This window comes from Gobio gobio (genome assembly GCF_949357685.1).
Source record: "Gobio gobio genome assembly, chromosome: 15".
Classification (NCBI taxonomy): Eukaryota; Metazoa; Chordata; class Actinopteri; order Cypriniformes; family Gobionidae; genus Gobio; species Gobio gobio.
This window is the reverse complement of record NC_137108.1, coordinates 10,979,561-11,122,307: the sequence shown is the minus strand read 5'-3', so window position 1 is coordinate 11,122,307 and position 142,747 is coordinate 10,979,561. Positions and strand designations below refer to the sequence as shown.

General features: G+C 39.2%; 1 protein-coding gene across 2 annotated transcripts; it reads right to left on the bottom strand.

Moving 5' to 3' along the window:
• Positions 1–27,604: 27,604 nt before the first annotated feature.
• LOC307138416 (lysophosphatidylcholine acyltransferase 1) lies at positions 27,605–117,593 on the bottom strand. 2 transcript variants are annotated; one of them, XM_079836706.1, is made up of 14 exons: positions 117,524–117,593; positions 64,236–64,375; positions 57,894–58,108; positions 48,047–48,159; positions 47,278–47,338; positions 46,826–46,884; positions 43,840–43,874; positions 43,542–43,596; positions 40,101–40,183; positions 39,081–39,206; positions 38,196–38,349; positions 33,933–34,031; positions 33,690–33,831; positions 27,605–31,222 (listed from the first exon to the last, which is right to left on the bottom strand). In XM_079836706.1, the coding sequence occupies exons 1-14, from the start codon at positions 117,560–117,562 to the stop codon at positions 31,062–31,064; spliced, it is 1,482 nt and encodes a 493-aa protein (XP_079692832.1). In that variant the 5' UTR covers positions 117,563–117,593; the 3' UTR covers positions 27,605–31,061. The 2 variants fall into 2 exon arrangements, with proteins under 2 accessions (XP_079692832.1, XP_079692831.1); XM_079836705.1 differs by lacking the exon at positions 117,524–117,593 and adding an exon at positions 91,555–91,940.
• Positions 117,594–142,747: the final 25,154 nt, after the last annotated feature.

Genomic DNA, 142,747 nt, shown 5'->3' with positions numbered 1-142,747 from the left:
GCATTAATCTTGGCCTGAGGCTGAGAATTAATCATCTGAAGCCAGCATCTGTGGAAGTAAGACAGCAGTTTGGCTCAAGCGCAGCAAATAACAGATCAAACAGAGAGTTATCATCTTACCCTTTCACAGATACCACAAATCCACCACCCATTATGCTCCGCACTTACAGCCATGTTCAAACAAAGGGAAACTCCTGATAAGAGATGCTTGTAAATCTAGCGCTTATGATGATAAGAAGACAAACCTCGTGGAATCTCATCAGTATGAATCACACACTCACCTGTCCTAAATCGACTCACTGTTTTCATGCTGTAACAGGACGATAAACCAAACGAGTTCAATATACAGTAAAGAATCACAGAGGTTTCTGTTCATTTTAAGTTGAGTTTCGGTTCATTTGGAGCTACACTCTTTAAAAAAAAAAGGTTCCGAAATGAAGTTTTTGAAATGATACCATAGAAAGAACACTGTGAGTTCCCCAAATAACCTTTCAGTGAACAGTTTTTAACAGAAAAACTTTTAGTGTGAAAAATTTGACAAAATGAGTTTGGTCTAATTGGAAAAATGTACCTGTGGCAACGTTTTTGCAAACCCCAAAATATGTACCAATACGTACATATGGCGACAGTTTCAAAGTGAAATGTCCACTGGGTGGCGCTAAAAGCGTTTTTTCCGGAAAAGATGAGCGTGAATCTGGCAACATTTTTTTAAGTTGTTTTTTTTAACGTAGCCTACACCTACACTAAACCCTAAACCTACCCAATAGTGTTAACAAAATCAATGTGACAAAAATACAATTGTAACCATGTCATTTTAGTTTGTGTTTTGAACTCGTTTTTGAGCTCTTTTATCACGACTCATCTTTCACGAGATTCGTACCTAAGCTTTCAGCATTGCAAGTACAAATCTGTACCAGCTGAGCAACTGAGAAAGCTTTGTATGTCAGAAAAGCCAAACATATGGAGCTGGTTAAGTGATACAAATTCCAAAATGTATTCGTTTACAAATCATGGACTATGGTAAAAAAAAATTTTTTTAAAAACAATAAAAAGTGCTTGCTGTTTTACTGCCTCTAGTGTTCATTTCTGTTGGAAACTGCAGTGATATGTACGTATTGGTATGTATTTTGGGGTTTGAAAAAATTTTGCCACAGGTACGTTTTGCCAATGATACCAGGTTGGAGAAAATTCAGGAAAAGCCTCGGGTTATGACTGTAACCCTGGTTCCCTGAGTAGGAGACACAATGTGTCAGGTTGATGTGGCTATGGGAACACTTCCGCATGTCTGGTCTCTAAAGCACATGTGATCATGCTTATTCTATTCGCTGGCGATAGTCATATGACGTAAAATGGTGTGTCGCATGACTATAAAATTACACCTACATTGAACATCATCAGCTTCTGATTGGCTGAAGGAAGATGCTTATGCAGGACATATGGAAACAAGACGCAGCGTCTAGGGTGAAGGTACTCCACACATCAGGTAGGCCTCAGAAATTGCCTGCAAATTCCAGTGTGCTACAGACTTAGAAGCTGCAGAGCCCCTGCTGCGTGTTCCAACTATTTTGATTCACGCCCTGGTGATTTATGATCAAAGATTACCTATGTGTTGTCTGAACGGACAAGAAAATGGTAACCCCTGATGCTCTGTGAGGAAGTATTTCAGAGCCAGAATTACAGCCCTCATCTCTAGCCAATTTATGAAAGATGGTGACCTCTCCACCAGTGGCGTAACTTTGTTTTAAAAAGTGGCTAGAATAAGAGTGTTTGTGTATGTATGTTTGGGAGTGTGGAGATTGCTGGTTATCAGAAATGTATGTAAGAAATGCACAAAAAATAACATTATGATGTCCAGAAATCAATTTCAGCAGTACATTGAATATAGAACTCATCTTTAATGTTATAGTTTTATCCAACTAGCTACTATAATTCAATATATTGTTAGTCTCGTGAAGATTTACATTAGTCAATAAATATGTAGATCAGCAAAAGATATTTCTGTGTATTAATGGACTGGTGGTAGAATTTTTGTCGAGCGTACCAGAAGTTCTGGGTTCTAATCCGCCCTCGTATAGTTTTTTTTCTCTCTCTCTTTCTCATTAAAACCAAAGATGTTCATCAGTGATTGTATATCAAGAGCAGGGACACGTTTGTGTGCATTTTGTTTTGTAGTTTCAAATAAATCCACAAAAGGTGTCTGCATAACAACCTTAAGCGATAGATTGAAGCTTTTATTTAACACAAACAAACACATTGCTAATCAACTAGAGACATTTCTTTTGTATTAGGTTTACATTCATGCAGATGTTTCAAAGAGGGGGACAATATCGACCCTGGCAAAAATGTCCCATCTGCAAATTACACCTATGCTCTCCACGGACCTCGAGCTAGGGTGCGTTTCCCATACAAAGATGTAACTCACTTCTTAAAGGGTTAGTTCACCCAAAAATGAAAATTCTGTCATTAATTACTTACCCTCATGTCGTTCGACACCCGTCAGACCTCCGTTCATCTTCGGAACAGAAATTAAGATATTTTAGTTGAAATCTGATGGCTCTGAAAGTCCACCATTGGCTCAATGGTACTCTACACTCTCAAGACCCTTAAAAGGTACTAAAGACGTCGTTACAAAGTCCATCTCACTACAGTGGTTCTACAATAACTTTTTGAATCGGCGACAATAGTTTTTGTGCGCAAAAAAACCCTAAATAACGACTTACATAGTGATGACGATTTCAAAACAAAGAGTCGATTCAGCGGTTTGAATCGCCAAATTTCAGCAGTTTGGCGGTTTGACACGCGATCCGAATCATCATTCGGCTCAGTGATTCATAACGCTTCGAAGCTTCATGATGCTTCATGATGCTTTGTTTTGAAATCATCATCACTATGTAAGTCGTTATTTAGGTTTTTTTTGCGCACAAAAACTATTGTCGCCGATTCATAAAGTTATTTTAGAACCATTGTGGGACTGAGATGGACTTTGTAACGACGTCTTTAGTACCTTTTAAGGGTCTTGAGAGTGTAGAGTACCATTGAGCCAATGGAGGACTTTCAGAGGCATCAGATTTCAACTAAAATATCTTAATTTCTGTTCCGAAGATGAACGGAGGTCTGACGGGTGTCGAACGACATGAGGGTAAGTAATTAATGACAGAATTTTCATTTTTGGGTGAACTAACCCTTTAACTACCATAGTACGTTGCATCGTTGAAGAAATCAACTAGCTAGTCACTACTGTTTCCCGGAACCGTATTGTCGCAAATCTCAACCACATTGGTTAATGATGTCACACAAGTGGTGGAGTAATAACTGCTTTTAATTAATTATTTTGTGATCGAATTCATGCTAGATTTTTTGCTATAAATTATGGACATTGCATCTGAGGACTAATTCTTATTTTTCTAAGTTATTTTGCTTTATTTCCAGATTCAAATAAGCTTGTTCTTATGTACTAGAGCACGTCCGCACATGCACACTCTTCAAAAAAGGTGCTTTAAATCTCTTGACAAAATTAAAAGACATAAATGACGTTTGTATGTATTCAAAATAAAATATATAGATTGTACTAAATGTCAGCTTGCTTATTTTGCTCAAGATAAGAACTTTTTATATGTCCACGTCATGCAAACAACAAACTATGCTTCTAACCACAGGTCGAGAGCTGTCTTTGCAACCACACAAGTTTGCGATGCTGTCTTGCGAATGTTCGTTGGAACTATGGTCTCGAGAAACACAGACTACTATGTTGATAATGACGGAACTTGCGACCATATTTGGCTAACGATGGTTTTGGAAAATGCACCCCTGAACGGCTGTCTAAAATCACCCCCAACTCATGACCCGCGGCGTTATACTGCATCTCTGTTAGCGTGTGATTTTTTTTTCACCATTTAGTAAAACCCTCAAGTAAATTTTAAATGTTTTTTTTTTTCTTTTACTTCAAATTTAATGCAAATATTTTATTACAAATTATATTATCAGCATAACAATTCAAGAGATTGTAGCTGTGTAAAAGGTGGGGGTGATGCAACCTTTTAGAAAAGTGTGCATTTATGTCTAAGTTGGAACATATTCAGTGGAATGGAAGTGTTAACTCACTATCTATTTCAGTACATTGCGTGAGTTAACTGTATGATAATATTAGTGATTCTTATTTACACAAAACACTAAAACTAGTGATATTTTGGAGAGAAATCTCCAAAACAGTAGCTCGTTCCATGTTCAATAAGGCCTTACAACTGATTTTAAATTATTATTATTTTTTTCATAACTTATGATTTAAAATTGTGATGAGTGTAGACTGAAAATAACATAATATTTTAAAAAGTTAGCAGTCAAAACTGTTGGAGGATATAGATATTATTACATTTTTCTGACAAAAAAAAAACTTAAAGAGTTTTTTTACTTAAAGAGTTAGTTCACCCAAAAATGAAAATTCTGTCATTAATTACTTACCCTCATGTCGTTCGACACCCGTCAGACCTCCGTTCATCTTCGGAACACAAATTAAGATATTTTAGTTGAAATCTGATGGCTCTGAAAGGCCTCCATATAGGCACAATGCACGGTACCCTCTCAAGACCCTTAAAAGGTACTAAAGATGTCGTTACAAAGTCCATCTCACTACAGTGGTTCTACAATAACTTTATGGAGTGACGAGAATAGTTTTTGTGTGCAAAAAAACCCTAAATAACGAATTATATAGTGATGACGATTTCAAAACACGGCATCATGAAGCTTCGAAACGTTATGAATCAGTGAGTCGAATCATGATTCGGATCGCGTGTCAAACCGCCAAACTGCTGAAATTTGGCCATCCAAACTGCTGAATCGACTCACTGATTCATAACGCTTCGAAGCTTCATGATGGCATGTTTTGAAATCGTCATCACTAACAGAATTTTCATTTTTGGGTGAACTAACCCTTTAAGTATCAAAAGTAAATTTCATTTTTTATGTCAATGCATTATTTGATTATTGTTGCATTGTTGTATAAATGCACATTATGCCACCATGGTGGTTTAAAGGGTTAGTTCACCCAAAAACATGCACGGCGCCAGAATATTTTCTCTACCGGTGCTAAGGGGGGGCTAGACCAATATGTGGGGGTGCTAAGAAAATAATCAGTATTCATGACGTCATAGTTACTTCATAAAGAAATTGTCGTTTTCTTTTTTTAAATAAAAGCAGCTATGGTACACACCACATTCATCAGAAGTGTAGTTTAAAATTATATATGGTCAAAGAATAGGCATATTCAACAAAATAGATTTTTTATTTAGGTGACCACAAGACAACGACAAAAACCTTTTACATGCAAAGGTGACAAAATTTTGAAAAGAAGAAAAAATATATTGTCATTTTACTTATCTAGTAAATGCATCTTGATTTAAGAATGTTTAGATATTTAGATTAGGAAAAAAGACAAAAATACTAAGAAGAACATTTTTTGCAGTACGATTGCGTTTAGATGAATAGCCTATATAAGAAATGTAGGCTATTAAAAACAGAAAGACATATTGTTTCAGTCTTAAAGGCCGCGGAAACAGGCAGGTTTCGTTAAGCATGTCAATCCATTCCGAACATTCTTGGTTGGTTTGCTTCTTTATTGATTCAAGTAAAGATACAATTTAAACAAAACGAAATTCACTTTAAAAAAATGGCTTTCTGCATAACAAAACGTAATGAAGTCAAAATCATGTCTGATCCGCATGTCCCCCGACATATTGGGCATCTTAGTCTTATGATGTAGTGATCTTGCTCAAGCTGTTCACTTTTTTAACATAGATGAAATAATATTTTTTTTTTAATATAGTAGAGCCCTGCACGGGCCTCAAAACTAAGCCCTAGCCCGGCCCGTGTCCGACAGCTCATCAAAATGATCAGCCCGACTGGATCCCGTGTTTTTTTTTATCCTCCCTATTACACATTAGTTGCAGCCATTAAAATATTTCAGTTTTGTTATTAATGTCAAAGTAGTTATATTTCGTTTTGTTTCTTTATTAAGTTTATTTAGAAAAATATTTGAAGCATTTTGTTGCTTGTTAAATTAAAGTTTTTGTTATTTAAAGTGACGACCAAGCGGCCCTGGGGCCCGTTTCAGAAAGGAGGTTAAGTGAAAACTCTGAGTATGTTAACCCTGAAATAAGGGAAACTCTGGGTTTTCTGTTTCAGAATAGGAGGTATGTCAAACCCGAGAAAGCAGGGTAAGTCAAGCCCGTTTCTGAAAGAGAGGTAACTTATACTCAGAGTCAGTTACCACAGTAACTTACTCTGTGAACCTAACCTGGTCAGGAGCAGGTTTTCTTTGATAAACCCAAAGTTTCTTTCAGTCTGCTCCCCTTTTTTAAAGCACCAGCAGTGTTTAAATACTTTATTAATTCATTCAAACTGCACAAATGCTTTTTTACTGAGTATTTTGGTCAAATTTCAAGTACAAATATCAAAAAATTATAAATTTAATCTAAATCTAAAGTAAACGAAGTTTACTTAAAACAAATTAAATTATCTGCCACTTGACAAAAATACATAGTGAGAAAAACTTTCTTTGCAGTGGAGGTACATTCATTCATTGCTTATATTTTCATCATGAGGACACTGTCAAACTGACAAAAATGGCATGTCCTTTTATACAGGATCCTGACCTTCACTTGATAAACCTCTAGAAGTAACCTGATAATTAGAATTTCCTTTAGGATTTCCAGTGGTTGGACGCATTGATGACACTCATATTCCCATCATCACACTTTCTGAAAACGGATTACTGTATGGAATGGAAGGATGCTGCCAGATGGTAGTACGAGATATATACCATAACCACCACCACAGCTGTTAAATACATTTATTTACAATTTTTATGGTCATCTTTATTTCCTACAAATACTTTATTCTTTTTCCTATTGGATGTTAATATTCTTCCTCCATCTCCTCTTCATCTGTCAGTGGTGGTGGTGTTTGGCTGGCCTGAGTAGAAGTAAAATGTTTAATGTCATTACCCTAATTAATAAATGTAGCGGGTGGGATCAGAGAACATTTTATTATGTGAAAAGAGCATAGACCCTTTTCACATTTCTGGGTTTCTCAGAGCAGAAGTCGTCATAGGGTTAACTTTTATAGCGGTGAATGAAAGAATACATTAAATATATATATTTTTGTGTCCCCATTTGCTCAAATAGCAAAAGAAAAACTCCACAATAGTGATTTCACAACTTTCAAAAAGAGGGAAAAAATAGAGTGAGTCTGATAACAGAAGTGAAAAGAGAGAAAGATGTTAATTTTCACCATCACTCCCATAGACACTGTATTAGAAACACTCTCACAGCAACGGTAACTTTTTTTTTGTAATTTGATGCAAAAGTAATATAATACAAAGTATTAGTGTTATAAATGTACATACATTTAAAAATACAAAAAACGTTGCAGGATTTACGATATTGGTGACCATTAAAACACGTCATCACTGTGAAAAGGTTCTATGTGGGAAAAGCTGCTGCACATTGGACACTGAATGATATTTAATTAATATGTCAAATGTTTGTAAAGTCATTAAACCAACACCCCTGAACATTTTATGCTTAAAGCTTTATCTGATTGAATTATGTTTTTATTTTTCATTTATAGCTGCTGCCACATTCTTTTTTTGCCTTTTGGATACCATGAAAATTAAACTTAATTAAAATAATTAAGAATTAAACTTACATATTAACCCGGAAGTAGACAAACGTATTTTTGTTGGGTGCTGTTGCCATGGTGAATCGTAATTTCGGAGCTCCATTGATCGTGGCTTTTCATAGTTGGAGTGCATGTGCTTAACTCAGAGTCAGTCTACTCAGAGTTGATTGAACTACCTCAATTCAGCTGTTCTGAAACCCAAAACTCAAAGTTTCCCATCTCAGAGTAAGTCAACTCAGAGTTCAGGTTTAAACTCAGAGTTGGTTGAACCTCCTTTCTGAAACAGCCCCCTGGCCGACAGTGAGTTAACCCAACACTTTAGCCTCTCAAATCAACACTTGACTTCTCTTGCTTATAAAATCCATATAAACACTTAAAGCATCGTTTAAACGTTTAGCCTACTATCACCACCATCACAATAAAAATATTTTTTGACAAGATGAGGCAGGCAGATCGCAACGGCGCGCGCAAATGAAACGGGCTACACAATCTAAACAAATAATAAATAAAAAAAACATGGTTGTCTTGCCTACCTCTCCGTGAAATGAATATAAATCCGATCTTCAATTCCAGCGCTATATGCACATTTAACGGAGTTCATGTCAACGAAAGCAACAGATATGAGCATTTTATTCATCAGCTCATTTCAACATCAAAGACCACATTATGGGAAAGAGCGACCTGAACACTGGTAAGAGCCTTTAGTCTCATTAGTTTTAATGAAGATGGTTGTGTTTTTGAACATCTCAGACTTGGCTTATTTTCAGTATCACTTGCGGCAGTTTGCGTGTTGGCTTGCTTTACTCATTTGGGGGCTCGTGTAGGCATAGCACCGTCCTCTAATGCGCAAGCCGGTCTTGACAGTTGCGGACTCGCGATATCACGGTCTCATGTTGTTTCCACCAGCGCAGCATATCTCATTGTTTCTTTTAATTCTTGAATGTCTAAAATATAAAATGAAGGAGAAGCCTAAAAAGGCCCGAAGCCCGGCCCGCGTTTGAGGTATGACGGGACAATTGGCCCGAAGCCCGGCCCTATTGAGAATGAGGAGATGTCGTCACGACACAGCGCCCCGCCCCCCTTCCGCCATTTTGGGGGTCTGCCCGCCAGGTAATGGATTCGGACACTGGAATATCTCGGAGACTGGAGAAGAGATATTCTGATGATTACTATGTACATAGTTTTCCAAACTCAACTGAACATGAAGTTTTAATCCACCCAAGCCGATCTGAGAAAGCAGCGGCTGGTAAAGGTACGCCATTATTTCACCACAGGGTGTCAGTCATGATCTAAACTAGTGAGCGCGATGCTGAAGTGTGAGACACCTGATCAATACGAACCTTTATTTATTTGTATTAAACATGTTGATCACTATTCTGTCATTTTTCATTGTCAGTCATGTTACTGTATGTTATAAAATGTTGTATGTTTATGCCCAAAACGCTTAATGAATTTTCAAGGTAGGCCTAGTTGACTGTAATTTTCCTCTACTGTGTGCATCACTGTTTAAGATTAATTCAATATTTAACATTGTTAACGTTACATTCATTTAAGGCACGTACCGAGCATTAATTCTACTTAAGAAGGCTGGAATAAAAGCACCAGCGCACACAAACGATCATTTCAATTTTTAGTCAAATTAATTAAAAAATATAAACTCAACAGGTATAAAATATGATCAGTAAGAGAAAAACACTGCTATGATGACGAGCACTGGACTGCTGCAGGATAGTGGGGAGATATAACTTATTTATTATTCAGAATGCACAGGAAATATATTTATAGAAACATTTCAGTGTAAGGTGGTAACGTTAAAGAGTTCGGAGTTCTGCCGTGGCAGCTTGTATGGGTCAACGTTTTTGATATCAGCTTCTCTAAATACCTCAGCTTGGCGCTGGTAGTAAGTTTCTCCCTGTAAGAGACCTCTTCTTCTCCATTTCTTCTAAGTTTTCTCGTAATTTCTCCGCTTAAACGCCGCGATGATAATTCCTCGAGCCGTCTTTCCTGCTCTGATCTCTGTATCGCTCTTACAATGTTACCCCTGGCAACCGATAGCGTGGGATCCCAGAATGGTGTAGGGCTCAGACTCCGCCCACGACCATGACGTATCTCCTCATTCTCAATAGGGGTGTAAAAAAGTCGGGACCGTCGGGCTTGGGCAGAAATGCAGGGCTCTATAATATAGGCTACTATTTAAACATAAATATGAAACTAAATAGGCTATACGTTTTCTTTAACCCTCTGGTCGACGAAAGCGGCGGCACGTTCTGATGGATTTTTTTCCTCATGACAGCGGGAAAAACTCACTTTAGCCTACTGCATAATTTTTGGCCATACTGTGCTTGAGACATAATTATAAATTATAGGCTAGATTGTCTACTTTTATTTGTATACATGCTCACAATAACGACAGTGGTCGTCAGTAAGTGCCATTAATGCGCATTGTATGTCACAAATCCTGCGGAGTCACTTCGTCGTCGTATTAACGGATTAGATTAGATTTACCGGTAGTTAGATTAAAGTGTGTACACAGTCCCGCCGCTGGCCGTTTTGATGCCCTAAGCGTGATCACTTAGAGTCATTTAGGTAGAGAGAGCATTTTCTTGTGGTGCCCTACGCATCGCGTGTGATGCATGGTGGGAGCGGCAGCACTGTGTGTATTTTCTGTAGCCTAATGGCCTTCGATAAGGGCATTTCTCTCTCTGACTCCTCTTTCTTTTCTCCTTTTGGACCCCATCAGAGACAGGGTTTCGGCCTGCACTCTGTATTCTTTATCAAAAAACGGTCCATTTGATTCTCAACTGCTTGGGGGGGGCTAAACCGGGGCTATTCAAAATTCTGACGGGGCTTTAGCCCCCCCTAGCCCCGGTGTAGCGCTGTCACTGCCCAAAAATGAAAATTCTGTCATTAATTACTTACCCTCATGTCGTTCGACACCCGTAAGACCTCCGTTCATCTTCGGAACACAAATTTAGATATTTTAGTTGAAATCTGATGGCTCTGAAAGGCCTCCATTGGCACAATGACACTTTACACTCTCAAGACCCTTAAAAGGTACTAAAGACGTCATTACAAAGTCCATCTCACTACAGTGGTTCTAAAATAACTTTATGAATCGGCGAGAATAGTTTTTGTGCGTAAAAAAACCCTAAATAACGACTTACAAAGTGATGACGATTTCAAAACAAGGCATCATGAGGCTTCGAAGCGTTATGAATCAGCGAGTCGAATCAGCGGTTTGAATCGCCAAATTTCAGCAGTTTGGCGGTTTGACACGCGATCCGAATCATGATTCGGCTCACTGATTCATAATGCAAACAGTGGACACTGACTGCCTGAGGTAACGTTAAGTGATGCTACGTGACATTGTTTACAAGCTGTTTTATTGTCTTTCCACCATTGAAACACTGATTGAGCAATTACAAGACATATGGTACATTTCAGTAAGGTGTCATGTATCCTCAACATACCTTAAGAGATGTTATTTAATGTTTATTCTTTAGGAAGAGATGATCGCGTTCACTCGCGCGCCGCCGCTTGAAGTTGAACTGATAAGTTTACAGCGCTTATACAGTCACGTCCCATTAAAGAGCGTCAAGAGCATATGATAAAATGGACTGGATACTCAATATGTTCGTGTGGGAACTCGAATTGAAGTGTGTTCCGGGTTTACAAACAAGTCGACTGTTAACTGTTAAAGACTGCACTCGGAAACCGTTCGTTACACGAGTGCGCCGAACCGAAAGCCCTGTACCGAAACGGTTCTATAATACGTGTAGGCTACCGTTACACCCCTAGTGCACACACTGCGCCGAGGAACCGCCTTCTTCCATTTTGCTATAAACTGATCAGTGTTCAATGTTGGGAAACTTCACATGAACCTGCAAGAGTGATTACTGATAGGCTGTCTGCAAGAAAACAAAACAAAACAAAAACCTTTTAAAGAAGAAAAAAATCATCCACTGACTTTCAAAGCTGCTACTTTTGTCTTTGAGGACCTTGATAGAAATGTAGTGGAGTAAAAAGTACGAGATTTGTCCTTCAAATGTAGTGAAGTTAAAGTCAAAGTTTCCCGAAAAAATAATACTCAAGTAAAGTACAGATACAAGTAGTGTACTTAAGTACAGTACTCAAGTAAATGTACTTAGTTACTGTCCACCCCTGCTTGACAGTAACGGCTTTGCCTAACCTGATTTTGACTATAGCCATGAGAATCGACTGTATTTCTATCAGGACCACTATCGTCAAAGATGATTGACAATTAGCCAGAGGTGGAAAGAGTAACAAAATATTCTACTCAAGTAAAAGTACTATTACTTCAATGAAATTTTACTTAAGTAGGCTACAAGCAAAAGTACCAGTCTAAAAATGTACTCAAGTAAAAGTAAAAAGTAGTTAATTTAAAATGTTTAACAGCAGGGGTGGGGAATCTCCTGTGTAGGGTTATGGTAGAATGAGATTTTCACGATATGAAAACATCAGAATTTCACAGCATCATGGTATTAAACAATTATTTAATAAATAAACTGTATTATTAAATTATGGTCATTATTATCACCAGTTAAATTGGCGTTAAATTAATGAAAACTGTTTTTGTTTTTTTTGTTGGTTGAACAAATGCTTTATTATAACAAACTTGAAACCATTTGTTTTGTTTATGAAAATTTCAATAAAACATGTCTAATCAACCAAATTCAATAAATGGTTATGAATTAGATTAACAACTTATTTTTATCATTAACTTATTAAAATGTTTAAGAATCCTATTATTTTTTTCTTTTTATGATTTTTATACAAATATATGACCAAAACGGTGGTAATTAAATAAAATGTAACAAACTTTTATCATTTTATTTAGTGCTGCAAAACAGAGATTTTCAAGAGATTTGCAAAAACTTTTATTTTGATGGGTTTTAGTGTAGAGCTGTAAGTTAAAAACATACCTTTATCTGCACAGAGGCATGTTCCCGAACATGTTCTATGCGTTTCCTCATTTGCATCAACATTTTTTGTAACTTTGATAGCCTATCCTCCAGGACAACCACGTTATTTTTTTTTCTATATCCAAAGTATTCCCATACTAACTAGTGGTTCACGACAACGTTTCGCTTTCAGCTGGGTCTTGTCCGTCTCCATCTTTTTGTGATTTTTGCGCGTTATCCCGCCCTTCAATTAAATGCAGTCGTTTCCGGATAGCTTTTCCCCCACTTTCGTATTATTTATTTATTTTTACTCAGTAACGGATGTGGTTTAAAATGTACCAAAGAACAATATACTTAAAACAAAACATACTTAAGTAAAAGTAAAATTACAGATTTTTAAAACTACTTAAAAAAAGTAGAAGTAGGCTACACAGAAAAACTACTCATTTACAGTAACGCGGGTAAATGTAATTTGTTACTTTCCACCTCTGCAATTAGCATATAGTTTGGATTGATAGTATGGTTCTGTTCTGGGCAAGAACTCCCTGTGCATCCATGAGAGTATGGAATAGCATCCATGAGAGAGGATGGCATGAGAGTAGGAAGAGCAGTGATAAGGGTAAACAGAACAGAACCAACCATGTATTGCAGATATCATTAATGTCAATATTTAAATGTAGCTACAACATAATTCTGGAATTGAGTCTGATTCAAGGGAATCAGAATGAGGAGGGTAATTAGCTCTGGAGAAATGCGATAGCTGCTGATAGTACTGAAGGAGCTTATATATGTATGCTGTGATAGACATCATATTCCTATAGGTAGATGTGATCAGCTGACAGTCAGCTGATGCAAGCTTGACTAACGTGACCTGCCAAAACTAACGCTTTATACGTGCAGGAGACAAACATGCCTGCATCATAGTCGAAACCCATATAATTTGGCAGAAGTTATCGCACTACAATATGGTCTGAAAGGTGTATCAGTGCCCTGAAACGGGGTTCAAGTGGCAACGCCCTCTTTACGCAGCGAGAAATAATGTGGGAGAACGCCGCTGTATAAAAGTTAAAGTTCAATAGATTTAAAAGACTGTTGGATGGGATAGATAAAATGTACATGGCATATTCTTTTAACATTTATTGATAACAAATTTAATTTGAATGCTGCTATAGGCACAATAGAATAGGCAATATGCTAATATAATAATTTCTTAATTCTGCGCCTTTTCTTAAAAATAAATATTATTATAGGCCTATCCATTTCTGATAATTCCAGATTGCTATAGTCGCTCAGGTTGTTTACACATTTAAAGGAACACACCAACTTTTTGGGACTTTGGCTTATTAACTGTATTCCCCAGAGTTAGATAAATCCATACATACCATTCTCATCTCCGTACGTGCCATAACTCTGTCTGACGTTATTTGTACACGCTGTGACTATACACATCACAACATGTAAATAGGAAAATGTTGCCGTTATTTTGTTACTTATTGAGCAGTAGGCTAGCTGGAGCCATGTACCTCCAGTCTTTGTGCTAAGCTAGGCTAGCGGTGGGTGCGTCAGACAGAGTTATGGCACGCACGGAGATGAGAATGGTATGTATGGACTTATCTATCTCTGGGGAATACAGTTAATAAGCCAAAAGTTGGTGTGCTCCTTTAACTCGTGGCCATGAGAAAAATATGTCGTACCTTCAACATGGGATCTCGTGGCCACGACATATTATCACGTTCCCATGAGTTAATATGTCGTGGCTACGACAAAACTAAGTGAACCGAACATGTCCCCTCCCGATCACCATACTTCCTCAAGACGTCAAGCTTATGACGTTCAATGCAGGCACCACTTTATAGTTATGCAATGCACCATTTTTTGTCATATTACTACCGGCAGGCAATAGAATTAGAGTGATTTGTGTGCTTCAGAGACTGGTCACACAGAAATGTTCCCATACCGTCAACAACCTGATGCAGCGTTGAGATCCCTCAAAAGGGAACTGACAGTATCATATGGACAGTATCAGTATCATATATTCTTACTAGAACCAGGAAGTATGACCATATTAGCCTGGTTCTGTCAACACTGCACTGGCTCCCTATTAAACATTGTATACATTTTAAAATCTTGCTAATTATTTGCAAAGCACTAAATGGTTAAGCTCCACAGTACCTGGGCGAGCTCGTAACGCATTATACTCCATCATGTCTATTGAGGTCTCAAAATTCTGGCCAGTTGATGATACCTAGAATATCAAAATCAACTGCAGGCGGTCGATCCTTTTCCTATTTAGCACCTAAACTGTGGAACAGACTTCCTAGCATTGTTCGGGAAGCAGACACACTCTGTCAGTTTAAATCTAGACTAAAAATGCATCTCTTTACTATGGCATACACATACAACATTATTAATTTATATAATTCCAATCAGTTAAATGATTGTTAGGCTGCATTAACTAGGTCAGCCGGAACCGGGAACACTTCCCATAACACCTGATGTACTCGTTCACAATCATCATAAAAAGAAAGGCATCTATGCTAATGTTAGTCTCTGTTTATCCCAAGGTTTACTGTAGTCAGCCGGATCTGGGCCGTATCCAGATCAGACAAGATGGTGGACCTGCGTTAGACACGACCAATGCATCCCTGAAGTGTCAGCAGAGACCGTGTCAGACTCTCCCCTGTGATGGCCCATCAACACAATATCCTCAACAAACCCATCTCCGGCGTGATGACTCTGTTTTTCAATCAGATGGAACTGGACAAAAAATTCTGAATATTACAATCTAATTTGACTTCTGACCTGTAATGTTGCCTGAATCATAATCATGCACTGTTTGTTCGTTGGCCAGAGGAGAAATGGCACCCCAACTGAGCCTGGTTTCTCCCAAGGTTTTTTTATCCATTCTAATTTTGCATCATTTTCCTGTTATCACTGTAAAGCTGCTTTGAAACAATCGGCATTGTATAAAGCGCTACATAAATAAAGGTGACTTGACTTGACGTTCCATCACACATACACTATATTGCCAAAAGTTTTGGCACACCCCTTCATATTGGGGAAGTCGTGGCCTGATGGTTAGAGAGTCGGGCTTGTAACCGGAAGGTTGCGGGTTTGAGTCTCAGGTCTTGAACTATTTGGCCTGAATGGCAAGTGTCATGTCTGGAGGAAACCAGGCACCGCTCATCACCTGGCCAGTGGAACTGGGAGACTAGTGTGGGATTACAAATGTATACATTGTTATATCTAGGTTCCAATGTAACAGAATATAACTGAAAACATTATCTATATTGTGTTTTACATTTTGAAGTAAACTTGAGGAAATTCTAATGCTGCATTCACACCAAACGCGAATAGAGCGTCAAAATCGCGTCTACCGCGTCTAGTTTCACACGCGAACATTTTGAATGCATTCGCGCGTCCGCACCGAGTTGGACGCGCGTAGAAATCGAGCGTTTGAAGTGAAATTGACACGCGTTCAAGGCACTCCAGGAGAAATATGTCATAAAACACCACTCTGCCTCTTTTCATTTTCATTAAACATATATATTAAGCATTAATAGCCACACAAATGTGGTCCAGGCAACTCCTACATTATCTTCACTGCATGTATATTTAAATATCCTTAAAATATAAAGTTATGAAACTTCTCTTTGCCCTCAGTCAAAACGATTTGGCAGACAACAAATTATAGATTCATGAGAGCAAAGATCGGCCGTTAGATCTACACAAGACGAACCACTACAGAGACATCAGAGCCAGCGGCAAACGTCAGAAGGACTGGCCGAGGAAAGGCTGTTCTCGGCGGGGTTATGAGCGGTGATTGCCTGGATCTCACAACTCCAAAAACACAAGATAATTTTTTTAAATAGACGCTCTATTTATAAATAAACCACAGATTTGAGCTTTAAACAACTACATTCTCACCTGAAAAAGTCTTAAAACTACATTTTGTGACACAATAGTTCTATTTTTTAATTATGGGTTTCTCATCACGTCACTTTACCACGTGACCGCAGCGAGCAGGCTCCTGATTGGTTAACGTGGTGCGAATTGACGCCAAAGTTAAAATTTTTCAACTCGGGCGTCAGATGCGAATTCGCTTCAAACGCGTGAATGCACAAAAGCACCATTCGCGTGTAACGCGCGTATCGCGCAATACGCTCAATTCGCGTCCAATTCGCGCCATTCGCGCGAACTGGACGCGTGAATGAGGCGGATTTGCGTCCTTCGCGTCACGCAAAACGCGCCTTTGTTTGAATGTCTCCTCCCCAGTTATATAATCCCTCCCCCTGAAATGTAGATAAATTGCATTGTTTTGTATTGTTAAATTAGACTTGATAACCTCAGCCGAAAGACAGCACATTTTCTCATTAAAGAATCCTGCTGAAGAACCTATCTAAGTCTCCTAGTCTTGTCTTCAAACGAGGAAAAGGAAATTCACAACACTAGTCAGGATCGAGGGAAAGATGAATGCAGCAATGTACAGAGACATCCTTGATGAAAACCTGCTCCAGAGCGCTCTGGACCTCAGACTGGGGTGAAGATTTATCTTCCAACAGGACAACAACACTAAGCACACAGCCAAGATTACAAATGAGTGGCTACGGAGCAACTCTGTGAATGTCCTTGAGTGGCCCAGCCAGAGCCCAGACTTTAACCCGATTGAACATCTCAGGAGAGATCTCATGATCAATTGGCTGTACACCGACACTTCCCATCCAACCTGATGGAGCTTGAGAGGTGCTGCAAAGAAGAATGGGAGAAACTGCCCAAAAATAGGTGTGCCAAGCCTGAAGCATCATACTCAAAAAGACTTGAGAATATTGTTATATTGTTTGTTGAATTTTGTGGAAAATAATGAATTTAATCTATTTTGGAATAAGGCTGTAAGATAACACAATGTGGAAAAAGTGAAGCGCTGTGAATACTTTCCGGATGCACTGTATTTTTTAATCAATGGCAGGTTGAGAACATGTTTCGGTAAACTATGTTATTGTGTTTTAAATGTTTATATATATATATATATATATATATATATATATATATATATATATATATATATATATATATATATATATATATATATATATTGTGACATACGTCCCGAGCCTCTATCAGCGTCGCCCTGGAAACAGACCAGACACACCTGCACCCGCTCATCACGGGCTGAGCGGTCACAGCTGCGGGTCATCAACCACCCTCTATATGAGACTCAGAGACAAGCAGAGAGGGGAGAGATGTCTCCAGAAGACTCGGCTAACCTTACTTCTGCTATTCCCCACAGACAGCAGCGTGTGACCGCCAGCCCACTCACGGGAGAAGAGCACGGATCCACACTGCACCGCACCACACTGGGAGAACGAAGGACGAGACGCCGAGCACCGAGCACCCACCGACTGCACGCCAAGTGGCCCACCTTCACTCTGACACTTAATAAAATCCACCCTTCGGGGAACTCACCTGCAACCTTGTGTCGTGTGCTTCTTCACCCCGTCACACTGGTGGAGAATGTGGCACTACACTGAAGAAGCACCGACACATTTCCCCGCAAGTTGAGTTCGCCGCACTTCCGGGTTCATCCCGGAAGCCCTTCGCATTGTTTTGGTTGAGGGATTTCCAGTTGGTTTCTTTTCACTCACATTCCCTCTCTGTTTCCCCAGGTGGCGCTCCTCCCCCAGCATGGACAAGCTTCTGAAACACCTCACCGAGGTGAGCATCCGCCAGCAGCAAATCATGGAGCATATGGCCTCCCGCCAAGGCGAGTCCGAGAGAGAGAGAGCCGCGCTCCGCGTCGCTGCTGCCCAGCGCACTCCGCTGCCGGATCCCCGAGCCCAAGCAACGCAGTTGGTGTCACGAATGACGGCGCATGATGACGTCGCGCTGTATCTACAAATGTTTGAGGCCACTGCCGTCCGGGAGGTGTGGCCCAGAGATAAGTGGGGCCGGATCCTGGCCCCGCTGTTAACCGGAGAAGCTCAGCGTGCCTATTTCACGCTATCCCCCGAACAGAGCACAACCTATGAGGGGCGGAAGAGGGAGATCCTGGGCTGTGCAGGGCTTTCACCGCTGAACGCTGCACAGCTGTTCCACGACTGGACCTATAACAGCCGCGGATCTGTCTCATCTCACCCACCATTGGCTTCTGGCCGGGGATCCCACCGCACACCAGGTAGCGGAGCGCGTCGTCATTGACCGCCTTCTCCGAGCCCTGCCGCAGCCGCTTCGTCAGGCAGCAGGGATGCGGAAGCCTACCAGCCTGGACGAGCTTGCGGAGGCCATTGAGCTGACGGAAGCCACCCGACAGGCTGGGGAGCGAGGTTGGGGAGCGAGCGCCACCATTTCCCCGAAGGGTGGTCCAGGAGCGACGCCCGCCGGAGGGCACCCAACGGCCAGTAAGCAGACTGGCGGTTCCCGGTCCGCAGGACGAACCCATGCCCACCAAGGAACCCCGCTCACCAGGACAAGCTTGGCTGGCGGGCTGCGTCGTCCGGGCCGAGAACGCTCCGCGGGCGGAGGTGACCATCAACGGCCGCCCATATCTTGCTCTCCTGGACTCCGGCAGCACGGTCAGCCTGGTCAAAGCCACCGTCCTACCCCCACGAGTCGAACCCAAGACCACCTTGTCAGTCACCTGTGTGCACGGCAATACAAGAGAGGTACCGGCCCGGCTCGTCACCATCACGGCTCCTCGCGGAGCATGGCCGGTGGAAGTGGGGATCGTCAAGGATCTCCCGGTCCCGGTTCTACTTGGAAGGGATTGGCCAGGTTTTGACTGCCTGCTCGCCACCATCACCCAGCCAACCAGCTCAGCCGGGAACCGCCCCAAGCGGAGGACCAGAAGGGCCCGACGGCGTCCCGTGCTGCTGGCCTCGGACAGCCCCAGGGATGGTGAGTTGCCCCCTCGTGACACTAACCTCTTGTTTGACCTTTACCAGCAGGTCTCAGGGGCTGGGGGTTTTTCCAAGGAGCAGCACGAGGACGACCGCCTGAAACACTGTTGGGCCCAGGTAAGAGTGGTGGATGGGAAGGAGCTCCAGGCTCCACCCCACCCCACTCTGCACTTCGTGATCAACGATGGTCTGCTTTACTGTGTCGCTCAGCGGAGGGGGGAGGAAAAACTTTTGCTGGTCGCCCCCCGCTCCAATACCGCGGCCCTGCTGGAGATAGCCCACGCCCATCCGATGGCAGGCCATCTGGGTCCCCAGAATACAGTACAGCGCCTTCAGGACCGGTTCCACTGGCCCGGCCTGGAGGCCGAGGTCAAGAGGTTCTGCCAGGCCTGCCCCACCTGCCAGCGGACATCGCCCCATCGTCCTCCCCCCAATCCGCTGATTCTGCTGCCCATCATTGAAGTGCCCTTTGAGCGAATTGGTATGGATCTGGTAGGGCCGATCCCGAAGTCCGCCCGGGGCCATGAGCACATACTCGTCATCGTCGACTATGCCACCCGCTACCCGGAAGCTGTCCCACTCTGCAAAGCCACCGCCAAAGCCATCGCCCAGGAGCTGTTCCTTCTAAGTAGCCGGGTTGGCATACCGACCCAGATCCTGACTGACATGGGCACCCCGTTCATGTCCAGAGTAATGGCCGATCTCTGTAAGCTCCTCCAGGTTCAACAGCTCCCCACGACCATCTACCACCCGCAGACCGACGGCCTGGTCGAGCGTTTCAACCAGACGCTAAAACAGATGCTGCGCTGGGTGGTGGCCGAGGATACCCGCGACTGGGACCAAATGCTGCCTTGCCTGGGCCGCCCACCGCACCACCATCTAGCACGTAAGGCAGATGCGAGAGCGAATCGACCGGGTCATGCCCATCGCCCGGGAACATCTCACCCAGGCCCAGCGGGCTCAACAGCGGCACTATAACCGGGCGAACCCAACCACGGGAGTTCCGCCGGGGTGACCACGTCCTGGTCTTGGGTCCTACCGCCGCCTGTAAGTTCCTCGCCACCTGCCAGGGGCCATTCACCGTCACCGAGAAGGTCGGTCCTGTCACCTACCAAGTGCGCCAGCCAGGGAAAAGGAAGGAAGACCAGTTGTACCATGTGAACCTCGTGAAACGTTGGCCCGGGACAGGACCCCAGCTCTCCGCCCTGGCCGCTGGGGCTCCCGTGGTGGTCGACATAAATCCCCAGCTCTCCGCCACCCAGAAGTCCGAGCTGCAGCACCTGGTCAGTCAGTTTTCTGCGGTGTTCTCTCCCCAACCCAGGTGGACTCACGTACTGGAGCTCGACGTCCGCACCCCCACGGGGGTCGTCGTATGGCAGCGGCCCTACCGGGTTCCGGAGGCTCGGCGACACGCCATCGAGGAGGAGGTGAAGGAAATGCTGAAGTTGGGGGTCATCGAGCCGTCTCGAAGCCCATGGTCCAGCCCCATCGTCATGGTCCCCAAGCCCGACGGCACCTTCCGCTTCTGCAACGACTTTCGCCGGCTGAACGAGGTCTCAGAGTTTGACGGTTAACCCATGCCCCGAGTCGATGAGCTCCTGGATCGCCTGGGAAGGGCCTGGTACATCTCGACCCTCGACCTAACAAAAGGTTACTGGCAGGTACAGTTGACGGAGAACGCCAGGCCAAAGACCGCCTTCTCCACCCCAAGTGGCCACTGGCATTACCGCGTCCTTCCCTTCCGCCTGCATGGGGCCCCAGCCCCATTCCAGCACCTGATGGACGTCCTTCTGCGGCCGCATCAGACCTACGCCGCCGTGTACCTCGACGACGTCATCATCCACTCGGAGACCTGGGAGGACCATCTGGACCGGCTGCGGAAGGTGCTGTCGGAGCTCCGCCGGGCTGGCCTGACCACCAACCCCCGGAAATGTCACCTGGCCCTAGCCGAAGCAAAGTACCTGGGCTACCAGGTGGGACGCGGCCTAATCTGACCACAGGAGAAGGTGACTGCGATCCGCTCCGCATCCCACCTCCAAGACTCAGGTACAGGCCATTTTGGGGTTGGCGGAGTACTACCGATGTTTTATCCCTGACTTCTCCTCCTTAGCCTCTCCCCTGACAGACCTGACCAGGAAGGGGCAACCAGAGAAAGTTCCGTGGTCCACTGAGACGGAGACGGCGTTCCAGCGGATCAAGACGGCCCTCACAGCAGAGCCCGTGCTCCAGTCTCCCGACTTCAACCGCCCCTTCCTGCTGCAGACGGACGCATCCGACACCGGGTTGGGAGCCGTTCTGTCCCAGGTCCTGAACGTGAGGAACACCCGGTGATCTACATCAGCCTAAAGCTGACCCCCGCCGAACAACGGTACGCGACCGTCGAGAAGGAGGCGTTGGCCGTCAAGTGGGCAGTCCTGGAGCTGCGCTACTACCTCCTCGGACGTCACTTCACCCTGGTAACCGACCACGCGCCCTTACAGTGGATGGCCCGAACGAAGGATACGAATGCCAGGGTGACTCGATGGTTTAATAATAAAATAAATCTTCACTAGAGTAAAAAGTGTGACAACTAGTCCCGGTCTCCTTACAATATCTTTTTCAGTACCATTATAAAACAGCGTATTTTTTGTAAAGTGTAACAGCAATAACATGAAAATAATTTGGTGTTTAGCAAACGTTACAGGCATCTTGTAATTCATATCCCAGCATGGGCTTTGAACAAATATTCTAATCATTAGTGGCTGACAGGGCTAATTCAATAATCAACACCTTTCAGATATTCATTTTGGCACACACCACCTGCTAACATGATTAAACAGATTGAAGGTTTCATGTGGATTTGAGATTTCACATTTAATGCAGATGGAGTCGCACACCATTCTGCTTCTTAATGATGAAAAAAGAAAAAAAAAATTTGGCAGAACAAAGCAATGAGCCTATGGTTTATGAATTCTATATGAGGGGGGTTATGGGACAGGGCAGTCATGGTCCAGACGTCTTTCTCACAGACGTTACGCAATCATAGAGATGGACAATGTAGAGATTCCACAGACTGACAGTCATCAAGACTCACTGGTTTTAAACAATCCTCCATGGAGCTTGTTTCCGCTGCACACCTGGCTGGCTCCAATTAAAAGAGAATTTCATCCATCATTTGATGAAAACCACTTCTGTGAGAACAAGGATGCAGAGGTAAAACTCTGTTGTCAATCAGTGTTCTTTTACTATTCATCAGAGCCACTCTTGCATATATGAGAGAAGCAGAAAATATGAAGAGCTTCTGCAGTCGATGCTGTGTGATCATCTGCAGTGAGCAGCTCCATTATTACCCATCATTCATCTCAAATTATTAAAAATATATAATAATACAATTACTTTATATTTAAAGTCTGTATGAAAAGGAAGTCTTCCCTATTGTGAGATATACAATAAAATAGCTTCTGAAACAAGAAAATATGTAGGGTGTAACTTGATTTTGTCCATGGGGAATTGATTTGATGGTTGTGTTTGTTACTGTATTGGTCATTCTCACGTGAATGACAGGTTGTTTTTAAATCAGTATTTTTTTTTTTTTTAAAGATAGTAAATATGGCAATATTTCATAAGAATGGTAAATTTAGATTTTTTGGTGACTTGAACAAGGTACAAGGTACACTTTTCTTGTGATAAAAGGAGCAAACACTGAAATAAAGGAGTAGAAAAAAACTAACAAAAACATAAATCAGCAGTAGACGACATAATAGGACAGTTAGTTCTGGTTCTGGAATCAGATTGGTCAAGCAGCATTCCAGAAGTGTGTTGTCACAGTACAACAGCACTGGGATGTTTCACTGTTCACCAAAACCTAAATGGTTGGCAACATTTCAGCAACATTTTGTTCAAATGTTGATTGAATAAAACTGATTATCTCTTCATCACGGCACCTGTTAGTGGGTGGGATATATTAGGCAGCAAGATAACCTTTTGTCCTCAAAGTTGATGTGTTAGAAGCAGGAAAAATGGGCAAGCATAAGGATTTGAGCGAGTTTGACAAGGGCCAAATTGTGATGGCTAGACAACTGGGTCAGATAATCTCCAAAACTGCAGCTCTTGTGGGGTGTTCCCAGTCTGCAGTGGTCAGTATCTATCAAAAGTGGTCCAAGGAAGGAACAGTGGTAAACCGGCGACAGGGTCATGGGCGGCCAAACCTCAATGATGCACATGGGGAGCGAAGGCTGGCTTGTGTGGTCCGATCAAACAGACAAACTACTGTAGCTCAAATTGCTCAATAAGTTAATGCTGGTTCTGATAGAAAGGTGTCAGAATACACAGTGCATCACAGTTTGTTGCGTATGGGGCTGCATAGTCACAGACCAGTCAGGGTCCCCAATGCTGACCCATGTCCACTGCCGAAAGCGCCAACAGTGGGCACGTGAGCATCAAAACTGGACCACGGAGCAGTGGATGAAGGTGGCCTGGTCTGATGAATCACATTTATTTTACATCACGTGGATGGCCGGGTGCATGTAAGTCACTTAAATGGGGAACACATAGCACCAGGAGGCACTAAGGCAAGCAGAGGCAGTGTGATGCTTTAGGCAATGTTCTGCTGGGACACCTTGGGTCCTGCCATCCATGTGGATGTTACTTTGACATGTACCACCTACCTAAGCATTGTTGCAGACCATTTACACACTTTCACGAGTTCACACTTACATATAATTTATAGAGAGTAAATTTGAATGCATATTTGGCATGCTGTCCGGGGGGGAAGGCTTCAAGCTCGGACTTGGCCCGAACCCAGAGTACCCCCCAAAATGCTAAAGAGCATAGGACAGCCGCCTGGCTAAATACCCCCCAAGAAGTGCTTGACTGGGAGGCCCCTGAGAGTGGTTGTGGCGTATCGTGCCGGGAGATTGCCTGCAAGAGAAAACGGGAAAAAGAGAAACATGGGAGAGACAACAATATTAAAAACATTTCCTTGCTGCGTGGAAACCTTCCACTCTTTCATGCTGCGTGGAAACCTTCCATTCTTTCACCCTGAGTGGAAACATTCCACTCTTTCATGCTGCGTGGAAACATTCCACTCTTTCGTACTGCGTGGAAACCTTCCACTCTTTCATACTGCGTGGAAACTTTCCACTCTTTCGTGCTGCGTGGAAACTTTCCACTCTTTCGTGCTACGTGGAAACTTTCCACTCTTTAGTACTACATGGAAACCTTCCACTCTTTCACGCTGCGAGGGAACTTGAGAGAAAAACAGGAGAGAAAAACATTAGTTTTCGGGAGAACAGGAGATTTCTCATTGCGTCAGCTGGGAGACCAATGCTCGCTGGAAGGTGGGCAGCCTGGAGGGTTTTAATCGATGAGGGTTTGGTGGGCTTTTTTTGATGTGGAAACGGTTGGTCCTTTGGAAAGCGTCTGAGGACCATCTCCCGAGAGCTTGGATCTGCTGTTGGGAGAGGCCTTTTTAAGCTGCTGTGGTTGCAGCCCTGATGCGGAATGAGTGACTTGAGAGAAGTTCTTTGCTGGGACACCTCACTGCTGGAGATTTGAGGTGTTTTTGGAACCAAAAGCATGTCACGGGTTTGTGTAATTCGTCTGTGAACAAGGGTTCCAGGGGAGATTTGGCTTGAGAACTTCTCCATTGAAGATATGCCAGAACTGACTGGTATGGATGGATTGGCGACGAGAGGTTAAAAATGTAGATAAAATTACCTTTTTTGGTTTGGTCAGTTTTACTTTGCTTAATCAAAAAAGAGATTCTTTCTCCATCTAGTACTGATAAGTCTGAGATGGTGGGGTGGCTTTTTGGGTCGAATTTTGAAGTGATAGCGAGTTCGGAGGTGATTGAAAGGAGAGAAAAATCAGGGAACGGCATGTTATAGGAGACGTGGAATGCTCTAAAGTTTCTCCAAGCGGTCACATAGGATTGGAGGGTCCTAGGAGAAACTGCTCGTAGGATGGTGTCGAGCTATGCAGGGTTTTAATGGGTGGGTCACGGGAATATCAGTTGCAGTAGTGAGGTACAGGAGTTGGGAATTTGTCCGCCTCTGGAGCCAGTGTCCTGAATTTCTGAAACAGAAAACGAGACAGGGAGTCAGCGATTTGGCTTTCTGATCCGGGGACGTGTTTAGCAATTATGATAAATTGATTGCAAGCAGAAATCCAAGTGAGGCGCCTTAGGAGTGGCATCATAGCAGGTGCATGGGAACGGCCTTTATTTATGCAATGCACCGTTGCGTCGTTGTCACAATGCACTAAAATGCTTTTAGTGGCCCATTCTTTCCCCCACAGGAAAGCCGCTACTACAAGCTCGAATAGCGCTGAGGACTGTGTTATGTCCTTGAGCTTCGGTGGCCATGGAGAAGCGAACCAACGACCTTGATAAAATCCCCCGAAACCGATTGAGGTGGGAGTGTCTGTGAACAATTAAATGTCGATGGGGCACGAAACGAGATTGCTATAGAAAATGATAAGCCCTTCCACTGGTTTAGGAATGTTATCCATAACCTGAGTTCGTTGCGACATTCTTGAGTTATGGAGATGAGATCCTCTAGCGAGTGGACGGAGGACGCGAGCGAGAGGAGATGCGATTATGAAGGGGCGGAATGATGCGCATTGCTAAGTTTAAATGGCTGAGCAGGGATAGAAGTTCGCATCTGGATGTATAGGCATTACTTTGAAAGCAGATGTGATGTCGATTTTTGCAATTTTAGTCACAAAGCAAAAATGGTTTAGGAATGGTTTGAGGAGCACAACGTGTTTGAGGTGTTGACTTGGCCTCCAAATTCCCCAGATCTCAATCCAATCAAGCATCTGTGGGATGTGTCCAACAAACAAGCCCGATCCATGGAGGCCCCACCTCGCAACTTACAGGACTTAAAGTATCTGCTGCTAACATATTGGTGCCAGATACCACAGTACACCTTCAGGGGTCTGGAGTCCATGCCTCGACGGGTCAGGGCTGCTTTGGCAGCAAAAGTGGGACCAAAACAATATTAGATCATGTTATGCCTGATTGATGTAATGGTAAATGGACTGCATTTATATAGCGCTTTTAACAGACCCACAGCCACCAAAGCGCTTTACATCTTGCCTCACATTCACGCATTCATTCACACACCGGTGTCAGCCATGCAAGGCGCCATCCAGCTCGTCGGGAGCAGCTGGGGTAAGGTGTCTTGCTCATGGAGACCTCGACACTTGGTCAGGTGGAACTGGGGATAGAACCACCAACATTTCTGTTAGTAGACAACCTACATGAACCACTGCCGCCACTGTAGCTATATGAGGTTTATTTAAACTAATGAGGCATCAAAGTGAACTCTATGAAATTAATATATTTCAGAAATACTACTGTCTCTCAATCACAGTTCCCTTATTGAGATCTTGAGATTTTTCTTGGACAGATGCCCACCTTAAGAACAATGTGCATTAACTTCAATGTACTTTAACGTGTTTATAAGTTTAGTACGTACAGGAGCATGTTAGAGTAAAAAATATAAATGTTTTCTCATTTATTTATCACAGCTCATACCTTACTTGTACAGGGTTGGACCCCCTTTTGTCTTAAGAACTGCCTTAATTCTTAATGGCTTATCAGGTAACACTTTAGAATACGGTTCCGTCATTAATGAATAACTACACAGGAACAAATGAGTAATGCAATATTATCATTCTAGCAACTACTATTAACTAACAAGAAACTCTGATTAAATAATTAACAGCACTCAGTCAAATGTGATCATACTATTGGTACTATTATTAGCTAATCAATAATACAAAAAAAAAAAAACATACCTGCCAGAACTACTTTATACAGGTCCATGATTAACGTGAGTAATGCACAATGTAATTAATTCTAAAATGAAGATCATGGTAACCCACTATGGCTCAAATAGCCTATTAACAAATCCAAATCCCCTAAAAAAGTCACTGCAAGCTTTTTGTGAGGGTGTCATCTAATCTGTACAGTTATATAATACATAATATTAGACTTCAAATCAATTCACCATATTTAATTTTTATGACAATCTGAACCTAAGCCTTCCCTGTGGAAACATGAACTCACCACTCACGTTTCCTCTCCTCTAGAGGGCGCCAGCGTTATTGAAGAAAATACAATCCGAGAGAATGTAGTCAAGTGTCCCTTTTTATTAAAGAGTCAGAATGACAAGTCATTTCATTGCAGTCAAAACAGACAAGCCCAGGTATCTTGTAAAAATGACTCTTTTGATACATTACAAAATAAAAGTCAGGGCAAAATAGAAAACAGATCTAAAACATCTACGTCAGCCGAACGTGTACGGGTGTCAGAAGAGCCATCAGAAAGACACATGACCTGAAGGAGCTCAGTCTTTCTTCTTCAGCTCGGTGTAGGACACGCCGTCACGGACAGAAGAGAAATAAATACAGAACCCTTTACAAACACAGAGAAGAGCAGATCTTCCTGTGAGGCATTTCAAATAAACCATACGGCATACGCTGAAAAAAATAATAAAGTTACACGCCAGAGATGCTGGGTCCTCATTTCATTTAGAAAACTGATTAAAAAAAATTAAAGCAAAAAAAAAAAAAAAAAATCCATCTTAAATCCCTGCTTCTGCAATTGTGAGAAAGGAGACTGGGATCTGCTCTGGTCTGAAGATGACAAACATTTCTGATCGTTACATATGATTTCACTCAATAATATTCTGGCCATTTCAGCAAACAATCCAAAAACATCAAAGATTACAATGCATTTGAAAACATTTTAATAATAAAGAAACATTTAAGATATTCTTGAATGGTGACATTTTCATGACAATTAAAGCACATTCCCCCTCCAGCCATTTGATTGTTTGGCTTTGTTATTCTCATTAGAGTTTTAAATGATTAAAAATGATTGTTTAAATTTAAATTAGCATACATCAAAGGCAATAACCATGATATATATATTATATATTTAAGTTGTAAAATTCTTAACATAAATGATTTTCGCTGCAATGATAATGAGTTAAATGTGTTTAACAGTTATGAAAACGTCACAATGCAAAAAACAAAACAAAACCTTAATTGTCCTTATAAAAATAGGCTTCTTGTTCTTCACTGTGAAGTTTTTCAGCGTGAAGATGAATATGTTCTTGAAAGGTCTCATGAGATTCACCTCTATACACAGAAAAACAATGTTTCCCATCAGAAAAGATGGGAAACATGTCCAGATTCAGATTCAGAGCGAACCCACAATCCCTTTCTACTCAATCTGGTATCATCTGTGGTCTGTATGGGTACATATTAATACAAAGCCACTGTAACATCATAACCAATCACCTGAACATGCACACCAGCATACTGTCACATTTGTCAGAGAACTCATGAAAAGAAGGCTCAAAATTCTAAAGTGCCAGCACAAATAAATGTACATCAAATTTGGAAAACATGGGAAAAATCCATGAAAACTGTACTGAGCTGGAGAATCGAACCGTCATGTGCACGAGACTGTACATCAGGGTCGAGATCCTTCGCTCGCCAATTACTGAAGTATGATGCGCTTTTGACTGTTGATTGTGATGGATTGTCAATACATTCTCTATTCCTCTTTAAAACTACATTGAAATTCAAGGCCAACAATAATCTTTATGAAGTGTATAAGACAAAAAGAAACTGTAACAGTAATAATTACATACATAACGCCATCACCAAGGAAAACATCACAAATGTATGTACAAAGAAGCTAATCATACTAGTTAAACCAGGTCAATCTGAAAATAACACTTTAGATCACAGATCTTTCATGGCAGTGAAGAAATTCTTTTATGTATATTAAAATACACAAAATGCCCCGCACTCGGAATATTCAAAATACATATCAGATTTTTTTTTTTAGTTTTTTAAAAAAAGGTGGTGACATCAATAAAATATTGCTTTGCCGTGGTGTCGAGTTTAAGTTGTGAACTGACAATGAAGTTGAAGAGCCCCTTCAAGGGTCTGAGAGATTTCACTAGAAAACTAAAGTGTGAATCAACCAGAACCAGGATCAGGATCTTGTAATAAGCGTAGATGTCTAACCCTACACTGTGGCCCGAGACTAAACTGATACTCAAGAAATCAAATCTGTATCTTTCACATAAGCTAATCAATCATGTTATAGGTTATGAATAATAACAGTATCTTTTAGCAAAATAAACTTTTGAAATATTTGTGGTAGATTCAATTTAAGACCTAAATTTAAGAAAATAACTGCATATCGCTTCACTTTGGCCTCATTACGTGGTTCAAAAGGTTTTCAAATAATCACAGGCAGTAGATTTATTCAGATGTTTGTGAACGAACTGTCCATTTACAACAAAATGCGATTCATTAGGGATTCAATGTGACATTAGTTGTACTCTGTTCGTGTGAAGAAATGAAGACTTTACTTGATGCAAAATGCAGATAAACATTAAGAGAGAAACTATACTAAAACAAACAAAAAAAAACATTAGAAAGAGACTTTTCTTGGCCGAATTTTTGGACTTGATGTCAATTTTTCACTTGCCTCTGTGAGTGAAAAATAGAAAAATACAGGAATATGTTGTCTATCAAAAAGGTAAACACTTTATTATCGACTATATCTTATGAATAACATTGTTCTGATTCCTGATTATCTAACTAAACCACAGTCATTATTCTGTATTTGGTCCATATAAATGCAAAATTGTATCTGTTTATTTCAGTACCTGAAGTAAATCAAAATAAAACGTAAAAAACGAAAAATGACCCCCGAAACCCAAGCTGAAACAGCTGACTGAGAAGTGATAATGAATTCAATTGGTTATTGGATGTCCAGAATTTACAAAAGTACAGTGCAACTTACTGTACAAAAGGATAAATGAAAAGAAAAACACACACACACACACACACCCAAAACAAACGGATAGCCACTTTCCCGCACCCCTGAGATAAGGGACGAAATATTAAGGAATAAAAACTGACTGATTTTGATTCAGACCAGCACTTAATCGATCGCATTTTGCACCTCAGATCTGATACTCATAAACATCCAGCAGGAGGAGACAGAGTTCAGATATCTGTCACTGGCACTCAACGATCATTTAGTCAAACACTGAGTAATACTGCTATCAAGCATCGAGCCCATGCAAATACTTACTTATGAATTCATAAAGGCATCTACAGTCATGAAACACAGAAAACAAAAGATGTGGACGGCGAGGGACTGAAAAAGAGAGCGCAAGCCAACCGTGGAAACCGTTTCGATCCGTTACTGACTGGACATTTATTCGCTTGCGTCATTTTCATCCCGTATTTAAAAAACATGCACAGTCGGTCAAGTATCACACGCACAAATAGATCACCCAATGAGAAATGAAATAAGTGCTTGGCTTTCAAGTATTTGTTTTACCGAAGACAAAGAAAAAAACATTCCCTTCAATTTGCTCTTAAAATAACCATAATAAGAAAAGTTTCCGATCTCAAACTGACAGAAATGATGCTGAGGGGAAGAGAAAACCGGCAAGCGTAAAGCAACCAATCAAATGTCATGGATACCAGGTGGTAAACTTTGCAATAATGCTCCGCCCTCGTCCTCTTGTTCTCGGACGTGCAAGATGGGCTCAGTCGAGTTTCTTCTGAGGAGCGTGGTGGTCGCTCAGACTGAAATCAGCGCAGAAGCCATTGGCGTGAGGAGGGGAGCTGCTGCCGAATCCTGCATTGTCCGAGTAGAGGAAGTGCTCAGCGAAGTCAGGATGCTGCTCTGCAAACTCCCTAAAGCTCTCTGCCACGAGGTGGTGTCAGAGGAACAATAAGCGGGTCAACAGTAATAAGAGTCAGAGCGAAAACAAACATATTTCTACACAACATACAGTTCAAATGCTTCTGTTGATAAGCACACCTTGTGGAAACCAAAAAAACAAAGATGTTAATTTTATCCATCACTAAATGATACCAGAATGAAGCACGAGCCTGACACATTACAGGCATGTTAAGCGTTAATACAACACTAACCTCTAATAAATGTCTCTCAATAAAACTCCCGACGAAGGGTGAATTAACTGATGCGTTAAAGGGATATTTCACCCCAAAATTTTAATTATCCCATGATTTACTCACCCTCAAGCCATCCTTGGTGTATGACATTCTTCTTTCAGATGAATACAATCAGAGTTATATTAAAAAATGTCCTGGCTCTTCCAAGCATTGGCAGTGAATGGCGGACCTGATTTTGAAGTCCAAAAAAGTGCATCCATCTATCATAAAAGTAATCCATACAGCTACAGGGGGTTAATAAAGGCCTTCTGAAGCAAAGTGATGCGTTTGTGTAAGAAAAATATCCATATTTAAAACTTTATAGACTAAAAAAAACTAACTTCCAGCAGACAGCCTACACACTTCGATTCACGGCAAAAGAATAACCCCTGACGCGATGTATGACACCGGATGTAGGAGTATCGCAAGCTTTGACGACTCTCACGGTTCAAACAAATAGGGCTGGGCCAGGGACGTCACTAGGATTGGAAGACGGGGGGGCTTAGCCCCCAGGGTATTTGTAACTTGTTTGCAAAATCTTTGCACTCACATCTAGAGCTACACTTATGAGTTACTAAGCAATGACTTAAATGCTATCTGTCTGCTCATGTAAATGTATGATAAAGTAATAGCATACTATTCCTCTCTATATAAGATAAGTAGTCCACATAATGCTATTTAATTACACAGAACCGCATGTATTCAACCCATTTTTGAGCTAAAATACAAGTACAGCTAAACCTAAATTGAGCTAAACCTATAGGCTACAAATACCACAGCTGTACAATTTTCCCACCCTATACTAAATTTACCCTATACAATAGCCTAATGACATAACATTATTTAATATTTTAATCACAGCTTCTATAGTGTTTTGACATCAACAACCCAAGTGCATTTTAAATCAAACTTCCGACTAGTTAACTTTTTAAAGTAGCAATCGCTTCTCAGGTCGACATTAACACACTGACAAAATTATATTCTGAATTAAAAATATTTTTATACCACTTTTAATGTGTGATTGTGTAAAGGTGTTCACGAGATACCAACCTTTCGCGAACTTTGCTTTCAACGTCGAACACTCGTTCTCAAGAAGACAGCGGTGTGTGTGTGTGTGCGCGTGTATGTGTGTGTGGCGCGCGTGTATGTGAGAGATAGAGAGAGCATGAGGGAACGGAAATGCATCTGAACGTTATTTGCTCTATGAAAGACATTGATAAAGACGAAAACTAAGTACATTTAATCTATAATTTTATTTTATTTTTGCCAAACACACATTACAGATTTGGTTAGTTATCGTTTTCTTGTAATGCCTCGTTTTTATTTTTATTTCAGTTAACGACAACCCACCTAGTTTTCGTTCATTTTCGTTAACGGTTATAACCTTGGTAACGACGAGACGAGATGAATCCTCCAGACAGTTAATTGCAGTAGCGCTCCGGTCTGCAACGCTCTGAAGGCTGCCACAGTTCACACCAATGCAACGAGACGCGGTGCATCATGTTGATAGCACAACGACTCTTTGTTAGGCTACTTCTGTCCAACTTCCGACTTTCCGGCTATTTTTTTGTAGCTGGATATATATCATTTGTTGTGTCTAAATATGAATGAGGATACGGTTATTGATAAATCAAATTGTTATTGTTGTTCTTATTATCATTTAGGGGGGCTTAGGAACATTTTGGGGTAGCTTCAGCCCCCCTAAAATAGGCCTAACGACGTCCCTGGGCTGGGCAACAAACTCAAGCACCTCCGACATTTCTCTTGATAAAATTCAGTTTTAGACTTCTAATTTGTGACCGTGTGTTTTGTTTTGCTCCATCCTCTGTGCGTCAGGTCAAGGGTTACTCTTTCGCCGCAAATCGATGTGTATGGCCGTCTGTCGGAAGCTAGTTATTTTAGTTTATAAAGTTTTCTTACTTAAAACCCATAGCTTCACTTCAGAAGGCCTTTATTAACCCCCTGGAGCCATATGGATTACTTTTATGATGGATGGATTCACTTCTTCAAAATCAGGTCATAGTCATATACACCTAGGATGGGTTGAGGGTGAGTAAATCATGCGGTAATTTTGATTTTTGGGTGAACTAACCCTTTAACTAGAAGCGTCAAGTCATTATAATAACGTCACTAATGAATAATTCACAACAATATAACGTACAAGAAAAAAAGAAAGCAAACTGAGACTTTGATACCGGAATGAACAGTTCTCTTACCGAAGGTGATTTTGCCAGAGTCCTCATCATCGATGGCTCTGAACAGACGGCTGACTTTGAGTTTTCCAACGCCCAGCGCCGTCCTCAACACACACATCAGCTCGTTCTCTGTGATCGCACCATCCTCGTCTGCCTCAAACATCTGAACGCAATGCATACATCTCATCTCAGAGCGGAGCATCATCACTGCAATGATCAATTACTCCATAAAACTTGACCTATTAGTTAAGAGAGATCACACACCTTGAAGGCCAACCTGATGGTGTCCAGTGTTTTTGCAGGCCGACACACCACAGAGAAAGCGATCACAAACTCTCGGACATCCATTGAGTTGTCTTCATTCTACTCAGGGAGAGAAAAGACGGACTCATTTCATTGCATTGAACACGAGAAACGGCTAATGTAGAAAAAGATGTAGCAAACAGCAAGGCATATATGCAAATAAATCACACTAGGCAACTAAATGTCTGTTGTTTGATATATTTCACTTGCCAGTGATTGAGTTAGAGGATAAGAATACATTTAGGGCAGATATATTGTCAGTGTGTGTCATACACTAGAAAGAGCCGTTCAATATTCAAATAAAATGAGAATACAGCGAATTGGATCACAGGAAAATTACATTTTCCCTCTTTGTCTTTACAGTGCACTATTCCCATTGATATCAATGGATTCGTCACATTCTCATCTCGTTGCTTACTGTCTCTGCTGAGAGTGCTATCTCTTGGCTACTTTCTCTCGCATGCACGCAGAGTGAGAAAGTGACAGTGTCTTATTTTTTTCCTAACAGAATTTGTTTGGAGTTAATCATTCATTTAGCTTTTCACATTAAACTAAGCCTTTAAAGGTCCCATGGCATGGCATTTTTCAATTATTTTATAGTGTTTCCTGAGGTGTACTTATATTGTTAGTATGATTTTTACATCATAAAATGTCATAATTTCGAAATAAAAGGCATTTTGTCTATACTGCTGTTTGCCCTGTGGCTGACTGCCCTGTTTCAAGAGGCGTGTCTGCTGTGAGACTTCAGTAAAAACGCCCACTGTTGTGATTGGCTGACATCTTTGCATTTGAAATGAGCAGAGGGGGCGTGGTTTAACGAGGTCTACGACGCACGAGCTGCTGCCAGAGAGACGGATGGACCTGAGTTCACTTCTCATCAGTATGTCTCAGTTCAGGGTGAACTGTTGTAGTTACTAGAATATACTTCAGGTTATTAGTTTATTTCTAGTCGGAGGGGCTGTCACTCATGTCAGAAAGTTAGTAACTTTAGTAAATTATGGATCAGCGCTGACTCGAGACGCAAACCGTTTAGAACGATTCAGTCCGATTTGGTGAACTGGTTCGGTTCACTAAAAAGAACCGATTCAAAAGAATGATTCGTTCACGAACCGGATATCACGGAGACGGAGCGATTGCTAACAAAGTTATTTATAGTAACTACTGATTTGTGAGAGCGCTGTCTGTCAGCGCGAGTTTATTGTGTTTGTATCTGAGAGTTCTGAATAAACACGAGTCCCAGTCACGCCGAGTCCGTCTTCATCATTATTCTACCAACTTTGTAACACATGCAATGTACCATTACAGCGAGATGAACGAGTTAGTAAGTTTGATTAAAGCATTATTTCTAGATATGTTCCAATCATATGAAAAGCGTCAGTGACGCGCATTGAGTACACAGCGCAAACAAAGACACAACAGCAGTAATCGAATGTAATCCAGTTTATTGTGGGGAAAGCTGGCTAGCCTAGCCGGATACCCTCACGCTTACCCCCCTTCTGCTTAATCTCACGCCGCGTTTGGTGCCTCCGCTGTGGGCCAGATGCAGTACTGGGGGTCGGGGATGTTGAAGGCCGAGCTTCGGCGTGCGTGAGGTTTATCTCTAAAGATGTGGCTCTGCCGATGTTAAGCAGAAACTCCCGACTGTATGCACATTTAAGAACAGATAGACGCGACGAGGACGTACAAAAACACTGACTCACAAGATAGAAAACACGAAAACACCGTTCTGTCGGGAGAGAGAGAAGCCGCAGTGTGTGCACCAGAGGTGTCAAAAGTATTCGCATTCATTACTCAAGTAGAAGTATAGATACTGGGGTTTAAAAAGACTTCTGTAGAAGTTGAAGTATCAACTCAAGCTTTTTACTAAAGTAAAAGTGTAAAAGTAACTGGTTTCAAAACTACTTAAAGTATAAAAGTAAAAGTAATGTAAGGGGAAAAAATGCCATTAAAGGGGTAGCTCACCCAAAAATGAAAATTCTGTCATAATTTACTCAAATTGTTCCAAACCTGTATGAGTTTCTTTGTTCTGAAGATTGAAGAATTTTTGTAACCAAGCAGATTATATGCAACCATTGACTGCCATAGCATTTTCCCCCTACTATGGCAGTCAATGGTTGCTCTATCTGCTTGGTTACAAACATTCTTCAAAATATCTTCAGAACAAAAACTCATACAGGTTTGGAACAACTTGAGGGTGAGTAAATGATGACAGAATTTTCATTTTTGGGTGAAGTATCCCTTTAAGGACAAAAGATTAGGCCACGCCACAGTGCATACCCCACCTCCTCAAAAAAAATTTTTTCTGAAGGCCATAATGACTATAATGTTATATTAAAAAGTTAATGTTGAACATTTTTAGATGCACTTGGCTACGCGTTTCAGCCGCATATATTCCCATTGAAATGAACGCATTTTAGGACAATGCAAATACATTAAAGAACCATATTGTGTACTACTGAGCATTAACGTGTTTCATGGAGTGGAAGATTTGATGACTAGTTGCCTATAAATATTGTAAAGGTGCAAAAAGTCAAAATTCAGAGGCATGTCATCAATAACCATTTTTTGAATGTGTGATCAGTGTGGCCAGATTGGGTCAACAATTTCCAGCCCAAAAACCTCACCAAATGTACATTTATATTTTTAAAAGAAAATGGTTATTGATAACATGCCTGGTTATTGATTTTGATATTTTGATATTGATTATTGAATTTTGCACCTCTTACAATACTTATAGGCAACTAGTCACTCCAAGAAAAAAAACCCAAAACTTTAACTGCCAAAATAATTTGATATTATTTTATTGACATACCAATCAATGTTGATAAGTAAGTTACCATTTTATCTCCTTAAAGCATAACATTGATGATTAAAAAAAAATTATATTTAAAGAGTCTTCGAGTCACAGGTGTAATTCACGTTTGAGAGTTGAGTCACTCTCCCACTCTTTACTGTAGATACAACTTACTGTGTATTTATGCCACTGGCATAGCGATCACTGGAATATACAGCTATGAGTTATCGCGCTAAAAACCCGGCTAAAGTCAGGAATGAGGCTGAGCACGTCTGCCTGCTGATTGCTGATTGGCTGAAAGTGCGTGCTCGTCGGCGAGAACCCGCCCTATCTGGCAGCATGGTGTGTGATTTGTGCAGGTGCAGGCGTGATTGATCGCCTACAACCCAATAGGGTGTCGGAATGGTTTATGTTTATCCTTCTCATCCAACCACAATCAAATTCACTCTGTCCGGATGGCGCGATTTATCTGGATAGTTTTTTTTTTTTTTTAATGACAAGCCGGAATGAAAACATGCCGAAATGGAATAGAAGTAACGAGGCTATTTTTAAAATGTAAGGAGTAGAAAGTACAGATAATTGCTTGAAAATGTAAGGAGTAGAAGTAAAAAGTAGGCTGAAAAATAATTACTCCAGTAAAGTATAGATACTCAAAATTTCTACTTAAGTAAGGTAACGAAGTATTTGTACTTCGTTACTTGACACCTCTGGTGTGCACGAATAATAAATAATTAGCTACACATAAGAAATCACTGATCACAGATCAGAAGGAACTGAAAAAAGACTTCTGTTTTCATTTGTACATCCAAACACTGAGAAACTACCAGCATTCACTCGTTCACAACCCATGATCTCTCGAGCGTTTGCATGGGCGTGCCAGATTCTCTGGGCGGAGGAAAGGGAGGTAACCGTTCCTGCTTGGACGTCAAACCAGGAGACTTCAGGATTGGCTCATCTGGCCTGTCATTTTCTCAAAGGCAGAGAAAGACAGCCAGAACTCGGGTTTACACCGATCAACATTTCTATCCACTTGGGGACAATATTCAGGCTAGGGGAACTCATATTAATGTTGAAATACCTCATAAAATGAAAATTTCATGCCATGGGACCTTTAAGACAAATCACTAATATGCCTGTCAGACTTTAGTATGTTTTATTAGTAATAGTATTATTATTAGTAGTAGTATTTAGTCTTTTTTACAGAAACATTGAATGATGTCTCAAACATTCAAGCCTATTATTCTCTAAGTTCTGTTTAATAGAACAAATTGCCACATTTCAGTTTACAAAAAGGCTCAATCGACTGATTTTTCTATTAGTTTAGTTTAGTTGTAATGCTTTAAAGTCATTTTGTGAAGAGAAGCTGCTTTGATTTGGAAAGTGCAATACATATACAGGGTTGATTTATTAAAAGCCAAATAACAATGTACCTCGTCAAAGAGAGCAAACATGTCCCTGAGCACGTCTGACACGGGCAGGTTAAGGAACTCTGCGAAATCCTCAAGACTCAGTCTCTCGCCCTGGAGTTTACGAGCCCTGTTCCCATAATCCTGCAGGAGCTTCTCTGAGTTCACACGCTTCAACCTGAGATTAAACATTTACACACTATCAGCACACAGATGCAGGAACAAACCTTGTCATCTCACATCAAAAGGGCTCAATGATTTCTGTGGACGGAAAAGCAGAATCCAGTCACAAAAAATGGAATTTACAGTATGACGTTGAATCTGACAGAATTTGGACTAATAAATCAAAAGTAGGGCTGCACAACTAATCAAATGGCAATATGGAGTAGTGCATGTCAATATTAAAGAGAAATAGACTGCTACTGAAATCGGAAGTCTGAGTTTGGTCTACTACACATACTTAAGTATGCGTCCACCATCTCACTATATGAGGACACAAACTTCTTCTCCAGAGCTGCTCTGAGAGTCACTTCACCAGCATTTACCATTTCATTTGAGAAAACCATCACCAGATTTATTTGTGACAGAAATATATTGCTACTGTACAGTAAAATGTTCTTCTCAAATTAATATTAACCTTACTAATATGAAAATATCATTTTAACAGTAAATAGCCTTCATTTGATTACCAGTGTTTTGTTAATACATTTGTAAGTATATCATAGATCCAAAAATATTAAACCTTTCATACGGGCCTTTTGAAAAATGTGAAAAATTATGAATTCAATGGATTAGACATGCTTTTTGATGAAAAATGTACAATTCTTATTCTAAATTTGAGAACAAATTAAACAGATTTCATAGGATCCTAAAAATGTAATTTTTGTTAAACATTTTAATGAGGCTCACCCCAGACTCCGGACCAGTTTTGCAAACTCCAGCAGACACGTGTCCACGGGAAGCCTGATCTGACCCTCAGCCATGGCTAACTGACAGTCTTCAAACGAGTAGTCTGTCACAGGGACCTGCAGGGCCCTTCACACACAACACATCAGTGTTAGACACTCACAGGTAACACTTTACAATAAGGTTCATTAGTTAACATTAGTTAACTACATTAGTTAACATGAACTAATAATGAGCTGCACTTTTTTTTTTTTTTTCAAATTTATCTTTGTTAATGTTGATGACTTTCTCTCTTGGCGTGTTCACGATCGCGGAGATGGCGAGTCAGTATCTTCAGCTTCATTGCAGCTGACACTGACACAGAAAACACTAGTTTACCTATTAATAAACAATTAAAAATTCTCCTTGCTATTTTTGACACATTCATAATCATTACTTTTGCCGGTGCTTTGTGGTAAGCTTTACTCGTGCGCTTGAGTGCACAATGGGCATTCTGGGTGATAGCGGCCCTGAGCGGAATGAGCGAGCTCACATAATAGGTCAGCATTATTAAATTGCAGACAAAGATTTTGGATAGCTAGGTTGGCTTGTATGTTTGGTGCAGTAGGGGGTCCAACCTCATATTATTTCATAGGGCCCCAAATTGCAAGCGTTACCCCTGTCTGTATGTATAAAAACAATATTGATACTTGGTGCCAGAGTATCGATAACGTCTCGTGGCCGGAAATATTGCGATAAATCGGCATATCGAATTTTTGTCCCACCCTTAATATATATAATATCAATTATATAAATATATATACAGTATGCAAATATTTCTTAAATATATACATGAATGTGTGTGTATTTATATATACACATTATAATCATACACAGTACAAACACATATATTATGTAAACACAAACTTTGATTTTGGATGCGATTAATCGATTTGACAGCACTAGTTTATACACAAAAAATATCTTGCGATTAAAAAACAAAGAAAATCCAGGCACAGCTTGACACAACGAGGAGACACTTACTTTGCCATCAAGCGGCGCACATTGTGAGCGAAGAGCGCTGGGTTCTTCTTCTCCTCCTCTGAGGGCGAGTATATGGGCAGATACTAAGAGAAAGAAATAGAAAACCAGTCAGCAGTTTCCTTCACATTGGAGACACGTCTGTGCAAATCCAGGTCAAGTGAAGTCCAGGCTCAGAGATGCAGCCCAAACACGTTCACGACACACTTCACTGCCAGCACAATTCAAGCTCCCGAGTGCTTCAGCGGGTAAACGAGGTCACTTCACTCCCATTATGACAGCGGCAGGATTTACACCTCGTCCCTTTACCACTCACAATTAAAGCCACTTTACAACGTTAATGGCTTCTTCGTGAAAAGAATGAGTGGAGACTCTCAATTCAATATTCAATGAGGAAGACAAAGCCATCAGTTTAAGAAACACTCCAAAATAGAGGTGCTTCCATTTAAAGTCCATCCCTCTAAAACTTAAAAGATCCAAGAAATGTCATAAAGGGAATCATTCGAGTAATTGAATCCAAATCCAAGTCTTCTGAAGAGACAAGATGGCTTTATATGACGAACAGATTTACAACATGCATACCGTAGTAAACACGGACGTTCAAATGCTTGTGTGACAACACGAGAGTGTGTAAATGCAGAATTTACATTTTTAGATGAACTAACCTTACATTTTGAGAATTAGTCATTTTGACATGCTTTCTTGCGATTAGAACTGAGATTAATTGCATTGGTCATCTGAAGCGCATACAGCTGGAATGGCACTCCTCAAAGTGAAATCCCAATATCATATTTAGTTTTAGAAGTATGATTATTCAAAGCGTTTTAGATGGTTTATTCTTATATGTATAGTGCAATAATAGTGGGAGAGGCGGGACATAGCGAGCACCGGGAGAGTCTGTGCGTGCACGGCTTGTCTGTGTAAGAGAGCCAACCAATGCCTGCACTGAAAACGTGAGTACTGTGTGAGAAAAAAATGAAGCAAATCAAAAGTTGCGTACACCCTGACTTATTGATGAAACTCAGGCTATTAGACAGAAATGGAGGAAAGCGGAAAGGAAATGGAAGAGGAACAAATTATAAATCTCTTATAAACCCCCCATCCATCACAGTTATCGGTTACAAACTCTACGACAAATGAAGCCCAATGGATGTTGTCCATCCTCGCCTTTTACTAACTAGACACGCTTGACATTATCAGTCCCAGTTTATCATCAATAATTACAAGTAGTTGGCCAGCGGAATAGCCACAAAGCAGCTGCTACTCAAAAAGCCAAATCTTAAACCAACACTCCTGAATACTTTTTTTGGAGATGGTTGTATTTACCCAGCTTTCTTAATTTTTACAGGACATATGGTATTTTTGATAAATATCAGTCTGGCTTTAGACCACAGCATTGAATCGAGTCTGCGTTGCTTAAAGTATTAAATGACCTATTGCTTTCTGTCGACTCTGGTAATTGTGCTGTTCAAATTTTGCTCTTGATCATGCCATTCTTTTAAATCGTTTGGCCCTTATTGGGATCCGGGGTCATGCTTTATATTGGTTTGCAAACTTTTTCTGTGGAGACTGGCAACTATTCATCATCTTGTGCACCAGTTTTGTATGGGGTTCCACAGGGCTCAATTCTGGGTCCTGTTTTATTTTCTATTATACATGCTTCCTCTTTTTAGGAATTATAATGTCTCATACCAGATGATACTTAGTGTTACGTTCGCTTACAACCAAAGGATGTTTCAAGTCTACAGTGTTTATTTGATTGTCTGAGAGATGTTAAATAATGGATTTAACAGCCAACTTCCTTCAGTTAAATGAAACAAAAAGACAGAAGTCTTCATTTTTGGCCCCTCTGCTTCTACAGAGACCATTCAGAGACCTCCGATCAACTACTTTACATAAAACTTTACATAAAAACTGCATCAACATATGATGATTTTAAATCACTTCTTAAAACCCATGCATTATTGCATATGGTCCTAAGTAGGTGTAGTGTTAAACAATTGTCTGTGAATGTGTTATTTTAATTATTAAGCTATTTATTTAAACTCAGTACAGCACTTTGGCCAACAGCTGTTGTTTTTAAATAAATTAAATAAAAATTAAATAAAATGTAAAATGTTAAATAAAATAACATGCACCAATGCAACATTTTTTCTATACATCCTAATCATTTGTTAACAACATGTATTCTTTACTTCAATGAGCTCATTGTTTCTGCCTTAAATTAATACATTGTTAGCTAACTGCGTGATTTGTATACATACATATCTGAAATCCATAACTTGGACACAGTCACCTCTAATAACATGCACTTTCTGTAAAGCTGCTTTGAAAGGATATGTAATGTGAAAAGCGCTATACAATTAAATGTGTCTACGGAGTTTCAGTGACATCACTACACTAAACTACTACATATCATTAAACTACTAGATATAATGTTGAACATAATGTATAATAATGCAATGGGGGAATATTTGTGGGTCCTGATAATAATAGAATTATAATATTATTTTAATAATAATAATAATAAAGTAATAAAAATAAATAAAACTCTTCTTTATTACGGCTTAAAATATCTAATAGTAATCGTATCATCAGTTCAGTATCGTGATTTGTATTGAATTGCGACAGAAGTGTATCCTTACACCCCTACTATACTAATATACTATACTAGCAAATATACTAATATGAGCACACTGTTCTTGTTCTGTTCCAAGTCAAGCATTACTGATATTACTGCTCATATGTAGGTTTAGGCACATTTCTAACCCTGTTAAATTTCAGCTCACGTAAATCCTGAATGAACCCCTCATGTGGCCGGTTTTTCCCTGAAAGACCATAATACTCTCATTATAATAATCAAAAAGCATGTCTAATCAACTCATACAAGTTAGTTAATGGAAATTCCTTTTCATTTTTGGCAAACTGAGTGCTGAACAACAGAAATGTACTGTTAAAATTGAAACTAATGTAAACCAATGTAACCTCATTGTAAATTGTTACCCTTTTAATTAATGAATGTCTAAAATATAAAAAGAAGGAGAAGCCTAAAACAGGCCCGATGTCCGGCCTGCATGTAAGCTATGATGTGAAAATTGGCCTTTTCGGGATGGAAAGCAGGGCAGTGCAGTAGACCAAACTGAGAAGCGCACAACATGCAGACTTCAGTTTTCAATAGCAGTCTTTTTGCACTTTATTATTCATCAACACTAGTCCACATCACGGTTTGATTAAGTGTACAGACCTACTTTTAATTTATTCATCCAAAATTTGCTAAATTCAGTGACATTCCGTGTTATACACTAAATTTCATTTTTATGACTGGATCCATACTGATAAAATCCACTACAAACACAGTAACCCCCTCACAGCACCAGCCCATGGACTCATGTCTCCAGATGTCAAATCAAAATAGAGAGAGAGCGAGAGAGAGAGAAAACTCACCTCAATCTCAAACTCATTGTGAAGCTGACACAGAGTCAACCACAGAATCTTAAATCTGCAAAAGAACAAAGTTATAATTAGTGACATTTTCTTGGTGATTAACATTTTATTCATTTCTCTTCATTATAACAATGTTTAGTTCTAGAGTTCTGCATTTGAGTTCCAGAGTTAATTTCATGGTACTTTGGTGGTACAGATCCAGCTTGACCACTCATTTTCATATAATTCGAAGACTCGAAGGCTGATAACAAAGGTAGGCAGTTCAGTAAAAACCTCTGGTGTGAAATGTGGCACTTACGCTCCAGGCCCCTGCCACGTCCAGGTAATGGTGTCCTGTCATGGGGAAGAAAAATAGTAATCCATCAAAATACAGCTCTGTAGTGGAAACCAAATCTTATGGAAGCTGGTTTCCACTATGGAATAAAAAAAAAGGAAGTAATTATTACTTTTATTCTCCCAAATCTTTTTCTGGCAATTCTGCCTTTAATTCTAGGTCAGTCATTGACTGTCCATTGCCCCAGTTAAAGGTGACCTATTATGAAAAATTCACTTTTATATTGTTTTTTTTTTTTTAACATAATATACATTTGCGCAGTGTGTCTACACAACCACCCAATTGTGGTAAAAACCCATCCACTCTGAAACGGGGTCTAAAAATGAGCCGTTCAGAAATGTGCTCCAATGTGACTTAACATTGGAATAGGCCTGGCCCAAGACTGGTGACGGAATCTGCCCTATTCACTTAGCTCCTCCCCTCAGTGAGCTATACACAAGGCATTTCTCAATGTCAAGGAAGGATCCTCGGAAGCCAGAATTCCGAGGATGCTACGACTGTTCCAATGTCGAGGATCCTCGGAATTTCAACCAAGGTCTGAGTCCTTCGTTCGAAAAATAGGCCATATACAGGAAAGGATGCATACGAGTAGACTTCGCGCTCTTCGCACTCTCAAATCACCCACAATCCTATGCATGCAGCTTTGCTATCTTGTTAAAAAATTACAAAATATCGGACGTTGGCGGAGTCGGAGCGTTAATGGGGCAATATGCTTTCAAGTGTAAGTATTTACGTTACCAAACATTTGTTATAACTGTAGTAAATTTAGTAACATTTAACGTTTAAATGCCAGTGCAAATTACTACCGTATTGATATTATACAAATTACGTTATTGTTGGCTAACAGACCTTTTCACTGACTTAATGACGCAATGACGTGCACTTGCTAGCCTGTTCCATTTACGTGTTCTCCGAATGCTAAAGAGGAGCCTCGCCTAGCCTCTGAAGGAAGTGACTTGGAAGGACCAGTCCTGCAGAGGAAGTATCCTTGACATTGAGAAACACCTACAGTCTTGTTTATCTCCTCTCCCGAGCATTTACCAGCAGCATTCAAGTAAGAGATATATTCTTATTAAAGTTACTAAAGTTATTCAAATCAAGTGCAGTGAGTGTTTTTCAGTTTTTTTCCTTTTGTTGTTTGATTCATATTAAGAGCATATCCAGCAGTACTGTATATTACACTGCTTTTACTTTAATACACAGATCTAATATGCACATGGGATTTCTTTCCCTGCTGTTAACATTCATTTGTGTATTTGACAGTTTGAGCGCAATAAGACACACAAGAGATCTTAGTTTAATACTCGTGGGACACAGCGTCTGACAGCCAGCTTTCAGATGTGTGCTCTCAGACAAACCATATGTCGGATTTTTAAACTGATATGGCTTTAAAACACATGCAATTAATAAACCTTCATGATGACAAATATATGCAATGTCACATAAGCGTGACTACTATAGAAATGATAATCAAAACAGATGTTTTGTTAGTTTTTGTATCCGAGGCACAGGCTTTGAAGATACAGCACTATTCTGTATAGGCGGACGAGGAGCAGCAGCTCATTTGCACTTAAAGGTGTAGTGTGTAATATTTATGAGGATCTTTTGACATAAATGCAATATAATAATACACATAACTATGTTTTCAGTGGTGTATAAAGACCTTACAGAATGAACCGTAATGTTTGTATTACCTTTGAATGAGCCATTTCTATCTACATAAACCGCAGGTCCCCTTACAGTGAAATCGCCATTTTGTGCCACCATGTTTCTACAGTAGCCCTAAACGGACAAAATGCTCTAAAGAGTGCTAGCTATTCTCTGCTGTCTCAGACGACATCTTTGTCCTGTGTCGGCCACCGTAGCTTCTCTATGTGCTTCGAAAGGGAGGGGTGAGCAGTGTGCGGTTGCAATTCACAACCTCACCGCTAGATGCCACTAAAATATTTATAGTGCACCTGTAAAGATACATTCACGAATAGGTTTTTTTTTCCACTAAAAAGTGGGCATTGACAACATGGTATAATAAATGATCTGTGGGGTATATTAAAAGAAACACGTTACTTCCTCCTGGAAGTTGCTTTAAAGCAGGGTTCCTCAAACTCGGTCCTGGAAGTCCACTGTCCTGCAGAGTTTAGCTCTAACCCTGATCAAACACACCTTCCTGTCAATTTCTAGTGATCCTGAAGACCTTGATTAGCTTGCTCAGGTGTGTTTGATCAGGGTCGGAGCTAAACTCGGCAGGACAGCGGCCCTCCAGGACCGAGATTGAGGATTAGCCCATGATTTACTCACCCTTAAGCCATCCTAGGTGTATATGACATTGTTCTTTCAGACGAATACAATTAAGAGTTATATTAAATGAGTCTTGGCTCTTCCAAGCTTTATAATGGCAGTGAATTGTTCCTGGGGGGTTAATAAAGGCCTTCTGAAGCAAAGTGATGCATTTGTGTAAGAAAAATATCCACATTTAAAATTTGATAAAGTAAAATATATAGCTTCCACCAGATTACCTTCCGTACGGAAAAAGTGTAGTGCCTGTCACAGTTCAAAATGCTTACGCTATGTCTGACGACATTGCACACCAGTCACACTTTTTTCCGATCTTGCGGAAGCTAAATATTTTACTTTATAAAGTTTTAAATATGGATATTTTTCTTACACAAACGCATCCCTTTGCTTCAGAAGGCCTGTATTAACCCCCCGGAGCCATATAGAGCAGTTATATGATGGATAGATGCACTTTTATGGACTTCAAAAACTAAAAAACAAGCCAGGACTTTTTTTAATATAACTGATTTTATTCGTCTGAAAGAAGAATGCCATATACACCTAGGATGACTTGAGGGTGAGTAAATCATGGGCTAATTTTCCTTTTTGGGTGAACTAACCCTTTAAACCGGTTAATCATATCAGATATTGAATCAAGAAAAAAAATTAAATGTCTCACCAGCTGGTTTGGGTAGCGGATCACTACAGGCTGTACAGGAACTGCTGGAATGAACGCTCCTGAATCACACAAACAAACAACATCAGCACATCATGTTGTACTCCACATTCGCTATGCTCTAAAGACACAAGGGTTGCATTTGCATATAATTAGTACAGAACAGACACTGAACAGAAACCCTAGAAAACAGATTGTATTTTGTGGTTTCAGATTCAGAAAGTGCTTTATTGCCAAGTGAATGTTTCTTGTTAATGAAGCTTCCAGTGCACACATATAAATACAACAATATACATATCACATAATAATACAATGAAATAATTAAATATGAAAAAAGTATTAAGACAGTTAGGTTAAGTAAGAATAGACATTTCCAGAACATGAACATATTTACAGTCTTATGAATAATATGAATAAATAGGAGTGAATTTACAAGGGCGCAAGAGCACACACACCTGGTTTGAATGTGATCAGACAGGATCTATTGGTGCACGTCCCCTCTGGAAATATCATTATCTGGAAGACACAGATTTTCACACAATTATTAATTATTTCACTAAATCACAGTGTGTGACAAGACGACTATCCATACGCCTTGCATATTAGGAACTGATTTAAAAAGAAATGCAAACTCACAATGTCCCAATCATATATGACTTAAAAAATCTGACCAAATATTAAACTCACAATGATTACAATTATAAATCATCGTCAAAGCAGCACAGTTAAGGGATCGCAGTAAATCTGAAATCATTTCACTGCTTCATGTTAAAGTGCTTTAATTGATCATCTATTTTTTAAATATCTTTTCTCCCTGTTTCCTCAATATCACTTTCCATCATGTTAGTCTTTTGTATAATACATGCAAGTGACATCATTTTGGAGGGAAATCAAAATCAGAAGCATCAGTAAGTAGTCAATGAATCTGAATTCTGTGAGGTTTTGTGGTCTTAGTTGGTTTGCATCTAAAACATTTATCCTATTGGATCAAATGACACATGAGAAAATATGAAAATGCATTTCAGGTAGGGTTGGCTATATTTAATGTTAATGTTTGACCTGAGCAGATATCTATACCTATACAAAATTACTTCCTTAAATTGCAAGTACATTCATTTTAAGAGCTCAGAAGGTTCTCCAAAAGAGGAATGAGCCTTTTACAATCTCACTGACTCTCTTTGGGAAATATTGTGCCAAACAAGGCTGACTGAGAGTCGGTCATACCTGAGGCCACTCTCCTCCTGAATGAGCTCTTCTCTTGATCTCTTCCACCGTCTTCCTCCTGGAGTCTTGATCCGACCGCGACACAAACACAGGCCGGATGTATTTGATCAGAGCTGGAGGAGGCAGAGATATGATCACATGGGTCACATGCGCAGGTTGAGAAGGTCACGCAGTGCTGTAAAAACTCATCTGTCCTGGTGTACAATGTTTTTTTGAAAGGTGAAGAGCTATTTTTACTCTCAAAACCTTAATAAGCTGCTTGATTGCAGGAGCTGATTCATTGACACATTGAGGACAGTGTGAAATGAAACGCTATTGGATGAATATCACCAAAATGGTCAAGCATAATAAGCAGAGAGAAAGAAAAGTTGTTTTTTGCATTACAGGGAGAATCTAACAGAAAACACTTCTCATTTTCCACCCCTAAAGTAAAATATGTTTTTAGAGCTGTTATGAAAGTCTTCATGATTAATGATAGAATGATCATCTAATTAATGAAATGCATTCATGTAAACTGCAATTAAATGTTTTCACATCAAGCTGTGTGGAAATACATATGCCTACTGAGATCTCCGCGGATTCCAAACATTAGATTTTTATTGCATTACAAATTGCACTACAATTCCAAAGTGTGTGTGGGTGTGTGTGTGTGTGTGTGGGTGGGTAGGTGGGGGGGTGGTGGTGGTGGGGGTGGGGGGGTTTGGGGGGGGGGGGCTTGGGGTTGGCACGATCATTCGAATATACAACCGGGTTTCTACTGATACAAAGCTTAATGCTAAATCGCTGAAGTAACCCTTTAATTAATCCAAACTTTTGAACGGTGGTATAAATACATTCATGAGATTTGCCTTATTAATTGAAGCTTTTCTTAGCTTCTCTGTTCAGTTATGTTGAGACGTCACAGTGTCACACTCAAAGCTTCCTCTTTCACTTCCCTACAGCTGCTGCTGAAACTCATCGTTCTCCAGACTCTGTCAGATGGAACATCAGTCTACAGCAGTGCTGCAGGCAACTGGAGCATGAGCCGCTCATCGTCAGCTCTGGAGGTGTGTGGAGGAAGGGCTGATGATGATGATTGAGATCACTGCTGAGTGGGAGAGCAGATATGGACGGAGATCTGCACTATCCAGGAATTAAGCTGCAGCATGCAGCTCAGAGCCGCCCAGCTGATCAGGGACTTAACGCCTACACCAAAATTAGCTTGCACTAACCAGCTTCATCTAATTGCCTGGCCCGCACATGCTCTCAAAGGTGCATCATATAGACTATCAGCACACGAAGATTATGCCTGAACCATGTTTAAATGTGACTAACCCTTCTAAACGTTGCAGTTTTTTTGTGGCATTTGTACCAGTGGCATGCAGTGGTGTCCTGAAGTGAGGAGGCAAAGTCCTATTTTTATTAGAGATGCACCGATGTATTGATCAATAATCGGCATCGGTCAATAAAAGCTATTTTTTCACTATCGGCCATCAGCCAATTGTTTAAAAACAGCTGAAAACCAGGGCATGACGTGATGGTACCCTGTCAATCAAAATGGTGCGGAAAAACTTGTCCGACTGCAACTCATACTGTGTGTGTGAAGAAAATGTCTCATGTTGAATTTAGGACAAGTTAATGCGACAATAGAGCATTATCAGTTAAAAAAAATAGCTACATGAAAGCAGGCTCTATTTGACCCTATGAATCACCTGCAGTTCAAGCCAGGGTTGCCAGGTCTGCAGTTTTTCCCTACACTGGACATTATTTGTAGTGCACCTCTCATCCAGTAATCGCAAATAGTACTGTGCTTTGTTAATTCTGATGAGAAGCAAAGTCCCAGCATTCAAATTCTGTCCATTTTAGCACGAAATTCAAAGAATAAATGCCGTTTTGACGCTCCTAAATGTGACGTGACAGATCGCTAGTGCCTCAGTTCAAGCGGCAGCACGAGTCATTTCTTCCACTTTAATAAAAGTTATATCTCGAAAATAACGCAATCACTCAATCAGTCATTCAACCGTGGAAAGACGTCAATAAAACAGCTTGTAAACAATAGGTCACTTCACATTGTATTTAGCCTACCTCAAGAAAGTCATCCCATGTTCACAGTTCATTAGTTAGCTATAAAAAAACACTAGAGTGGAGCTTACTTACTGTTAATTATATATGTATGCTTGAACAAATATGTCATGAGGGAGGGTTTTTTATGAAGGTATTTTTCCCATAAGATCGGTCGTCGGTATGGGGATTGGCCGATATCATTCTGAATAATCGGCTATCAGAATCGGCTGAGAAATTTTGCATCGGTTAGGGCTGGGCGATTCTTTTTATTATTTTGATTAATTTTAACTTAATGTTTTGCCGTGATTTTATTATTTTTATTATAAACAATAGGAAAAATATCTCAATGGAATGCAAAAACCTGTAAAGAACTACAACTGTATTTTTGATATTTCATGTTTGCATGATGGTGACAGGCTGAAAGCTGCTGTTATTTTCTGTTTTTAAAAAGCATTTGCTGTTAATAATAGCCCATTACTGGTGTTATTTATTGCTATTACTTTTTAGCTAATAAATATTTAGCATTCTTCATATTTTATTTCTGAGTATATGGGATATGTTTAAAATATGTTTGTACAATAGTTGCCTTCATATTTCATGCATATTTACTGCAAAGATATTTAACAAATAAATCATTTGTTTTACATTTACACCATGTTCACTTGGAATAAAACTTTTTTGATCAGATGGTTAATAAAGAGAATGTTGCCCGAATCATACTGTAGTTATGTTTTTTTAAGTTGACTAGTTAAACAATTAAAAAAAAAATGAAATCGAAATCATGAATCGGTCAATAGATCTGGAAAAAAATTTAGAATATTTTTTTTTTTTTGCCAAATCGCCCAGCCCTAGTATCAGTGCATCTCTAATTTTATAAATCAAAGTGAATCAGTTATTAATGAATCGAAGTTAATGTTATTACCGTTATTACAGCCTACATTTTGCTAGCTAGCTATGCCTTCATCATGTAAATGCATAATACCTGGTTACGATTATATACAAAACAGCTCAGTCTCTAAATTTCCTAAAAAAAAAATGATATGAAGGAGATGTGGATTCATTTTCTCATCTTGATGGAGAGCTGACGATCACCACCAACACCCGCCTCTGCAATGATCATTTTACACTGGATAGTTTTACAAACTTTCATCGGAGACAACTGGGATTCACTGATAATCCTGTTACTGGTGAATGGGGCTGAACCAACTATCTCCCGTCCATTCATCCTCCCATCCCGCCGACATCTGGTGCCATAGTCGGCAGTAAGTGCCCATCAATGAGTGTAAGTTGCCTTGTGTATTTTTTTCAAGATTTTAATAAACTTATTTTATTTACTTGGCTTTTTTTATCACTCAAATTTGACTGGGTGGTTAATAACACATTTTTCTGTGGTGTGACAAACTCAGAACACATGTTTTAATATTGCTTTACAGGGACTTTAAGCATTTTTACATTTATTCCAAAATAATAACTAAAGGCAGTCATATTTTTTAAATTTTAAAATAAAGAGGTAAATTATGTTGTTGTTTTTTTCACAAACAAAGCACTTGTCGCTGCATAAAATTGATGTTAAACCACTGGAGTCACATGGATAACTTTAGTTCACCCAAAAATGAAAATTCTGTCATTAATTACTCACCCTCATGTCGTTCGAGACCCGTATATTCGGAACACAAATGAAGATATTTTTGTTGAAAGCTGGTGGCTGAGAAAGGCTTCAGATAGGCCTCTATTGGCATTCTGTACACTTATACTCCCAAGACCGATAAAAGGCACTTAAAATGTCGTTACAAAGTCCATCTCACCACAGTGGCTCTACAATAATCTTACGATGCGACGACAATAGTTTTTGTGCGCAAAAAAAATCAAAATAACACCTTTTTCCAACTTGTTACTGCCTTCCGTGTGTGCCTCCACGACGCATGCGCGAGAATATGACGCAGATCCGGCGTTCGGACAGATGACCCAGAAGCGATTTGTTGACAAGCAGAGGAAGACGCGCGTGTCTAAGCTGTTGGATTCTACATTGATCGTGCTTTAGGTCTCGGCGTAGTGCTCAAAATGGGGCTTAAGTGTGCATTTCATGGATTCCCGAACCCAGGCGCTACGTCATATTCTCGCGCATGCGTCGTGGAGGCACACACGGAAGGCAGTAACAAGTTGGAAAAAGGTGTTATTTTGATTTTTTTTGCGCACAAAAACTATTGTCGTCGCATCATAAGATTATTGTAGAGTCACTGTGGTGAGATGGACTTTGTAACGACATTTTAAGTGCCTTTTATCGGTCTTGGGAGTATAAGTGTACAGAATGCCAATGGAGGCCTATCTGAAGCCTTTCTCAGCCACCAGCTTTCAACAAAAATATCTTCATTTGTATTCCGAATATGAACGGAGGTCTTACGGGTCTCGAACGACATGAGGGTGAGTAATTAATGACAGAATTTTCATTTTTGGGTGAACTAACCCTTTAAGGGGTTTTAATGATGTCTTTACTACCGTTCTGGGGTTTGAAAGTGGTAGTTACGTAGCAGTGAATGGAGGGACAGAAAGATCTCAGATTTCATTAAAAAGATCTTCATTTGTGTTTCAAAGATGAACAAAAGTCTTACGGGTTAGGAACGACATGAGGGCGAGTAATTATTTGACCAAATTTTTGGTTGAACTAACGCTTTAAAGTCTCTTTCCTCAGTGGCATAACTGGATGTGTATCTATGATCATGTAGCCTGCACTTGCACAATTCAGATGCAATCCCTCGATGTCAATTCTTCCTCTATTTGTTGTTGCTGCTCGTCTCTGAGGTCCCCTCAGCATTGCATCATTAAGAGTATAAACTATTTATTTTCTATTTATATGATTGACCATTGGCTAATTGTGAATTCTCTAAGATTATTATTCACGTCGGCACTAATGATGTTCGACTTCGCCGGTCGGAGATCACCAAAATTAACATTAAAGAGGTGTGTGAACTCGCTAGTAAGATGTCAGAGGCTGTTTATTGTTCTGGACCGCTCCCTGTTAAAAGGAGTGATTAGATATTTAGCATACTATCACTACTCAATGGCTGGTTGTCTTAAGTGGTGTCCACAAAATAACATAGGGTTCATAGACAATTGGAAAAGTTTTTGGGGCAGACCTGACCTGTTGAAGAAGGATGGCATCCATCCCTCCTGGGGTGGTTCCGCTCTTCTCTCTAGTAATTTGGCACATAGTCTTAGAGCTAAACCTTGACTCACTAGGGCCCAGGTCAGGAAGCAGACAAACTGGCTAAACCGACCGTCTGCTAGCGGTCTCACGTCACCGGAGTCAGATAAATCCCAGCACATAGAGACTCTTTCACCTAGATATTATCATATAGAGACTGTGACTGTTCCCCGAATTAGTAAATACAAAAAAACATCAAAACCATTCAACAGTAAAAATTGAATTGATGTCCAACAAATAAACAACAGCTATAATACAGATGAACAATTGATAAAGCTTGGCTTGCTGAATATTCGATCCCTTTCCCCAAAAGCGCTTATTGTTAATGATATCATTACAGATAATAATCTAGATGTGCTTTATTTGACAGAAACCTGGCTAAAACCTGACGACTACATTACTTTAAATGAGTCCACCCCCCAAGATTATTGTTATAAACATGAGCAGCGTCTGAAAGGTAAAGGGGGAGGGGTTGCTGTAATTTATAATAATATCTTCAGTACTACTCAGAAGTAGGGTTGGGAACCGAGAACCGGTTCTTATGCAGAACCGAAACTGATTTTTGAAAAATACCAGAACCGCGCGAAATTCCTAAGTTTCGGTTCCGAAAACGGTTCTGGTGCAATGTGTGTGCGAAGCACTGGAAGCGTATCCGAGTGACAGCCAGTGTTGCCAAGTCCGTGGTTTTCCTGCTTTCTCGTTTTCCACTGTTGCCGCGGGCTGTGTTTCATGTCCGCGGGTTGAAGCGATTGTGCAATTGTGCGGGTTTTGTTGTGAAAACCTGGCAACCCTGGCTCACCTCATCATGAATATTAATTACGTTGCCTGCCGCTTCCAGGAGTGCAACGCAGTTCAGCACTGAAAGCCCTCGCGCTACACATTTACGGTTTTGCGTCAGATATTTTCTCGTTGACCACCAGCATGGCGAAGAGAAAGTCACAAGTATGGATTCATTTCCAAAGAATGAATGATAATGAAGCAAAATGTAACACGTGAAAAGTTAATAACATGCAAAGGAGGCTGCACTAGCAATTTGACAAAACATTTGCTACAGCACAGAGTGCCTCAGGGCTTATACCAGATTTATAGTGAAAGGCCTATATATATATATATATATATATATATATATATATATATATATATATATATATATATATATATATATATATATATATATAAAATATATATATATATATTTGTCAACCGTTGAGTCACCATGGTTTAGGTAAGCGTTTAGGCACAATTACCTTTGTAATGCTGAATTGCAATTTATTTTTTACAAGTTCACTGAATAACTGAATTACTGTTAAATTAATATACAACTAATTAATAAATATAACTAATAAATATCATTTATAACTTGGTTTTATTCAGAGACAGAGAGATAAAATGTAATAAGACAATTTCAGAGGTGTTCATTTGAAAAACAATATGTTGCAAGAATGGCTTAATTAATACTGTAATATATGTACAGTACAGGACTTTTTTGACATTGCCAACCTGTAAATACATTTTAGAGCAAGTAATAAACACAAAATGGATTGTTTGAGTTGCGTATTGTGCCTTTTTCCTTTACCACTATTTGTTTAATAATTTTAATGGAACCGGAATCGGAACCGGAATCGTTAGGCGGAACCGGCACCGGAACCGGAACCGGAAAATTTCTCACGATTCCCAACCCTACTCAGAAGTCTAGTTTCAAATATAATTCCTTCGAAGTTTTGGTGCTTTATAGGCTTGCTACGATAGTCGGTGTTGTCGGTGTTACCGGTGTTCAGACTCAACACCGGTTACATCACTTGCCCACCGTGGCACCGCCCACCGTCTTTTTGATTTTTTTATATTAATAAAATAATTTAGTTCAGTTAGAGAACAGACAATACAAATAAAAACTGAACGTATCTGCTTAATAAAGCAGGATCCGACCGTGAGTCTCGGCAGCGGCAGGAGTCATTCATCAGATTTAAGAGTGAGGAGCTGACTGAGATGATCACAGAAGATTTGGTTTCAAAGCGAAACGTAAAAGCGCCTATTTAAGGGAGTTTGTCATTTGTTTTGTTGTTGTGTTTTTCATTAAAAATAATAGGCTAATGAACCCACAATTCAAGCAACCCGCAGCCGAATTGGCGCTAATTCAAAACTGAAAGTAAAATGTGCACTGCCGCACAGAGCGCGCATTGTTTACTTTGGCCTGGCTCCGCAGAGCGAGCCTCCGCGCTACGCGCATTTATTTTTTGCCGCATTTATTTTTTGCGGGCGCGTCGAGTATAAACAAGGGGACGAACTGTTATTCATTCATGGCGTGCATCTCAATCATAGACTGATCAATGCTTGATCAGTGCCCTGACTACTGAACTAGGGAACTGATTGAGACGCACCCATGGCCTCAAAGAGCGCGCATTTACAGACGAGCTGTCATTCAGGTGTGTCATTCACGGAGCTGTCATTCACGTTTTTTTATTGGACAAAAAACCTCCACAAGTAGTAACCTAGAATACTGTCTAACACTTGATGGCTGCTTTGTCAAGTCCTCGTCGTCAGTGAGGAACCTGGGTGTGCTCTTTGATACTAATCTTTTGTTTGAAAGCCACATTTTTAGCATCTTTAAAATTGCATTCTACCAACTTAAAAATATATCTAAATTATGGCACATGCTTTCAATGCAAAATGCTGAACAGTTAGTTCATGCATTCATGACCTCAAGGTTAGATTATTGTAATGCTCTACTGGGTGGTTGCCCTGCTCGCTTAATAAATAAACTCCAGCTGGTCCAAAACGCAGCAGCTTGAGTTCTTACTACAACCAGGAAGTATGACCATATTAGCCCAGTTCTGTCAACACTGCACTGGCTGCCTATTAAACATCGCGTTCATTTTAAAATCTTGCTTATTACTTACAAAGCACTAAATGGTTTAGCTCCCCAGTACTTGAGCGAGCTCTTAACACATTATACTCCATCATGTCTACTGCAGTCTCAAAATTCTGGCCAGTTGATAATACCGAGAATATCCAAATCAACTGCAGCCGGTCGATCCTTTTCCTATTTAGCTCCGAAACTCTGGAACTGTCTTCCTAACATTGTTCGGGAAGCAGACACACTCTGTCAGTTTAAATCTAGACTAAAAACACATCTCTTTACTGTGGGATACACATAAAACACTTTTTCAATGAAATGATTGTCAGGCTGCATTAACTAGGTCAGCCGGAACCGGGAACACTTCCCATAACACCTGATGTACTCGTTACATCATCAGAAGAATGGCATCTACGCTAAAGATAGTCTCTCTGTTTTATCCCGAGGTTTCCTGCAGTCAGCCTGATCCGGGCCGTATCCAGATCAGATGGTGGACCTGCGCCCAGAGAAGACCAACACATGACCCTGAAGTGTCTGCAGAGACCATGTCAATTAGACTCCCCCTGAAATTGCATCGTCGACACGTCATCCTCAAAAAACCCGTCTCCGGCGTGATGACTCCCGATTGTTCAAATATAATTTAATAAGAGAACTGGCACCCCGACTGAGCCTGGTTTCTCCCAAGGTTTATTTTTTTCCATTAGGTCAACTGATGGGGTTTTGGTTTCCTTGCCACTGTTGCCTCTGGCTTGGCGTGCTCAGTTGGGGAAACTACATTTTCCTAAATTTTTCAACTAAATATCCAAATAAATCTAATTATTAAACTAAATTACTAATCTAAAGCCAACACTGTCACTGTATGATAATTGAAATGAACTGATGACATAACCGTTTTCTCCAGAATGGCTATACGGCTGAATAAAATTATGTTGCATTATTTTCCTGTTTAACACTGTAAAGCTGCTTTGAAACAATCTGCATTGTTAAAAGCGCTATATAAATAAGGTTGACTTGACTTGACCAATATATAAATCACCAAGGCCGATAATTTGCATTTTTAAATTATTGTCATCGGAGGGTACTTTTTTCTTTTTGGCCGATGTTTCGGGAGCGAGACTTTTATTTTAACAGCGATGAAAATGCCAGCCCCTGAGCTCCCATTCTCAGTTTTCAATAGTTTACGGTTTCGGATCAACAGTTCTATTATTTGTAAATATATTAATAATTAATTAATTAATTAAAGTAATTAAAATAAAGTAAATGCTGTATGGTATACAGTTAGTTTTAGTGTTTATTTCCATTTTATTCAATATTTTAACTATTTCTTTTGTAAAAAATACTATAGTAGAATTAAATCTTGAAGTTGCATTCTAAAATACCAATATATTTAATTTTACAATTTATTCTTTATTATCAAGTATAACATTGTCTCAAATAATTTTTTTATGATTTATTTCTTATTTAGTAAATATTATGTAAAATAAATATACATTTCATATCAGTAATTGTTGAAATACTGAGATATCATATATCTGCTTTATTTTTCTAAGATCTATATCAGTTGACCTCTAATTTATATAGAATTTTTTATTAAAAATGATTGTTGTGGTTCATAATCCTTTAATAGAATGACAACATAGACAATAAACTCTAGTTGACAATGATAATGAGAGCAAGCTGAATTAATGAGAAAAGTGTTCCTGTCCTGTTTTGTTTCACTGCCTTTTAATAACAGATAAAACACTTACTTCCCCACACAGGAATGTCTTTGCTCTCCGCTTTCATCACAATTGATGCCATGGTCATGGTGACGGGCATAGCGTCGAAATAGGACGAGTGAGGGCCGAGGGTGAGGATGGCCGCTTCGGCAGGCAGAGCCCTTCTGCCTTTTATGGTGATCCAGTGGAAGCCGCCCGCAAACCACATGACCCGCATGATGGTCTTCAGCGCCAGGTCCACCACCCTACAGAAGAAGAGCGAGTCTGAGATCAGACCACATGCAGCGTCATTCAGACGAAAGGTTAGGGAACATGAAGGTGGATTAGTTTCATTAGTGCGAGTGTTGCCTGAACACAAATGAGCTGTATGTGAACTGCACACTGAGATAAAAACCTGACTATGATATTTCGATTTTTTGCAATATATATTTTTATTTGGAACAATACAGGAGTTTTCACCAGATGACTTGAGTGGATCTATTAGGAAAACTTTTATCACTTGAGTTCATAGGCCACATTCCCACTGTTTTTGACCTGTTTGACCAATTATTATGATTTTTGTTGTGACTATTGTTAGATAAAAAGATTAACCTGTTAACTGTCACCCCTCTTTTTGAGCATAGATCTGAAATGTACTGATTGTAGTTCATAAATGCTTTGGAATACAGACCTATGGTTTCACTTTATTTTGATGGTCCCCTTAACACATTCTGTTGACTATAAGTAGTGTTGCACCCAGTGTTGCCACAGTTACTTTGAAAAAGTAACTTAGTTACTTTACAGATTACTTGATTTTAAAAGTAACTAAGTTACTTTACAGATTACTTGATTTTAAAAGTAACTAAGTTAGATTACAAGTTACTTTATTAGTTACATTCATCAGTTGCCGACAACACCTCTGCAGCCTCAACATAGAAATGACAACCGTTTTTGCCAACACTTTATTGGAAAGTGCATTTTTAACAGTAACGTCAACAATGTATCTCCTGAAATTGTATCTCCAAAAAAAATATTTTGACTAATTTTATAAAATCTAAACATGTTAATGAAAAGGTACAAATTACTTTGTGTTCTTATTAAATACATTTATGAAAAACGATTTATATTTAAATTTTTAATTTATATTTATATATGAATGTAAATAATTATATGGGCCTACACAAATAATATACAATTACAAGATTTATAGTTTATCGATACGTGAGAACAATATATTTTTTAATAATCTTTAAGTGCACAAAACTATGAAAATATATGAAACGCTTCAAAACAGAGCGGCAACAAAGCGCTTATGGGCATCCCGGTTGCAGAATGATGCGCTTAAAGCAACATGGAATCAGAGTGTGCAGTGCAGCGCGAGTGCACATTGAAAAGTTCACGGCATAAAGAGAAGATGAGCGTTGAGCGCACAAATCCTAGTCTACTATGTAGCCTATATCGGTCCAAACATTCACTGATTATTTGTTTCTTCACAGTTTTAAATTCCGGTTATTGTGCGTGTGATGCTAATTAATAGTCCTTGTGTTGTCACCTGGGTAGCTCGAGCACAACATCTTTCAGAAACCGCTAGATAAACTCCAGCAAGATAAATTATTTTATCAACATATCAAGTATTATAACGGGAATATATCATATGGAGTGAGCTTTCCGAGCAGCTGCTGACTGGAACCGAACGCGACGCGCAGTTTTGCTGAACGGAGAATGATTGAGCTACAGCGGAGGAAAGACATTCAGCTATGGAATGGCTTTAGATGACTTTGTAGGCTGCTAGCAAATAATAATATGCGAATAATGATTGCTGAAGGATAATGTGACAATATATATTTCTGATGATTATTTATGATCACGACATGCCTAATCTGAGCAAGTGACTGCCTGTCTTGAGACAGAGCGGCCGCCTCGTAATTCTCCTCTATGCAGGAAAACCCTGCTGAGACTCAACAAGAAAGCAAAAATATATATTTTTAGTAAGGAAAATGACAAAAATAGTAACGCACAGTGACTTGGATAAGTTACTTTAATCTGATTACTGGTTTGGAAATAGTAACGCGTTAGATTACTCGTTACTGGAAAAAGTGGTCAGATTAGGGTAACGCGTTACTAAGTAACGCGTTACTGGCATCACTGGTTGCACCTACATGTCTACTAACTCTCATTAGAGTGTTAGTAGATTATTAGTAGACTGTTAGGGTTAGAGTTAGAATAAGTTTACATGTAGTTGCAAAAATGCTTATAGTCAGTAGAATATCTGTTGGAAGACCATCACAATAAAGAGTTAGCAGATATTAAGCAGACAGACTAGTAAGACTCTAATGAGAGTTAGTTGACATGTAGTTGCAAAGTTACTCATAGTCAACAGATAGTTCAAAAGGGACCATCAAAATAAAGTGTTCCCAGACCTAATATTGGTCTCTTTTTTGCAGAAGTGAAAGCACTTCAAATAAAAGTGTAAAAAGTTATAGAAGTCTAAGTTTACTGTAAAACAAATGTAGATTTAAACATGTATTTTATACAAAATATATATTTTACAAAATAATTTGGACGTTTGCTGGAAATTGCTAAAAATCAAAGCCATATGTGTAACCAATAAGTGTTCCAAAATTGAAGTTGATATCATAAAAATTGAGCCTGCTAAAAGGTTTTAAAGTACCATTACCATGGAAATGCAATGACCAAAAGAATACCTTATGATGGTTATTAAAATGTGATAGAGATAATAAAAAAAATAAAATAAAAGCGCGCCATGTGTTGCATTATCGGGACACTTAACAGGCTATATATATATTTTTTTTTTTACTTAGTAACATTCTATTATACTGTAAAAGAAAAATTAATAATAAATATTAATAATTAATAATAAATGTATTTTATTGAACTATAAAATCAAGCTTATCTTTTGGTGTTTTTTTGGCAATGATGTACAGAACACAGTAAATGACGGAACATTGTAACATGAGCTGCTCATGTGTAAATGAACACAGTGCCACGTTACTCTGAAATACGCATTACACAGCAGTGCATTTTTTTATTCATAGCCTTTGCAATTTCATATTCACCATATGATGATACTGATTTTGTTTTGATAAGTCGTAAAGCTCTAATGTATACAGTTGAGTTTCTTAACTCTTTCCCTGCCATTGAAAGAAATTTGCGGTTTTCACTGTTATACGGTAGGGGGCGCTATGACACATCTTCTAAAAGAGTAATGAATCTCCTGATCAAAACATGCGAAGCAGAAGAAACAAGTAATGTAAGCAAATTCATATGTAAAATAACAATGGTCATAAACATTTAAAAGCATATAAATCAAAACCTAATGTTACAGTATGAAATGTTGATGACCCATTCAGACAATATTTTTTTTACGAAAATGCGTTGCTCAAAATGTTTCTTTTTTTAATTAAACTAACCCACATTTAAGTGTTGATAAAAAAAGAATGCATTAAGCTAGAATAAAAAATAAAGAAAAAAAAATTAAAAGCACAGGGTCTGTTCTTTCTTTTGATTGCATGTTCAGATATTCATAAAACAAAATATTCTGGGGCCATGAAAATTTTGTGAAAATTATAAAAAAAAAATGCTGGCGGTGGCTGGCAACTTAAAAAAAAAAAAAAACACTGGCAGGGAAGTGTTAACTATAGACATCAGGCTTTCTGAAATATGTCAGAAAAGGACATATCTAGCAGGCAAAGTTCAAAGGCTTGTGGCACAATGATCATGTGCCACACAACACGTGTGCATCGGCATGTATACAACACATTCATCCCTGACTTCCTATGAATGTGGTTTCAAGCCCAATTTATACTTCTATGTGGAGTGTACACCATAGCTACGTCGTAGGCTGTGTTGCACGCGTACCCTGACGTAGGGCTGTAACGATTTGACCATAAATAAAAACCTTGATTAATTGAACATTTTACCTCGATTACGATTAATGAACGATTTTGCTTTTTTTTTTTTTTTACCCTCATAAGGTTTTTGAGTAAGTTCACTGATAAGGTTTGTACTGTAAATATTTTCTACTATTAAAGGTGGAATTTTTTTTCTAATGAAAAAGTGCATTTCTTTGTGATTTTAAAATACTTGAAGGAAACGGTTCACTTTCAGCAGTTATTGTCTATGGGGCAGATTTCTGTTTGTTGTACATCAGATGCAGATAAATGAACACAGTAGGCCTACATTACATTTTTTTGAATGCATTAATGAGAGAGTGATTGTGTGTGAATTACTCATACCGTCTCTATTCATTATGAAGCTGTGGTTTGTACTTACTTCAAAGGTATTAAAATGTATGCCTATAACGGTTGAGTTTCTAAGCTACTTTAGTGACTTTACTTTAGTCACAAGACATCGTTGACACTGCGTTTCTGCGCGCGATCTTCACGTGATGTGCGAGCTTCTGTCTGAGTGCTCGTTTGTCACAATATATCAGGCATTAGTTCAACATAATACACATCTGATGGTCGAAAACTGGCAGGGCTTAAACCACATACAAATGACAAGCTTTGTGAGGACGCAGGTGAAAGAGGTCTGCCTTCAGGGCGCGCGCGTTTTCAGAGAAGTGACACGGCTCGGCTCTGTGTCACAGAAAAAAGCTGAGCCCGGAACGGATACATTGTCTGTATTGTTGTTTTTGAATAGTGCACAATCGCTTTAAATGTTGAAACTGGCAAGGCTTTAAAACATGTACTTGACAAAATGTATGAGCACGAAAGTGAAAGCGATCTGGCTTCGCTTGCGCGCGCCGTCTGTGTGTTTGTGTGTCAGCACGTAGGCTATAAGAACAGCAATTAACTTACTGTATAAACTGTGTAAAACACGCAGTTACTATAGTGATTCGGGGCATCTATATACACAGATAACTGCTCCTGCATCTCTCTGTGTGCCTGCAAACTACACTTGATGTGACTGACGGGGCAGAGTCACGTGAAAACCGAAATAACCGACATGGGAAAAATACGTCGGTTTGAGGTTCTGAATGTCGGTTTCGGTTATTTTTCGATTAATCGTACAGCCCTACCCTGACGTGCACCTCTCCAAAAATGTAACAACGCGTCAATTCTACACGGACCACAAGTGCTGTGATTGGTCTGCCAGAACCCCTCCCTCAGTGGTCCACATGCTCCCTCTGCATGTGTAACTGCACGTCGACGCGGACAAGGACGCAGAAGTATGAATGAAAATCGCTGTGACGGAGCAGGTCTGACGCAGAAGTATAAATCAGCCTTAAGTGCTCAGATCACTATTGATCACTATTAAAACCATGTTAAATGGGGAGCAAACTTTATACTGCAGAGCAGACGCTCAGACACATCTGTGAGCCGAATCTGAGGAGCTGCTCAATGGAAAGCATTACTGAATCAGGTTCTGCCCACAGGAGGGTGCTTAACCATCTCACAGCTCAATAAGACACAACCACATTAATTAGAGGTCATGTGAGGTTTTTTAGTAGTTATTAACATTGCTGAACGTAATTTGCATCTTTAAAAAGAGTGTTTAATTAGATGCTGGATTTCCTGTGCAGAAGGAGGATGTTTCCCAGTGGGCATCTTGAAATAGCCATTAAAAAAAGGACAATAGTATGTGTATGTGTGTGTCATTGAGGCTCAGTGTGTGACACAAGATCTATGTGACTGTGCCTCATATCTGCATTACACACGAATACAACACACTTAATATACACTAATGTTCAAAGGTTTGGGATTCGTTAAAAAAATATGAAGCAGAACAACTGTTTTCAAAATATTTTTTTTCTTGAGTATCAAATCTGCATATTACAATGATTTCTTGAAGGATCATGTGACACTAAAGACTGGAGTAATGATGCTGAAAATTCAGCTTTGATCACAGGAATAAACTAGCTACATTTTAAAATATATTTGCATATAACAACTATTTTAAATTGCAATAATATTTCACAACATTACGGTGTTCACTTTACAGTACATTTGATCAAATAAATGCAGCCTTGTCAAGCATAACAGACTTTAAATTTCTTTAAAATCTTACCAATTAATTAATAATGCGATTTTTTAATTATTAATGCATTCACACTCATTTGAATAGCACTTTTTTGTACTAGCATAACAGGGAAGCTCCTTTGCTGCGAATGTGTTATGCTGGTCTCACATGTGTAATGAACATCAGTTCTTTCATCAACTTCCTGATTTATGAAATGGAGTATCCGAAATCAAATTCATCTCACCGCAGTCAAATCATAAACACTACAGGAAGATGAGAAGAAAATATACAAAGAGGCTGTTTTTAATTCTGAATAAGTAATAACTATGCAAACGCTGTAGCTGTTTGTCTTCAGTTGTTCTTGCTGTAATGTCGATTTGTGTTTTGAAATAAAGAAGAGGAGGTCTTTACTTTCTCCATAAGCACTGTGGCTCCACCGTTGCGTCGGAGCGGCCCACGGACGCGATGAAGGCAAACGGCCAGGCCAACAGCATCATGAACGCAGCTATGAAGAGCCGGATGGGGAAGAGCGTCACAGTCATCAAACCAATCTGCAGAGAAAAATGACACACACACACAAACCTTTTAAGGGAACCATTTCTAAACAGCAGAGAAATGGGTCATGTTGCCTGTTAAGGGCTCACGAGGGGTCAGATCTTCAGATATCAGAGTCATTTTAATGGAAGTCCATTTACACCACGTAAAAAAAAAAGCATGTGTTGGTAAATCATAATTATGACATACTACGGCAGTCACTTTTGTGAAAAAAATCCTGTTTGATTTGAGACATAAGTGTTAATTGAATCGATTTTCCATGTCTAAAGACGTTTCCATTTTCAACGCCAAATATAGGCCAATCCACAGACAACTAACAGGCAATAGGACGAACGTAAAGAGGGCACTTGAGACACACAAGTAGGCAATATTTCTAATGATTTATTGGCGTGAAGTTCCATGCACAATGACAAACAGGAGTGCAACATTCTCCAAAAACAATAAGCACAGTGGACTGCCATAACATCAATGAAAAACATTACTGCAGGCTTTAAAATGGCTGTGTTTACAATTAGAAATGTCAAACAAATTTCGCCAACGTAGACGATTGTAGCCCATGAAAAGAGGTTGAAAATAAAACTTAAAATTCACTGAAGGACTAGCCTACATTGAACGTGAAGTTCGTGTAGAATAAACACGCAGGGCCGTTACATTCTCCAAATCAGACAGTGGACTAGAAACATCTGTCGCATTCTACAACAGGGCTGCATTTACGATTTAGGCTATTCAAAAATCTCAAAAATTATTTTACGTAATGATTCAATCCATTACAGACAGCTGTTAAAAAATGAAACTTTAAATGGACTTACTTGAGAACAGGCCATGTGTGTGTGTTTTTTTTTTTTATTGAACGTAACCAGCACTTAGGCTAGGCAGACGTATAATGAAAATAAGGCCTATTACAAATTATTGGACAGGAAAACAAGTCAATCAACATTTTTGGGGTCCAGAGCAGTGCATTTTTTTTATTCACGATATGTCCAGCTGTTGAGAAGACCGACCGCATTGATGTCCCAGGGACACGGAGGTACTTCTTTGTCAGCTGCGCAAGGTGGGGATATTTTAGCTTTCGCAATGCCTACTGCACTTTCGGAATTCTTATTTTCTTTTTTTGCTTGTTTGTGAGTTTTTACATCTATAATTTTTATTTGCTTAATGCGTTTGAAATGAATAGTGTAGGGCTGGCCTACATTTGGTTAAAATCGATTCCCTATTTTTGTTTTCGAAACATGTGTTGGTTGGTCCGATCGATTGTGCAATCGATTTTCGAACATAAAGTGATGGCGATATGACATACTAAGTTATAATTATCACTAGTGCTGTCAAATCAATTAATCGCGATATTGTTTTTACATTATATTAATTTTGCATCATTAAAGCATTGAGACGCGCACAGCCACATGCGCGAGCACTCTTCACAAAGTGTGGCGCAAGCAGGAAACTGAAAGCCCTCTGTCAGTGTGTTTCCTATTTTTAATATACAAGCCCACTGCATTCCAAACGACATAAATGAAGACTTCGTTGAGCATTTGTAAGGAAAATACCGGTGGACGAGAACACACACTGTAAACATAACATCAAGCAAAGTTTCTCACAGTGCATATCCTGTGCAATGAAGCCCATGAATGTCATTGTAATTCGCTTCAACCTTTCTGAACATTATTCAATATTATTTTATGGTTTGAGTGGGGTGTCTGTGTGTGAGAGAGGAAATGGAATGGCAATCAGAATACGGGTGTTTCTAAAACACACACAGCGCCATTGATTGTGCACCTACAGTTAAAATCTAAGCTCAGAATTGGTCCAGAATCATTGGAGAGAGAATCTTTTCTCCCTCCCCTATTGTATAGTATGACCAAAACAATATTAGATCGATTAAACACAAAGTTTCCTTTAGGCCAGGCCCAAGTTGATGCTTCTTCTGCAGACTGATTAACGCTCGAGTGTCATGTGACCAGACTGTAATCGCAGCCTTTGCGGTTAAAAAAATGTGTTTTATCATCTATTGGTTCGTCAGAATTCGGGTGTGGCTGTTTGATCATTATTCACACAGCTGAATGAACTTATTCAACCAGCTACTTTAATATCCTGAATGAACAAAACATTTCAGGATTCACACTTGTAAGCACAAGCAGCTGCTGCTGTAAATCCCCGAAAGTGACCGTGAACGCAGCTATCGTAAACAGTAAACACATTTCCTAATTAGGCCTACACTGCATAAACCTTATTTTTTTCTGATGAATAATATCATTAGGTAAAATTTCATACATAGATTAGTTATGGTTATTATTTATTGAAAAATAATTGGTTATTATTTATGGGTAAATGAACCAAAAGCTTAACCGACTACTCAGAAAAAAACTTTTTTTCGGCCGGCCGATATATCAGGCCGATATTTGCGGTTTTTACATGTATCGCATCAGCCGATACAAGGCTGCTGCGTTCGCCGATAGTTTTTTCCCGCCATTATTTACAGACAGGCGTCCACAGGCAGCTCTGTGCTGCTGGAATCTTCTCTTCAAGACAACGATAAGTTTTAAACTTTCAAAGCATCTTTTAACTGTTTGACTAAGTTGAAATATTGCCATACGCTTTTGAAAGTGGAAACACGTAGCTCTATATGTGCTATACTATAACTATAGCTAAGCAAGTTTCTGCGTCCAAATGGAAAACGCAAATGCTGAATGCCTCGTCTATAAAACTGCTAGCCATTGTATTTAGGGAGCTTTGGGAGATTTTTTCCTGAATTACCGCTGGTGTTGCTCTACAAGAGATTAAGTTAAGTGCACCTAAGCATTAAATGACTAGGTTGTAAATAGTTGGTAACTTTTAAAATTAAGTATAGTACAGTCAGTGTGCACTTTATTATGCTGCTTGCTTGTTGCTACTGTGTGCAATAGTGTAATTATTTTATTTAAGCTTAAATATTTGTTTTCAGAATTTATTTTCAGAATTTTTATTATGCTGAAATATTTAATTTTCAGAATTTATTTTCAGCACTGAACTCTTTTTTTTAACTTGTTCTACCTTACCTGTTTTTACTATTTGTTAAATATAGTTTTTTTTTTCTACAATAAATTGTTATCATCATGATCATGGTGTCATTTTTATGATGTAAATTGAGGGAGCAAAAGCAGTATCGGCCCCAAAAAAATCGGCAGCCCGTATCGGTCATCGGCTAAGGCTGATGAAAAAAAATTGGTATCGGCACTAAAAAATCTGTATCGGTCGATCCCTAATTTACTGTACATTGTATATTTATTTCACATTAAAGCTACACTGTGAGATTTTCCCCCATCTATCGGTGAAAAGGTATATGACCATCCAGTGAATATTAGTTTCTGTTCCTCTCAATTCCGATTTAGTCCAAGATTAACATGGCTTCCAGTTCGACCTCGTCCACATTCGACACGGTGCCATCGAGTGTTAAAACGCGAAAGGCGAAGCTTGAATTTACGGGTATGTCCCTCTTTGGCTAATGTACTTTCAAGATGGAGGGGCAACATGGCGACCCGCATTCGAACCCCTCACCCGTATGTATTTTCAATGGCATATTATAAACTTACGAGAATACTTTCTTACTTGAAAGAAGTAAATATACATTAATGAGCACATTTTTGAAAGAGCTAAGTGTTTTTAGCTAAGAATAAACTAAAAAAGTTACACAGTGTAGCTTTAAAGTAATATAATGCAACTTATCTCCCCCCCCCTGCCCCCTCCCCCAACATCATAAGTGGATCTCAGAAAGAAATAAGGATTCAGCTCAAAGGATTTGTTTTTCCCACAGGACAATGCTCCAATCCACACAGCCAGGCCAATCAAGGTGTGGATGGAGGACCACCAGATCAAGACCCTGTCATGGCAATCACAATCTCCAGACCTGATCCCCACTGTAAGAGATAGGGAGCATGCCAAGATAGATGCCAAGACAGAGACATTGAGATGTCTCGCAGATCTTCCGTGAGCAGGTGTGACATGGGAGGCGTTCAAAAGATTAGAACACAAATAAATAAAGTCTGATCCACTGCCTTATCAAACAGAAGCATGTCTTATCAGCGAAGGGGCATTATTGGATATCTCCAGTCAATATTTATCTTGCTCTTATCAGCACTCGGCTGCATTTGCCCACTGATAGCTTTCAAAGTGACCAATTAAAAGCACTAGTGCTGTGAGCACTGGAAGATGTTAATGGTTTCCAATGAGCCGCTATAATTGAGTTGATCACAGACCATCAGGATGCCAAATCCCATATCAGTGAGCAGAAGTGTGGGATAAGAGTATGCTAAAAATACATGGCGAGAGCTCAGGAATCAAGGGTTTTGCTGACTCCACCAGCTTCATGTTCTTGCTGGAAACTTGAAAAAAAAAGAAAAACCTGCCGACCAGCCCTAAGCTCCTTCGTGAGGTCATTTAGTTGCCGTATAACTCGTATTTGTTTTTCTGTTGAGCACAAAAGGAGAGTCTTAGATAAATCGAACCGCTCCAGCTGAACATTAAAGCAATATAACACTGTTGTTGACGAATACCAGGGCTTGACGGTGTGAAACTCACCTTTGCAACTAAAAGTAGATTTGACCTAAGACAAAGGCTTATTTAATGCTATTGGAGCTTAAGAAACAACATGTATGTAGTTTCGGCACTCTTTAATAAGGTTTCATATTCAATTCCTGTTCATATCAGATTTTATGTATCTAATGATATTGAAATGTGAGATTGGAAGTGAGATTTTGGCATTTCCCCATTCATACATACCATAGGAATTGAACCCATAGCATTGGCATTGCCATTATCAATGGTTGGTGTTACAGGAAGACTATAAAGTAGTATCAAGTAGAAAGGAGTAGGTCTTGCATGCCCAAAATATCTGCCTGAAGGCATTGGCAATATGGCTGCCAAGTGAACTGACTGTCCTTGAAAGGGACTTTGATTGCAGTGAGTAATAAGAGAGGTTTCATGTTCAGGTGAAATATCCCATCAGCAGTGATCTCACACTGCAGGCACATACAAGTTTACTGCCATGAGTCACTAATAAATACAATAGAGCAAAGATACAAATTAATTCAACTTCTTTTTAGTGTTACTTTTAAGGGTACTTTTAGGGTAACTACTAAACGTAGTTTTCAGGTACAGAAATTGAATCAAATAAAAATAAAATAAAAATAACACTGCATATAATCTTCACTGTATAAATTAAATAGAAATGAATCCTTATTAAAGTTCCAAAACGTATTCAGTCAAGAGCAGTGAGTGAAATAAAAAAAGGTAATTGTGAAATTTTCTCACATTTTCTCTCGCAATTCTGAGTCAAAAGTCAAATTTTTTTTTAGAAGTCGACCGATAGTGGATTTGACTGATACCGATAACTAGGTTGGACTGATTAATCAACCGAAAGTTTTTCAAATGGATAATGGGTAAAAAAAAAAAATAATAATAACAATAATATAAGTTTTATATATCAGGGATTTTATACATTAAAGGGATAGTTCACCCAAAAATGAAAATTATGTCATCATTTACTCACCCTCAAGTTGTTCCAAACCTGTGTGAGTTTCTTTGTTCTGCTGAAAAACAAGAGAAGATATTTTGAAGAATGTGTGTAACCAAGCAGATAGAGCAACCATTGACTACCATAGTAGGGACAAAAATACTCTGGTAGTCAATAGGGGTGTGACGAGATCTTGTGCCACGAGATCTCGCAAGACTAAACTGTGAAGAGATTTCTCGTGGAGGTGAAAAGCTGTTTCGTGTCATAATCTATTTTTTTTACAGTCTATGGTCATAATGTCATGATGGAGTGTGAGGGTGAAGTTAGGATAGAAAAGGCCAACACTACGTTTACATTACGCATCCACTCTAGTTTTGCTTTTTATATAAATAAAAACTATTTAATTCAGGCGGATAACAGTTGCTTCAATTCCATCAGCTCACCCAACATGAGCTGTTTTGAGTCGTGCGCGCAGCACTGATCAAGTGATGAGAAGACATTGAGCGTGTTATGAGTGCGTGCTACGTGTGTTAGTGAAGCGCTCGCATTGTACGAGTGTGTGTTACATGTAAGTGGACTCGACCATGGTGAGGTTATATTTTAAAATGCTCCCTATTCCCAGAGTACGCACGATCGCGAAATTCAAAGTGAAAGTAAACGCGAGCGCGCATTCAACCGCGATTTCAATATACTGCTGTTTGATAGCGGCTCCTTGAGACACACGAATATCTCTCAATATATAAGCTATCCCGTTGTAACCATCTCTTAGCTCTGTATCATGCTTGAAGATAAATTTGGTCTCTATTTGCACTTTGAATATTGAGTACTTTGATTATGGTTATTGTTTGCACTTAATATCTATGATCAATTTGTGGGAAGGAGTTCAGTTAGGAGGTCAAAAGAAGCTCATGTGCAGTTCTAAGGTCTGAAGAGACAATCATACAGGAGAGAAGCCAGTCAGTTGAGTTTTTGCTAAAACCTTTACAGTGCTTGAGTATTGTGGTCTTTAACTGCGTATGATAATTCATACTCAGAAAGTAGAACTGAAATGACATTCATTACAAGATGATGAGAAATCATTTCAAATGCACCTGCAAACTATTTTTCTAGTCATGTATTTCATCATTGAGCATTTCTCGTCTGTAAAAATCTCGCCTCGTCTCGTTCTCGTGAACCCAATCTCGTATCTCGTATCGTGAGATAAGTGTCCCGTCACACCCCTAGTAGTCAATGGTTGCTCTCTCTGCTTTTTTTACAAACATTCTTCTAAATATCTTCTTTTGTGTTCAGCAGAACAAAGAAACTCATGGTATAACAATATTGATCGGTTTATGCTTAAGCTGTTTACGACCTTACTCTGATAAAGGAAAATGAGTTAACACGTTTACATGACCACATGAATTGATGGCTGAAGCGTAATCAGGTTAAGAACATGAACGTAAATGCACTCACTGAAGGTGAAGACCTTTTTTTTTTTTTTCCTTAAAGAAATCCTAATAAAAAGTACCGTGGTGGTACAATAATGATATCAGATGATCTTTTGAAAAAAAAAAAAAAATTCCTTACAATGAAACCAATATTTTTTGGACCCAATTAATTTTCTAAATATCTACTTTTGTGTCAAACAGAAAGTTCACACGGGTTACGGACAACATCAGGACAGGGTGAGTAAATGATGACAGTAAATAATGCATGTGTAATTTTTGGGTGAACTGTCCATTTTAAGATACAAACTAGGCTCACCACTGCCTTATTAACCTTGTCCCCAAAAAAACCAAAATCTTCAACTTGAATGACTACAGACTAGAGGCCTTGAAGTTGTCTTTAAATGAAGACTCATTATGCACCATCTGAAATCTATGATTCATTTCCTCCACAACGTCACACAGTGCTAGGAGTTTATCCTCCTGTTCGGTTCACGCTCATTACTGAGTGAGTCTGTCAAACCTGTCAAGCCTGCAGGTGACGCCACCTCAAACTGCGATGGATCCACATATCGACATTAAGAACCATCTGGTGTCATGGGGTGGAATCAACCACCTGGAGCTGAACTAGTGCTGGGCGGTATGACCAAAAATGTATATCACGGTATTTTTCTAAATTATATCGGTTTCACGGTATATGACGGTATTTTTCCCCTATGCATGACCGGGTGTTAACCACATTTTCTACTGATTGAGAGAGGAAATACTGCAGTAGATTGACTAGAATGCCCTATTTTACTGTCATGACGAGAGAATTGTAGAAGAATTCCACACTAGAGGAATACAGGTTTGCAAAGCCCCACAAAATAATGCTATGGAGAGACAACCAATAAAACACAGACCTGCAACACACTCATTACGGGCACATGAATATTAAAATATGACCACGGAGAGAAAATAAACAGAGTTGAGGGCACCGTAAGCATTTAAAAAATCTTATATTGTTGTTATAAAAATCCTATATAACAACAAACGGCCAAAACGAGGGAGAAACGCGGATATTTGCAATACATTTAAGAGCACTCTCTGAACAAATGACACACTTCAGAAACACAGAAAGAATAAAGCAGTTACTTTTTTGCCAATTCTTCTTTGAATTGTCAGTTTATTTATTAACTTACATCATTCATTGTCTTTTGTATAGCAGAATAATCCATCGTGTCATTGCGGTCGTGATCAGATGGTTCAGTGTAGCCAAATCAGTGCACATTTCATTTGAAGAAGACCGAAGACGTGATGAAATATGTGCGCATACACGCTTCGAGTTCACGTTTAAGGCACTATAGTATATGAAATATGTCCATAAAAAACTTAAACGCGCTCGCTCTGGTCTATATCTGATATATGATCCATGTGGTGAGTAGGGATGAAACGATTACCGGTTTCACGATAAACCACGATAAAATTTAGTGACGGTTAGTAATATCGTATAAAATTTTATTATCATTAAAACCGCGTGTGATTATCACGGTTGTGAAAACTCGCGGTAAATCTTGTCCAGTCAGCGTCAGTCTGGCGCACCGCTGTTTTCTGAATGAGGAGAAATGGCAGAAAGCAGTGACAGCACTCGGGGGATTGTTCTGCCTTCTAAAAGGACCAAATCTGAGGCGTGGTCATATTTTGGCTTTTACAAAAGTCCTGAGGGAAACGTAATCTAAGATGGTCTGCAAACATGCCAGAAGAAAGTCGCTGTAATAGGGAAAACACTTCAAAACTACGAACGCAAGGCAAGTGGACTTTGACCTCAATACCAAACCTACGTCTGGGAAATAATAACGTGAAGCGAACGAACAAATTCAGACAAGACTAGGGTGACATTTAAGGGATAATAATCAGGGTTTGACATTAACAACCGCCATTTGCGAGTGTAACGTTATTTCGGCTGCACACTAGCCACTCTGGCTGTTGAACTTATAATAGTCTTCTCAAAAGCCATCTGTTATAATCGCGTTGCGCATTTATAAGCACTTACACGTGCTTCCATTGAGTTTATGAATGCAATATCTCATAATCAGGCGTTCAGATTAGCGGAGTTTTGTTCAGAGCGCGCGCCGCTCTCACACGCTGAAATCTGCACTCAAAGCAGAGATAAACGTGTGCTGTACGCAGGAGATTCATTCATCATACAGTGGTTGACTGTTTTTGTTCTATTTCAGCAGCGAAAATGGTTTAAAAAAAACACAGCAGAACCACAGCGCATCTGATATGACTGGCATAACGCAGGCGAATTTAGGGACCGTCTGTAAAGTTACATACAACATTGGTAACGTTATACACGTTTCAAATTTCAATAGCATTTGAAGAGAATGACAGTCATAAAAAGACTGTAAAGTGTTCATCTAGGTCTCAGGTATGATGCACACATTTTGATATTTAATAAAATAAACTGTCAAATCATATGGAAATATGGATATGCATTATTTCACTAGGATACTGTTTGGGCTCTAACACAAAATATGCTAGATATAAATGTGACTGATAGAACACTGATGAGAATATTGCTTGGGAATATATTTACAGTGATAATATTAGAGATTATATTTACGACAAATTATTATTATTTATGTGTTATGCGTTGCTATTGATGACGGCCATTAAGGAAGGAAATCCCACAGAATCTAGCTTAAAAAAGTGCATAGAGCTGCTTTAGTTATTTGTTGTTTGTTGAATTTCAAATATAAAACTTGTTGAAATGTTTTAAGTGTGTGCATCGGTTCTTTTTGAACACTTTCATTTCGTTTGAACAAAACCGTGATAATATTGATAACCGTGATAATTTGGGTCACTATAATCGGGATGTTAAATTTCCATACCGTTTCATCCCTAGTGGTGAGCGTTGTTAATCTCATCACGGTGCTCCGCGCAGAAACCGCTCTCTCGCGCGCGCCGCGTGTAGTTTGAATTCTGCACTGTGATCAAGGGCTGAATCCGAAATCGCCCCTTATAACCTCAAATAGGGCATTATTTGGAGGGGACAACGCTTAGTGGTGTCCGAAACCATAGTGGACGTTATTGAGTGCACTCATTCTATCCCACATCGCACCGCAATAACGAGTGTACAGCTGATGTACACACAACGGTTGTCCGCCTTCACGCACTTATTTTCATTCACTCCTTCAAATAAAGTGATAACGTAGGGAATAGTGAATGAGGGTATAGGAGGCGATCTCGGATTCTGTATAATGGATTCTCGGATAATGTGATCTCAGCGGTGCTCTGACTGCTCAGTGCTCTCACTAGTACAGTGCAACAGTGAAATGCGTCCCCTCTCAAACAATGACGCGCTACGCCACGTTCCGAACGTTGTTTAAGCGACATACCGGTATTGCGGTATCATCAAAATTAGAGATGCTCCGATCAGCATTTTTGGGGCCGATCACCGATTACCGATCACCAAGATCATGATCTGCCGATTGCCGATCACTGCCGATCACAGAATGGCAGGGGAATGGCAATCTTTTATCTATAATCTTGCAGAGTTTGCACCATTTGTAGAAATGAAACTAACTCTAAATTAACTGAGTCAAGATCTTGAAGAACCACCAAGTGTTTATTTTAGAAAATGAGATAACTTAAGGCTACTGTGGGCAATCTTTCCCAAATAAATGTATATAATAAATGTATATTATTATCTCACTTAAATATTTGATCATGCAGTGCATTTTTGTTTTTAAAAACAATTTTTCAGGTAGGATTATCATTAGTATTGAGGTAAGAAATACTAAAGACATTTAATAAGAAATCAAATGTAAATTAATATTGGTCTTCCCTGAATAAATGTAATTAGATTAACCCTTACACTTAAGGTTGCAAAAGTTAGTCATTCAAGCAGTGAGTGTCATAAAGGTTCATCAAACACCACAAGACAAAGAGAAACTCAGAGACAGCAGCAGTTTATTCGACAATGATCATCACATCAAATCAGGCATTTGGAAACTTTCTTGCTGACGGAAATCACTTGCCCTTGTCTTTTTAAACCTTGCCAATTTGAACATGCAAGCAATTTTATTGCATTTCATTATACATGGTATGGGAGCTCTTTAAGAGAGAGCTTTCTTTGCGCTCATACCAACAACAAACACACAAGCCTAAAGAGCTCACACATTCCAAATTAAGCTGTTTTTCCTTAGTCAAATACACACAAAATTATGTCAAAAATGTCCATCTTTAGTGAGTAGTCACAAACACAGTTGGTTATAAAGTAAAAGTTATTTGTCAAAATTACATTTCCTTAATAGCCTAAACACAATCTTAAATTGTCACTGTTTCCGTCACTGCAGCTTCCCGAACACACTAAATATATGTTCAACCCAAGCTAAGACTATAGGATATAGGCTTCATTAGTTTACTGTCATATTACACACACGTGCAAACACACACACACACACACACACACACACACACACACACACACACACACACACACACACACACACACACACACACACACACACACACACACACACACACACACACACACACACACACACACACACACACACACACACACACACACACACACACACACACGCCAAGTGAGGCTGGTTTCACACTGCACGCGTTAGCAGAGTGTAAGCATATGTTTTCTGGCACCCATGATCATCTTTTCTGAAGCATTTCCGAAAAGAAAACTACATTTTTTTTTTTTTTTAAACTACATTTGGTATTGGAGTTTCCACACATTTGAAGAAATGCTTATAGTTAATTTACCAGTACTAAATGCTTCCTTCATGTTTTATCTTCACCCAGCTTCAAGTTCAAGTGTAAAGTGAAGTAGATTTGTAAAGAGTGTCCTGGATATTCAGAGCTGCAGTCTTGTCCTTTGGATCAAGGAGATCACACAATTTCCATTTACTGAGTTTTTCCATTCACTATTACAGCATTGTTCTGGAGAACTTGCCATGAAGAGGGGGAAAGTAATTGCTGAAAATCAACAGAAAGCAGGAAGCAAAGCAGGTCTGGACTGGAGTTCATCTGGCTCTCAGTGACCTCAGAATAAGTTCATATCTAACAAGCATGAAGAGTTTATTCTTTTCTCAGTGTTACATCTGGGATTTTCTAACTCAACAAAAGAACGTAAACTAAACAAACAGGAGGGATGTAAAAATCGATTCATTGCATCTGACAAAAGTCTGTGCTCACATAATATATTATTATTAGGGGCCAAGCACCGAAGGTGCGAAGGCACCTATTGAAACCGTTCCCGTTCTTATTATTATTATTCATCTTCTTCTTCTTCTTCTTCTTCTTCTTCTTCTTCTTCTTCCGCCACGAAGTCTATGGCAGCCCATAGAACCGTATGGTAAAAAGTTGTGAAATTTGGCACACTAATAGAGGACAGTCTGACATGTCACCGTAGCAAATTTGGAGTCTCAAACTCAATCCCTCTAGCGCCACCATCAGTCCAAAATTTGACTCATGTTTATGCTAATAACTTTTGAACCATAAGGGCTAGAAACAAAATTCTTTTTTCCTCTGATTCCTTGGCTCAAGACGATTCGATTGCAACCTATGACGTCATTTTCCGCCATGGTAATTTTCCCGCCATTTTTAATTAACCGAAAAACCTACTTTTACGAACTCGTCCTAGACGGTTCATCCGATTTGCACGAAAATTTAACCAGATCATCTTCAGACCATGCTGACAAAAAATCTTGCAAATCAAGTTGATTCGTCAAATCATTTGCGATAAACGCGCAAACAAATTTTACGTAGCGGTTGCAAAAACACTCTTAAGGCAATATCTCCGCAACGCTTTATCGTATTCAAACCAAACTTAGTACATGTCATCACAAGCATGACTTGAGGCAACATACAGCGTTTCGGCGCAGTGCCACCTACTGGTCCGGAGATACGAAAAATTGCAATTTTTGCTTATAACTTCTGAACTGTTTGTCCAAAAATCATAAAAGTGGTCTCGTTACATTCAGGACGGCATGCCGAGTCGTCTGATATTCAATTTTACCATATCGGCCATTTTGGCTGTCGGCCATTTTGAATTTTGTCAAAAAATGCTATATTTTACAAATGCATTAGTATATTGTTACTAAACTCGGTATGTGACTTCCTTGCTATGCCCTGAAGGTACTCAAAAAGTTTTAGGGCAGTGCCACCTTGTGGTCAAAAGATATAACAAACTTGACAAAAATGCTAATAACTTTTGATTAAATTAGCCTAGTATATTGAAACTGGTCATAATAGAGTCATTGGCTCATGCCGATTCAATTGCAACCTATGATGTCATTTTCGGTCATGATAATTTCCCCGCCATTTTTAATTTTCCAAAAAACCTACTTTTACGAACTCGTCCTAGACGGTTTGTCCGATTTGCACGAAAATTGAACCAGATCATCTTCAGACCATGCTGACAAAAAATCTTGCAAATCAAGTTGATTTGTCAAATCGTTTTCGATAAACGCGCACACAAATTTTGCGTAGCGGTTGCAAAAACACTCATAAGCCTATATCTCCACAACGCTTTATCGTATTCAAACCAATCTTGGTATATGTCATCAAAAGCATGACTTGAAGCAACATGCAGCGTTTCGGCGCAGCGCCACCTACTGGTCCGGAGATACAAAAAATGGCTATTTTTGCGTATAACTTTTGAACTGTTTGTCCAAAAATCATGTCTTCCGCACCATGCTTTGAAGGTACTCAAAACGTTTTGGGGCAGTGCCACCTTGTGGTCAGAGGTTATAACAAAATTTACAAACATGCTAATAACTTTTGATTAAATTAGCCTAGTTTAATGAAACTGGTCATAATACAGTCATTGGCTCATGCCGAGAACAGAGATACTAATTTTTCCATATTTGGTCAAACATCCTGTCCTCAATGTTCTTATTTGATCAAAACCTACTTTTTCAAACTCATCCTAGACCGTTTGTCCAATTTCCACCAAAATCGAATCGTATCATCTTCAGACAGTGTCAACAAAAAGTTAGGGATTTTGCATCAATAGATGAAACCGTTTTTGTAAACCGCAGCGACGAAGTTGAGCCATCATGCCAAAATTACTCTTGAGGCTGTATCTCTGCAATGCTTATACATATTGGCATCAAACTTTGCATGTGTCATTGTTTCCTTATTCTGACCACACCACATCAATTTCGTATCTCTGCCACCTATTGGTCAAAAGTGATAAACCATTAACTTACATTATCAGTGACTCAATATATGATATTTCAGCCATTTTGCCTAATCTTCTTAAACTGTATAATTGTTAATTGTTGCAGTTGGTCTGACACTCTCGGACTACAATGCATTTTCAGCCTTTTGCTTAAAATCATCTTAAAACGTGATTAATTGCTCATTGCTCCAGTTGATCTGACACTGCCAGCCATTTTGGCATGTCTTGTCTTCTTCTTTGCGCTTGGCCCCGGTATTGCTGCTTGCAGCTATATTTACATTTATGTTTGTTTTATATATATATATATATATATATATATATATATATATATATATATAGAGAGAGAGAGAGAGAGAGAGAGAGAGAGAGAGAGAGAGAGATAGAGAGATAGAGAGATAGAGAGATAGAGAGATAGAGAGAGAGAGAGAGAGAGAGAGAGAGAGAGAGAGAGAGAGAGAGAGAGAGAGAGAGAGAGATAGATAGATAGATAGATAGATAGATAGATAGATAGATATATAGATAGATAGATAGATAGATAGATTCTCTCTTACATTCTCTTTATTAACCTGGTTAAAGAAAGTTACATAAAGTTACATCACACATGAAGTGTGTAAATGTGTACACATGGTGTCAATGTAAAACAAATAATTTCTGTGTGGGTGTATACTGTATTTGCCACCATCGCCTTGCCTCTTTTGCCTTTGGCTCTTGGCTTGCTTAGTTGGGGACACTAAATATTCAACTTTATTACTGATCTGCCTGCATTGACACTATATGAGAACCGAACTAAGCTAGACGATGACATCACAGTTTTCTCCAGAGCGGCTGTACAGCTGAGTCAATTTCTGTTGCATTATTTTCCTGTAACCACTGTGAAGCTGCTTTGAAACAATCTGCATTGTAATACATAAAGGTGACTTGACACGCACACTAGATGTTAGCAGCAGATCCTTTAAGTCCTGTAAGTTGCGAGGTGGGGCCTCCATGGTTCAGACTTGTTTGTTCAGCACATCCAACAGATGCTCAATTGGATTGAGATCTGGGGAATTTGAAGGCCAAGTCAACACCTCAAACAACTCGTTGTTGCGCTCCTCAAACCATTGAAACCCAAGGTTTCCCAGCAGAACATTGGACAAAGCATCACACTGCCTCCGCCGGCTTGACTTCTTCCCATAGTGCATCCTGGTACCATGTGTTTCCCAGGTAAGAGATGCACACGCACCCAGCCATCCATGTGATGTAAAAGAAAATGTGATTCCTTGGACCAGGCCACCTTCTTCCATTGCTCCGTGGTCCACTTTTGGCAGTGAACAGGGGTCAGCATGGGCACCCTGATTGGTCTGCGGCTAAGCAGCCCCATACACAACAAACTGTGATGCATTGTGTATTCTGACACCTTTCTATCAGAACCAGCATTAACTTTGAGCAACAGTAGCTCGTCTGTTTGATCGGACCACACGGGCCAGCCAGACTCTACTGTTTGAGCTACAAGAAAGCTCCCTATGCATTTCTCTATGCATGACCGGACACCGGGTGTTAACCACATTTTCTGCTAATTGAGAGACGAAATACTGCAGTAGATTGACTAGAATGCCCTATTTTACTGTCATGATGAGTGAATATTGTAGAACAATTACACACTAGAATTAACACAGGTTTGTAAAGCCCCACAAAATGATGATGTGGGGAGACAAAAACCAATAAAACACAGACTACACATTCATTACAGACACATCAATATTAAAATATGACCACAGAGAGAAAAAAAAACAGTTGAGGGCACCTTAAGCATTTTAAAAATCTAACTCTATATAACAACAAACGAGGGAGAAACACGGAACAATTAAAAGGTCTAAGGATATTTTAAAGTTAATTGAAGAGCACTACAGTCTCTGAACAAACCACACACTTCAGTTCAACAAAGAAAGAATAAAGGCTGAGTTACTTTTTTGTCCATTCTTCTTTGAATTGTCAGCAATGTTCCCTCTAATTTCTTTTCTCGTAGAGCAAAACTTCTCTATTGGGCGGACATTTTGGTCACCTGGTTACCTGTACAGCGTATGTAAACACACACCAAAAAAAGTGGTTTCATCAGGCTTACACTGTAATACAATTATAATAGCTATAAAATTATATAAAAACTAATGGAAGTATTTAAACTGATTGTATATTATATCAGTTTAAATGCTTCAATTTGTTAAAAACAGTCCTTCCAGAAAAATGCGGCTTTTTTTTGTGATTGTTGCGGGCAAAAATCCTTGATTATGCGGCACGTTTTCTTAAAAAATGCGATGAAAAATGCGGGATATTTATGCAATTTTATGCGATAAAATTGCGGGAACTTGCAAAAACTGCGGTTTGATGAGAAAGAGAAAAAAAGCACTACATCACAGAAAGTGCTGGAATATTTAAGTTCTCATCTTGTTTTATTGAAGACCTTAATAATGGCTCAAATTTACAAAACATTTAGTCAATCAAGTTCTGTAGCTTTACAAAAGGAATATGCTACAACTTCTGAAAAAATTAATAAATAACTTCCTGTTTTACAGATGTCGCTATACAAAACAGACATTTGAGTGCTTCCAATGCACAAAGTGCAATCTCTTAAAGGGTTAGTTCACCTAAAAATGAAAATTCTGTCATTAATGACTTCCCTTTATGTTGTTGGACACAAATTAAGATATTTTAGTTGAATTCCGATGGCTCAGAAAGGCCTCCATTGGCACAATGTACACTCTCAAGACCCATAAAAGGTAGCCTACTAAAGACGTCGTTACAAAGTCCATCTCATTACAGTGGTTCTACAATAACTTTATGAAGCGACGATAATAGTTATTGTGTGCAAAAAAAACTAAATAACGACTTATATAGTGATGACTGATTTCAAAACACAGCATCATGATGCTATGAATCATCGAGTCGATTCATGATTCGGATCACGTGTCAAACTGCTGAAATACGTGACTTTGGCGATCCAACCCTCTGAATCGACTCATTGATTCATAACGCTTCAAACCGCTGAATCAACTCATTGATTCATAACGCTTCAAACCGCTGAATCGACTCATTGATTCATAACGCTTCAAAGCTGTGTTTTGAAATCAGTCAGCACACAGGGAAACTGCTTTGCGCTTTTGCTGTTATTTTTGTTGGCCAATGGGAGTTTGTGCTTCATCATGGTTTCACCGGTATCTATGGTTTCTCCACGGGGTTTGAAGCTTTTCGATGACGTTCGCGTCGGGTAATCACGTCACTTCAAAACGTTCCCATGGCAATAGGCGGAAATGGCGGCTCTTGTGTGAAGTAAACGAACATTTTTCAACTTTCTGCTAATATATATGACTTTTTTTGCAACGAAAATGCGGGGATTATGAAATCCTGATAGCCCCGCATATTTTGCACGCGGAAATAGGCAATTTATGCGGCGAAAGTGCGGCGTATTTGAAAAAATGCGGCCCCCGCATGAATATGCGGACTTTGGCTGATTATGCGTTAAATCACGCGATCGCATAATCGCGTTTTTCTGGAGGGACTGTAAAAAAAACTAACTGAAGTAATTAAATTGATCTAAGATCTAGATAGTTATCTAAATATCACTGAAACCCAAACCACACACACATCTATTTAAACTGATGTGTGCTACTTTGGGGTTTAGAGTTTGCGCGCTACACTTGTGGTGTGTAACTGTAAATGTCTGTTTTGTTACTGTGCTGTGTCTATCATCTGTTATTTCCACCACTTAAACAAGCCACTCTTCTTTAAAACATGATGAGATTTTATTCCACGTCTTTGCGTTTCTCGTTGCCTCCCATTTTGAGCTATTTGGACCGCTATTTGAACTCACTGCTGCGTGCTCACACGTGACATCATTATCTTTCTATGAAACCTGTAAACTGCATCCACCGGTTCTAACATAGCGATACTAACTCTATAGTGGTAGAACAGAGCACTGCAATTATTTCTCATTTAAACTACAATCAAATGGATTTCGCCCCACATTTTGCGTCTGTGTCTTTCGCCTGCGCTGCATTTTATTCTTCCTGCGCGGCTGCGCACGCGCGCAGATTAGAGGGAACATTGATTGTCAGTCTATTTATTAACTTACATCATTGTCTTCCGTGTAGCAGAATAATCGTGTCATCACGGTCGTGATCAGACGTACGGTTGTATCAGTGTCCTACACTCTAAAAAAAAAAAAAGGTTCTATTTGGCACCAAAAATAGTTCTTGGCTCGTAATCATAGGGGAACCTTTTTTAGTGCTATATAGCACCATTTTTGGTGCTTCAGTGGTTCTTCAGCGGTTCTTCAGAGGTTCTTCACCGGTTCTTTGACTAAGGTGCTATATAGCACCTCTGAAGAACCACTGAAGCACCAAAATTGGTGCTATATAGCACTAAAAAAGGTTCCCTTATGATTACGAGACTTTTTTTTTAGAGTGTATGCATACATTTCATTGTATGCAGTTTTATTTTTCATTATCACAATGGTCAGGCGACACTTTCAAATCCAGTTTCACTTTATTTTGCCGGTCTGGAAGGCATGCTGTCATAATTTAGAAATTATAGGCATTTTTCTATCCTGATTTCAGTCCTCTGGCTTGAATGCTCTGTTTGAAGGGGCGTGTCTGCTGTAAGACTTCAGTGTAAACGCCCACTGATGTTATTGGCGGACATCTTTGCATTTGAAATGCGTATTGCATGTGGATCACTCTCGAATACTTTTACTACTTTTTTTACTATTACAGCTGTTGAGATTAACGAATCGTGAAAGTGTCTATTATAGCAACAATCGTTTGATCGTTTAGTATTATATTACAGTATCGAACTGTTTTATTAAACGATTTAGAAAGAAAGTCTGTGTGAACTTGAATAATACACATCAGAAATCACTGATCAGACATTAATGAACACTGTTACTCACTGTTTGTGGCGGTGCTGTCGAATCCATATCGTAAAAGTCTGTTTGTAAAGCCTGTGCTGACATTGCAACTGAATTGAATGTAAAAAATAAACTGCATCCATTTTCTCCAAATTCTCTGGGCGTAACCTTGGACAACATATAGGGAAGATTCCAGATTGGCCCATCTGAGTTTTCATTTTCTCAAAGGCAGAGCAGGATACCCAGGGTTTGGTTTACACCTATCTCCATTTCTAGCCACTGGGGGACCATAGAACGCAATTGCTTCTGTAGGGAAAATCTAATGCACTTATAACATTTGTAAACATGACCATTAGTTTATTATATCATAAAGATTCCTCAAGGAGCCAAGAGTGATTTAAATTCACATAATAATTTAACGCACATATTCCACAAAGCTGAGTAAGCAGCACAAAATCACAATTACACCCAGCATGGACAAAACAGCTGTGTTTGTGCTACTAATGGCTCCCCATGAAGTTCACTTAAAAACCTTTTGAGAAACAAGTGGGTTGTATATACTCACACAATCATCATTACATAAAGCAATAACTGTATACTTGACATCTGGGGCCCATTTCAATAAGGAGGTTCAACCAACTCTGAGTTATGAATTGAACCGAGAGATGGGGAATTCTGAGTTTTTGGTTTCAGAACAGCTGAATTGAGTTAGTTCAACTAACACAGAGTAGTCTCACTCTGAGTTAAGCACTACGACTATGAAGAGCCATAATCAATGGAGGTCCGAAATTACGATTCACCATGGCAACAGCACCCGACAAAAAGATGTCCACATACTTCTGAGTCAAAACGCAAGTTTAATTCTAAAAAGGATTAGTTCACCCAATTTACTCAAAGCACTTTGAAACTGCATTAATTTGGACCTTCAGCATTTTGGTTGCAATTGAAAACCATTATATGATGAAAAATCCTGGATTGTTTTCTTCAAAAAACGAAATTTCTTTTCGACTGAAGAAAGAAAGACATGAACATCTTGGATGAGATAGGGGTGAGTAAAATATCAGGAAATTTTCATTTTTGGGTGAACTAATCCTTTAAATCACTATTCAGTGTTTCCCACAGATTAGAAACCAATTTGTGGTGGCGGGCGGGGGCATGGGATTGGGACAAATATGTCATGATTGTAATCGATCATGATTCAGTATCAATTCGTATGTATATTTCCTACTACAGTTTGTGTTTTTTGTGTTTGTGTTTTTTGCACTACTTTAAACTTTTCATGGGTTAAATTATATTTGCTTACATTCATTAATATTCACTCATGTTTGCTTATATAAGTATAATTAAAAATATTAGGATGTAAGTTATTAACATTTTAAAATTTCACATTTAAAGAAATCTAGTGTTTGATCATATCTACATATGTATTCAATTGCAAAACCTAAATATAAGTAAGAAGTTATGATCTGCAATACTTTGAGCAACCAGACTAGACTACATGTATATTTATTAAAGAGCCATACAAGCAACTAGTGGGTAAATCATGGCTTTACAAATGAAAATTATTATTTTTCCAGCCACAAAATGACTCTAATTTGCCACTTTGCATTGGAATTCTCTATTTTAACCTTAATTACTACACTAATTGTAATATAAATAATAAAAAAATATTTTAGTGGACCATTAATGGACCATAATTATACACTGTACACTGTAAAAAATGTTATGTGCTATTTGCTTAAATAAATTATGGTAACAATATTACACATAATATTTTTGAGAAGTTTTGGCTTGGTTTCTTTAATTGAATCTACCTGAATAAATCATGTAAAATCTCCTAAATTATTTATTTTACGAAACAATAAATTAAATATTTTTAGTGACATGTGCTTATTAATTTTAAGTTGACTTTAAAAAAAGGGTATAAAATAGAGGGAATGGAAATTACCTGTTTCTATTTGACTTACGTTATACAATTAATGGACTGTATGCTGCTAGCACAGCACAAGCAGAAACAAACTTGTTACTGCACTGGCATTAGCAAAGTTATTGCTCATTGACCAAAGCAACATGCTTTATAATATTAGTATACATGCAGTTATCCACAACCTAACCATAAGATCTACTCTTCTGCACAATGGTAACGGTCAAAACTTCAACAGAAAGAAAATCTTTCAAATGTCAAACATAACAGAACATTGAACGTTAACAGAGGTTTCCCTTCACTCAAAAACACATAAAATAACACTTAATTTCAATATTAACTCTCCCTTTCCAGCCATATGCAAAGTATGCTGGGAACTAACAATGGTGTCTCTAAATAAATCTGCACAAATGAGCTAATTCTCTTAAAATAAATAGGTAGCCTTTTTCCCCTTAATTTTATCAGCTTGATCGGTTCCTCAATTCAAGCCTCAAAATTGTTTACATTTCCAAAAAAAATTTAAAAATCCTTGGTTTTATTAGTGAAATTTTCATAATATTTTCTATACAACGCTGAACCACAATTTTATTAAGACAATATACACAATTTATTTTGTGAAAATTAAAAGACCCATGATTCATTTTTTACAGTGTACCATTAAACTAAAATATAGAACATTTATTTAATTGAAAAACAGTTAAGGTGTATGGTCACATTTGACCACCAATCAGTCCCTCCAGAAAAAAACGCGATTATGCGATCGCATGATTTAATGCATAATCAGCCAAAGTCCGCATATTTATGCGGCGGGAGCACTTTCGCCGCGTAAATTGCCTATTTCCGCATGCAAAATATGCGGGCTAGCATGATTTCATGCTTCTAGTTTTAATAATTTAAACATGCCTTTGAAGTTTGGGCAAAAACTTCTGGCAGTGTTGTGTTTTCGTGTATATTTATTTATTTATTTTTTTTTCACTGCGCTGGATGTCATATGATGATTGTGAAACACACGGAACACTTCATGGTGAAATTTGTTAATCAGGTCAGCTGAATTAAAGCCACAGTGCATTGTTCTGATCAAAATTGACATGATTAACATGAAAAATGTTACGCCAATGTGTCGGACTCGGTAGACAGCCAGTTAGGAAACAACTTCTACATGATATAACAATTTTTTAATACTGTATCGTAAATTGTGAATGATTAAGCTATATATCATATGCTGAAGTACATTTCTGGAGTGTTAACAATTAAAAAAAACAACAACAAGAACCGTACAGAACCGAAAACCGTGACCCTAAAACCGTGATACGAACCGAACCGTGGGTTTTGTGAACCGTGCCACCCCTAATAGTGATAGTAAAGATTATATTGTTATTAAAGATTTCTATTTCAGTTATTTTTAACTTTTTATTCTTCAATAATCCTAAAAAAAAATATCACCGGTTCCAAAAAAATATTTAGCATGACAGCTGTTTCCAACATTGATAAATGATATTAAATCACCATATTAGAATTATTTCTGAAGGATCATGTGACACTGAAATAAACACATGCGTAACAACCGCTGCAATAGAAATATATTTTACATATTTACTAAATTAAAAGTAATTGGAAAATATATCAATATGCCAAAAATACTTTGGAATTTGGAATCCAAAATCAAGATCCCATGGAAAGTTTCAGAAAACGTTCCACCCCTTTGCAACCCTAATTTCAATGGGCAGCAGCTTTTCCCACATAGTCTAATGCTCTTTTCACATAATTAAATGCTCTCTAATCCAACCTGTTACATTTCTTAATTAGGATAATGAAATTAACATTTGACTTCTACTCAGCCAACAGCAAGAAGGCAGAGGCTCGCAAAACACCAGCAACACTGACAGATGAAGAGGAGATCATGGCCATAATACCAAGTATTGGAAGAATTTTGAAATCCACCAGGAAAAAGAAGAATCAAAAGATAAATTGTGAATAATTGGAGTTTATTTAACAGCTGTGGTGGTGGTTGCGGCATATATCTCTGACTACCAATCCATCTGGCATCCCAATAACTCAGTAATCTATTTCATTTTTGGAGGTGTGATGAGATATGCGTGCCCTCAATGCATCCAACCACATAGGAAATCCTAAAGGAAATTGTAATTATTAGGTTACTTCCAGAGGTTGCCTCAGGTTGCCTTCCAGAGGTTCCCTACCTCCAGAGGTGCATCAATTTTTAGTCAAGATCTTGTATTGACTAAGAGTCCAGCACTCTGTAAAGTCTCCTCCAGCACAAAGACTTTCAATGAATTTAAAGCCTGGACACATCCAATTCATGTGTGAAATTAATTATTCATCATGCTCCCTCCCAACCACTCTTTCACAATTTGAGCCTGATGAATCTTGACAATGTCATTCTGGAATATGGCAATGATGTGTCTTCCTACATAGTTGTTAAATAAATTAAAAACAATTAAGTAGGGTTAGAAGAACTGTTGCCAAACATATAGCACTCTAGAAACATAATAATCACTGCAATAATGATCCAATCACAGACTCTTAAGCATTTGCCTATTTAGATCCAAACAGCGACTTTTTTGGCCCAGGCAGTATATATTGCTTTTCAAACATAAACTGTGTTTTCAAGTGTATGATTCTGTGGTTATAAACTGATATGACGCATTACTAGACAAGCCAGGGCTAATCTCTGAATGACTGACAGGGTCTCGGCAGGAGACTGTCCAGCACAAAAAAAAAGACTCAGAAAACTTGAAATACTCAAGATAACACGGATGGATAATTCAAAATGCTTCTCAACAATTATATTTCCCTACTAACATTCTCACAGGAAAGGGTGCTAACTAGAGCCCGACCGATATATCGGCGGGCCGATATTATCCACCGATATTAGGCATTTTCTAAACTATCGGTATCGGCATTTATGATGGCCGATAAATGAATATTTTAAAAAATAATAAAAATGGACGAAACACCGCTCAACCACATTATGAGTGTTGGCGTTTCATAGTTTGTCCACCAGAGGGCACTCTACAACGTGCCATACAGCAACACCAGCTGAGTCATGCTGCCGCCAGGAACATTCACAACAACGGAGCTGTGCGTGTAAGTTGGCAACGAGACATACATTGCTTGAATAACATTGAAAAGAACATCCCAATCAGTTCTCTTAACTCAAATAAGCATGACAAAATTGGTGACTGCCAAGTCCAGTTTTGCTGTTACATGTAAGCCAAGAGTGAAACAGAATTAGCTTACGTTAGGTTGTTACAGTATAACTTAGTTGACTGACTGTCAGTTTAACTCGGACAAAGTGACTGAATAAGATGTATTTCTTAATAGCGTGACAGTTTGACAGCATGAGACGCATCATCTCTCCCCTGCCCGTTTTTTTTAAAAAGTATACAATTTTTTGCAGTCCATTTCTAAATTATGACTTATCATAGACGCTAACCACAAAGCTAGCTAATTCCATGGCTATCAGTGGGAGACCGCTAACATTAATGCGCCTTGGAAACCACAAACTTATTCTGCCTAAATAAAGTAATGATTACTGTATTTATAACTAGTATATTTGTAGTACCAGTCCCTGCATTGTGAATCGTAAGTTAGGCTCGTGAAGAGTGAACGAAAGCGCGTTGCTGACTTCGTTCAGACGCCGCATTAACATGATGGATTTATTGCATCATCAGTAGTAGATTTTTAGAAGGCAGGCAGCAAATGATGATTGAAAATGGTTTGTTTGATGGATAGAATTAAAAGAGTGCATGTAAAGGGATAAGCAAGTTGACATTGTAATTATAAGGTAGCTCATATTTATACTGTATATAGTTTATATTTTGCTGTTGTTGTTATTTATCAGAAATTAACTGAATATTTTTTTCCAGTCTTGCTCAAAGTTATATTTATGAAGCTTACCACGTCTATTAATACTGGTAACTTTGATTTTTTTTTTCTGTTTTTGTTATTGTGTTTTCGTCCAAACAAATTTGTTTCATATCTTAAGTTTGTATTTTTATAAATTTTATTTATCAGAACTTTAATATATTTTTATGTTCATCTGTTCTGTTGTGACAATAAAACAAACAAGTTTATTTTTAAACTGCATTATCATATTATTTTAGAGAGGCTGAGGGATCATGAATAACTACAAATAACTTTTTTTTTTTTAATATATATACATATCGGCTGATATATCGGAATATCGGTATCGGCCTTAAAAATCCTTTATCGGTCAGGCTCTAGTGCTAACAGGAATAGAAGTGAAGAAAAGGGATGAGAGAGTACATTTTTAAAGTGCCCCTTGCGAAAACGGACCAACTGAGGAGAAAGCAGAGATTTCATGTGCATTTCAGTGGAATAATTCTTGGGATATTCTTCACTGTACAAGAAAGAAAAGCCAAGAGTCTGCACATGATAAGACTAAAAGTGCTCGGGCCACAGAAGATCTTGTGATATCAGTTACGTCACAAAATATGAAGCGTTACAAAACTTTACTGACAGAAAAAAACAAAGCAAGCGGGAAAACAGACAAGATGATCCATCGCAATGAAGACTGATAATTCCACGCTGGTGTCTGACAAATAATACACTTGTTTTCAATGGCCCATTACCTGAGGCTTCAAGATCTCGCTTTTAATTAGAGAGCTGAAGAATTAAAGGATTTCAGAGGCATAGACCCGAGAACCAAAGCCTTTAACATTGAGATGCTAAAGGATCCTAAAGAGGTCAATTCCGTTCATGTTAATTGCTTGGCAGTCCCTGAAAAGACTGCTTGTCACACACCTTTACATGTGCTGATGAACTCACACATTGCCATGAGAATCATCAGATGTTTTTAGGGTTATAGTTCATGCAATAAAAATAACTCTTTTTTTCTTTATTAAATGACGAACATAAACTAGTGTTATTTCTGAAATCTACCTTCATTCTTGTCAGTGGAATGAACAAATTGTTTTCCCAGTTCTGTGTGTGTGTGTGTGTGTGTGTGTATATATATATATATATATGAATTCAGGAACTTGGGGTATGTCTTTAAATCTTTTCACAGACTGTGATGACGCGTTTTAACGGTCATCAATATCGTAAATCGTAAAAAACAGTTTTTTTTTATGCATGTACATTTATAACACTAATACTTTGTATTATATTACTTTTGCATCAAATTACCGCTGCTGTGAGGGTGTTTCTAATACAGTGTCTATGGGAGTGATGGTAAAAATTAGCATCTTTCTCTCTTTATAGTTGTTATCAACCTCTCTATTTTTTCCCTCTTTTTGAAAGTTGTGAAATCACAATTTTGGAGTTTTTCCTTTTGCTATTTGAGCAAATGGGGACACAACAAATATATGTAATGTATACTCTCATTCACCGCTATAAAAGTTAACCCAACTATGATGACTTCCGCTGTGAGAAATGTTGATATGTGTGAGGAAACGAAAATCCTTTTAAAAATGCATAATTGATAGCCCACTAATCAATAAACAAATGAGTCACCAATAATGTGACTCTCATTGAAGCTCTTCGGATCATCTCAGATCATGCTAGAGAATATGATCATCAGCTTTAGTTCATGTGACTCCAGTGCTGCTGACCAAAATACTGAGACAGCCTCTCATTCATGCTCCACTTTTCACTCGAATTGTAATGCTGAATATGATATCTAAAAAGTATGCAATCAATTAGAAAAATGCAACAGTTTAACTAGTGGTCCTTGCTTAAAAAACTGTATCTTGGAAGTTTATTGATAGAGACGTCCATGAACACACATGGGCTCATCTTCACCCTGCAAAGCTGATTATCTGTCAAGCAGCTGCCATTTCTCTTCAGAAATCACCCTACCACACACACACACACACAGGACAGACAGATAGTTAAAATGATAGACAAAAAACAATAGACACAGAGACACATATATAGAGACAGACAATACGTTAGACAAAACAATACACAGACAGACAGAAGAATAGACATATTTAGACAGATACTTTTCCAAGTTAACTGTATGGATGTGGCACAAATGTACGTTTTAAACTTCAGCTGATGGCGCAGATCAGCGAATAAGACAAAAGCCCGTTGTAGCTTCACATGTGCTAAAAGAGCGTTTCTGCTGCAGCAGCTGAACATGCATGATTCCTGAATGCTGATAGGCTCCTCGAGACAGAGTGCAACATGTAGCACAGGAAGGAAACTCTCATCTGAGCAGGCCAGAGAGGAACATCTCGTGGCCTACATCCCCATTCACATCCCCACACACAAACGCAACACATACCTGGAGCTTCTGGGCAGATGTGAATCTTAAGTCATGCACGAACGGGTTTCTGAATGGAGGAGGCAGCTCGCGCTTCTGCTCTCCATCCGCATGTGTGCTCTTGATCAGCCTCATCCTCGACCAAATCCCAATCAATTACAGTCACCAAACCGCCCGTGATATCCGTGTCTGTGTCCTTTAGGCCTGCGGATTCCACTTGAGCGCGTTATTATCTAGCAGTCCTGGAGCTCGAGGAGGGTTGAAGGATTAGGCGGATCATGTATTTGACGATCGCTCCTCTTTCCGTGTGCGCAACAGCAGCAGTCAGTCCCGCTGGATGTCATGGAGGGACAGAATCCTGCCGGTGGTGCGCATGCGCGGGCCCGCTCCTCCTTCGTTCACGCCATAAGATGCTTGCTCCACTGTGATGTGACTACGCGTGCGCAGATCCTCCATCCGCTTCAATGGCCGGCAAAGGTTGATGGCTAACAGTTTCCAAATATGAGGGACCCCATCCTAAAATTTAAAAGGCATCTATCTTTTATAAACACCCAATTTATACACCAAAAAAAAGAAAATATTATAAATCTGCTATTAGTTTCTATGAAGTTACATTATATTTGCTATGCTCACTGTAGTAATGTACTGTTCAATTTATTTATTGATTTATTTAAATAAAAATTGCATTTATTTATTATTTTTTTATTTATTTAAATCTAATTTAATATATGTAATAGACTGATAACTAATTAGTATTAATTACACATTTGTATTCATTAATCTGTAAATTATTTAAACAGTTTAAATCTATTCTTTCTGAGAATTAGTATCTGACATATATAATATTTGTATGTCAGCAAGTAGATTACTTGCTAATTGTAGTCTGAATACAAACTACGATGGAAATTATGGAAATTTTACTAATTTTAGGTCATTTATTCTGACTTCTTTTTGATTACGTTTGACCTTACTCATTTATCATTTAGATTTGAATGTGATTATTCTGTACCATATATATATATATATATATATATATATATATATATATATATATATATATATATATATATATATATATATATATATATATATATATATATATATATATATATATATATATATATATTATATATATACACTCACCTAAAGGATTATTAGGAACACCATACTAATACTGTGTTTGACCCCCTTTCGCCTTCAGAACTGCCTTAATTCTACGTGGAATTGATTCAACAGTGCAGAAAGCATTCTTTAGAAATGTTGGCCCATATTGATAGGATAGCATCTTGTAGTTGATGGAGATTTGTGGGATGCACATCCAGGGCACGAAGCTCCAGATCCACCACATCCCAAAGATGCTCTATTGGGTTGAGATCTGGTGACTGTGGGGGCCATTTTAGTACAGTGAACTCATTGTCATGTTCAAGAAACCAATTTGAAATGATTCGAGCTTTGTGACGGTGCATTATCCTGCTGGAAGTAGCCATCAGAGGATGGGTACATGGTGGTCATAAAGGGATGGACATGGTCAGAAACAATGCTCAGGTAGGCAGTGGCATTTAAACCATGCCCAATTGGCACTAAGGGGCCTAAAGTGTGTCAAGAAAACATCCCCCACACCATTACACCACCACCACCAGCCTGCACAGTGGTAACAAGGCATGATGGATCCATGTTCTCATTCTGTTTACGCCAAATTCTGACTCTACCATCTGAATGTCTCAACAGCAGAAATCGAGACTCATCAGACCAGGCAACATTTTTCCATCTTCATCTGTCCAATTTTGGTGAGCTTGTGCAAATTGTAGCCTCTTTTATTTATATATATATATATATATATATATATATATATATATATATATATATATATATATATATATATATATATATATATATATATATATATATATATATATATATATAAAATTAAACAGAGAGAGAGAAAATATTTTCCATTCTTTGATATAAACAACATGAAATGCATTAAGCATTAGCTTTATGTCAGGGTTTCCCAAACTGGAGTTAATGAAAGAACAGGGGGGTTGTGAGTTGATTAAAAGCTAAGGATTATAAATCATAAAAATGTAAACTTGTAATAAATACTTTTTTTTAAGAAAGGAAAACGTAAGAGTAAAAATAAGAATTAGGGAAAATCAATAAATTGTGAATAATTTACTACCATTGTGTGAATAATATAATCGTGTAATCCATTTAAAAGTAACTGTAATCTGATTATGAGCATTTTTAAACGTAATATAATCTAATACAAATTCTACATGTTTGGAATCTGATTATATAATCCAGATTGTAATCAGTTACTACCCAGCACAGTGTAAATATATACATACACACATACATATACATAGCAATGTCAGTGAGAAGAAAACAACAAAATCAATGTAAATGTAACTTTTTTTTGTGCGTCATTTCAATCAAGGTGTAAATTAGACTATGTTAAAAGTGCACCTTTTTAAATCATTAAAACATCACAGAACACTATCAAACACAATCACAAATCATTTGATATGTGGTGGAAATAATAACACAAAAAAACAACTACAGCTCCAGGCAGCAATTACAGGGTCATTACACAAATGGCAAAAAGTGCACTTAATAAATCATTACAATGATGATTTTAAAAAAGTGCAAAGTGTTCGCAGAATTACCTATATAGTGTAATTAAAAATGCTTTTAACTTTTGTCCAATATAGGTTGCACTGTCAACAAACTGGCATGGTATTGTCAGGCAGGTTTTTAACAAACCCTAGGTGACGCTATAATAAGTCAATCTGCGTTTTGGTCCAAAACTGAAGCATTTCTTGAGTCAAGCTCTACAAAATGTATATATATACTTCCATCGATATTTTCATTTAGTCTACTGACAGATGAATGCTGTAATGTTCACTTTATGCAATTTCAATACTCGTCACTCATATGTATATTTGAATGTGCCCACAGCTTCTGACAACCACAAAAAATTGTGTGTGGGTTTTTGTTCTCTTGACGAATAAAGCTCATTCTTTCATTTTCATAAAGCCTGGATTTAAAAAAATGGTTAAAGAGTTAAAATTGTAATCAATATAGAGACACTTTTATGGACTTCAAGAACAGAGCAACATTCGCTGCCATTATAAAGCCTGGAAGAGCCAGGACATTTTTTAATATAACTCTGATTCTGTTTGTCTGAAAGAAGAATGTAATTTACACCTAGGATGGCTTGAGGGTGAGTAAATCATGGGCTAATTTGAATTAACCCTTAAAAGACTCACTATAAAATCCCCACTATATGGACAGACTGATAGTACATTACAAAGCTGCATTCTGCAGACTTGACCCCTTAGCTGTGTTTCCAGTGAAATTGAGAAATGAAAATATGCCCAATGGAAACATGTCAATTTTGCACAAAACTCCCATTCATCACAAAAACAAAAAAAAGTTATGCTTGCATGAGGTGGTTTTTCAAGCAATCTGAAGAAGGAATATTTCGCATGTACAGATCACCTGGTGTACGTAATAGTCATCATTCTTTAAAGATGGCACGGTATGTTTGGACAGAAGACGAGACAGAGTTATTTATTAAGCTCATAAAAGACAAAAAAATTACGGGAATTGCAGAATGTGTATTATGTGAATAGGATTTCTATCATGTGTTTTTTTTTACCACACTGAACAATTTTGCCTAAAAAATTTAATCAAAAGTTAGTATAGCCTATTTGTTAACCGCGGGGACAGGAATACACTTGAGATGTTGAAAAAAAGAACAAAAAAGCAACATTCTTATTATCATTTCCATGTAAACTGTAATTGTCATTAGAGGATTTATTCTCGGCTTGTTTTCTATGTTTCCTCTTGTGTTTTGTGGGTGTGGCTTTTAACACTCGCCGGCGTTGCTCAGCAACGATTATTTCCCGCTGCCTGATTGACGCGACACCTGCATACTATTTCCTCTCCTTTATAAGCAGCCCTTTCCAGTCTTGATTTTCCCATGCTCCAAGCCATCATCCTTCTGGTCACCCTGCCTTCATCTCTGCTGTCATATATACCCCACTGCAGTTATTGCCTGCCAAACTTCATCATCATCATCATCATCATCATCATCATCATCATCATCATCATCATCATCATCTTCATCTTCATCTTCATCATCAAGACCTTTGGATTATCTTTTCTGTTCTGTCTGTATTGATTCCTGGTTTCATTATTATACTTCATTATTTCCATTGCCTGCATCTGGGTCCACTATCTGCCATAACATAACGGTCCAACATTCAACATGGACCCAGCAGGAATCACCAAAATCCAGCAGTTCCTTGCTCGTCAGGATTCCCATCTGGCTGAACAAGAGGAGGTCACCAGATCGACTGGGCGAGCGATCAAAGTCTTGGCAGTGCAATTTTCCAAACTCACCTCCCTTGTCCAGCAAAAATCATCTTGAGATGAGTTCCCTTCACCCACACTGCTACTGCCATACCCACTTGATTCTACTCCACTCAACGTGTCACTATCCGAACCTCGGATCAACCCTCCAGCATCCTATTCGGATTAGCCAAATCACTGCAGAGGCTTTTTTGTCTCAGTGCTCTCTGGCCTTTTTCCTGCAACCATCTGCACCCCGTCCCACCTAACAATCTGGTGGCCTATGTCATTTCACTGAAATGTAATTTCATCACATAACATCCATCCATCATCTTCCGCTTATCCGGGGCCGGGTCGCGGGGGCAACAGTCTAAGCAGAGACGCCCAGACTTCGCTCTCCCTAGCCACTTCCTCCAGCTCTTCTGAGGCGTTTCCAGGCCAGCCGGGAGACATAGTCCCTACAGCGTGTCCTAGGTCTTCCCCGGGGCCTCCTCCCGGTGGGACGTGCCTGGAACACCTCCCTGGGAAGACGTCCAGGAGGCATCCGAAATAGATGCCCGAGCCACCTCAGCTGGCTCCTCTCGATGTACTCCGAGTTCCTCCCGAGTGACTTAGCTCCTCACCCTATCTCTAAGGGAGTGCCCAGCCACCCTACGGAGAAAGCTCATTTCGGCCGCCTGTATCCGGGATCTTGTCCTTTCGGTCATGACCCAAAGCTCATGACCATAGGTGAGAGTAGGAACGTAGATTTACCTGTAAATCGAGAGCTTTGCCTTGCAGCTCAGGCCCTTCTTTACCACGACAGACCGGTACATCGACCGCATTACTGCAGAAGCTGCACCGATCCGTCTGTCAATCTCCCGTTCCATCCTTCCCTCACTTGTGAACAAGACCCCAAGATACCTGAACTCCTCCACTTGAGGCATGAACTCTCCACCCACCTGAAGCGGGCAAACATCCATGTTATGCCTCATTCCAGTCCTTCGCTGATGAGCTTCAGAAGGTTTTTGACCGCTCATCGCAGGGCAGAGGCAGCCCGGGCTCTAGTTGGACTCAACCAAAGAATTCTGTAGTGGATTGTTCCTTTGAGTTCCGGATGCTGGCTACCAGTTGCAACTGGAACGAGGAGGCGCAGTGGGACTTAATCTTGCATGGGTTGGTTGATCGCATCAAATATGAGATCTATGCTCTGGACTTACCCAAGACTTTTGATGGACTGGTGGATCTCACTCTCCGGCGCATGTCTTCAGCGTCACTCACATCCCAGATCCACTGCTGCTCATGAGCATTTGATGGTTGTTCAGTCAGCACCCAGGGAAGTCCTGAGTCAGGTTGCGGTCAGCCAGTTGTCTGAGAGAGAACCCATACAGGTGGGCAGAGTTTGGTTGTCGTGGGAGGAGAAGGACCATTGACGAACGCAAGGTCTGTGTCTCTACTGTGGAGCTCCAGGTCATCAGGCACGTTCTTGTCTGGTAAAAGAGAGGGTCCAAGCCATCCAACGGAAATCCTCATCGTCCACCCTCCTCCGAGTACGACTGCAGTGGGGTTCGAATAATCTCCTCTGTCAAGCCTTAGTTGACTCTGGAGCCAAAACTAACTTCATTGACACATCCCTGGTCCAAGCACTCAAGATTCCCACATCCCCCTTGACGTTAAGATTCTGGTTGACATGCAACACTCAACCCACTGAAATAACTCACTGCACCACCACCTTAAGTCTCATCATCTCCGGTAATCACTCTGAACTGCACTCACCCCAGTCGTCCTAGGACATTCTTGGCTATACACACACAATCCTCATATTTCATTCTTTATCAACAACATAAAGTGCATTAAATATTACATTACATCAGGGTTTCCCAGACTGGGGTTTGTGATGGAACTGCAGGGGGATTGTGAGTTTAAAGCTATTAATTGTAAATGTAAATTGTAAAAATGTAAAATACGATAAATAATTTGATATTATCTTTATATAAATATATTATCTTAGTTAACACTACTGTGAGGGTGTTTCTAATACAGCTGCCATGGGAGTAACAGTAAAATGTACATCTTTCTTCTGACTGACATTATCAATGTCTGTTGTGAAATGTTGTGAAAACACTAAGTGGAGTTTTTCTTTTTCTATTTGAGCAAATGGGAACACTTTTTTTTTTTTACTCTCTCATTCACCGCTATGGAAGTTCACCCAACTACTTCTGAGAAACCCGGTAATGTGAAAGGGTCAATTCCACAAACCAGGAAGACTTTCTGAACATATAGGCTGTTTTAGAAAGGAGAATTTAAAAGATACAAAAGTATAATATAGGGAGAAGCAATGAATTATGGATATTTTTGCCACTGTGAGAATAACATGTGATGCAATCAATACAAAAATAACTGTAGCTGATTACGAGTAGGCAAACAGAAATTGATGAACTCACTTCCTACTTTTTCACATTTTTTGATCGAGGTAGACTCGCTGCTTAAATCTTTTAGGTTAACTAGCAATAAAAAATGTGATCGATTCCTGAAACAATATGAACAATTCTTTTGTAATGAATCTGATGTTCAAGTTTAACCAGCTTTCTCATGTATTGACAACCCCCCCACCCTTTTTTGTATTTTTATTTTTATTTTATTTATTTATTTTATTTCATTTACTTATATTGTCCCTTGTCTTTTATATGTCCTTTTCATATGTATGTAAAGGTTTTTTTTTATTTTATTTTATTTGTTATGCTTCCTTTAGATATTTGACTCTACATACAAATGTCTTTTATGTCTTAACTCTAATGTTCTCCTGAAGGTATTTTTTATTTTTGTACGGTTCTTGAATAAAAAAATTAAAATAAAAAAAAATTATTACGAGTAGGCTATTTTTTAAAATGTAATATAATCTAATTACAAGTACATATTTTTGGAATCTGACTATGTAATCTAGATTCGGTAATTAGTTAATGTAATCAGATGTAAATCAGTTGTAATCAGTTAATACTACTGTATTCTAAAAGAGTAAGCCTAGGCCTAAGAAAGTAGCCTATGCTTTCTCCGCTGTAGCTACATTCGCGAATCTACATAGTAACTGCTGGCAAATCAGAGGTCTGAAATTTGAGTCTGCAGAAAAGGTGTTTATTGTGTTTGAACTTATTTTGAGGATGGCATACTTGGCATTGCTCGAGGATCATGCTGCACGTGCTCTCAGCCAACAGCGTCATCTTTGCTGTGGAAAGGAAAGGGTGTGTTCGGAATGCCCTTATATGGACATGGTTTGGCCGTGTTTTTTGCAAATCACTTCAAAAGAACGAAAGTAAGTGCTACATATTATTGTTAGTGCAATTAAAGAGTCTGGGTTAAGACATCATGCAATGAAAATAGTAGCATATATTAATTTGGTCTCAAACTAAAGAAATACATTTTAAAATGTTGCATACCATCTGCAAAATCATTAGGCTATTTCCAAGATTCTCTGATTTCTTTTTTTTTTTTTTTGTAAAAGTGAGAAAGAGTTGTTGACTCAATTAAAATTATCCAAATTGGAATTGGCAGAATTTATTCTTAATTGAATCAATTAAATACTATTTTACATTAAAGGATATTAATGTGTAGTATGAAAACAATGTAAACAAAGGTCTTGAATACATTGTTAATTTATTTATATTGCTGGCAAAATTGTATATGCATAAACAAAACTGCGTAAATTCATCTCCAAGGTGTTTATAGTGGAATTTGATTGTTTTATGTCTTCTCTGAAATTGTTTCTCATTTGTTCTAAAGAGCGACCTCTAGTGATAACATTGAGAAAAAACTCCCATAAAGGTTTTTTCCAGTAGCTCTTGTCATGATGACATCAACATCTGTCTGTCTGCTCTGTAACTTGACTGGAATGAACAGACCTCTTGCACATGTCATGTGTTTGAATTGAAAGAAGGGAGCCTTTGAGACAGGAAGCCTGACATTGATTGATCTCTCTGAGATAGATGATATTGCATCTCTAGGTAGAAACTGTAAATAAATAATATTTTACCAACTGTCAATTTTATATCATATTTTGTATTTTCAAGCTTGATTTTGCGGCCTGAGGCCTATTGCACAAAACTAGGATAAGGGATTAAGCCGGGATATCTTGGTGATCCTGGCTCAATTTATCCGTGATCCGGTTGCACTAAAGCTGGATAGGGTGGCAGTTGGAAGTTATGGTATAAATTACCATGGAGATTTATTCTGTGGAGCTAGCCTGCTCCAGACCAGGCTAAATTCCAGGATCTATTTAATCTCATCCCTTATGTCAGTCAGCAGTCACCACAAACGGAAACCAATAGTTATTCCACTGCCCACAACACATTGTTATCACATATAACTAGACCCACTGTCATTATTTAAACGTTTGTGATCATAATTTCAATAATTTTGGATAAATTATGATTTTTAGATGATGTTGCTATCATTAGATAATTTACTGTTTCCCATAGACTATAAGGCTATATATAAAAATTATAGAATATTAGGGCCACAGAGGAAAAAAAAGAAAAGTCACAGACTTCGAAAAATTAAGTCATAATATTGTAACCCGTTGTTTTAGAGGAAGACGGTTGTTAAAATGACAGCTGTGGGGCATTTCGTGGAATTGTTCTTCAGTATGGTTTCACAAACAAGGACATACTTAATCTTTTGGCACATCAGCGTCACATTGTCATAAGTATCAGGACTGTAAAAAGAATATGCATCTTTTCCGCAGAAAGAACCAGCCTCATAAATGTATGACTTTTTCCTTCTTCCTCAGTGTGGCCCTAATACTCGGTCGTATAAAATACACATTCCATATAAATATAAAAACACAAAGTGTAACATTAGGTTCCTTTATTGAATAAGGATAAAACAAAGCAGGTAAACCATCAGCTCCTTTCGAAACTGAAGTCACACAGTGACTCAACAATATAACAAAAGGATAAATACACATTCAAAGATAGAGATTATATATACAGTATATATATATATATATATATATATATATATAAATATATATATATAAATATATATATATAAATATATATATATAAATATATATATATAAATATATATATATATATATATATATATATATATATATATATATATATATATATATATATATATATATATATATATATATATATATATATATATATATATATAAATATATAAAACACACCCCGCTTGTCTGCACACTGCGGTAAATGCAGGACAAATCCATACACATCAACTGAACAGACAAATGAATGGAAGCAGTAGCCTCCCTGCAAGCTTGTATTACACACAGTATACAGCACAAACATCATAAGAGGCCAAAAAAAAAAAAAAAAAATTCGGTGGACAGCATAAGAAGCAGAGTACAACGGCTAAGATTAAACTGTACTACTGAGCGTAGTAATTTGTAAGCCTTTGATAATAATTTATCAAAGCCTTATACAGTGTGATGGGGTTACTTTACACAATTTCACTCATATCTGTTGTCCATTTCAATTAAAAGTTAAACTGTTTCATAATCAGTGTACAACTGCATTTTTGGAGATGTGAATTAACTATTTGGATTGTAATTGTGATGTTTCAGCAGAGCGGTGAGTGTGTAATTGTGCACTACTTACGCATTCAGGAGGTCTGCAATACTTTTTCTCTTTGCTTTATCACTGTGGCGGTGTTGCCTTTCTTCGTAATTATGTCTTTTACCTCCTCGTATGCCTCCATGAGGATTTATGCCTCCAACGGGGAAAAGTACGCCGCTCTAGTTGCCATGGTGAATCAGTGAATCTGTGATCGGTGGCGGGTCTATTTGAGTGAGCCGTGAGCGCGCACCTATCCAAGATTGGTTTAACCTGGCTTGATGAATCCGTGTCTGCTCATCCTGGCTTGGTCTTTGTGCAACCAATTAAGCCTGGATGCACTTGTTTTGGCTTCATTGAGCTCAGCTCAGTCATTTATCCTGGATGTCTTAATTCTACTTTTGTGCAACGGGCCTCTGGAAGCGCAAAAGACCGCTTTGGTCAGTGATGTTGTTTGCACAGTCTTTGGCGCTCTCTTGTGGCTGTTCATTGGCATTGACAATATTACAGTTCAATAATATCAGCCACAAGAGAGCGCCAAAGTATCTTATGGTGGAGGAGTGAATTGTTTCACTGTAGATTGTCTAATTACGGTATATCTTCATTTTTGAGAAAGTCATTCTGTCTGAAGAAATTTACAAATTTGTCCCTACATAGCCTACAATTTAAATAATCAATCATTTGCTTGTATGCCCTGTGTTTGTAATATAAACTAAAAATAAATGTTTCCATGTGTTTAACAGTTGTAAATATAAAAAAAAATGTAAAGACCCACATTTTCTCCTAATTTCTCTACAAAATAATTTTAAAAATATGGAGGATTTATGGAATTTATGGAAGCATTTAATAAAATATTTACAAGATATTTTTGAATCTTTTTAAAGCACCTAATTCATTACAGTTGTAAGATTTATGGTTGTCTTATCAAACTGCCCATTAGTGCCATGGTGTTATAGATTTTAATCTCATTTGAAAGGACCCCGTCATCATTTACTGACCTTCATGTTGTTCAAGAAGAAGAAGAAGAAGAAACATTCTGACAGCACCATAAACATAAATGTTTTTCCTCAATTATTCATTTTTTTAGCCTATTTATTTATTTTTGCTGAAAGTCTTATGCTGCAGTTCAAACAATGTTAAGGTACCACAACTTCACCACATCACAAGACTTGTGATAAATATGGGTCTCACAAAGCTATTATATGACTTCAGAGGACTTGAAATACAGTGCAAAGGTCATAAGAACTACTTTTAGGATACTTTTATTGTGCTTTTCTGTCCTTTTGGAGCACTTTTGTTGTGCAGAAAACAGAGTTAGTTAACTAAAACTAAAACCATAACAAAACAGTTGACAAAAGACAACATTTCTCACCTTTTTTAGTTTACCGTACTAAAAATAAAAGAAAAAGAAAAAAGAATAAAAAATGTTTATGAAAATCTCAAACAGTAGAACATGGCACTAGCAACCCTAAGGTTCAATTTCCAAGGGTGAGCAAGAACTTATCAAATTTGCATCTTGAATGCAATCTAGGTTGCTTTAGATAAAAGCATCAGCCAAATGCATAAATGCAAATGCTCATAAAAAATAAAAAATAAAAAACAACTCACCACAAAATTACTAACTTTAACGAAATTAAACACAGTGGAAATTATAAAATAAAAAAACTATTTCGAAACATTAACAAAAACTATAATGACACTTAACACTGGTGGAAAAATCCAGTCAGCACAGTTCTGCATTATATTTCCATTCATTTTTATTTTACAGAAAAGAGAAAACCATACGGGTCTGAAACAATATGAGTAAATCAGGGCAGAATTTTAATTTGGTGAACTTTATGTGTTACAATCCCAAATCAGAAAAAGTTGGGACAGTATGGAAAACGCAAAAAAAAAAAAAAAAAAAAAAGAAGTGATTTCTAAATTTACTTTGACTTGTATTTCATTGCAGACAATATGAACACAAAATATTTCATGTTTTGTCTGGTCAACTTCATGTCATTTGTAAATATGCATCCTTTCCTGTCATTCAGACCTGCAACACATTTAAAAAAAAGTTGGGACAGGAGCAATTTAGGGCTAGTAATGAGGTAAAATGGTTAAATAATGATGTGATTTGAAACAGGTGATGTCAACAGGTGATTGTAATTATGATTTGGTACAAAAGCAGCATCCAAGAAAGGTCTAATCCTTTAGGAGCAAAGATGGGCCGAGGATTGCCAGTTTGCCAACAAATACGGGAGAAAATTATTGAAATGTTTAAAAACAATGTTCCTCAAAGAAAGATAGGAAGAGATTTGGATATTTCACATTCAACAGTGCATAACATAATTAAAAGATTCAAGGAATCTGGAGGAATTTCAGTGCGTAAAGGACAAGGGCGCAAGCCTAAGCTGAACAACCGTGATCTCCAATCCCTCAGGCGGCACTGCATCAAGAATCGTCATTCATCTATAAGCGATATCACCACATGGGCTCAGGACTACTTTGGCAAACCTTTGTCAAGTACCACAATACATAGTTACATCCACAAATGCCAGTTAAAACTGTACTGTGCCAAAAGTAAGCCCTATGTTAACAGTGTCCTGAAGCGCCGTCGACTTCTCTGGGCTCGGAGGCATCTGGGATGGACCATCACACAGTGGAAACGTGTACTGTGGTCAGATGAATCAGTATTTCAGGTATTTTTTGGGAGGAATGGACGCCGTGTGCTCCGGACCAAAGAAGAAAAGGATCATCCAGACTGTTACCAGCAACAAGTCCAAAAGCCAGGGTCTGTCATGGTATGGGGTTGTGTCAGTGCCCTTGGCAAAGGTAACTTGCACTTCTGTGAAGGCACCATTAATGCTGAAAAGTACATAGAGATTTTGGAGCATAATATGCTGCCTTCAAGAAGACATCTTTTCCAGGGACGTCCATGCATATTTCAACAAGACAATGCAAAACCACATTCTGCACACATTACAAAGTCCTGGCTGCGGAGGAAGAGGGTACGGGTACTTGACTGGCCTGCCTGCAGTTTTGAAGCGCAAAATGCGACAACGAAGACCCCGGACTGTTGCCCACCTTAAGACTTGTTTGCAGGAAGAATGGGACAAAATTACACCTGAAACACTTCATCACTTGGTGTCTTCAGTCTCTAAATGTCTTTTAAGTGTTGTGAAAAGGAATGGCAACATTACAAAGTGGTAAATGCTTTACTGTCCCAACTTTTTTTTAAATGTGTTGCAGGTCTGAATGACAGGAAAGGATGCATATTTACAAATGACATGAAGTTGACCAGACAAAACATGAAATATTTTGTGTTCATATTGTCTGCAATGAAATACAAGTCAAAGTAAATTTAGAAATCACTTTTTTTTTTCTTTTTTTTTTTGCGTTTTCCATACTGTCCCAACTTTTTCTGATTTGGGGTTGTATTTATCTGTATCAGGATCTTCTGAACAAATTATCTTCATTGACATTATTGCGTTTTGCACTTTACAGGCAATGCTTTTTATTTTTGCTACTAGTTTAAACTCTCTTCACCCTGATAGCAATCAATAATAGAAGTGTTCTAAATATTAATATACATATTGTTACTTTTTGAGTTTGTTTCCATGGCTTCTGTTATCCCTCCTCCTCCCCAGTGCTACCTGTAGAGATCTGCTACGGGGGTTCTACCATTCTTGCCGCAGCATTTCCTTTGTTTGTTATTTTGACTTAGCTGAACAAATTATTTTATTTGCTCAGCAGCAGCAGCAGCAGCAGCAGCAGCAGCAGCAGCAGCGTAGCAGATCTTGTCTGCCAAAATCAAGCCTATGTATATTTCATGCCCCTTGCCAATAATTACTGGTTGAAATGTATCCACTCCGAGAGTTGTCATGACTGAAATAATATAATAATATTACTCACAAATGTATAGGTATTGATTATCTCTTCATCACGGCACCTGTTAGTGGGTGGGATATATTAGGCAGCAAGTTAACATTTTGTGCTCAAAATCGATGTTTTAGAAGCAGGTTTAATGGGCAAGCATAAGGATTTGAGCGAGTTTGATTAGACCCATGGCTTGACGACTGGGTCAGAGCATCTCCAAAACTGCAGCTCTTGTGGGGTGTTCCTGGTCTGCAGTGGTCAGTATCAAAAGTGGTCCAAGGAAGGAACAGTGGTAAACCGGCGACAGGGTCATGGGCAGCCAAGGCTCATTGATGCACATAGGGAGCGAAGGCTGGCCTGTTTGGCTCAAATTGCTCAAGAAATGAATGCTGGTTCTAATAGAAAGGTGTCAGAATACACAGTGCATCACAGTTTGTTGTGTATGGGGCTGCATAGCCGCAGACCGGTCAGGGTGCCCATGCTGACCCCTGAAAGCTGACCCCCGAAAGCAGCAAAAGTGCATCACAGCATCAGAACTGGACCACGGAGCAGTGGATGAAGGTGGCCTGATCTGATGAATCACGTTTTCTTTTTACATCACGTGGATGGCCGGGTGCATGTGTCGCTTACCTGGGGAACACATGGCACCATGATGCACAATGGGAAGAAGTCAAGCCTGCGGAGGCAGTGTGATGCTTTGGGCAATGTTCTGCTTGGAAACCTTGGGTCCTGCCATCCATATGGATATTACTTTGACACGTACTACCTACCTAAGCATTGTTGCAGACCATGTACACCCTTTCATGGAAACGGTATTCCCCAGTGGCTGTGACCTCTTTCAGCAGGATAATGTGCCCTGCCACAAAGCAATAATGGTTCAGGAATGGTTTGAGGAGCACAACGAGTTGGAGGTGTTGACTTGGCCTCCAAAATCCCCAAATCTCAATCCAATCGAGTATCTGTGGGATGTGCTGAACAATCAAGTCCAATCCATGGGGACCCCACCTCACAACTTACAGGACTTAAAGGATCTGCTGCTAACATCTTCGTGCCAGATACCACAGCACACCTTCAGGGGTCTAGAGGAGTCCATGCCTCAACGGTATATATATATATATATTGGGTACAGAACACAGCAAATATTCTCAAGAAAGACATTTCTCAACAAATTTTGCAAAGTTTTCCTTGTGTAGAATTTATTGTTTACTGTGGTTCATCATGGTCATGGCACAAATGTAACTGCCCTTTTTACATGTTGTGATGATTATGATAAGAGAGGAACTGTGGCCATGAAACAACTACTTGAGGGCATATTATTACAATCTTATTGTGCATATACGCAGACATACCCTTGCCGTTGTGAATTTTGTGCCGCAGTGGTGCAGTGACTGCCGTGATTGGCATCTCTCTGAGCCATGGAAATATTACTGCAGACCATTTTTCTTTACTCTTGTAAATGAGAAGCGGATCGGACAGCCTTGCTAAAACCGTGTTCTCAGTTGCTGAAGTGGAAAACACGGCGCTATATTGAGTTATAATACCATATACAACAGACTGTACTCGCTCATACGCGCACAAGTCATTGGGTTGGAGCGCCGCGGCATGTTCTCGGCCCATGTTTGTAATTGCGTGTGTCAACAGCAGTCACCTGCCATACCGTGTCCCTCAACTTTGCCTTGAATTTCCGTGGAGACAGTGCTGTCGCTCCTGCCCTCAGGTCGTGACATTTGCATTTGGTAAGCATCCAAGAGGCTGCGTTCACGCTGCAAGAGGACGACTGTGAAAAAAAGCCCCCCTCCGTCCCTCTCCTGACGCCGCAGGAATTAAAACGGAAGAAATGCAATTTAAAGACATGAAGTAAACAATCACCTAACACTTGTTTCAAGCACGGACACAATTTCCCGGGCCTTGTCCAATTCCATCGTAGCCCGGGGCGCCGTGTGTTTTTTTTTACATGTGGTTCTACACCACTGATTAGAATGGTAATGCGGGAGCAGAATCAATCCCTATGACATTTCACACAATCAAACATTGTGTTTTATATACTGCAGCACTTCTGTTTCCCTCTCAAAAACCAACCCAAAGTCTCTCTTTGCAAATCAGATGCATTGCAACACAATTACAAGAGACGGGAGACAATTACTACTTGTGCAACACAGCAAGTGGTGTCTCAAAGATGTTGTATTTGCCATGCTTGTCCCATAAATTAAAGTCTAAATTTAGCTGTGATTTATTATCTATAGTTTACTGAACACAAATAATAAAAACATTAGTTTCATAAAGAAAGACAATATGAACTTTTAAGCCTAACTGTGGAACTGCATTACAGAAAAAGGACAAGCTATATAAACGTCAATTTGTCAGTAAGGTGCAAAAACCTTTTGCCAATGAATGTTTAAACGGATTGTGCAGTTTGGAGTAAATTCTCATAACTACCTTTGCAAATATGTAGATTGTACCAATGTTTGTAATTTCTACAGTAAAACATGTTAATTGGTATTGGTAGCATTTTTAAATGGTTTATCATCACATAAAATGTCATTTTACTGTACAAAACTGCCATTTTACCAGTAAAAACTATGAATTACCATATCATTTACATTATTAAAACCCAAACAGTAAAAGGACCTTAGCAGAAGTCTCTGTGTTACACACCACATATGATTTTGTATTTTTTATAAATAATTTCGTTCTTCTTCTATTTTTATTATCGGAAATGTACATTTACGTGAAATGTTACATTTTGTTATTTATAGTTAGGGTACATTTACACGACAACAATGTATTAAAAACGAAAAAGTTTTTCCTTTGCGTTTTTCATGTACAGATGATAACGTTGTCAAAATGATCCCCGTTCACACGGATCCACGTAAACAATTAAAAATGCTGTTTTATTCATGCCAGACCAGCAGATGGCGATGTCACTTTGTAAAGATACACCACGTGCCATAGACTGAACACGCATTACGTCAACGTTTTCACAAATTCAAAATACAAATACATTTTCGTAGTTTACACAGAGAGAATAACGGTATAGTTTTCAAAAACGTGCAAAAAATTTTGTTTTCAGGACCCCGAAACGCTGTTGTCGTGTAAATGAACGGCCAACACGCATAAAAAAGTTTTATGTTTATAGTTGAAAATGGTGTCGTGTAAATGGCCCTTTAATGTTTATTGCATTATGTTAGTGTCGTGTGTTGGCCTGATGATGTTTTGTATTAGTGTGTATGACCCTGTGCAACTTCTATATATGAGTATTAGCCATGTTTTATGAACAGGCCGCTTACGATGAACTCTGATCAGAACATTTTAAGGTAAAAAAGGCAGATTTTGGTAGTTAAAGTGGGTTTATTAACATATATCACTTAATGAAATATGTAGTTATAAGTTGTAAAATATACAGGCATCAAACTGGAAAAAAAAAACCATTTTACTGTGAATTTCTGGCAACCATTTGAGTTTACCGGTATGTTTGTAACTGTACACAGTTATAATCTGGTACTGAATGATTACACTCGCAGAAAAAAAGGTACAGTGGAGGTACAATTTTGTTCCTTGGGGAACAAAACGTATAACTGTACCTTTAAAGGTACACAATTGGTCCTTAGGGTACAATTACACCATTGTTTTCCTCTACTTAGAGCAGGGGTCCGGTTAGGGCTGCTCGATTATGGAAAAAATCATAATCACGATTATTTTGGTCAATATTGAAATCACGATTATGTAACACGATTATTTCACATGACTTTGGGAATGTGTTGTATTTATTAAAAATACACCTTTCAACAATTCAATTGAAATTGTAACATTTGTTGTACTTTTTGAACTATTAAAATAAATAATATAACATATATTCAAATCAAAGTATAAAAGTATTCACGTAAAAATGATAATCACAAATAAATAAGATCAACAATATGGTTCGGCTAGATATGCTTTTCAGGTACGTCTAACATTAGTTTTCTGGTACAGAAATGTCTCAAATGTAAAATAACATTGCATATTTGAGTGCATAAATTAAAGATGAATCCTATTAAACTTACAAAAGCTATTCAATCCGGATCGGATATGCGTCGTCTTTATCGACTGTATAAAGTTCACTTAAGGCATATACAGACTATGTCTGCTAGGATACTCATCAAGATGGACATGTTGACATACGTTTTGTGTGAGTTTGTCCGTTCAAGAGCAAGACTTGAAAGAGAACTCAGTATTTGCGCGCTGAGAGACGTGTGCGCGCTCTCGGATGAGCGCACAGAGATACATTTCCTCACAGCGCGCGCGGCTTCTCATTCGCGTCTTCTGGCACTAAACCCGGGTGATGACGGTGAAAACGACTGGTCATATTCAAACATACGGCAGCACTCGCATGCATTGAACAAAGTTTACAAAGAGAGAATTATTTGAAAAATATGAGGGGAAAAAAGGACGTTTACACGGCACCCCTGCTCTCGTCAGTTTTTGTTTCTTTATTAGATTGTCATGGGTCACTCTGTTTAATTTTCAAGTGGTTAAACAAATTCGTGGTGTTCCCTTGCGTTGCAGCCACTACCATGTAGCAAATCTTGCACGTAGCATGTTTCTGCTCGTCGTCTGATTCCTCGAAGCCAAACTGTTCCCAGACAACGGAGTTGGTTTTGCCTTTTTTGCTCACCAAACGCTGCTGTAACTGCCCTCCTTCTGCCATCTTTACTCGCGCCGAGTTTTTAAATTCCAGCGGATGATATGCACACGAGACTCACGATCTGAGAAAGTTTGTGGCTTCGGGAGGGGCGGATGAGCGCATGCGCGTTTCATTCAGAACGCAAGGCAAAATAATCGTTTTTTCTCGATTGTACTATTTTGGTGATCGTTGGGAGGCAAAATCAAAATCGAAATCGAAATTCGATTAATTGCACAGCCCTAGGTCCGGTCCTAGTGAGTCGCTGTCCTGCAGAGTTTGGCTCCAACCCTGAAATACATCTATATAATCTTGTATTGAGAATTAACAGAGGTTTAGATGTTGATTATTTATTCCAACAATATTTTCTTGTCACAGATCAGACATTCTGAATTCTGTTTTTTAAATACATTCTAAGAGGGGAATAGTTTAGACACACAGATATCAAGAATCAGCATATGAATCTCAACAATGGTGACATACTTAATGCTGCAATGCATGCTGGGAGCCATGAGTTTTATACTGTGGTGGCTTAGTAGGGTTGGAGCTAAACTCTGCAGGACATCAGCTCTCTAGGACCGAACTTGCCTACACCGACTTAGAGGTACAAAAATGTACCCTTAAGGGTACCACCCCAGTGACGGCCACTTGTACCTTAAAAGGTATGAATTTGTACTCTTTTTTTTGATAGTGTACCTTAATCATTGTGATCTGAAGCACTTCAGAGAATACCGTGATATAGAGTATTTTTCAATTATCTATTCTGCAAGTGCTGATGTGACTGAAAAATTAGGTTGTTGTATAACTGTATCGCCAGGAAGTCTCTGTTAACATGACCATATTTCTGGTGTGTTGCCATAAATTCATGTCACATGATTTCAGGCTCTGATGTTACTGATAAAAGCAGCAAAAGAGAAAGAAAAACGTATGGAAGCTTGTTTACTGTTTATATGTCGCAATTCTCACTTGATTTCTATCTTGCAATTCGGAGTTTATATCTAAACTCTCAATCGCAAGAAAATAAGTCTGAATTGTGGGATAAAAAAAAGTTGCAAAACTTGCAACTACCTTTTTATTATTTGAATAGTTTTTTTTTCATTGGCAGAAACAAGCTTCCATAGAAATGTATGGTCAGGAAATAAGAACAATGGGACTCATTCACTATGCGTGTTTATTAATGAATTTGTGTGTGAAATGTTTCCACAAGCAAATCATGATCCACCATAATTTTAATGCTAATGAATTATTTAAAAAAAAATGCTGGAACCACACGTACCAAAAAGTCACCCATGCAGGCCTACTCTGGCTGGCCTTATTATTGTGATATAATTTTATACATAGATATTTCATCTTAAATATATTTAATCATAAATGAAAGAGTTAGAAAAGCTGTGCTTATAGAGGGTTCTCTGTTTGAAAATGCAAAAATACATATGTTCAGCTGGCTGATGAGAGCACTGTAATCTGTTAGAGTCTGTTTTAGGTTGTGATTGTGTTTGGCATTGCTCGGGGATCTTACTTTAGAGAGTGTTATATGTTTGAGAGTGATGAAAGGCTGTAAACAGGTTGTCAAAATGTCACTGGGGCAATATCCTTAAAAGGACATCTTTGTATCTTTTTTACTCCTAAAAGGTGCAAATACGTAGCTTAAGGTACTACTATGAAACTTTTTGTGGTATTTTTCTTTATACATATATATAGATTATTCAGGATTAAATATTTACCTCTCTCACATAATCATATGTTGCATATAAAGTAGGACAGCATTGTTCAATTTTTATTTCAATATTCAAGATTCATAATAGACCAACAAATGACACATTTCACAATATGGCACATTAAATTGCAAAAGTGGAAAGTGGAAAAACACTAGGTATTGCAATTGTACTGTTTCCAAAATTTACATAAAGTACATTTTAGTGAATATTTTTATAAGTGTATTGGTTTTATAAAGCCACTGATCCAACAACTCCATTGATAACCAAAATGGGAGAAACAGAAATAGTAGAAACAAAAGTTCCAGTCTGTGGGGATGTTTGAGAGCTGTATTTTCTGATATATTTCTGCTTCAGTTGCATTATATTGAAGCCGCAGGCCACAGTGGAGCACCAGTGACAGAAGGACTGATGTTGTTTCACAACAGAATGTTTTTACCAGGCGCAGCTGGATGTCAATCAAACACGGCCGTGTTCCCAACATATCCAAACACAAATATGAACATGCATTAGCTGCAAGAAATGCAGCCTCGAGGGTGCATGTTGAATGGCGTGTGTTTCCTGCTTTTGTGCAGTAGTTTCACACATAATGTGTGTTGACAAATAATGTTCTCACACAATAAAGTTGAGCATGGGAAAATGTAGATGTAAAAAGTACAAAAATTAAAATTGTAATTGAATGTAGAGGTGAAGTGTGTCACTTTCTGATGTTAAAATTCTGTATACAAAGTCACTGTATCACTCTGGAGCTGTGGGAAAATGAGGTGTGATATACAGTGTGTGTGTGTGTGTGTGTGTGTGTATGCAATATATATTTCAATCATGACAACTCTGAATAGTTTTAGCATGTCATTGAATAATGTTAATGTATTTGGTTGTGGCAGACTATATCTTCTACGCTGCTGCTGCAGAGCAAGTATGGACTTGCTACTGCTAATAGATACACAAACACACTGCTCTGAACATGTAAGATATGCTGCTGCTGAAAAAAAGACATATATAAATCCCATAGCAGATCTAGGCAGGCGGAGCTGGGGGAAGTGGAGGGGTTCAGAGGAACTCGCTACAGGACTAGCTTACATCAAACGATGAACCAGACTATTTAAATGTTGATCAGCTTGTGTCATGCGGTAAAGATGTGATTGCCTGCAGATTGCAAGTAATTGTAGGGTCTAATATACACTATATTGCCAAAGTATTGGGACACCCCTCCAAATGATTGAATTCAGGTGTTCCAATCCCTTCCATTGCCACTGGTGTATAAAATCAAACACCTAGACATGCAGACGCTTCTACAAACATTTGTGAAAGAATAGGTCGCTCACAGGAGCTCAGTGAATTCAAGCTTGGTACCGTGATTGGTTGTCACCTGTGCAATAAGTCCATTCATGAAATGTTCTCACTACTAAATATTCTACAGTCAACTGTTAGTGGTATTATAACAAATTGGAAGCAATTGGGAACAACAGCAACTCAGCCACAAAGTGGTAACCCACGTAAAATCACAGAGCGGGGTCAATGTGTGCGATGCAAAGCGTTGGATGCACGAATCACGCTTCTCTGTCTGTCAATCCGATGGATGAGTCTGGGATTGGTGGTTGCCAGAAGAACGGTACTTGCCTGACTGCATTGTGCCAAGTTTAAAGTTTGGTGGAGGGGGGATTATGGTGTGGGGGTTGTTTTTCAGGGGTTGGGCTTGGCCCCTTAGTTCCAGTGAAAGGAACTATTAATGCTTCAGAATACCACGACATTTTGGACAAGTTCATGCTCCCAACTTTGTGGGAACAGTTTGGGGATGGCCCCTTCCTGTTCCAACATGACTGCGCACCAGTGCACAAAGCCAGGTCCATAAAGAAATGGTCACACAACCCAATATAACACCTTTGGGATGAATTATAGCAGAGACTGTGAGCCAGGCCTTCTCGTCCAACATCAGTGCCTGACCTTACAAATGTGCTTCTAGAAGAATGGTCAAAATATCCCATAAACACACTCCTAAACCTTGTGGAAAGCCTTCCCAGAAGAGTTGAAGCTGTAGCTGAAAGGGTGGGCCAACTCCATATTATACCCTACACAGCAAAATCCCCAGTGTTAAATTAACACTCCTCAGTGTACATATGTGTCCACACTACAGGGTGTTAAAAGTAACACTTAAGAAGTGTTAAAGTTAATGAGATAATTAAGTGATTAATTAAGTGATGATTGCCCATTAGTGATGAGAAACACAAGAACTACAACTGACTTCAGCCAGAGCTTTAGATTAAATAAATTGAAGATAAAAGAAGACATTAAACTCTGAAGATCTCAGCATTAAACAACTCCATAAACAGCATTACCAGCTTCACACATTACTAACCAGACTGACTTTATTAAAATATTATAAAAAAAACTATTTTTATAACCACTTTCAGTCAAACTGCATTTTAATAGTTACCATACTGTTGATCAGTATTTGCTTTAATTGGGCTCTTGACCCTTTACTTTTTAACTTCAGTGTTTCTCTGGCTACTTTCACTGTGTGTATAAAAACACATTTGTTATGGCAACACACGCACACACAAATTACATAGGCGTAATGGTTTTTATACTGTACAAACAGTACATTATATCCTTCTCGCTACCCTGAAACCATCACAGGAAACATTCTGCATTTTTTAATTCTTAATAAAACATTGTTTAGTATGTGTACACTGGAACGCCCGTCTACCGTGAATGCAAATATGACAGTTTATTTTTATTTTTTATTATTTTTCTTACACAAACGTATCACTTCACTTCAGAAGGCCTTTATTAACCCCCTGGAGCCATGTGGATTACTTTTATGATGAATAGGGGCACTTTAATGGACTTCAAAACAGAAACAGCCATTCACTGCCATTATAAAGCTTGGAAGCCTGGACATTTTTTTAAAATAGCTCCGATTGTATTCGTCTGAAAGATGAATATCATATGCACCTACACTCTCAGAAAAAAAAAGTACAGTGGAGGTACAATTTTGTTCCTTGAAGAACAAAACGTATAACTGTACCTTTAAAGGTACACAATTGGTCCTTAGGGTACAATTAAACCATTGGCAGGCAAGTTCGGTCCTAGTCGCTGTCCTGCAGAGTTTGACTCCAACCCTGAAAGACATCTATAGAAGCTCTTATTGAGAATTAACAGAGGTTTAGATGTTGGTTTTATTGAAAATATTTGGTCACCATTATGGTGATGAGTGTTTTCTTTAGTTGGGCAGTTTGACTCTTAGATTTTATGCGATTTATGCGATTATCTCTTGCCACAGAACAGGCATTCTGAATTTTGATTTTTAAATACATTCCAGGGAGAAAAAAGTTTAGATGCACACAGATATCAATAATCAGCATATGAATCCTAACAATGGTGACATACTTAATGCTGCAATGCATGCTGGGAGCCATGAGTTTTATACTGTGGTGGCTCAGTAGGGTTGGAGCTAAACTCTCCAGGACATCAGCTCTCTAGAACCGAACTTGCCTACCCCTGACTTAGAGGTACAAAAATGTACCCTTAAGGCAGGGGTGTCCAAACTCGGTCCTGGAGGGCCACTGTCCTGCAGAGTTTAGCTCTTATTTGCCTCAACACCTGTCTGGAAGTTTCTAGTATGCCTAATAAGACATTGATTAGCTGGTTCAGGTGTGTTTAATTGGGGTTGGAGCTAAACTTTGCCGGACAGTGGCCCTCCAGGAGCAGGATTGGACACCCCTGCCTTAAGGGTACCACCCCAGTGACGGACACTTGTACCTTAAAAGGTACAATTTTGTACTCTTTTTTTTGAGAGTGTAGGATGATTTGAGGGTTATATAGGGTTATAACAATATAATAATAATTGCATGAATATTTAAATGTTGCATTTTACAGGTAATTTAAGACTGGATTTAGATTTTTTAAAATGTACTGTAAAGGAACACTAATATTTTTTTATGTTTTAAAAGCTATTACAATTATGACAGTATGACAATATGTTTTTGGTGAGTTTATAATGTAATAAATTTCTCATAATGTAAATTTTTTATCATGTTTGTTCAAGATTTTATTACATTCAGAGAAAATTATTATATTATGAACATTTTATTACAATAATAATGTAATACATATTATATTATGTGCAGTTATTACATTATGAGTTGCTATGGAGAGAGTAGTCAAAAGACGACGGTCCACACGTAATACATTTTCTGCTTTTGACACCCTCATCAGGACCAAGCTCATGTCTTTTACCTCCATTTCATGAAAAGCATGAGGATAAGACTGTTTAAACATTTATCTGCAGTCCTTTAAAGATTGAAGTAATCTAAGCACGGGTCCCATCAGTGACAGGTGCTCTGCGTTTCAAACAGACCCCCTAAAAACTAGCTGCTTGCTTTGAAACTCAGTCTGCTCTGCTGCGATAAATGTGATGCAGGGCTGTTCAGTAACCAGAGCCATGATGTTACAGTGGCGAGGCTGTTGTTGGACAAGAGAGATCTTTGTGGTGAACACAAGTGGTTGGCTGTGCTGTGACATACCCGTCTGTCAGCCCAATCGTGCCTCCAAAACACCTGCGCTGTGTAATTTTAACCTGCTTAGAAATGGCAAAGTGAGTCTGACAGATAAAAGGGGCAGCAGGTCTCTCGAAGGCCTCACAGGTGTCATGGAGAAACATCTCGTCTGAGGTCGGCTGTGTGTCAGTGTTTTGTGTGTCTCTTAGGTTCATGCTTCAGTTTTTGTGATGTGGTATTCTGTTTTTTTTTTCTTCTTCACCGTTTCTTCTGACAGTGCGAAACATTTGACAAACATTTGACCGAGATATCAGATCTTTTTATCTAGAACATAGATACTATTTGGTACTATTTTCAAAGAAAGAACAAAAAACATATTGGTAACATTTTATTATAACGGCATGCTATGAATAATTAGTTAAGCATTAGTAGATAGTTAATTCATCATTTATAAAGCATTATAGACATTTATAAGCCATTCATGAATACAGTTATAAATGCTTTACTCTTGATTTATAAGCGTATCTATAATGTGTTTTAAAGGGGTGGTAAAACACATTCTTTCGCTTGATTGTGTTTGTGGGGTGCACTGTAACGTGTTCAAGTTTAGTTTTTAAAAAAATGCATTATTTTTCATATATTTTACCTTTATTCTACACTGCTCTGTCCCTCCTTGTAAAAACGGTCTGATGGTTTCCGGGTTGTATGAAGCCGGTCCCTCAAAAATACGCAATGGGCTCAGATTGGTTAGCTGGCCCAGTGTGTTCTGATTCGCTAACCGCCTAGTGCACGTTTGTCGGAAAGTATTGCTTTGGGTAGTATAAGAAACAATGGCGTCAATAAAACCAAACCAATTTGAGCCCGACTCAGACCCAGACGATTTTAGTAAAGATGATCGAGCAGAACCTGTTCAACCTGTTCAGTCCTCAAGAGTAAAGACTGCGGATCTATAGTGATCGCTACTGAATGGCACTGTTACTTTTGTATTTTTAGAACGATTATAGCCAAATATCTGTCGCAAGAACTATTAACCCAAAACGAACACTAAACATTGGCTTTACTAGTAGCCAAATCAAACACAGAACCATGTTTAGCATGCCTGTAGATAAACAATACAGAAAAGCTCTAATCAAATAATAATTTACGCTAATGCAAAGTTCGCTGTTGAGATTTTAACGTTAGTGTTTGTAACGTTAGGTGTTCGTCGGATAACGTTAAGTATGAATGAACATTTAACAGACTGGTTTGCAGCGTTGTCATTTGTGTACTTACTTGCTACAACGTACAATTAACAATACAAACTATTACAGGAAAACACACCGATGAAAAATAAATCATACTTACAGGTTGTGGCCCGTAAACAGCTTCTGTTTTTAAATCCATCTTTCAGGACAAGCCGTTGTGCGAATCCTTCATTGAACTCGCGAAGATTGTGGAAGCTTTCCTCCGTGAAATGTGCAGCGGGAGCTGCGCGCGCCCGTCTTGCATTCACACTGGCAGTGTTTGTCTCGCGCAGCTGAACCGTGGCTCGTGAATTGGAAATACAGACGAATATTTCCAGTCTTCTCCTCCGACCCCTGTCTGTTTCGTGCTTTGATTTATGATGGGCAGCATATATCTGCTGCAAATGCGACCTGTTCCCCTCTGTCTCATACACACATGCATTTAACATGCTGTATGTTAAACACACTGCAACGCACCCCCGTTCCTAGAAAGGCTGAACAAAGCAAGTACGCCAGACCTGCAATCCGGATGAAAATAACAGCGTTTCGTCGGCATTACGGCAACAACACTCCAGCCTACTAACCACAACATCGCAGAGATACAAAATGGCCTCGCCCCCCTTATTCTCGGAGGAGGGGTTTATGTAAATATTGGGGCTGGTGATGTCAGCAACCCCGGAGGAATGTCTGTAGTCGCCTACCGGCCGTTTGCTGTAGTCCTTAGAAATTGATTTCTTTAAAAGCAAATATCTCCCTTTGCTTTAAACTTTGAACGTTGTAACTTTTCAGATGTTGTTTATGCTCAAGCAGCAACATTACACGCTAGCTAAAGTTAGAATTGTGAAATCGTGGTTTACCACCCCTTTAATAATTGTATTTTCATACTTTATTAATTATCAGTTTATCATTTCTAAATTAAGTATTACATTATTTACAAACCAGTTATTTAGGAGTTGTCAGTGGTTCATGAGATCATTTAGAAAGTGTAAGGAAATTATTAATAAACTATTTAAATATACAGTGTATCCGGAAAATATTCCCAGCATTTTCCACATTTTGTTATGTTACAGCCTTATTCCAAAATGGATTAGTTATTTTCCTCAAAATTCTACAAACAATACCCCATAATGACAACATGAAAGAAGTCTGTTGAAATCTTTGCAAATGTATTACTAATAAAAAACAAAACAAAAAATCACATGTATTCACAACCTTTGCCATGACACTCAAAATTGAGCTCAGGTGCATCCTGTTTCCACTGATCATCCTTGAGATGTTTCTACAACTTGATTGGAGTCCACCTGTGGTAAATTCAGTTGATTGGACATGATTTGGAAAGGCACACACCTGTCTATATAAGGTCCCACAGTTAACAGTGCATGTCAGAGCACAAACCAAGCCATGAAGTTCAAGGAATTGTCTGTAGACCTCCGAGACAGGATTGTATCGAGGCACAGGGAAGGCTACATTAATATTTCTGCAGCATTGAAGGTACCAATGAGCACAGTGACCTCCATCATCCATAAATGGAAGAAGTTTGGAACCACCAGGACTCTTCCTAGAGCTGGCCGCCTGGCCAAACTGAGCAATCGGGGGGAAGGGCCTTAGTCAGGAAGGTGACCAAGAACCATCTCTGCAGCACTCCACCAATCAGGCCTGAATTGTAGAGTGGCCATGCACATGACAGCCCGCCTGGAGTTTGCCAAAAAGCACCTGAAGGACCATGAGAAACACAATTATCTTGTCTGATGAATCAAAGATTGGACTATTTAGCCTAAATGGCAAGCATCATGTCTGGAGGAAACCAGGCACCGCTCATCACCTGGCCAATACCATCCCTACAGTGAAGCATGGTGGTGGCAGCATCATCATGCTGTGGGGATGTTGTTCAATGGCAGGAACTGGGAGACTAGTCAGGATCAAGGGAAAGATGAATGCAGCAATATACAGAGACATCCTTGTTAAAAACCTGCTCCAGAGTGCTCTGGACCTCAGACTGGGGCGAAGTTTCATCTTCCAACAGGACAACGACCCTAAGCATACAGCCAGGATAACAAAGGAGTGGCTATGGGACAACTCTGTGAATGTCCTTGAGTGGCCCAGCCAGAGCCCAGGCTTGAACCTGATTGAACATCTCTGGAGAGATCTGAAAATGGCTGTGTACCGACACTCCTCATCGAACCACAACACATCAAAAAAGCCACAACACAACAGAAACAAGCCACAACACAACGAAAAAGCCACAATATTTTGTTGTGTTGTGGCTTGATTTCGGTGTGTTGTGGCTTTTTCGTTGTTGTGGTTTAATTTCTTTGTGTTGAGGCTTGATTTCTTTGTATTGTGAATTTTTCGTTGTGTTGTGGCTTGATTTTGTTGTGTTGTAAACTTATGTTTGCTTTTTATATTGCGTTGTGTTGTGCACTACTGGGCCACCGTACTTGAGTGTATAAAATATATCCATAAAAACTTGAAACACGCTTGCTTTAATTATTATAGGTTTGCATTTAATTGTATTTCCCCTGTGTGTTTCTAATTACTCAGTAAAGAGCATCTGATGCATAAATCATAATCTGTCTGGTGTCTACACTCTCAGAAAAAAAGCTAGGCCTACAGTGGAGGTACAATTTTGTTCCTTGGGGAACAAAACGTATAGATGTACCTTTAAAGGTACACAATTGGTCCTTAGGGTACCATTATACCATTGTTTTCCTCTACTTAGAGCAGGGCAAACTCTGTCCTAGTGAGTCGCTGTCCTGCAGAGTTTGGCTCCAACCTTGAAGGATGTCTATAGAAGCTCTTATTGAGAATTAACAGAGGTTTAGATGTTGATGTTTTAGTGAAAATGTTTGGTGTGTTTCCTTTAGTTCGGCAGTTTTACACTGGGCTTTTTATGTGAGTTTGTGGTTTTTGATACAGTGTTAACGAAACACATAATCTGTTCAAATCTAAAGAAGCCATAAACAAAATTGTCATGAAGAAAAATGTTTGACTAAACTCAACACTGACAAAAAAGATTAATAAATAATATCCACCAACAATACAGATCAGACATTCTGAATTTTGATTTTAAACTACATTCTAAAGTGAAAGTTTAGACACACACAGATATCAAGAATCAGCATGAATCTCAACAATGGTGACATCCTTAATGCTGCAATGCATGCTGGGAGTCATGAGTTTCATACTGTGGTGGCTTAGTAGGGTTGGAGTTAAACTCTGCAGGACAGCGGTTCTCTAGGACCGAACTTGCCTACCCCTGACTTAGAGGTACAAAAATGTACCCTTATACCACCCCAGTGAGTACAAAAATAGTACAAAATTGTACCTTTTAAGGTAGAAGTGGCCATCACTGGGGTGGGTTCATTGTATTCATATCAGATTCATATGCTGATTCTTGATATCTGTGTGCATCTAAACTTTCCCGTTAGAATGTATTTACAAAACGAAATTTAGAATGTCTGATCTGTGGCAAGAAAGTATTGTTGGTGGATATTATCTATTTATATTTTTTGAGAGTTTAGTCAATGGTAGAGTAAATGTAAATGTGATAAATGTGTTTACGGGATATTTTATGCAAATAACTCTCTAATCATGGTTATTCTCGTAGTTGTAATACATTTGAGTAATCTGTTCTCAGGGAGAACAGGAGAAAAAAAAAAGTCTGATCCTGTAGGCTGCAGGTTTCGAGTGTATATCGTTTTAAGTTTTTTTTTTAAATACATATTTCAGTTAAAATGTTAAAAACAAAAAAATGTGCATGTAATTGAATTTTCTCGAGAGATTAAATATTTCTTGATGGTAGTTAACTGATGGGTTTGTATAATGTTTTACCTTGTTTTTACGATTGTTTTGCTGTATTTTGTTCTAAGTTATATTTACATATTTGTATATTAACAATAGGCATAATTGGTTGGGGAATACGATATTGTGGATGCACCATGACAGGAGTTCAAGAATTCTCTCTTTGTGGACAGTAATTTCATTCATGCACCTGTTGACCTGCCCTTGTGCCAGTAAACACTTCATCAGAGAAGAGATGTTGCTGCAAGAGGGAGGGGAAGTTATTTTGATTAAAGATTACGAGGCACATTACATTTATAACATGATGTGCACTGATAAATACATTTTGAAGAAATGCAGAAATATTGCATTAAAAACAAGAATTGTCAAGTTTTCATTGGTCAAGTTGTCTTCCCGACAGAAGAAAGTCTGATTTGAGAGCATTGACTCACGAACGCAGAATGCAAATGGATGAGCCGGTGTGAATGTTCAACACTCGCAAGGTATCGACAGAGCCGAGTGTTAGCTGACAGTAAGCATGGATCTCCACCTCCGTCTAAAGCCGATAAGAGTCTCAGCAATTGACCCGAGCATCATTTGTTATTTTAAGGTTATCTGGAGTTTTAGTCCTTGACGAAGCTCTTGAACGCATCTCCTCTCGCCATCCCTGACTCGCCTTCGCCGCGTCCTCCAGTGTTTCTGTGGAGTGCTTGATTTGAAATGGTCAGAATAGCTCTTGTTTGGTTGTTTTGTATGGCATCTTATCTGCTGATGGTGACTTCATAGAGTTTAATTAGCTTTCGAAAAGATTAGAAGGGCTCAGAAACGGAGCTCTTGAAATAAAACAATTATCGTGGAAGCCGTTATCGTCTTAGTGTGGTGTCGGGCTAATTGTTTCAGTTGCTCTCTGCTGGGCGATTTGATCTGAACGTCATGCGCCGATTTAGCAGAGCTCAAATGCGCAACTACAAGCACAATTAACAACACCGCAAGCAACACAATCAGTCAGCGTGGGCAGCTTTGCCATAATTAAACCCTTGCATCAAAGGCGAGCGGCCGTGTCTGTCAGCAGACGGCCCAATGTCAAACACGACAGAAGAAAGTCTGAACAACCACAAATGCTTGCTCGACAAGCCAGATCAAAAAGTCTTGCAACCAAATCAGTGCCTTTGATTGGGCGGGTGGGTCTCACTGCCCTATTTGTTCCTTCTTATGTTTCCAGGAAATGTAGGAAGGTGCCCTTTCACATCACTTTGTCCGTCAACATGGCGACAAATGCGTGCTGCTGGAACTGAGCAGCAGTGTACTCTGACCGAACCATCTCACACAAAGAATGCCTGCTAGAGGCAGATGCTGTTTGGTCTAATGCGGAAAGCATCTGTGGTGATGAGTGCCGTATCAAAGTGATGAAATTCCTTGTGCATTTCCTCCTGCAGGCTCAAGTGTCTCAAACAAAACCCCCCTTTTATATGGCTCTCAAGGGCCGTCTCACACTTTTTGTTTTTTCTCTCTCAGCCACTCAGACCAGTAAAGATCAGTGACCCAAAAGCCCCTTCAAACCCCAAACACCCTTGTAATTGGTAAGTCAATGAGACCGGAATGATAAACACACAAGGGTCATTCATATATCAGCGTTTTTTTACGTTGAACAGCACTGCTAAATCACTGAATTAGCAAAACGTGTGCAAAATGAGCCATATAGAGGAATATCGTTTTTTTTTTGAAGAGCTGTATTTCACTTTAAAAGCAGATTTAGTCTCTCTTTGAACTTTAGAATGGCATTAGCTCTGCTTTCGAATGGAAGACATTTGTTTTAAAAGCAAAATATCTTCTATAATGCTGCTGCAGTGCTGCCAGACACCAGATGGAGGAGCTCTAGTGATGTTTTTACCATCATGTGGGTGAGTGAGTGAGAGTAAGAGCCACAGATGGAGACAGTGAAAGACCAAATATCTCATCCAGGCATCACATGTCAAGCTTTTTCTCCTCATGGGTGAGACTAAAGTTAGGCTTCTGAGGACAGAGGAAATCCAAAACCAGATGATCAACAAAGCAGGAGTCTGCCATCCATCAGATCATTTTTTTTGTTGTTGAAAATATACATTTTATTATAAAGAATGTCATCGAGTAAAAAGTAATAGCATATTTTCTTACAAGAAATAAAAAGAACATGTTTTCAATGCCAATGTTCAAAAGTTTGGGGTTGGTAAGATATTTTTTTATATAAGTCTTATGCTCATCAAAATGTATTTGATCAAAAAATAGAGTGAAAACAGTAATATTGGGAAGTAGCCTGTTATTACAATTTAAAATATCTGTTTTGTATTTTAATATGTATTTTAATATTTAATATTTTAGTATTTTAATTTTAATGTAATTTATTCATGTGATGCAAAGCTGAATTTTCAGCATCATTACTCCAGTCTTCAGTGTCACATGAGCCTTTAGAAATCATTCTAATATGCTGGTTTGGCACTCAACAAACCTTTCTTATTATTATCAATGTTGAAAACAGTTCAATATTTTTTTTGTGGAAACAATGAGACATTTTCAGGATTCTTTGATAAATAGCCAATTTAAAAGAACAGCATTTTTTTTAGTCTTTTGTAACATTATAAATGTCTTTACTGTCACTACTTGTACAGTACTTCAATGAGAAAATAAGTATTCCTCAATATTACATTCTAAAAACATATTTCAATGTGTTATTCATCATATTTCGTATGTAAGTTCTGAAATAAACAGCTGTTTGGTTCTCTAACTGTAAGGTGACACTTTCTGCCATAATGAGTGCTACAGTTTCTCCCATTCAAATATGTACCATCTTCTCTAAACAGTCTGCCATGCCTAATCTTGAGGGTTTACAGCAGTGGTGTAAAGTATTTGAGTACATGTAATTAGTTACTGTACTTCAGTATATTTTTGGCTACTTTGTAGTTGTATCAAAGATATTAATAACTTTTACTCTCTTGACTACATACATGAACCATAGACTGTTAAAAAAATATGGACGTAGTGTCTGTGACGTCACCCATTGGATTCTGAAGAGCAGTTTTGAAGCGTAAAGTAGGGTCGAGCTGGCCGTTGCAATCTTGGCAGCGCATCACACCCGGATAACTGAAAATGGACAAAGAGGCGGGATGTGGGCGGAGCTGAGGTGACGCGATGACTAACAGACAGCAGACAAACGGCAATTCACCTGTCACTCAAAGTGGCCACGCCCTTAATTGTGCAGAATTTTAAGGCTTTTTAATGTAAACAAATGAGTTATAACAAAATTCACCCCCCTCACAGTTGTCATGAAGGGCAAAATTAGCTATATATATATATATATATATATATATATATATATATATATATATATATATATATATATATATATATATATATATATATATATATATATATATATATATATATATAGACCAAAACCTAAATTTGTACCAGGCTGTAAACATGGGAATTTTAACATGGGGCTCAATGAGATTCTGCTCCTTTCTGGAGCATGTCCATAGCGGCCAGTCGATGAATTACAGTTTAATTCCCTTCCATATTGGCTTCAAGTGAAACTGGGGGAGGTTGCCGCTTGATAAAAACAAGTAAATGTACTTTTTACTCCAATACATTTGTGTTGAGTAATGCAATTACACATTACATTTTGTATTGCACCTAACTTTTTCTGCAGCAGTTTGTTTCTGCTATAAAGAAGCAATATCGCCATCTACAGAGCATTGATGGTACTATATCTTGTGTGTTCTGCCATTACTTACCCAAACATGTCAACAAGGCTACTTTTCATGAATGAGAGTGCATTAGCAGGTAGTTGCTGAATCGCAGGAGTTTGATTTAGGAGATGAGGACATGACTGCAGCCGGTGATGAGGACAAAACCAGCACATCAAGTACAAGAAGGCTTTGACTATTTAATTTTACTTTACTTTATGTTATTTTATTTATTCGGTATATTGACGTGACCTTTTTGAAAAATATTGGTCTATTTATTTCCTTTTTGTGCACTTGAGCTTAACTGAGACTTGAGAGTTTGTAGACGTTTAAGAGGTTGGTGTGTCGACCTTGATTTATTGCAACATTGAGGTGTTCTGTTTAATTTTGATTTTAGAAAATAAACATGATTTCTCATCTTACAAATCAATTGTTTCTTATTTTCACTGGTATGTCTCTCAGGTGTCAAGGACTACTAGTGCATCGTTGAACCTATATTTAGTATGAGTAAAATAGTTAAGTACTGTTAAAATCAGATACTTTAAGACTTTTACTCAAGTTGAATTGGAATTGGTGACTTGTAACTTGAGTCATTTTCGCTGTAAGGAATCTGTACTTTTAGTCAAGTATGGTTTTCAGGTACTCTTTACACCTCTGATTTACAGGGGTCCGTCTGAAATCATTTCTTGTTTTCTTGTCTCGTGACAATTTTAAATAAATTCTGTTCTTTTAATCAAAAAATCCTGAAAAAATTATTATGGTTCCATTAAAATATAAAGCAGCATAACTGTTTTCAACATTTATAATAAAAAGAAATGTTTCTTGAGCAGCAAATCAGAATGATTGGACCCACTTTATATTAGGTGTCTTTAACCACTATGTACTAACATTTGCAGCCTGGGTGAGCATAAGATTTTGGAGAGAAAAAAAATAAAGAAAAATGTTACCGGCCCAAATGCTGCCGGCCTCATTATTCATCCTCATCACCTGCAAACAACCCCCCCCTCCCCCCAACACACATACACACACACGTATGTGACCCTGGACCACAAAACCAGTCATAAGTCAAACGGGTATATTTGTGGCAATAGCCAAAAATACATTGTATGGGTCAAAATATCGATTTTCCTTTTATACCAAATTAGGGTAATAATTAAAAATCATTTTCTATGAAGATATTTTGTAAATTTCCTACAGTAAATATATATAAAAAAAATTATTATTAGTAATATGCATTGCTAAGGACATCAGTTGGACAACTTCAAAGGCGATTTTCTCAATATCTACACTTTTTTTGCACCCTCAGATTCCAGATTTTCACATTTGTGTTTCAGACAAATATTGTCCTATCCTAACAAACCATACATCAATGGAAAGTATGACTTTCAGATGATGTATAAATCTCAATTTAAAAAATTTGCCCCTTATGACTGGTTTTGAGGTCCAGGATCACATATACAGAGGAAATGCTCGACCCCCATGAAAAACCCCCATCAAAATCAAAAGCCCTCTGATGAAACACAAGAAGTAACCGTGTGTTTGTGGTGTGAATGTAAGAGCTCACACTCACTGAAGACTTATCCTGTCTGTGATGTGTGTCATAGCAGCTTGTATCTGGCTTGCTGCTACAAGTCTAAGGCTGTGACACGAGGGATTCGCTGTTGTCCACTTCTTACAGATTACACAGACTGTGAGACAATGGCATACAAGCTTATTCCGGCTGTTTGTTTGCCAGAGAGGAAGCAGGAAATAATTGCATGCTGGTAAGGTTTAGTCCATCTTTCTTCTCTCTCTCTGTTCCTGGTTATCGCAGGCACAGGCGACCCTCTTCTCCAGGGCCACAAATGCTAATCATCAATCTCACTTGCATACGACGTCTCTGTTTAAAAGCTGATAGGGCCTCTCCAGAGACACTGCTGTGGTCACGTTCTTATCAGGGCCTGAATGTGTTTCCCCCCAATACTTCAGGATTTGGACCTGAACGGCAGATCATTTAATCCATCATTTGAACGGGAAATTAATATGCCAGGGTTGGACATGTGGGTCAAGGTTTGCCTGCTTAGCGTGGAACGCCAGTCTCTCATGGACGCAAGTGTGACAGTTAGCGGAAGTTTGAGATTACAGTTTGTAAAGCTTAGAATATGGATATTTTTCTTATACACAAACGTATCTCTTCCCCAGAGCCATGTCGATTACTTTGATGATGGATAGATGCATTTTTATGGACTTCAAAACAGAAACAGCCATTCACTGCCATTAAAAAGCTTGGAAGAGCCAGGACATTTTTTAATATAAATGGTAAATGGTAAATGGACTGCATTTATATAGCACTTTCAACAGACCCATGGCTATCCAAAGCGCTGTACATATTACCTCACATTCACCCATTCATACACCGACGGCGGTGTCAGCCGTGAAAGGCGCCATCCAGCTTGTCGGGAGCAGCTGGGGTTCAGTGTCTTGCTCATGGACACCTCGACACTTGGTCAGGTGGAACCAGGGATTGAACCACCAACCTTCCGGTTTGTAGACAACCTACAAGAACCACTGAGCCACTGCCACCCCTATAATATAACTACGATTGTATTCATCAGAAGAATGTCATGTACACGGATGACTTGAGGGTGAGTAAGTCATGGGCTAATTTTCATTTTTTGGGTGAACTATCCCTTTAACGTTACTGGAAGAACATTTGTTCAAAACTTTAAGAGAACCTTGCCAGAACATTAGCAAAAGTTCTGAGAACCTGTGGGCAGTCTTGTTGTGATTTTAATTCTCTACAGAATCCTGAGATGACAGTTTTACGTGAGATTCTGGATTCGGGTCCCTCTTTAAACAAACTGTGGCTTACTCGATAGCCGTGAGAAGCGACACCGGCTATAGATTGGGAAGTTTGAACAACAGGCACATCTGGGCTGTTCAATGACTCGACAGAACTCACTATTGATCCTTTAATCAGCATCGAGCTCTCACTCTGCTCACAGGCGGCTCCTGTCCTTGTTCTCTGATACAGGCTCTTTGATTTAGCTTTAATGTGGAGAATAAATCAGACCTGGGAACTGGAAGCAACATCATTACTGTGTCGGGAACGTCGTCCCACAGGTACTGGTCAACATGGTCTCATAAGGAAACTATGATGATGCTTATTATTAAAGGGGTGGTTGATTATGATTTCACTTTTTAAACTTTGGTTAGTGTGTAATGTTTTACACTGTAAATCTGTAAAGTTACGACGCTCAGAGTTCAAAGCAAAAGGAGATATTTTCTTTTAAAGAAATTACTTTTTAAGGACTACTACAAACGGCTGGTAGGGACTACACAAGCTTCCTCGCAGGTTAGTGACATCACTAACCCTGAAATTTACATCAATCCTGCCCCCGGGAACACACAACAAAGGGGGTGAGATTATCATGACAGAATATGCTAATCAATGACTTGAAGATAGTTAACTCCACATCAGCTACATAAATTAATCAACTAACCATTCAGGAACATCTTGTTGCATTCTACTATATGTTGTCACTTCTTCTTGAGTCTCTCCTTCATTGTCCAACTCCGGTTTGAACATAAAAGACTGAACAGTTTCATTGCCTGTCTGCATGAGGTTATCAGAGCTGCTAACTGGAGTACTTGAAGCTCAGCCCCGTGAGCAGCAGCTCATTTTCATTTAAAGGGACAGACAAAAACGGCACATTTTTGGTCACCCTCAAAAAGTGACAATTTTAACATGCTATACAAAATTATCTGTGGGGTACACATCTTGTAAAAAGGGGCAATCAACCACCCCTTTAAATTTAATCTCCAAGAGTCATTTCACCAGCATTTCATAATTTAATTTAAAAACATTTAAAAATCTTATAATTCATTTAAAAATCTATATCATATACACACAGAAACTCAAAGGTCTTCACTGCAACCTGATAAAATAAAAATTGGATTTTACTTGAAGAAATTATGACAGGAATATACTATGACTGTACATGTAATTTAACTGTTTAAATGGAATCCAAAACAACATAAAACATAATTTGGGAAAAATAAAACTGGGAAATGGTTTAATACCAGCATGGGTTAACCGGGCCTCTTCCTCAACAAGCCATACATTTAAAGGTGTCATTCATGTCTGCAGGACGAGTTACCTGCTAAATTGTAATAATTTGTGTAGGGGTTTGTTTGAATATGAACAATAATACCTTATAAATGTGTACAATAAGTTATAAAAGTAGCTTGAAGTTAAATGCACATCAGCTCTAAAGAATGCCAGTCTGTGCATTTGTGTCTGTGCACCGGTGCGTTTGGTTTTTATTACGTTAACACTGGAGTTGAAGAGATGACATAAGTTACACTCCAGACGATTAAAAGAGCCAAAATATCCCTTCTCACCAGCAAACACATTTTCCACTTGAAGAATTTTCCACTCGGAGTCTTACTGAGGCTTGAAACTAATAACTCAAATGAGGTTAGTTTACTTTAAGCACTGCACAAGCCTAAAGACTGTGTTGAAACTGCTGAGTATTATAAGAGGAGCTTGTTCACAGAGCTGTATGCTGATGTGCAATATTAAACAGGGTGAATTCAGGTTAATTGGTACACTTTGTCCAAGTCATCTTAATGCCAAAATGTGTCCTTGATTTTATCTGATTTTATCTGAAGTGCAGCATGTTCCTGGATCAACATCTTTGTTGATCCTAAAACAACATTCCGATCAACCAATCAGATTTGAGGGACAAGTTTAGTGTTTATGTCAAATTTAGGCTTACAACCAGGGTTAGGTGCTTCTACATCAGTGTTATTAACCTACTGTATAATTTCCCAAGCATAAATGTGTTAAATATGTTGACCCAGGAACTCAAAATCAGGACATGATGGAGTGTTGAGTCCGGTCCCCCTCAGTTGAAATTGCATTCTGTGTCAGGGGTACCCCTCAGGGTGCTTTCACACTAGAAGTTTTGGTGCGCACCCGGATTCGATTGACGTCAGAGTTTGGTTCGTTTGGATGATGTGAACGCTGTCTTTCGAACTTGGGAGATCACCTGCGAACCATACCCGAGTCCTCTTAAAAAGGGTGGTCTGGGGTACGGTTCATGTGAACTCTGGTACGGTTGGCTGCTGATGTGAACCAAGCGGCAACCTCCCCCAGTTTCTCTTGAAGCCAATACGGAAGTGACTTAAACTGCAATTCATCGACTGGCCACAAGGGACAGGCTCCAAAAGGGAGCAGAATCTCATTGAGCCTCATGTTAAAATGCCCAACTTTACAGCAGAAAAAAACATGTTTACAGCCTGGTACAAAGTGTGGTTTTGGTCATACGGCTAATTTTGCCCTTTATGACAACTGTGAGGGGGGTGAATTTTTTTATAACAGTCATCACGTCACCTCATCTCCACCCACGTCCCCACGTCATCCAGGTGTGGCGTGCGGCCAAGATGGCAACGGCCAGCTCGTCCCTATACTTTACGCTTCAAAACTGCTCTTCAGAATCCTATGGGTGACGTCACGGACACTACGTCCATATTTTTTTAGTCTATGATGTGAACGCAATCATACTAAATCTTGGAAGTGAACCGCTGTTAATGATGTATGATTTGATAAAAATGCATGTTTGTGTGTGTTTCACTCATTTCACTTTCATTTACTGCAGAACTGTAGATCTAATTTCTGCTCATCTTCAGCGTTCTTTAGAGCATTTTCAGTACATTCACTGCCATTACATACTGAAGCTTTGGAAACAACGCTATGCATTTTGCCGCCTTCACGCTCGCTGTCGTTACTAAGCAACCGGGTAAACAGATGCTGCTTTGATGAAGCAAACGGTTCTGACCCAAATAATATAATATGATCACAGTCCAGCGGGGGCAGGGGGAGGGGGGAGCAATCAAACTCGGGTTCGGCAGGCAATCAAACCAAGTGTGAAAGCACCCTCAGTTGAATTCCCGTTCCAGTATTTAAATGCATGTAAGTATGAGGAACAGACCAAAACTTCCACGGAAGATTGAATGTCAAATGAGTTTCATCTGATTTCATATCACTAACAACAAAGTGTGGATACTCAAACATAATAAGTAGTCAATCACAAACATTGAACACAAGAACTACTTAGTGATTTGCTGAAGAAATATCCAAGCCTAATTCATGTGAGTGTTAATACATGTTAGATATTGACCTGGAAACTGTGTGTGTTTGTGTGAAAGGAAACATGAGTGAAATGGCACACATGGAGTCGCTGTGTTGTGATAACACTGTGAATTCTCTTGTGTAGGGCACATGTGCACCTGTTGAGCCCTGGGGTCCAACTTAACATCTCTCCTCAGATCACGTCACCGACGCTTGACATAGATTTAGATAAAAAGGGAAGCACAAGGCAGCTGTTAGTTCTCCTGATGTCTCTGTCTACACTGTCCCTCTGCCCTACAGTCCATCAAGAGGACGAGTGTTCAGTCACAAGAGCCTCATATTCACGAACACAGCTGAATGCAGTGCTTTGGTTCAGATTAAGAGTGTACTGACTAGTTCTGCCATTACTTGACACAATGGGTATATACAATGCATATAATATATATAATATATATATTCAAAAGTATTATCTGTTAACATTAGTTAATGTACTGTGAACTAGCATGAACAAGCAATGAAGAATTGCATTTTTTTTTAACTCACATTAACAATGATTAATACATGGTGTAAAAAGGTCTGGCTCATTGTTAATTCATGTTAGCTAATGCATTAATTAATGTTAACGAATGGGACCTTATTGAGAAGTGTTACCAGTTTATTTCTATCCCTTTTTCTCTATTGCTTCTTTTCTTGTAACATCTATTTCATATGGCAATAAAATAAAAAACTCCCATGTAGGAATCGATGGAATCAACTCCCAGAATCGACTCAATTTACTCCATTTACCTTAAGTCAAAACTGGGTCAGCAATAAGAATACAAGATTGTGTCATTATTACACACTAAATGTTGGCTAATTTTTTTTTCTTACACAATGCCTAAAATTCCCTTTTTAAACACTTTTAGCAGGTCAAATTAGTCCTTGAAATGAGTATCACCATCGTTTCCTAATTGTTGCCAATGCCTAATTTTAAAGAAGAAAAAGTCAAAAGAAAAATGTATTATTAAAGAGTTATATAAACGAAGTATGTATTCGTAAAATCATCTAAACAGTCGAGTGAGGGTGATAAGTCCATTTTTATTTTGTAATGGTGCAAAAATAGTTCAATATCCTGATATCTATAGCCTAAATTCATACAATATTGTACACTTATTAATGTTGTGTTTATTATTTTTGCCATTTTTTATGATTAGTTTAATGATTTTAAACACAAATTAGGATAACCATGACAAACCAAATTAATATGTAATTATTGTATTACTTTGATGAAACCACAAAGCTGGCAAGGAGCTACATTGTATTATTACATTATAATTGGCTTTTGTTTCTTTTTGTGAAGTAAGCAACTTGAAGGATAAAAATAAGTGATGTGACGTTGTTTCTGTGACAGCTCTGGCTCTCTGATGTATGAGTGTGTGATTTCAGACACAGCAATGGCAATAAGAGTTGATTCCTATGTTGAAGTCAACTCCCCATCAGTAATACAGTTCAGAATAATTTTACTTTTGTGGAAACTATCTGGAAGTCATTCAGTAGCCAGTGTTCCCATCTTAGTGTAAGCTAAATCCGCTATTGTAGGGTTCCTCAAATCATGCCTTGGAGGGTAAAAGCCCTGCAGAGTTTAGCTACAACCCTGATCAAACATGCATGAGCAAGCTAATCAAGATCTTCCGGATCACTGGTAGGTGAGTTTGATCAAGGTTGGAGTTAAACCCACAGGACTGGATTTGAGGGACCCTGCACGATTGGTTGACCTCTAGTCTGGACTAGTCGACTAGTAAAATGAGTTGTCTTGAAAACTGCAGTTTAAAAACACTGGAAACTCTCTTGGAAAATTGGCCATTAAGATAAGCTTCGGACAGCAGCAATATAACATTTTTACAGTGAAGTTCCTTGTTGGTCGGTGTCCATCTGATCTGAAAGTTGTCACTGTGGCTTCTATAAGAAGAAAGGGAGATGTATTTATAATTATGTTTCTTAATCTGAAAAACTTTCATTCTTTCCTGTGCAATGCAAACAGTGAATCAGACAAATGAATACATCAGTGCAAACCCTCTTTTGGCATAAAAAAAAAAAATACTGTCAGGATTTACTAAAGACAAGCAGTAAAAAATTAGCGGTGAAAAGGTGTGGACAGTTATTTTTTCGGCTGACCTTATTGCATATGGAAGGAGAGTATTAAAATGAATCATGCAAGATGATTTACTAAGGCTTGCGCTAGTCAATTTACTGGTATTAGCAAAATTATTTTAAAAAACGGAGTCGGAATGTGCATGGGCTAATTTTGAGCTACAGGCAAAACAAGTGAAAAATTTCAATTTTGGTCGAATTTGAGGTTTTCACAAAAAGTTCATCAAGATCATCAAGCCCTCGTCTAGCGACCCCAATGCTCCAATCTTGCTCCATCTTTATTTGTGCGTTTTCTGAGAGGAGTACCATTCCTTTGCAATGAAAATTGGCATTTTTCTCTGCTCACTTTGCGACGACACTTCCTCTCAGCAGAAGTTTGGTATCGTTTTAAAGCACAACATTCCAACTTTGTGAATATTCATAGCGAATTCTTGGTGGCATGAGTCTGAACCAATGAAATGTGATTTTCAAACAAATGCGGATGTTAACAAAACGATATTACTTGCGCTGACTGACAGACAACATGCAAACATGCGATAATGTTAATAAAACAATTGTGGTATCATGGAAAAAAAAAAGTTGAATATATACCAGGGATTTTAAGGTATGGCTACTAGATTTTTTTTTTTTTTTTTTTTTTGAACCTTCAGTAAACTTTAACTAAATTACTTTGACTTTGCTGACTCTATCGACTTCAAACTGGTGTAGCTCAGTCATTTTTTTGTACGATTCAAACAAATCTATATAATTTTGAAGATTTTTTTTTATAGAGAATGTGATTAACAATATGTCATTTTTGACAATTTGCTCATTGTGACTCATTGTGCCAGCACAGGTTACATATAGTGGTAAAGAAGGCATCACATTTTTTGGGTTGACAATGTTGTTGACAAAGTTGCGTGACATGTATAAAATGCATTATATTGATGTTTAAAACATTGAAATTATGACATCCAATCCAATACATCCAGAAATGTGTTTTGACGTAAGTTGATTAAAACAATGGCCAGTACTGTATGCAAGTTCATCATGTATGCTGTGCATTGTGGTGTGAGAATAATGGTGTTAAGAATAACCCCAATTCTTGGTGAATAATCAGAATAATGAAAATTGCATGCAAACAGGAGGGAAGAGGTTTGCTCGTGTCATGCTCGTGTCATCTACTGCGATTAAGTCTCTTCTCTGATTATTGGAAAAATCACATTATTGGTGCACATATAAGCATAGTCTCCTCAAATTGGACCTAAATTACTGATTTGATTTTCACACGTGCCTCCTAAATGCTGCATGGCTTCCCCTCACAGAAACTATAGTTTAGCGGGGAAAGATAGATGAGAGCTGGTTAAACAGTGTTTCCGTGCTCTACGGGTTGATATACAACATGCTTCTATGACTATCTGTGATTATTTGCAGCACACAGGCCATAGAGGTTAGAGTCAAGGAAATGAGATCACTGTTACCAACCATTTGTGAGTGATAGTCCAGCCAATAACACATGCACAGCCAAAGCAGAGCATTATTATTGGCCGTTCATTTTTCTCTGCCATGGCATTGATGTATGTGGCAGAGGAATAAGTAATGCATATGTAACCTATAGGCCCTTAAATATAAATTTGCCAGGACTAAACCTGGCCGTGATTCGGTCCTTATCTGCATTCGCAGGTTGGTAAGATCCATCAATGTTTATGAAGCCGGTCCATGTAATTCCAGCACATTTGTCCACAGAACACACACCTGGAAGTTTTCCATTACACAATGATTATCATGTTACAACATTTTGAATATCCGGCCGGATACCATCTTGAATTATTCTTGTGGAAAATCCCAAATTTCTTTATGAGATAAGGGAGGATCGGAGAGAGGCCTTCCCAGCACTCTGAATGAAGATAACTAGGTTTTATTAATGACCTGCCATCAGACAGGACCATAATTAAAGTTTTCCCCCTTCTTCTCGCCAGAGGACGGTGGACAAATTTTGTTGATAATTTGATAACCAAAGGACACTAGCAGGAAAACGCTCGAAAAAAGGGCTGAAAAAAGCGAGACGAGCCATCGATGCTATCACGACTCATTTGATTTGTCCAGGAAGGCCACTCCTATCGGTCCCTTTCACCTGCGAATGCTTAATTATCCTCCTGATGCATATGGGAAAGTCATTAATTAAATTTGACTATTGGTTAATTCTCTCCTTTGCATGTGTTATCAGGCTCTCGAGCCGAGCGTGAAGACTGTAGTTTCACTGCGAGGACCTTGTTAGATACACGTAAGGAGCCGTGTGAAATGGATAGCTTTTATTATGTGAGACACGCCGCCAATTGATTGAGACTACATTTGCATTTGGGTGAATAATATCTCTTATTAGAGAGAACAAGCCAATAAATAAAGAGGACTGTCTGTTAGTTCATTTGTCAGTGACTGTAATGTGTGCCTGCATCTGCATGGAAACTTATTGAACAGCGGACGTGGGCTGCATACTGATGGCTTACATTACAGTGGTTGGAAATAAACACAGTAACCAGTGAACACAATATCATCTTAGTGTGAATACTGGTGTATAAACTCATGCATGCATATACACTGTTAACCCGGATAAGTTGAATGTATTTAAACATTTTTTTGAGGAAACAGCTTATTATGTGAGCTTAAAAAAATTTAATTTAATTTTTTTTTAATATCAATTACTTTGTAGTTATCACACATAGTATTTTTCAGTTCAGTTTAAGTAAGTTAAGTTTATATCATTTTTTTTTGTTAAACTAGAAAATTAAGGGAAAAAAGCAAATCAAAGGTATATTCATAAAATTTCCTGTTTTAGTTCAATTCAATTTCAGAACATACACCGTGAAAAAAAAATTCAGTTTACTTCATTCAATTGTGCTACCTCGTTGCCTCAAGTTGTTCTTACTATCTTATTCTATCTGTGATCTGAGGAAGTGTACTTGTCACGGTGTGACTTTTCCTGGGGCGGAACCATAGTGGCAGAGATTTGTTCCGCCCGGATCAAACACCACTACTTCCGGGTTCCCGTCCCCACGCCAAAAATTATAGAGAATCGGCGGCAGGTGCTCCAATAAACAGCGCGATCTCCGGATTGGGTGAAGGGGAGGTAGGAGGAGTACAAAGAGGGCCTCCAGAAGTCCGTCGGAGTCCGTCGTTGCAGCGGTCACACACAGCCGCAGCTGATAGTTCCGGGTCGGGCTCAAGCTGAGCGTGGTGGTAGCCGCTTCCAGCCGTTGCGGCGAGAGGATCTGGGCATCTGGGCAAACAAAGGATAATACGAGGTGGATATTGTGGACTGATCAATGATCTGGAGAGCTATAAAGAGAAAAAAAGAGACGAGGCTGAGTATAATACAGACCGAGTTTTGCATTGTGATTCAAGTGTCAAGTGTGTGTCTGATTCTGAGAAGTTACATGCAGGACAGTTGCCGGAAGTGCTAATGAGCAAATCCCTTCGGGAGAGAGAGCACAGCGGTCAGGACGCGAGCCAGACACTGGAAGAGAGAACAAGACGAGCACACGGGTTGATCAATGTGTGAGTACCCTGAGAAACGTATACAGTAACAACTTCATCAGAAGTTTATCATCTGTGAGCCTTGTGACGTTGAAACTAGGAAAACGAGTGGCCCCACCGCGGAGAGTGAGCGTGGGAGAGCCAGAGACGGCGGACAGTGAAAGCCGCCGGGGTGGTGTAGCAGCAACGTCCTTTTCGTTGGTTCTTCGCTATACCAGCGCTTCAGCGAGATAAGCGACGCGGGAAAAGTGGTCTCTGGACCTTAAGTACACTTGGTTAGTGTGTAGAGTGCCGTGGGTGAGTCAGCATCTTGACTTTGAGAGTGTACACTTGGAATCTGCTGTGTTGTGCTGTGTGTGTGCGTGTCGTCCCAGAGACCATTATCCAGGCTGACCCACTCTCTGGGGAAGGTACGATCCCGAAGCTGGCGGAGTAACTAGCCCTAACCATTCACGCTGTGAACCTCACCCTACTCTCTGTCTCTACGGGGGTAGCACAACCGGAGCCAAGTAAGCACTCTCTTGAATAGCCATTCATACGTGCTTGTGTCGGAGGAAATTGTGTGTGCGTGTGCAGGGCCCGAGGAGAGGAGAGGGGAACGCTACATACTCCCGGAGCAAAGTCATACTTACCTGCACTTACCTATGTGAAACCACCTGGAGAAGCGTCTGATCCAGCACCACCGTCGTGGTCAAGCCCCCTTGAGCCACCGCTATCACGGAGCCTGGAGCAAGGAGAGAGAAACGGATGAATCGTGTCTACGGAGTCTGTGAGTGATATCCATTGAGCAAAGTCATACTTACCTGCACTTACCTGTGTGAAGCCATCTAGAGAAGCGTCCGATCCAGCACCACCGTCGTGGTAAGGGCCCCCTTGAGCCACCGCTATCACGGAGCCTGGAGCAAGGAGAGAGAAACGGATGAATCGTGTCTACGGAGTCTGTGAGTGATATCCATTGAGCAAAGTCATACTTACCTGCACTTACCTGTGTGAAGCCATCTAGAGAAGCGTCCGATCCAGCACCACCGTCGTGGTCAAGCCCCCTGGAGCCACCGCTATCACAGAGCCTGGAACAAGGAGAGAGAAACTGATGAACCGTGTCTACAGAGTCTGTGAGTGATATCCTTTGAGCGAAGTTTTACTTGCCTGTATGCCAAACAAAAGTCCCAGTATTGACCCAGATCCAGCGGATGCCCCGGAGGTACCGACTTCTATGACACCGGCCCCTTGATCCATTCTGAAAGGAAGCCGTCGGAGCACGCCCGAGAGAGAGAGGTGTCTGTTCCCTGTCGCCCCGTTCCCCTGTACTTACCCGTTCTACCCCTGTGTTCAGGAGAAGGAGCAAGCCGTGGCGTAAATCCCCCGAAAGGTCCGCCCTGGGAAAAAGAAAGAAAGAGACAAGTGAGCACATAGCAGGACATGGAAGCCAAACATTGAGAAAAAGGACGAAACGACTTATCTGAGGTTCTCCTGCGGAGAGAGCTGGCGAGCTCTGAGGCGGCGTCCTCACTCTCCAGTCCTCTTGGATATTAGCCCCCTCACTTCCCCTTCCCCCCAATTTTAAGTAAATTAATAAAGACTTGTAATTTTAAACTTTACTCCAGTGTCCTCGTGTGTCTGGTCGTCTGGGGTATCACTGGGAACCTCCCCGAGGTGAAAAATAAGGGAGGAGCGGGACTCACGCGGTCCGCTCCGACCTGTGACATACTCCCAGAGTGCATTACGGCATGAATAAATTAATTGCTTTATTTTACCATTTGACTTTTGTCAGTATAACCCCAATAACAACAGCAAATAAAATTGTAAAGGTCTTATTAATAATAAAAATAAATAATAAGAAAAAACCCTTTTACCATTGATGTGTTTTGCAAGCTAAATGTTGAAGTGTGTGACTCAAGCATGGTCAAATGCAAGATATTGTCACAAATATGGAGGAATTATATCAACCCAACATAAATGTGATGCATGTTCGTGTGGGGAGAAGGAAGAAGGCGGGGTCGGCGTGACTGGGACGGTCGCTTTATTACTCAGAACTTTTATAAATCGCGACGTCCCAGTCTCAAAGCTCTCTCCCCACTCTCTCTCCAGACAGCGGCTTTTACGTCAATCACTGGAACGAGACACAGGTGTGAGTGATCTGCACTTGACCTACTTACTCACCGCTCGTCTCTGCAGTTCCTCGCTCCCGCTACAGACTTCGCAGAACCACGCCCCCTCCGCCACATACCCCCACCGCCCGCACCAGGCCGGGGAGCCATCCGGCCTGCAGCCCTGACTCCTTTGCGAGTAATTTAGAAGTGGAAGTAGGGAGTAATACAAGCACCTTATCTCCCGGTGCAAATTGACGAAGCCTAGCCCCTCTGTTGTAAAGCTGTCGTTGTCTGTCCTGAGCCTGTAACAAATTCTCCATTGATAGCCGCCCCAAAGTGTGGAGTTTTGTTCTCAGGTCCAGGACATACTGAATTTCATTCTTACTCGCGGAAGGTCCGTCCTCCCAAGCTTCCTTAAGGACATCCAGCACCCCCCGAGGCTGGCGCCCATAAAGAAGCTCGAAGGGGGAAAACCCCGTGGAGGCTTGCGGGACCTCGCGAACAGCAAACAACAGAGGTTCTAGCCACCTATCCCAATTTTTGCCGTCTTCGTGAACGAACTTACGAATCATAAATTTCAACGTGCGATTAAATCGTTCCACCAAACCATCTGTTTGTGGGTGATAGACGCTGGTGCGAATCGATTAAATGCCCAACAACTCGTAAAGTTCGCGAATCGTTCGTGACATGAACGCCGTGCCTTGATCGGTGAGAATCTCTTTCGGAATTCCCACCCGGGAGATTAAGGAAAACAGAGCGCTCGCAACACTTTTCGCCTAAATAGTGCGGAGCGGGACTGCTTCCGGGTATCGCGTTGCATAGTCTACCAAGACCAATGCAAAGCGATGCCCGCGTGCTGACCGTTCTAATGGCCCGATGAGGTCCATACCAATTCTCTCGAAGGGGACCTGCACTAGCGGGAGTGGGCACAATGGTGCTTTTGGGGTGGCCGTTGGGTTCACCAACTGACATTCACGACAAGACGCACACCATCTGCGTACATTCTCGTGAATGCCCGGCCAGAAGAAGCGGGCCATTAGACGGTTAAGCATGGCCGTTTGTCCTAAATGCCCGGCCATCGGATTAGAATGACCTACCTACCTTCTAGGTACTAACAACTGGGTTGTATTCTGTTTTGTCTGGGCGTCTTGGGTCACCCGATACAACCTATCTTTTAAAATACAAAAATATGGATAAGAGAGCGGCTGGTCAGGGTGGAGGAGGTGGCCGTCGATGGAACGGACCTGCGTGAACGCATTTTTAAGCGACTCATCCTGGGATTGTTCCAGGGGAAAGTCATTGCGGTCTGTGAGAACGGGCATCTCACGAGCGCTCTGTTCCCCCGGAACAGCTCCCACCTCACCCACCTGAGCAACCGACTCTTCTCCGGTTTACCTGTTTATCCCAAGAAGCACCCGCACACAAATGTCCCAACAATTCATTAAAGGCTGTCCAATTGGTTCCCAAAATTAGCGGATGCCGGAGGTGCGGATTAACTGCCACCTCCACACTATGCTTTTGACCCCTAAATAGAATATCCACGGCCAGCAACGGATATTTCACCACCTCCCCATGCACACACCTCACCATAACCGTGCGGCCGGTACCCAATGCCTCAGGGCGAATCAGGCTTTGGTGGATAGAGGTCTGGTTACAACCCAAATCGACCAAGGCCTGATACGTACCCCCCTTGATACTCACAGGAATTAGGTACAGCCCAGCTTGATCGGGGGCGGCTTGTGGGGCGTCGGGGACCCGGACCAGTGTCCCGATCTCCATAACGGGACAGCGGTCGATGAAATGCCTCGGATCCCCGCAGCGCCAACACCAGGTCCGCAAGCGGCGTCTTTGGCGGGCTCTGCATGGTGGCGGCACTCTTCTTCCTTCCCGGGTTTCGGCACCAGTGTGATGTATGTTCGTGTGGGGAGAAGGAAGAAGGCGGGGTCGGCGTGACTGGGACGGTCGCTTTATTACTCAGAACTTTTATAAATAACAAAACAGGCGCTCGGGGTGCATCAAAGGCAACAATATACTCAGTTTCTCTCAGCTTAATCACTCAATATTTCTCTGCTTCACTCTTGCAGGCAGGCACTCGCGACGTCCCAGTCTCAAAGCTCTCTCCCCACTCTCTCTCCAGACAGCGGCTTTTATGGTCTCTCCACGCCAATCACTGGAACGAGACACAGGTGTTAGTGATCTGCACTTGACCTACTTACTCACCGCTCGTCTCCGCAGTTCCTCGCTCCCGCTACAGACTTCGCAGAACCACGCCCCCTCCGCCACAATACATAAATACAGTATATACATTATATATATATATATATATATATATATATATATATATATATATATATATATATATATATATATATATATATATATATATATATATATATATATATATATATATATATATATATATATATATATATATATATATGTGTGTGTGTGTGTGTGTGTGTACATATATATACACTCACCTAAAGGATTATTAGGAACACCATACTAATATTGTGTTTGACCCCCTTTCGCCTTCAGAACTGCTTTAATTCTATGTGGCATTGATTCAACAAGGTGCTGAAAGCATTCTTTGGAAATGGTGGCCCATATTGATAGGATAGTATCTTGCAGTTGATGGAGATTTGTGGGATACACATCCAGGGCACGAAGCTCCCGTTCCACCACATCCCAAAGATGCTCTATTGGGTTGAGATCTGGTGACTGTGGGGGCCATTTTAGTACAGTGAACTCATTGTCATGTTCAAGAAACCATTTTGAAATGATTCAAGCTTTTTGACATGGTGCATTATCCTGCTGGAAGTAGCCATCAGAGGATGGGTACATGGTGGTCATAAAGGGATAGACATGGTCAGACACAATGCTCAGGTAAGCCGTGGCATTTAAACGATGCCCAATTGGCACTAAGGGGCCTAAAGTGTGACAAGAAAACATCCCCCACACCATTACACCACCACCACCAGCCTGCACAGTGGTAACTAGGCATGATGGATCCATGTTCTCATTCTGTTTACGCCAAATCTCCATCAACTGCAAGATGCTATCCAATCAATATGGGCCAACATTTCTAAAGAATGCTTTCAGCACCTTGTTGAGTCAATGCCATGTAGAATTAAGGCAGTTCTGAAGGCGAAAGGGGGTCAAACACAGTATTAGTATGGTGTTCCTAATAATCCTTTAGGTGAGTGTATATATATATATATATATATATATATATATATATATATATATATATATATATATATATATATATATATATATATATATATATATATATATATATATATATATATATATATATATATAAAAAAGTTAACTCAAAAGTGTTAGTTAGAATCACTGTTGGATTTTACAGTGCAAATGTGTGTACAATACTTACATGAAACTAATACTTTTAACAGACCATTAGGGTGACATTATGCAGATCTAAGTGATGATTATAGAAGTTCAACAATCAAATTTACAGAAAACATCATACTCAACAAAATTGATCAACATTTAATTTATGTTGATTTAATATGTATGGAGCCCCTAAAGCAATGTGAATATATATAAACCATCTACTCTATGCAGATGACCTGGTCATCATGTCTCCTTACTCTGCAGGACTGCAGCAGCTGCTGAGAGTCTGTTCGGACTATGGAGAGCAATACGACATCGAGTTTAACTCTAAGAAGAGTCTAGTAATGGTTGTAAGAACAAAAGAGAACCTTAAGTCTGTGTTTCCTGTGTTTTAGGAGCTTGCTGTTGTGGAAAAAGTCATATATATCTTGGGCACATTATCAGGAGTGACCTCTGTGACGATGATGACATTCAGAGACAGTATTGTAAATTGTATGCACAAGCAAATATGTTGGCACGCAAATTTCACATGTGTACAAATAAGGTAAAAGTGTGTCTGTTCAAAGCTTACTGCACACCGCTCTACACTGCCCACTTGTGGTGCAGTTACAGTAAAAGTAAATACAGGAAGCTGC

Excerpts from the sequence above, each read along its gene's own strand:
- LOC307138416 (XM_079836705.1), bottom strand. The coding sequence starts at position 91,668 with ATGAGGCTGATCAAGAGCACACATGCGGATGGAGAGCAGAAGCGCGAG. Across the intron at positions 47,339-48,046 it reads CAGGAGGAGAGTGGCCTCAG|ATAATGATATTTCCAGAGGG; the intron begins GTATGACCGACT and ends TGTGTCTTCCAG. Across the intron at positions 33,832-33,932 it reads CCATCAGGTTGGCCTTCAAG|ATGTTTGAGGCAGACGAGGA; the intron begins GTGTGTGATCTC and ends CATTGCGTTCAG.